Below are 129,223 nucleotides of genomic sequence, written 5' to 3'. Positions count from 1 at the left end.
TCAAGCAACATGGATTGTGTACCTCTCCTCTCTTCCTCCAGACTCTGGGACCCTGATTTCTTAAGGAAATGCAAAATTTACTTTCATCAGAGAACATAACTTTGGACCACTCAGCAGCAGTCCAGTCCTTTTTGTCTTTAGCCCAGGCAAGACGCTTCTGACGCCGTCTGTTGTTCAAGAGTGGCTTGACACAAGGAATGCGACAGCTGAAACCCATGTCTTGCATAAGTCTGTGCATAGTGGTTCTTGAAGCACTGACTCCAGCTGCAGTCCACTCTTTCTGGATCTCCCCCACATTTTTGAATGGGTTTTGTTTCACAAGCGTCTCCAGGGTGCAGTTATCCCTATTGCTTGTACACTTTTTTTTTTCTACCACATCTTTTCCTTCCCTTCACCTCTCTATTAATGTGCTTGGACACGGAGCTCTGTGAACAGCCAGCCTCTTTTGCAATGACCTTTTGTGTCTTGCCCTCCTTGTGCAAGGTGTCAATGGTCGTCTTTTGGACGACTGTCAAGTCAGCAGTCTTCCCCATGATTGTGTAGCCTACAGAACTAGACTGAGAGACCATTTAAAGGCCTTTGCAGGTGTTTTGAGTTAATTAGCTGATTAGAGTGTGGCACCAGGTGTCTTCAATATTGAACCTTTTCACAATATTTTCTGAGATACTGAATTTGGGATTTTCCTTAGTTGTCAGTTATAATCATCAAAATTAAAAGAAATAAACATTTGAAATATATCAGTCTGTGCGTACTGAATGAATATAATATACAAGTTTCACTTTTTGAATGGAATTAGTGAAATAAATCAACTTTTTGATGAAATTCTAATTATATGACCAGCACCAAATGGAGCAAATGAAGAGTTTTTACTTCGGAAATCAAGTGTTGCACTCTATAGTTCTCACTGTAAAAAGACAGTGTTTGTGCTTGTATTGCTTAAAAAGCAATGGGACAGCAATTTGTAGCACATTTGTGGAAACTGCTTATACACACCTGCACTGAAAGTGTAGGGAGCGGTAGGAAACCCAGCACATGTTTCAGAGAAGGGTGTGATTACAATGTCATAGGTCTGAGAGCAGTGCATGTTGGGTAGTTGACAGCTGGTCCCAGTTACGATGCTGTGTCTGACATCGCCATCATGGCCCACAGCAGTGACGTTATAGCCCACGGCACCAGGACTTCCCTCCCAGGACACATAGGCGGTGTTGTTTGAACACTGTAGTCTTACACTCACATTCTTTGGGGCACAAGGGGCTGAGAGACAGAGAAGTGTCATTATTGTAAATAAGTGTCATTATTATATAAAGTGTTTCTTTCTAAACATTTACTGAAACTATTTTCATATGCAATAAGGGAACATAGAAATCATAAACGTACAGCATGGGGAAAAAAGAGAGTGGAAGATGGTTATGAAAAAAATAAATAACTGGTTTTGGTGCAAGTAACCTCGAAAAATCAAGTAAACAATAAAATGAATGTAAAACAAGGTAAAGGTAAATGATCAGAAGAAGATTTGCTAATGTTTTTGAGGTGCATCCTGCATGAATGCTGTTTATGCGTGTTTACCTGTCTGCAGTTGTGTGTGAGCTGCGTTGCTGTTGTTGCAGTGTCCAGAAACTGAATCCACAGAGACATTATAAAGACTTCCACACCTCAGCGTATTGATGGAGCAGTGGGTTTGTGCTGTGCTGCAGGAATCCGAGTGACCGCTCGTCTCCACCCGCACACTGAAGCTCTCTCTGCCCAGACTCTCAGGTCCAGCTCAGCAGAGCGGTACTGGTGCCACAGCTGTAGTTGGCTCTCACTTCAGCAGGGGTGCAGGGCGCTGCAAACAGTAACAGAATAGCGCTTTTACTTGGCTCTAAATGTTAATATTGAGACTATAAAATCATATTAAACACCAATTGGCCTGGCTGATTTCTAAGGCTGTCAATAACACAGCAGACAGTCCACTTTCAATTTAATTGTCAATTAATTTTATATGTAACTAAAATTTGTAAATATTGTACATGGGTGTCAATCATTCAGCTACCACAATATTTTAAATACTATGGTAACACTTTATTTTAGTGCCCTTGTTGCATAGTAATAACAGTAAATTATGCATAATTACAAGCAACTAATCCTAATTCTCTAATATTACTCAGTACATATTTGTGTAATTACACTGTAATAAGGGAAACTTACAACAAAGTGTAACAAATGTCATTTATTATATCAAACTGTCAGTTAAATGTTCAAATTAAATATATTTTTGCACACATTAAATTAAATATATCTGATATTTTAAAAAGGAAAAACATACTCTGTATGTATAGATCTATAGATTTACACAACAGAAAAAATATTACAGAGTTTTTGTTCTGATTTTCTGTTAAGTTGTGCAAGAAAAAGTGTTCATTTTCATTCTTTGAACCGTTTTTAATCCCTATGAGAAAAGCTGCCCTGAAACAACTTGGTTCATTGAACTATCATATGCAATGTGAAGTTCATAGGACCATAAAATTACTGATATAGTGAAAAATGTTCAGAATTTAGTTTGTTAGTCCAAAAAGAAAAAAGAAAAAGAAAAAGAAAAAGATGAGCGTACCCTTGCTTTATTGGGAGCAATTTATGAATATGGTTACATTGTGATTTTGTGATGTGATACCACATTTATGTGCATTAAAGCTCTTTTTCTAGACAAAAAAAAAAAAAAAGTTAGTTTTTGCAACATTTGGGCTTGGTTTCACAACCAGGACATTTAAGTAGCTTTTATAAACGTGCCTTTATAAAAAAAACATTACCGGTGTGCATCTTCAGACAAAACATTGACACTGACATATTTTATGATATTTCAGTACAAGATGCTTTCTGTTAAAACAGCTCAAACATGCATTTTAGTCTGGGATTAGACTTAAACCTTTTCTGTGAAACCGGGCGTTGAAGTATTAAAACAAAAAAAGATTGTGTCCACACGATTGTGTTCCAATAAACATTTTTCATGCGCTAAAACCATTTTTTTTTGTTGTTGTTGTTGTGCAAAAAATGATGCAGAATTTAAAGCTGCTATATCTATTTCAGCAGTTTAGATAACTTCTGCCAGAATTAACCATCAATTCATTTTTAAAAAATCAGACTGAATTAATGCTGAATGAAATATGTGGTGTACCTACCTGTGATAATACTGACTGGAGCACTAGGTGTGCTCACACACTGAGGGCCCTGGGCCGTCCCGTACACACTGTAAGTCTGACCACACAGTAAGGCACTCAGGGAACAGTTGTTTGCAGAAGAGGTGCAGGTGGCAGTGTGTCCCAGGGCAGAGGTGGCATTGACATGGACCCTCACAGCATCTGGGTCTTCCGCCCAAGACACCAGGGCCAAATTAGTTCTGCAGTTCAGTGAAGGAAACCTTAATGTCGGAGCACATGGTTCTGAGACAATATGCGGAAAGAGAAATGGAGGTAAATTAAGTCAGATTAGGCTTAAAGTTCGTTAAATGCTCTAAACTGGACTCTAAACTTTCCATACCCGTCTCCAGTGTAGCGCTGGCCCGTGCTGAGCTGTTGCAGGTTCCATCATCAGCAAGCACTGTGACGTTGAACACCTCCCCACAGTGAAGCTGCATGAGTTCACAGGAAGTAGTCGAGGTGTGACAGGAAGAGGAAGGAATGCTTTGATTCTGCGTGTGTGCCAGAACAGTGTACATGCTGGCACCAGAGCCAGCATGCCATGACACATTTACCGTACGTGAGTCACAGTTGAGCACTGCAGTCACACTCTCAGGGTCACAGGGAGCTGGAAAAGGTCAAAGGTTAAAGGTTAATCCAAAGGCCCAGTGTGCTGACATTTTATGCTGCATGTGCATAATTATGTTGCCTTCAAAGCATCTTTTGGTCAAATTCTAAGGCAGCTTTGCCTGTATCCTTGACAGAGAAGACAACCCCAGAATGCATTGCGTTGAGTGTAGGGGAAAAGATATACACTGCTAGAAAGTAACTATTTGTATCAGTAAAAATGTATCAATATAATTAATTACAACTATTACATTGTTAGCTTAGCACTATGCTGATGGCAAGCTATCAACTTGAAGTTTCAATTCTGCATTCTAATTTTTTTATGTATTTTAATGCTTGATTATTAAAGGCCTGTTCACACCAAGGTGAATATTCTGTGCGATAATTTGATGCAATAAAAAAAATTATATTTGAATGAATGGCTGTTGATGCATTTGATTTGATTTTTTTTTTTACTGAGTGGTGTTCTTATCTAGTTGTCATGTCTAGTTTTGATTTTGTGTTGGGCATCGGGAGCCGCCCGTAGAGAGGAGGATTCTGTCTTGTCTAGTTTTGGTTTTGTTCATGTTCCAGTTTCATGTTTTATGTGCTTGTTTCTTTGCCATGTTTTGTTATGTTTGCCATTTGCTCCCATGTTATGTGATTCAGTGGGGGGGCAGTGGGGACCTTGTTAAGGCCTCTCTGGCCCCCTGAACTGCTTGTACTGCCATGGTCTCCTGAACTACCTGCACCTCCATGGGCCCCTGGACTGCTGGCACCGCCCTGGAGTTATCCTAGTCTGCCCAGGTCCGCCCACGCTCCACGCCCCTGACCCACCCACGCTCCACGCCCCTGATCCGCCTCTGCCATGCCCAGGTCCGCACATGCCCCGCGGCCCAGGCCCGCCTCTGCCATGCCCAGGTCGATGTATCGATTTTTTGTCCCAGCCCTAGAATACACTACACGACTTTTGCTCAGATTTTTGCTGTCTAAATGAGACAACAATAGTTGCCAAAAGTCTGTGTCAGACTGCAGATTTTGGGCAGTTGAAGTTGACAGGTTTCAGAGAAAATGGCATAGTGTATGATCGGCTTCAGACTATGGCCGTGTTCACGCGAATGCAAGTATTTTTTAATCTGCAGCTTTTTCTATGCGGCAATTCGTCCACAAGCAAATGCAGTATCAGGTCACTGAAACCAAACCTTTTTGAAAATTCCTGCCAGGGTTAAGATTTTCAGAAACTCCAGCTGCAGTGTTGTTGTGTAGCCGGTGAAACCAGAGATTTTGGCTTGTGACGTCAGAGTGTGCACTGTTATCTTCTTTTTTTTGACGTCAGATTGTGTGGCGCTGTTGTCTTTGTTTTTATGAGGTGAGTCTATTGAGAATATTGCTGCTAATAACTGTGCTAACAGGGCTTTTATTGGCCAACATGGCTTTACGGTTAGGGTTATATTGCCAAGTGTTGGTTTGGCATACTCTAGACAGCGCTTCATCGCGTGTTTTTGCGTTTTCATGTGGACAGAGATTTTTTTTTTTAAACCATGCTTGTGTGGATGACATTTTTTAAACAAAGAAGGAAAAACTCAGTTTATAAAAATGCACATGTACATGTGGACTACCCCTAAGATTCCATCCAATAAGATATCAAAACATGTTTGATATTCTAAACCAATTTCAGAACACAAATCTGTTTAGATTTTAAGTCATGTAGTGTATTCCAGCCTTTAGCTGCTTTATGTAACTTAGTAACCGGGGTAACCACTGTATTTCTGCTTTTCTATAAGTGTCTATCTGCTATCAGAAACTGAATGTATGATCATTGAGCCCATCTGCTGTTTTATTGGTCGAATAGACAAATTGAGTGCAAAAATGATACTGATTCCATACATACTTTGAGACTGAATTTTTGACATTTTTATTGGTATGAACAGGCCTTAAGGTCTGGGTATGCTTCATTTTTCCATGTTCCATTTGGTCTAAATCACAGTTGAATGTGCAAGCCATATATATTCCTTTTTATTTTTTTATTTTTTTTTACTGAGTGGTGTTCTTATCTAGTTGTCATGTGTAGTTTTGATTTTGTGTTGGGCATCGGGAGCCGCCCGTAGAGAGGGGGATTCTGTCTTGTCTAGTTTTGGTTTTGTTCATGTTCCAGTTTCATGTTTTATGTGCTTGTTTCTTTGCCATGTTTTGTTATGTTTGCCATTTGCTCCCATGTTATTTGATTCAGTGGGGGGGCAGTGGGGACCTTGTTAAGGCCTCTCTGGCCCCCTGAACTGCTTGTACTGCCATGGTCTCCTGAACTACCTGCACCTCCATGGGCCCCCTGGACTGCTGGCACCGCCCTGGAGTTATCCTAGTCTGCCCAGGTCCGCCCACGCTCCACGCCCCTGACCCACCCACGCTCCACGCCCCTGATCCGCCTCTGCCATGCCCAGGTCCGCACATGCCCCGCGGCCCAGGCCCGCCTCTGCCATGCCCAGGTCGATGTATCGATTGAATTCTTGAAGTCTAAATCACAGTTGAATGTGCAAGCCATTCTATTGACCTTGAGCACAGACAGACACACTTAGCACAAATCAGTCGCACATACATTGTTGTCTGTGCACAAGTCTGCATGGACACAAAAATTCGTCTGCATGTGAACTCTTTGCGTGCCGGAACAAAACACGGACATAGGAAGTTTACTTTTGGCTTTAGACTGTTGGATCATTAGCTAAGCAATGTACTAATGGCAAACTATACAAGAATCAACCGTGAGCATAAAATCTCTTATTAACTATCTCTTATTAACTGCTTTGAAGGCAGCTGCCAATGTAGGCAGTAGAGAGCAAGGAAGCACACAGAGGTCATGTCAAGGTCAAAAGGATTGTGTTTTCCTACCTGTTGTCACAGAGATGTTGGGGCTGACTAAACCGTTGCATTGGCTGTCTTGAGAGACGACATTTAGAGTGTAGGTCTGCGCACAGGTCAGGCCACTGAAGGAGCAGGAGAGGTCAGAGGTCATGCAGGATTCTCTGTAATGGCCTGGGCCGGTCAAAACACTGATGTAGGACAAAGCTCCAGTTGCTGGACCCCATGTTGCCTTCACCCTGTTACTTGCACACTCCACGTTGGCGTGGACAGATGTGGGCATACACGGCACTGCCAGAAGAGAGACAGGAAGTATATCGTGTCTGTAATTTTTTTTGACTTGGAAATCTCTCATTTTAAATGCAGTCTTTCTGCTCTTCTGTCATGTTGCGATCTGATCTCACCTGTTTGGACAGGATGAGTTACGCTCTCTGGCCCTTGACACTCTCCATTGTTTGCTGTGATGACAGCGGTGTAGTTCTGACCACACTGCAGGCCGGTGACGAATACAACTGGAGGTCGCTGTGGTACAGCTGTGCACAGCGCCACCTGCTGTCCTGGCGAGGACGGTGTAGTTTAGAGCTCGGAGACCAAGAGCCCAGCTTACGTTCAGGCTGTTAGAGGCGCAGTCCAGAAATCTGGCCACATTCTGAGGAGCACACGGTGCTGGAAAAACAGCCAATGAGGAGAAAGAGAGAGAGAGAGAGAGAGAGAGAGAGAGAGATAATGTTCTGGTTCCAAAACAATTCTGGTGATTTCCACAGAAAATGTAATGTTAAACTGAACTTTTATTTAACTGAAATTCATTTTATTTTGTCTTAGTTCATCGAGTTACTACTTTTCAGCTACTTACAATTTACCCTTGTGAAAAAGTACACCTTAAGCATTAAAAAGAGTACTTATTACATAAATAATATACTTTAAAATAATATATTTGTGTGTGAACTGAAGCATAAAAATACCATAATATTATGTTTGCAGAGACATACTAAGTTCATGCAAAGTTCACATACTAATTTCTCTGAAAAACAATGCTACAACCAGTTATTCTACTTTGAAATGTGTGTTCGGTGACAGAATATCTGTTTTTGTTTTGGTCTGTGTGACTCCACCCACTGCCAATTTACCCAATAATATTTTGACACCCCGGGTTGCCAGTTGGCGCAAAACACAGTGTATTGAGTGGACATGGTCAGAGATCGCATATTCTAAATTATATTAATCTAAAAAGCTCTGTGTTCAGAGGTACATTAAAACAGGGATAAATGCTCAAAAAAGGCTCGTCGCCTTCCATTGTCAATTGTGCTGGTTCCTGTTGCGTGTCCTCAAACTGGCAACCCACGTGAGCATAGAGTCTGCGGAGGAGGGGGCGGGGGGAACAACTCTACATTATTTTGAATTTAGACTGCAGTACCCATTTCAACCACAAGCTGTCAATATTACATACTGCACATTTAAGTACATTTAAAGGTACACAATGTAACTTTTGGCCCTTTAGCGGTTTAAAAAGGAAACTGCGTGGATTTTGCGAAAGTTGTGCTTGTTGTGAAACTTGTGAAAGTTGTGGTTGTGCTTTGGCTCTGCGTGACTGTGCGGATGAATATGATTATCCTACTGCTCATAAAACATTCACTACTAGGCTTAAGAGATAAAACCAGTTTAGATGGAAAGGATCTCAAGCTGACTAGCTAAAGACATTACTGTAGCTTTACCCATTAATAAAAATGTAATTCCTTGAAAATAAATTCCAGCACAGTGCTACAACAATCATAATGAAATGAGCCTTCACAATAGATCATGCTTTACAGTGAGAGCTACATATGGCAATTTATCTGTTAAATAAAATACCTCACTCACCTGCTGAGTAATAAAAACTCCATCATCTCCACGTCGCTTTTACAACATTTCAAATCCCTTAGTTCTTGCCAATGTTGATTCTTGTTTTATTACGAGCTCTATCACGTTCTCTTTTTGTCAGCAGACTCTCCTCTGTTAGGCGTTTGTTTAAAATGGGTGATTCCCAAGAGGCTGGAGATTTAGCTGCTCTATGTCAACCTTTCTCATTCTTAGTGACAACTTACCTCTGCCACTCCAACACCAGACACATGTCAAAGCAGCCGGAGCAACTTTTCTCTATTCACTGATACACGCATGGGCAAGTAAATCATGTATGCAATTTTGCACAAAAAGCATCCCTTAAGGTCTAAAATATAAACACTTATAACGGGCTTACCATAGTGAATCAGGGTAAGACAAAAACATGTTTTAGAAGAAGGATTGATGATGCATTGACGCATTATTTAAATGTTGTTCATTTTGAAAAATAAAAGTTAAATAGTGCTCCTTTAAATATCCTTTTATTTCATTAATATTATGTTATCTGTACGTACAGTTAATAAAAAAAAAAAGATTTGAAGTACACTACAAGTGCACATTTAATACACAAGTGCACTTCTTTTTCACAAGGGTAACTCGGATAAGAGAAAGAAACAAGTGAAAGATCAGAGTTTGTTTAAATGTGATACCTGTCTCATGTCTGTACTCCACGCTGTTTGGACTTTCACAGCTACCGTCAGAAGCAGTTACGACAAACACGTACTCCTGTCCACAGTGCAGGCCGTTTAACTGGCAACCTGGAGTTCTGTTATCACACGTCACATTGTGTCCATCTCTGCCTAATGCCCTGCCACTGTAGGACACAGCATTAAGACTGGGAGTCCAGGACAGAGTGGCGGAGTTGGTGCTGCAATTTATAGTGCCCTGGACGTCAGATGGTGGGCAGGGGACTATTGAACAAGAGAAAAAAAGTAAAGACTACACTTTGAACATACATAGACATTCAATTGCATATACATAAAAATTTAAATTCTGAGTAAACATTATATAGAAAAAAAATTATAATTTCATATATTTTATGGGCAGTTGACATGTCCTGTGGTGTGACATGCTTAAATTAAAAATAATACAAGTATTTTTGTATTACAAATATTAATTTGTCATACTGCAGAATCACATAAAAATGGCCCACACTCTTAAAAATAAAGTTTCTTTATTGACATTGATGGTTCCATGAAGAACCGTTAATGGAATTTTTTCTGTTGCACAAAAGGTTCTCTATAGTTCTTCTTCAGATTGCTAAAATGATTATTAAAGTTTCATCAGTTTGTTCACAAACTGTTGCCTCTGTTTGCAAATTATGGCATGTTGCAAAGCATTCCCATCTCTTGAGTTTTTATTAATAACGTCATCAGCTATTACACTGTTAGCCCGGATAAGTTGAATTTACTTAAAAAATTTGAGGAAACTGGTTGCCCTAAAAAAATTAAGTAATGATTAAGTAATGTGAACTTAATAATTCGAGTTCATTTAACTTAAAATGTTTTGTAATATTTAATTACTTTGTAGTTATTACAACTAGTATATTTAAGTTCAATGTACTAAGCAAGTTAACTTGCCACCAATCAAAATTCATCCATGCCTCCCATCATGCATTGCTGCATGAATAAATTATGAGCTGAATTGTCTTAGTAATTTTCTTTATTCTCACTATTTAAATTTTGCTGTTTTTCTGTGACTTTTTAGTAGCTTGTTTTCTAATGTTCAGAGTTGATCGGTTTATCAGAACATGCTGCTTGTCACCGTCGTTGAGATTCACAGGCTGATTCTTGATGTCTGTGTGTGCCTAAAATATATATATATATTTTTTTTTTTGTGATAAGGACAACTTTAAAAAAAAAATTGTATTGTAGAAGTTGATCCTCCGCTGTAGAATCACAGTGCTGCTGTAATCAATAATGTAAATCTAACTCAGAGATTGGGCTCTAAATGAGTTTAGTGATTCAGATGAAATAATGATTATGTGAAAACATAGCCAACATCACCTGATCATCTTTTAACTTTGCTTGTCTGGTTGGTTTTAATACAGTTAAAACTGCCCAAACAAAATCTAATATTAAAAAGTCAAGGGTCAAGAGCTCAACTAAAACAAACACTGACCCTCGATGATGGTAACTTAAAAATTGTGATTTTCTCCTTTGGTGAAAAACTATAAGGTAAATGTTAGGAAAAAATGTCTGTAGAACAGCCAAAACAAATGTTCCAACTGCTCATCAACAGCTCCTTGAATTCATACACACCACGACAAAATGGCGTCATTACCTGCCGCAAACCAGTGTGAAGGAGGCGTGGCCAGGAGAAAAACTTAATAATTTAAGTGCATTTAACTTACATTTATTAACACATTCAAATACACCCACAAATTAGTAGAATATACTTATATTTTATAAGTAATGCAACCAAACTTAAATATTTTAAGTATATTGTAATTATATTTTTTAAGTAAATATAAAATCCGGGCTAAGAGTGTAGCCGACGTCAACTTGACTTTAATCACATAACAGTCTACTTCAAAAAATCTGAGGTCCTTCAACCTATACCACTCAGACAGCCTCACCTGTGTGCAGGGTCACGCTCTGACTCTCCAGGCTGGAGCAGTTGCCATCTACAGCCATCAAGCTGATGGAGTACACACTGCTACAGTGCAGGTCAGGGATACTGCAGGTCGTTGTGTTGGAGGAACACGTTGTACGGTGCCCACTTCCCCCCACAGCAACAGCAACATAGGACTGAGCACCACGGCTTGCATGCCATGATACCTCCACTGAGCTTCTGCCACAGGTCCGTTGAGCTGTCACATTAGTAGGCGCACATGGCACTAGCGGGGCAGGGTAGAAAGCATTAGAATAACATTCTAGCAGCAGCACTGAAGTCAAATGATGATATGAAACTAATGTTTTGAGAGTGAATCAGCACCTCACCTTCTCTTATCACTAGAGGTTGACTCGGCATGCTCAGACAGGAGCCGTTGTATGACCTAACCTGCACAGAGTATGCATCGCCACACTGCAGATTGCTCACGTTACAGGCAGGCGAGGTAGAGTTGCAGTAAACCATCTCTCCAGTGTTTGTGGAGACCACAGTGGCGATATACCCTTCAGCATCTTTTGTTCTGTCCCAGCTTATTGAGAGAACACCTGAGAGGCACTGTACCTCACTCTGAACATGTGTTGGGCCACAAGGCACTGTGGAGAGATCATTTTATCTAGTTTATTATCTAGAAGGAGTTTGAAAGGTCTTCAGATATCTGGCAAGAGAAGGCATTTAGTTGAGAAAAGTTTAACACGAGAAAACACAACAGCAAATCAAGATTTTGAGGGTGCTTGTCCATGAAAAGATGTCCAACCACAGTGCTGGGGGTCAAGGGTGGGCCACTGTCCTGCAGTGTTTAGCTCCAAAAGTGATCAAATTTGTCTGCCTGTAACTTAGATATTCTGAAGACCTTGACTAATTTCTTCCGGTGTGTTTGGTTAGGGTTGGAGCTGAACTCACTGCCGACCACTGTTGCTAATGCTAACATAGCAACTTTGCCGCTTGATTAAGTAACGATTTTTCAAACCCCATTAGCGACTTTTTAAAAAAAAAAAAACGACTAGCGACAAATCTAGTAACTTTTTGGAGTGCTGGTAAACAATCACTATATAATTTTCCGTTGTCACCTCTGATTGGCCACTGTGTTGACATGCTTATCGGCTATGTCTGTTATTGGCTACAATGATCAACGCACGACAGCGTTTGAAAGCACACAGAAGTGTTTGAATTTGAAAGAGTTTTGAAAGCGGAAGCGTTTGAAAGCAGGCGTCTGTCCACAATAGACGCCTGCTTTCAAACGCTCTCGTGTGTATCTGTGTAAGCGCTTGGTGAATAGATTCATTTATGATTATTTACAACGTTTTTACAGCGTTGATCATTGAAGCCAATCACAGATATATCCGATGAGCCGTGAACACAATGGCCAATCAGAGGTGTTTACGAATCTGCTCAACACACTCAAAAAAATGATTCTAGCTGCTTGCTCAGTTTATTTAAATAAAATAAGCTGAACCAACACAAATCTTTAGTTTTTTACTTAATTGGCATTTGCACTCAATTGTATTATGTTAAATGAAATTAAATTTACAAAATGTTAGGTTAACCTAAACCATTTGTGTTGAGACTACACAAATCATTTATGTTGCATTGATTGAAACTGGGCAGAGGATTTCTAGTTCCCAGCATGCTTTGTGTAGGGATAGATCGGGACAGTAAATGTTGAAATTAAGTGCTGTTTAATGTGTTTTTTAGGAAAGGGAAATACCTTTTAAAGTTTGATGTTCAGTTATATTTGACATTTAAAAGAGTTTATGTTATGTCGATTTTTATGAGGTTACCATTATGCTGAAGTGTAGACCTTGCGGTTAGGCTATGGGTGGCTACATGAAATAAATCTATGTTGTTCTCAACAAGCTTTAACTGTGCTAAAGCCAGTGATGAGAAGTTCTTTACCTGATCATTACTTGCATGCTACAAATGTTTCGCAGAAAACTTAAGTAATTCTGCACAAGGGCACCAGTCTGAATTGCAATAGCACTGGTTGGATCAACAAGAGTGAATTATGTTCAGGAAACATTCACAGAATACGTCAAATGAAACTGGTGTGATCTCGTTCAGTTAGGGTGAATTTTACTCATCAGTACAATTAACCTAGCTTAAGTTCAAATAAATCAGTTCAACTGTGTGGAAATAGGTGTCATAATTGAATTAAGTTAGACCAACAAGTTATTTTTTTGAGTGCAGCGTTCAAAGCGTCCAATTTTTAACATTTCAGTACCGACTAAGTACTGAAGTCGGTACTTTTGACAACTCTAATTACAGCTGTAATTACATGCAAAATATACGTACGATGTAAAACGTGTATGTACACAGTAAGTGCATTTTATCAAATTATTCATTTAAATGTTAGGACAGTTAAAGACACTTAATATGGAGTGTGTTCATTTGAACTATTTGAGTAAGAACACTCACAAGAAACCAACAGCTCAGAGACTGGTGACCTCTAGTGATTTATTCGTTATTAGTGCGAACGCCCCTTCAAATATCTATAACAGAAGCGAAAAGCACTAATCCTTCCTTACCAGACTTCATTTGTATGGCATGGGAAGGCATACTGGGACAGATTCCATCATGGTGAATGACACTAATGGCGTAAACTTGGCCGCACTTCAGGTTGGGGATCTGGCAGCTGCTGGCAATGGTACTGCAGCTGAGAAGACCGCCGACCTGGTCCTCCATGGTGGCAGTATAGGATATCATACCCCGAGATCCAAGCCAGCTCACCAACGCCTGGTTCTCTTGACAGTCCAGCAGAGCTTGTACATCCCCAGGGGGACAGGGAGCTGAAAGAGGGGGCAGGTTGTTTATGAGTTGGTTATAAATTGTCAGTCGTCAAGATAATTACACTGTTGTATATCTGCAGGTGTGTTGTACCTGTTTCTACACTGATGGTGTCACTGAAGGAGCTGTTGCATATGTAGTTGGAGGCGATCACAAAGGCGCTATAGATGGTTCCACAGCTAAGCCCAGTTATCTGGCAATATGGATCCACTGAACTACAGGTGTGAACAGTCCTGTTCTGATCCACCACTGCGGCAATGTATAATAAAGCGCCTGATGATGCTTCCCATCTCAGACTGATGGAATTTGAGCTGCAGTCCATTACTGCAGACACATTTTGAGGTGCGCACGGGGCTAGATAGAAAAAACAAAAGAATATTTAAATCATGTGGAAATTGTCACATAAACTGTAAACAGCAAAAGATAAACCTGAGCACTGCCTGCACATTTTTAGCCAATCAGAGCACTTCAGGCCAATCAGAAAATTTCTCTGCATAGCAATCATTCGATCTAATTCAGTGGCTAAATCTGGTGCAAGTTAGCAAAATGTCATTATAGCATCTAAGAACCACTTGTTGTATTGATTCTACAATTTAAAGTCAGGGACTTTAAATAACTTTCTTGTCGTGAGGTATCCACTGAACCACTGTGCCACCTATTTCACAAATGATTTATTGTTAATTTTGCTGCGATAGACTAATCATGTGTACACTCCCATATTGTTTGTCCACCAGGGTGCGATGTCACTCACCTGAATAACCTACTTCTCCCAGAGACAGAAAACTGGAGCACTCATCATCAGCAGCAGTGATTATCATAGTGAGACTCTCCCCACAGTGAATGCTTGGGATTGTGCAGCTGTGCGTCACTGTGCTACACATATAGTAGCTCTGATTTTCACGGTTACCAAAGGCCTCCACTGTGTAAGTCACCGCTCCATCTGCACCTTCCCAGCTGCTGGTCAGAAGACCTGTCTGACAGTCCGTTGACGACATCATGTTCCTTGCTTGGCAAGGTGCTGAGGGGTGAGATTATAGTAAAATAACCACAATAAGTGTTATACTGTGAGTTTAGTGAAGTCTACAGTCAAGATAAAGATATATACACTTTGACAGCAAATAAGTATTGTTACCGGTTCGTATTTGTATAGATGAACTGGTTGCAGTGTTACACTGATCTATAGCCAGCGATGAAGAACCAAAGACCGTGAAGGTGTAAAGGCGTCCACATGTGGTGTCGGTAAAGAAGCAGGATGTGTCTGCGGTCAAACATTCCATTACCTTGCCGGTGGAGTCAACGGCCCTCCCAAAGTAGTAAGTTGAGTTATTATTTGGAGCCCAGGAAAAGATAATGACATTGCTGCTGCACTCCCGGTACAGCATCAGATCGGATGGAGGGCAGGGAACTGCAAGTGTGATTGGAAAGAGAAGGATTAAAGTTTAGTTTGATAAACATGAAAGGAACCCCACTAGAAATTTGGTGGACTTTCAGTGAACATTCAAGACGTTCTTCTCTGAACGTTTAGGGAACCATACTTTATTTGGAAATGTTCTCAGAACATCCCTGCTGCCCTTGTCAAAAAATTGAATTGAAAATTAAAGCTAAATTGACTAACAAAATTGGCTGTTCAAACAAAAACTATTTTTTCTTAAATGTCTTACAAAAAACAAAAAAGCTCTTTATATGTAATTCCTGGATTAACATTATAAAACCTTTTCTTTAAAATGCAAATCTATTGCAGTAAGTCATTAGCTGACAACAGCACATGCATGAGCTAATGTAACTGCTGTATCACTGCATCAGCAACTACACAGTTACTGCAGCCTTTAAATAAAGCAACATGCAGCAGAACATCAGTGTTTCTGGATCATCAGTGACTGAAGCACAGGCTCTACTCTCCAGGACAATGGTAACCTCACAAAACTCAGACAACAGAAACAGAACATTTAACACTAACAGATCTCTCTAGATCTCAGCATCTTCACTTATTACAAACCACTCTGACTTTGTTTCTTTCATACAAATCTTCTTAATGAGGTGTTGTTTTATCAAAATTTATAAATGTCACCATTACGGAGGTAAGCACTTTCTTTAGTTGGGCTCCTGAACCTTTACGTTTTGACTTTATTTTTTCTCCAATTGTTGAAACTGTGTTTCTAAAGCATTTGTTACAAAAAAAAAAAAAAAAAAGTGTGAAAAAAATCTGATCAAATGGATTTGGTTGCTCATTGTTGATGATTTTATCATCATACAGTGGCCTTATTCACTGATCTCTGAATATTGTATTTTCTTTCATGTTGCAGTCCTATGGTACTGCATAAAATCCTGTCCTGCTTTGATATTTTGAAAGTTTTTATTAGTGATGGCGAGATGAAGCCTCATGAAGCATTGATGCTTTTCAGCCAAGTGGTTCACAAAAGGGTTCATTTCTCGAGGCTTCATTTGCTCACAATACCACCTGGTGGTCAAAGAGTGTAAAACAAGTAGACACATTACAGATGACCTGATGTGATACTTTATTTTGCGGCAGTTATGGCTTAGAAATAACAGTGAAGAAAAAAACACACATTTCCACAAAGACTTAAATATTTATTTGAATGTAATGTGTATTTTTTGGTTGTATAATGAAGATTGTATAACATAACTTTGTAATAAACGTAATGACTTTAAATGAATGGGGCTATTAAATGAGTGTAATAAATTCTTTGGTCATTATATGCAGGAGGGGATATATTGTTCTAAAACCACACAATCTGTGGTGATCTCATGGGTTTATATATCTGTCAAAATATCGCGCCAAGATTTGAACCGCATCCAGTCGAACCATTCGAACCAGTCAGGCAAAAGCGAGGCTTCAAACATCATCAATGACGTCACTGATCTAAAACGATACAAGCTTCGATACGCGCTTCACTGAAAGCTTTCGGGATTTCCCGATACACGCTCCGACTGTAACAGACTGTAACATCACTAGTTTTTATCATTATGCAAAAATTATTCAGACAGCGTCATGTAGATTCACACAGACCTCAAGATTCTGCTTATGAATCTCAACAATGGTGACAAAATTTTCAGATAAACAGATTAACTAAAAACACTAACTGTTATTTAATGCAAAACTAACATTTAATACCCTTATAGTTTAGTCTCTGGAGAAGATCAGTGAATCAGGACACTCCATGATGATTGAATCACCAGCACTAAACAACCCAATTCATCTGATCATACTTTCTCTTGCATTTTTTTGCTATAACAAGCAAGTTTTGGAAACAGTTAAAGCAGCCAGAGATATCTACTGTTAAAATGGCAAGAATCAAGAGTCCATCTAAAGCAAACGTTCACCTCCATGGCGGTGACTTCAAACTTTATTATTTTCTATAAAACACCCACGCAGAAAGCGACGTTCTCGTTACCTTGTGCAACTTTGCCTAAAAGTTCTATAAGTGACGAAAATTCTGAAATTTTACAGAACATTTGGGACATAAAACGTCCTCTTTTGGTAATGAAATTGCTGCAGTTCAAGGTTCCTTATATGACTTTAGGCGGACATTCCAGTTTGGTTATTTTATGGTCAGATAAGAACGTTACAAAGAGGACATTTGGGACATTAACTGAACGTTGTCAATATGAGTTTAGGGGGATGTTCTATTTTGGTTATTTTATGGTCACACGAGAATGTTACAAAGAGGACATTTGGGAAGTTAACAGAACGTCCCATAGTAATAGTCCACTAAACATTCCCAGAATGTCCTGAATGTTCCCTGAAGGTCCAACAAATAACGTTCCCCAAACCTTCAAAGAACTCCACATCGTGACCGTCCCTGAACATTCTGGGAACGTTACTAGACAATGTCCTTAAAGGGTTAGTTCACCCAAAAATTATGTCATTAATGAGTCACCCTCATGTCGTTCCAAACCCGTGAGACCTCCGTTCATCTTCGGAACACAGTTTATGTACGGAATACTGTCCATGTCCAGAAAGGTAATAAAAACATCATCAAAGTAGTCCATGTGACATCAGTGGGTTAGTTAGAATTTGTTGAAGCATCGAAAATACATTTTGGTCCAAAAATAACAAAAACTACGCCTTTATTCAGCATTGTCTTCTCTTCCTGGTCTGTTGTCAATCCGCGTTCACGACTCCGCAGTGATGCTGCTGACGTAAGACGCTGCTGATGTGTTATCTGGTGCGCCCGAGCTTCGTTTACTAGGGCTGTTCGATTACGGATTTTTTGGAATCGATTCCGATTCCTGTTTCTGGAATCGATAAGAATCGATTCTTCACTGTTATTTTCAATTCTTTTTTCACATGTCACATGGACTACTTCTAAAATAAATCTAAAATATCTTAAACTGTGTTCCAAAGATGAATGGAGGTCTTATGGTGCGTTCACACCGGACACGAATGAAGCGGTAAGCGCGAGTGATTTACATGTTAAAGGTGCCCTAGAATTAAATATTGAATTTATATTGGCATAGTTAAATAACAAGAGTTCAGTACATGGAAAAGACATACATTAAGTTTCAAACCCCATTGCTTCCTCCTTCTTATATAAATCTCATTTGTTTAAAAGACTTACGGAAAACACGCGGATCTCAACATAACACTGACTGTTACGTAACAGTCGGGATCATTAATATGTATGACCCCAATATTTGCATATATGCCAGCCCATGTTCAAGGCATTAGACAAGGAAAGGCAGTATTAACGTCTGGATCTGTGCACAGACAAGGTAAGCCAGCAAGAACAACAGCGAAAAATGGCAGATGGAGCAATAATAACTGACATGATCCATGATAGCATGATATTTTTAGTGATATTTGTAAATTGTCTTTCTAAATGTTTCATTAGCATGTTTGCTAATGTACTGTTAAATGTGGTTAAAGTTACCATCGTTTTTTACTGTATTCACGGAGACAAGAACCGTCGCTATTTTCATTTTTAAACATGTGCAGTCTGTATAATGCATAAACACAACTTCATTCTTTATAAATCTCTCCAACAGTGTAGCATTAGCCGTTAGCCACAGAGCATATAGCCTCAAACTCATACAGAATCAAACGTAAACATCAAAATAAATACTTTACTCACATAATTCGAAGCATGCATACAGCATGCATGACGAACATCTTGTAAAGATCCATTTGAGGGTTATATTAGCTGTGTGAACTTTGTAAATGCACTGTAATATAGTCGAGAGCTCGTGTGGCAGGGAGCACGCGATTTAAAGGGGCGGTGCTGCCAAAATCAGTGTATAGTTAATAATGCCCCAAAATAGGCAGTTAAAAAAATTAATTAAAAAAAAATCTATGGGGTATTTTGAGCTGAAACTTCACAGACACATTCAGGGGACACCTTAGACTTATATTACATCTTGTGAAAAAGCATTCTTGGGCACCTTTAAGTCAATGCAAAGACGCGAATTGACATCCTGCGGCGCGATTCACGCGAATGAAGCGGTGCGAATGACGCGATTCGCGCAAATTGAGCGATTCTCGCGAATGACGTGATTCGCACGAATCGGCAAGTTGAAAAATCTGAACTTCCGCACCGCGTTAACCAATCAGGAGCTTGCTCTAGTAGTGACGTGACGTAGCGAGCTGAGGCAGAAATTCGAAACAACAACGGAGGACAAAATCATCGTTGCTATACATCTTCATACATTTATAGAAACAGAAATAAAAAGGATCGTGTTTGAAAGAAAGTGAGTGAGGAGGTCGGACAATCTGATAAGTTGTAAAAAACGGTCTTTACTCAATTTGAGCTATAGCCTATATATACACATATTAAGACTACAAGCCAACTAAAGACGACCAATTGAGCTTATTCGCTGTAATTTACAATTATTTCCCCACTGACAAGTTGTGTTTATTCAGAGGAAGTGTGCAGAAAGCAGTGGGAGAGTCTGGGACACATAAAGGAGCGGGAGAGCCCCTCTCATGACGCGAATTCGCGTCTGTTGTGAAGGGATTTTCACGCGCGAATGAAGCAAATGTCACGCGCGAATGAAGCGAGTAAACTCAAAATGTTCAAGCGTCCAACTACGCGCGAATAGCGCGATTTATTCGCGCAAGTCGCGTCTGGAGTGAATGCAGCATTACAGGTTTGGAGCGACATGAGGGTGAGTCATTAATGACATAATTTTCATTTTTGGGTGAACTAACCCTTTAATACCAGTGGAGGTTCTGAGAATGTTCTGGGAACGTAAAATTTCTAGCGGGGTAACCTAGCGGGAGTTCTTTTAAGGTTTGGGGAACGTTATATGGTGGACCTTCAGGGAAGATTCAGGACATTCTGGGAATGTTTAAGGGACTATTACTATAGGACATTCTGTTATCTTCCCAAATGTCCTCTTTATAACATTCTTGCATGACCATAAAATAACCAAAATAGAATGACCCCCTAAACTCATATCGGGAACGTTATTAAATGACCAATAGAGGACCATGTGGGAACGTTCTGTTAATATCCCAAATGTCCTCTTTGTAACATTCTTTTTTGACCATAAAATAACCAAAATGGAACATCCCCCTAAAGTCATATAAGGAACCTTAAACCGCAGCACTTTCATTACCAAAAGAGGACGTTTTAGGAACGTCCTGAATGTTCTGTAAAGGTTCGTCACCTTTAGAGAACTTTTAAGGAACGTTGCGCAAGTTCCTGAGAACATTGCCTTCTACATGGAAAGAACAAAGAAAATGGGCAATACAAAGCAAATATTAGTCCCTGGTGTCTTCAATCTTTTAATCTTGTTATTTGAATTTATGTAATGGGTTTCAGTGTATTGTTACTCCAATTCTTGCTGCTCTGAAAAGAATCATGCATGTAATGTAGACAGCAAAACTTAAAAAAAAGATGTTCTCCAGGGACTACATTCTCCCTGGCAGAGAAAAGGGTGTGTACCAGCTCCCTGCCTGGGATCACACAACACCTGGGATAGCTCTTGTCTGATTTTGAAAAGAAGAATCTTTAATTTTGAGAGTTAACTGAAAGTCTACTTACACTGCATTTCCTCAGGTTTCAAAAAGGGGAACAATGCACAGGCCCAGTGGAATTTTGTCACGTTAAAGATCAGTTTCTCAGATGTAGAGAACTGAAACCATAGCCCAGGTATAGGCCCTGGCCCCAAACATACTCATGCATGAACATGGTTCTAACTGTAAGCTTCTTAAATGTGTCTAAAAAATGTGTCTAAATGAGTACAATTTAGAAGTATTCTCAACATTGCCACAAGTGGCACTCTACCATTTTCTCTATTATAACACAGCAACAGTTTGAAGAAAATTTGTTGGAACTAAACTAAAAAAGTGAACTATAAAAATGTAAACATATAGTAAAACATCTTTATTGCTAGCTTCTTGAATAATTAAACATAGAGTTTAATTGCACAGACATTTGAAGAAACCTCTATCGCCCCCTGGAGCACTGGAGTTAAATACCACACTTTAAGCACCTTCTCAGATGATGTGCCACATCCATGACTTCACAATCAAGATAAATGCCAACAAGCATCATATCTTTCATGTAACAAATACATCTCTATTGAATGAAGAGCAATTTCTCGCTTCCCACCCAAACTGTGACCTGACTCTTTGTCTAACAACACAAATCTAAAATGGGTCAGCATAAGAGAAGAACACTTGCTGTTGTGAGACTATTCAAAACAATACAGCAGAGACAATGCTACCTCCAGGGAAAGTGTGACTTCTTTTTATTGGATCGGGTGTCTTTAAACAAAGTGGGTGAATAGAGGGCATTGACAATCAGAAGTGCAGGGTTATAGATATCCAGGATGCACACAACAATGCGGGCAAAATGCTGATTCTAGTTCTGATTAGTTTCCCTGAATGCCACCAGTAAGGTTATGAAAGCTGAATGAGAGGAAAACTGGTTGGAGATTTTGTTGTCCCAACATCTCACCTGTTTGGAAGGAAGTGGTGGCATTGCTGGGGCTCTCGCAGTTATCGGACAGGGTTGTGACGTGTACCGTATAGTTCTCCCCACATGATAGATTTCTGAGTTGGCACTTTGTACTGTTGGAGGTGCAGGACAGAATTGCACCACTCTGACTTGTGGCGGTGGCACGGTAGGCAGTGGCTCCTAACACAGCTGTCCAGGAGACCACAGCAGATTCGCTAGGACAGCTGTAGTCGACCGAGACTGATGTCACTGAACCCAGAGCTGGCAGAGAGAGAGAGAGAGAGACAGAGAGAGAGAGAGAGAAGAGCTTCTGGATTAATTGACAATTAACCATTTTTATAGTTAACACACAACAAGTATGTGGGTTCTATTATACCAGGCTGTATTTATTCAAAGCAAAGCATTCTTATGGCCAATTCACACCACACAGTCAGATGCCAACAAACACTGACAGACTTTGTCGGATTTGTCAGATCTGCACGTTACCCCTGTCGGTGTTTGTTGGTATTGGTCAGGGTTTGTTTTCACCCGACTGGCGTTTGTCGAGGCTTGAAATGTCTGAGCAGTGTGAAATGATTTTCCATCAAACTCTGATATACTCTAATGTAAACATCCTTTGTTGATATAAAAATACCCCAACCCTTATTAAAATCACATACAAATCATATACTATCATAATCATGTGTTTATTAGCTTTGTGTTTCATGCATAGAAACATTTCTCTGGGAATTGAAAACACAGACAGTCAGCGCAGGAAGCCGCCAAAGGTCATCAGATCGCATAAATCAGGAATAGAAATGATGATTCTGTCTAATAAATATTAAACTAGCTTGTGTAAATATATATTAATATTTCTCCAAGTATGTACATTTTTGGACTAAAAGCCCTAATGGGCGCTGTTCAGTGCAGCTATGATAAACCGCAGCAGACAGGACTGAATATGAATGCGTTTCAAAATATAAGTTACCAATTGATTATTTTGCACTCCTAACATAAGAAATTAATGTCACTGCAACATTAACATAAAAAATAAATAAATAAATAAATAAATAAAGTGGACAAACATTGAAGCTGGAGTATTTAGCCTTTCTAATGAAACAGTTCATGCAGATCAGCTGCATAAATTCAAGTATGCGCCCCCTTCGCAACAACCATGGCTTCACCCACAACCTCTTTCGTTTTGTTCCCCATCTTTTCAGGCGAAAATAACACATAAAGACATTCTGACTTGAAGTTTTTCTGTGTCTGTTGGGGTGGTGTGAACATAACAGCTATTTTTCATTAAATTCTAAATCCAACACCCAACTTGATTGTCTGTGTTTGTTGGCGTCTGTCTGTGTGGTGTGAATTGGCCTTTATAGTTCCCCACAATGGCTTTATCTTATCACACTACCATTTCAAGCTTAACTTGATTTACCAAAGTAGGGCAAGTTTGTGGAACATCCTTGTTAGTCCTGGAACAACATCGCTATCAAATGATCAGGTTTAAAGATTATGGTTAGGTTTAGGGCTGGGGTTGGGCTTGAACAGCATTCTTTTCAACCTACCAGGTTGTGGGGTTTTGGTTAGGGTTTCTAAGGTTAGGTGAAGGCAAGGATTTCAATGGCAATCCAAAGGAAACATGACGATCTCAAGAAGTAATTCTTAACAAAAATGTAACTTTCTCTCAGCTTTTGTTTTTCTAGAGAGTCAATCTACCACCACGGTCACTATGATTTTGCCAAGTAAGTATCAGATTTGAGGGACAAGTTTACCGTTTATGTCAAGTTTAGGCTTACAACCAGGGTTAGGTGCTTCTACATCAATGTTATTCACCTATCTTTCCCCTCTGATATTAGGGATAAATTATGGGTAGGATTAGGTTTAGGGGTAGGAATAGGGTTAAGACTAAATTTTCAGACTGGAATGTTGTTCCAGGATCAACAAAATATGATGATCCAGGAACACGTCTTACTTGGCAAAATCACTGTGACCCCTACCACCACAATAGCAGTGCTTTTCTTGTTCTTTATGCCATTGTAGACTTAATAATTTGGTAAGAAGGCCCCTCAGCTGTGTTCAGTCCCTGGTCTCTTAGTTAATAACACACCCAGGATCTTCTAGAATCTAAAATCAGATAATCATTATGTGGCATATATTGTCCTAAAATCCAAAGTTAGAGCTATATTAAATTTAAAATCAGGCTAAGCTTGTTAAAGTTTCAGGGCCAAAATAAATGAAGACACAACTGAATTATAACCAGGATTTGACTGAAGAACTAAGTCTTAAACAGCCAGTCATATTTTAAGGTTAAGATTGTATTTATAGCTGGGGATGGGGTTTAAACAACAGATTGAGGTTAGTTAGGTCCTGTTTCCACCTGGTATTTCAGTGATCCGAACACAGGTCAACCAAGACAAGTCGTTTCCATCTGGTGTTAAAATGCGTCTCCTGTGATCACTTTCTGAAGGCACCCCACTTTTATTTTGTCACACTTTACATCCCTTTCCCAGGACTACTATTGATTGAATGAACCCATGTTACGCGGAATACGAGCCACTGAAAAAAGAAGCAAATGGATAGGATAAAGCAGCTGTCATTTCAACCGTGATCTGTGTGTTTTTGTACACTACTGCCAAGTGTGAAACACTTGTTTTGGTGCGCTTTTTCAGAACATGTCCCTCAGTGATTACATATCAAGTCAGTAGGTATAGAATGGCATTCTTTAGTGGCCGTTCAGACACACTAGACCAGGGGTCCAAACACATTCCTGGAGGCTCCCCAACACTGCACATTTTACATGTCTCCCTAATCAAACAAACCTGATTCAAGTCATCAGCTCATTAGTAGGGACCCCAAGACTTGAAATGGGTGTGTCAGACAAAGGAGACATGCAAAATGTGCAGTGCTGAGGGGCCTCCAGGAACGTGGTTGGGAACCACTGCACTAGACCACATGAGAGTCTACACTATGAAAGCAATCCGGCTGAATGTGTTTTCGACTACTTCTAGAAGTGGTCGAAAGTAGACAAGATCAAAAAGTGTTGTCCAATTGTGATCGGATCAACAAAAATGCATGGTGTAAACAGGGCATTAGGGTTATGGTTCTCGTTCACCTATTGTTCCTGGACCAAGAAAAGGATGTCCTATTTGTCAAAACACGCTGAACACCATTTCTGTTATCAATTGCATCTAGAGTACCATCAGATCTGACAATGTGATAACTATAAATGTCTGTTATACAAAATAAAAAACAAAATTCTTTTCTTACTGTTTGTTGTATAGTTGATCTGCTTGGGTTCTCCAGGTTCCAAGAGAGCATTAAGTGAAGACACTGAGATTTGGTATGAAGAACAGGGTAATATATTCTGCACATTCAATGTCGTGCCGAACACATTGTTTGAATATATTGTACTGATTTGGGAATTCCAATTTTTGACCATAACTTGGTAGACCAGAACCTTGTCTACAGGTTGCCAACTGATGTGGGCAGACTGGGTCCCCGTCTGTTGGACTGTGATCACTGCTGGAGGCTGTATCACTGAGAGTCAAGACATTGATCAATGCATGGGGGTTTCATATTTGTCTGAGTAGTGAGGTAATGAATTAGATTTTTTTTAAACTTTCAAAGTCAAGAAGTGTGATGAGGTTCACTTACATGTAGTGACGGTTCTTATATTGCTTCTTGCTCCTAGACCTCCAGCATTGGATGTGACCACATAACAGTCATATGTAGTTCCCGGTCGAAGATTTCTAACCACTGCACTATTGTTTGTAAAAGACAAGTTGTACCGTTCCCCGGTCAGTGTTGAATTTATCAGCAAAAAGTATTGTAGTGCTGTTTGCACCGAATCCCATTCTAGCCAGATGGCTGTACTTGATATTGCCTTTGAATAGGTTATCTGAGATGTACTCGGTGCTACAGCAAGGAACAAAAGGAAAAGAGTGTTGTTATCATATCATCTGCACACAATTTATTGCTGTGTTGTTGAAGAAGGCTGAAGAAAGCCATATCAAATTATATCTTAATATTCTTAACAATCTATTGTCTATTCATTGTGTCAACATTATTTTTCCAGAAAATTATGGATTGTGATTGTTGACTCACATATATTTAAACATTGAAAAAAGGAAAAGGAAAAGGAAAAAAAAACAAAAAACAACAAAAAAAAAACAGCAAATTACCTGTCCTTGCTATTTTTACATCGACACACACAGGGAGTATAAATCTGAAACCCTTTAACTGTGACAGTGTACAATGTTCCCGTCTTCAAACCAAAGACCTCTTTCCTTTGACGTACTCCCAGGTACCGACGCTACAACTGGAGTGATGCTTGTGTCGTTCACAACCCGAAGGTCCAAAAAATAATTGCTTACTCCCTGGAATCTGTTCCATTGAACCAACAGTGATGATGCCGTAGGAGAAGTTACAGAAGTGATGCTGCATTCTGAAAAAGAAGGGATCACTCATAAAAGCCATGTTCTAGTATAGGCCACTAATCAATAAAAATATTTTTGTGACATTAATTACATGAACCGATTTGTAAAAACAAAACAAAACAAAACAATTTGCTAAAGAACAGGACAGTTTTTTTTTTTTTTTATGTACTGTACTGTATATATATATATATATATATATATATATATATATATATATATATATATATATATATATATATACAGTACAGTCCAAAAGTTTGGAACCACTAAGATTTTTAATGTTTTTAAAAGAAGTTTCGTCTGCTCACCAAGGCTACATTTATTTAATTAAACATACAGTAAAAACAGTAATATTGTGAAATATTATTACAATTTAAAATAACTGTATTCTATTTGAATATATTTCACAAAGTAATTTATTCCTGTGATGGCAAAGCTGAATTTTCAGCATCATTACTCCAGTCTTCAGTGTCACATGATCCTTCAGAAATCATTCTAATATGCTGATCTGCTGCTCAAGAAACTAAGATTATTCAAAGATTATTTGATGAATAGAAAGTTCAAAAGAACAGTGTTTATCTGAAATCTAATCTTTTGTAACATTATAAATGTCTTTACTGCCACTTTTGATTGATTTAATGCATCCTTGCTGAATAACAGTATTCATTTCTTTAATTTCTTTTAAAAAAACTAAAACTAAAAATTCTTAGTGACACCAAACTTTTGAACGGTACTGTATAATGCTACAGAAGCTTTGTATTTCAGATAAATGCTGTTCTTTTGAACTTTCTATTCATCAAGGAATCCTGAAAAATAAAATTACACAACTGTTTTCAACATTGAAAATAATCATAAATGTTTATTGAGCAGCAAATCAGCAAATTAGATTGATTTCTGAAGGATCATGTGACACTGAAGACTGGAGTAACGATGCTGAAAATTCAGCTTTGCATCACAGGAATAAATTACTTTGTCAAATATATTTAAATAGTACACAGTTATTTTAAATTGTAATAATATTTCACAATATTACTGTTTTTTACTGTATTTTTAATTAAATAAATGTAGCCTTGGTGAGCAGATGAAACTTCTTTTAAAAACATTAAAAATCTTAGTGGTTCCAAACTTTTGGACTGTACTGTACATACACACATACGTACGTACGTACATACGTATGTATATATATATATATATATATATATATATATATATATATATATATATATATATGTATATATCAAGAAACATTTAATGTGTACAATATATATACATATATACATACACACATATATATATATATATATATATATATATATATATATATATATATATATGTGTGTGTGTATATATGTATATATATATATATATACATATACATACATACAAATTTTAAATTAGATAGAAGAAAATTGAAGTTTTGCTTACACTTTGCAAACTATTAGTTTATAGTTAATTCATTGTTTGTTAATAGATTAATAGGCTATATACAAATAGCGAGTTCATAATTTATTGTCACTGTAATTAACATAATTATGGAGAGTTCCTGTAAACAACATATGCCAACATCTAATTACTCCTAATAACCAATTAACATTTCCTTTACTATGAGCTAATTAAACAATAATAATTGTGTTAATTACAGTGACAATGAATGAAGAACTCAATAATTGTTTATAGGCTATTAATATTAAGAATGTACAACAATATATTAACTACGAATTAACTATAAACTAATAGTTTGTTAATGATTTGTAAGTACTTTATTACTGTTTACTTATTATAATGTGCTACTGAAGAGTTTTCTATTTCTTGATAGTCTTATACATCTACATATTTATTAACTAGCTCCATTAGAGCAACAATATATTTTTACTATCACTGCTTCATACAATAATAAATGTAGGCCTCATAAAGATCTGAAATGGACCCCCGAATGACTGCAATGAAACAAATGTTCTGTTCTAGAGAAGTTCACTTACCTTGTGCCTGAGTGCTCCATATCTGCGCCAAAAATGAAAAACAAAATGAAAAACAACAAATCAATAAAATAATTTATAGACATTTTTTAAAAAGCATTCATATACAAATACTTTAATTGTATAGAATCATAAATCTACCTGAGTTAGAGTCACCAAAACTACAACACCTAGTGTCTCCAGCACTCTCATCTTTGACAATACCTGAAATATTACAAAAAGTGGTTTACATGGTAGTCAGACACAAAAGTTGATGTGGATTCTTTTGAGCTATAGAGCAGGAACACTTGTGGCCAAAGAGCCAATCAGTAGAGCCTGCGGGGGCCGATCCTCTCTTAATTCCCTGAGGAATAGTGAGATATGGGAGGATAACAGAGAAAAGGTGAGGGAGGGACTGATGGGAAGAAATACATAGAGAGAGGTTGGAACTGAGACAAAAACAACATGTCCTCCAACCAATACGCACATACAGGTTTGTCAACTAAAGTTGCGCCCCTATCGACAACAGGACAATTTCATTTTAATGCATTGTTCCCTTTTATCTGCGTCATATTTCGGGTTTTGCGTAGCTCCATTGGTAGAGCATTGCAATATACAACAATATGCAGTCATGTGATCATGTGATTGTGGGTCCGATCCCAGGGAATGCATGTGCTCATAAAGTCTATATGCACTATAAATCACTAAGGGTAGGTTTAGGGTTGGGGTAGGTGTAATCATTAATAAAAAAATATATATATTTTTGTTAAATGGAAATAGGACAAATGGCAGGTGAGGGACCGTGTAAAAAGTCCACACATTGCATTTAAATGAACACGCATTTTGATTGGTAATGACTGTCATACGTAATTTCCTGATGACAGACGTAACATGACACTGTCATAATTTTTTTACGCCAGCAAGAGGGCGCATCATTTTAAAATGTAAATATAGCTCATAATAAAGTGCTTGAAAAAAACAACCTATAGGGTCATTTTTTTGGAGGACAGTCTTGACAAAAATGTCATCGTCATGAGAGTTAGTCAGCTTTCGTAAATTGCCACTTAGTTGATGTGAAATCTGATTAAAAACTTGTGAAATTATTATATATATATATATTAGTTACGTATGCTGCTGAATAGATGAGGCGAATACGGAAATCCACAATATAGGCTTTAATAATAATCCAGGAAACAAGAGACAGCTTAATATACATGTAGCAAACAATCAAGAACAGACCAGGAGTGCAGGGAAAGTGTCCAACTTATCCGGGGAGATGGCGGGAAGACTGATGATGAGAGTGAAGACAGGTGCGCGGAACAGGAGGATTCTGGGAAATGGAGTTCGGGACAGATGTGAATGTAACATTACCTCCCCTCCCCGGAAGGCGTGTCCTCACGCCTCAGATGAAACTGCGGGGAGGGGGGGTGGGCACCCTGGAAACCTACAGGCAAGTTCAGGGGGTGCAGGCGGGTGCGGAGGTCTCCAGGGCAGTACTAGGTCCTCGGCCCTCATGGCAGGTCTGGAGCCGTGGGCGGCCATGGCTGGTCATGGGGCGAGGGCGGCCACGGCGGGTCTGGAGCCAGGGACGGCCACGGCTGGTCAGGGGCCTTGGGCGGGTCTCCGAGCCCACCACCCTCATCTTTCCCACCCACTGGTACCCTTCCCCCCAAAAAAAAATTATTTGGGAGACTCAGGGGCTTGAAGGGCTCATTGGCTACTGGAGTAGGTTCAGCGGTGGTTGGGGCGGGCTCGGCCGTGGTGGCAGGAGCGGGCTCAGTGGTGGCAAAGGCTGGAGCTACTGGCTCGGCGGCGGCTGGAGCTACGGGCTCGGCGGGCTTGTGGATGGCTGGAGAGGAGTCTGGAGACGGGATCCAGTTCATCCCCTCAAATTCAATCAAAAGCCCCACTGGGACTGGAGCGGGCTCAGTGGCAGGAAACTCAGGAGGCTTGGGCTGCACTGTGGCTGGAAACTCAGGGAACTTGGTTTGCACAGTGGCAGAAAACTCAGGAAACTCGGGCTGCACGAGAGCAGAACGCTCAGGGAACTCGGCTGGCTTGGTCTTCCTCCTTCTCTTTGGCCGTCTGGACCCAGCAGAGGGTCGTGGGTCCGGCAGGACACAGGGGAAAAGCTCACTGGAGGGGCGTGCGGAGGAAGATGGAGATGGACGAACTGGCCAGGCTGCCCGTGTTTCTGGGGGAATCGGACGAGAATTGCACACAATATCCAGAACCTCTTCGATAACAAACTTAGAACCATTTAAATACAAAATCAAATTAATGGTATCGTCTAAGGATAAATGATCGGCAGGTTCATCAAAACGGATCGTGCTCTCGTCCAACCCCTCCAGAAACAGGACATTTAAACAAGCATCTGGCCAATTCGTCACATAAGCCAACTTAACAAACTCCTCCACATACCTCTCCAGTGAACGTCCCTCCTGCAGGAGCCCAATGAGGTGATCCGCAGCAGAAGTTGGCATGGGAGGTACGGGAAGAGCAGACATCTCGGACGTGAAGAAAAAGCCCATCTTTGATAGTGGATCCCCAGCGGTTTTGGTCTGTTCTTCTGTTACGTATGCTGCTGAATAGATGAGGCGAATATGGAAATCCACAATATAGGCTTTAATAATAATCCAGGAAACAAGAGACAGCTTAACATACATGTAGCAAACAATCAAAAACAGACCAGGAGTGCAGGGAAAGTGTCCAACTTTTGCTGACGAGGAACAACAGGTGCAGGGAATCCGGGGAGATGGCGGGAAGACTGATGATGGGAGTGAAGACAGGTGTACGGAACAGGAAGATTCTGGGAAATGGAGTTCGGGACAGACGTGAATGTAACATTTACATATATATATATGTATGTATATATATATATATATATATATATATATATATATATATATATATATATATATATATAAATTGTATTATTTAAAACTTGTTCTGAGATTAAACTTGTTCCTACAAAAGGTACATAAGACCATCTAACATTAATTTGTTTACAATTTGTTTTGATAGTCCGCTTTAGACTTTCTACTAACTATAAGTAAACTACGTGTCAACTAGCAGTCATTAGAGGATTAGTAGACTGTCCCAATATGTAGTGAACCAGGGTCCTTACTGTCCTTACTAACGCCCAAATTCACGTACACGATATACTGATTCACAAGCTCGGGAGCTGATTGAGACACACCAATGATATGATTTTTTTTTTTTTTTTTTTCCTTTTTGGGTGAACTAATCCTTTAATAATAAAGAAGCTATTGAGGTACTTCTACTGTAACCTACAGAACATATAATAAGGTCTCTTGTATTCAACCTGATTTTTATGTATGTAAGAAAATGTAATATTCTTGACTTGGCTGACTTATTTTTTTATCAAGCTAAAATGTTATGTAAGGTTGTCTGCTTTTGTAGTTATCACAGATGTTGCGTGATATACATCTTCACAAAGACGAATATGACAGTTGAAGTCTGAGTTTCCCTCTTTTCAACACACTGTGTCACATACTTGTGAATTTTATGACCATGGGTATTCAACCTAACCCAGAAACAAGTGTTGTGTAAAACATCCTCAAATAATTTCCTCAAAGCTTCTGTGTGAAATGAATATGGCAGGTGAGAGATCCTTTGCTTTGGGAACAAAGGCAGGGAACAGTAGGACTTGACCTGTTAAAGATGCAGATAAACTAGGGGGAGGAACTGCCAGCCTTTGACCAAGGTTATGGTGAAACTAAAGAAATCTGTGTTAACTTTGGAAACTGGATCTCGGAGAGAACAAATACTTTCAATTTATGTCACTTTCTGGGCCCTCCTCGAGCCAGGCCCAGGGACAAAAACGTCCAGTTGCCCCCCTTTATTGGTGGCCTTGATTACAACCATGCTGATATGCAGAACAATAGCATGATTGCATGTGTGGTAGTGTTTTTATTGCATGTGTGGTAGTGTTTTTAACAGTTCAATAAAAAAGACACAAACCAAATTATTTATGATACTGATGGAAAGAAAAATACGACTGATTGTCGAACTTTGGCTTGACGAGGAACAAAGCGGATTCTGTCTCAAACATTGAACAGTGGACCACCTTTGTACCCTGATAAAGATCCTGGAGGGGGAATGGGAGTTTGTTTTCCAGTCTATATATATTTTGTGGACTTGGAGAGGGCTTATGACCATGTTCCCTTGTGGAGGGTACTTAGATAGTATGGGGTAACAGGCTTGCTAATGGTGTGAAAGCTGCGTTCACATTCTCAGCAGCAAGTCAAGCTTGTTTCCAGTGAGTGCTGGACTCCACCAGGGCTGTTTCTGGCCACCAATCCTGTTTGAGATATTCACAGACGGGATCTCAAGGCACAGCTGTGTGACACTGTCACATAAAATACATGTTTTACCACTCTATTTATTACAATGATTTTATGTATAATAGAGTTTTAATTGGTTTACATGTGTTTTAGTCCATTTTATTCCTCTTAACATTTTTAGTCACACCAACAAGGCACTTGAGTATTGCACTTTTTCTTTTCCCTTCCTCTTTATACAGTGTGTTCTTGTCTGTCTGTCTTTTGACCTGTTTTAGATATGTGCTTCCAAATTCCCACTATTACTAACACTCGTAAATCGCGTGCTACACGTTGGAGGCAGTGCAACCATAACAACCTGTGTCTTTTACGCAGGTCATCTAGTACATTATTTTCTATTTCTATTGGGCTATGGAATTGTCAATCTGCTGTAAACAAAGCAGACTTCATTACAGCTATTGCTACCTATTCAGATCTCCATCTCATGGCTCTGACTGAGACATGGATCAAATCAGAGGACACTGCCACACCAGCAGCCCTCTCCTCTAATTTCACTTTCTCTCACACCTCATGCCAGATTGGGAGGGGTGGTGGTACTGGTTTGCTTATGTCCAGTGAATGGAAGTTCAGTCCTTTACCATCTCTATGTGACAATGGCTCATTTGAATCACATGCAATTACCATCACCTATCCTGATAAAATCCATGTTGTAGTTGTTTATTGTCCCCCAGGTCAGCTAGGTAACTTCTTGGAAGAGTTAGATGTGTTACTCTCATCCCTCCCTGAAGATGGTACTCCTCTGCTAGTACTTGGTGATTTCAACATCCATCTAGACAAACCTCAGGCTGCTGACTTCCACACTCTGCTTGCCTCATTTGATCTCAAGCGAGTGGCTACCTCAGCTACCCACAAATCAGGTAACCAATTGGACCTCATCTATATACGCTGTGGCTCCACTAACAATACACTGGTTACTCCACTACACACCTCAGACCACTTTCTCATCACTTTTAATCTCAACCTGACCCCTAACTCATCACGCACTCCACCACATGTTACTTTTCAGCGAAACCTACGCTCCCTCTCACCATCCCGCCTATCCTCTTTGGTCTCATCCACACTTCCTCCCCCTAACCAGTTCTCATCACTGGACACTAACAATTCTACTGACACTCTTTGCACCACTCTAACAGCTTGCTTAGATGACTTCTGCCCCCTTTTAACCAGACCAGCCCGCGCCACCCCCTCTGCCCCCTGGCTCTCTGATGCTCTCCGTGAGCATCGGTCTAGACTCAGGGCTGCAGAGCGGAAGTGGCGCAAATATAAAGATCTTACTGACCTTAGTTTATATCAGTAACTCCTTTCTTCTTTCTCTATTGATGTCTCTAATGCTAAAACCACATACTATCACAATAAATTAACAATTCCACTGATTCCCGCACACTTTTCAAAACCTTTTCTTCTCTTCTTTGCCCTCCTCCTCTCCCTCCCACATCAGCTCTTACAGCTGATGACTTTGCCACATTCTTCACACATAAAATAACAACCATCAGTGGCCAATTCTCCACACCACACACTGACAATAACATCTCAACAGAAAACACACAAACTCTCCCCTCCTTCTCCATGCTCTCTGAGGCAGATGTTTCAAAACTCATCCTTTCCAATCACCCTACTACCTGTCCGCTAGACCCTATCCCCACTCATCTTCTTCAGGCCATCTCCTCCTCAATTCTACCTGCACTCACTCACATTATCAATTCTTCCCTTCACACTGGAACATTTCCCACAGCTTTTAAGCAGGCTAGGATTACCCCACTGCTTAAGAAACCCACTCTGAATCCAGCACTTTTAGAAAACTACAGACCAGTATCCCTTCTTCCTTTCATTGCTAAGACACTTGAGAAAGTTGTATTCAACCAAATGTCTACTTATCTCACACAGAACAACCTCCTTTACAATCAACAGTCTGGTTTCAAGAGTGGCCACTCAACTGAGACTGCCTTGCTCTCAGTCACTGAAGCCCCGCGACTGGCACGAGCAACTTCAAAATCATCAGTACTCATCTTGCTGGATCTGTCTGCTGCTTTTGACACCGTTAACCACCAGATCCTCATGTCAACACTCATGTCGAAGGGCATCTTGGGAACTGCACTCCAGTGGTTCAAGTCTTACCTCTCAGGTAGGTCCTTCAGGGTATCTTGGAGAGGGGAGGTGTCCAAGTCACATCATCTTGCTACTGGGGTGCCTCAGGGCTCTGTGCTTGGACCACTTCTCTTCTCCATCTACATGTCATCACTAGGATCTGTCATTAAGGATCATGGTTCTTCCTATCACTGTTACGCTGATGACACACAACTCTACCTCTCATTCCAACCAGATGATCCAACGGTTGCTGGTCGCATCGCAGCCTGCCTGAAAGCCATTTCTGCCTGGATGAAGGACCACCACCTTCAACTCAACCTTGCCAAAACGGAACTGCCTGTGGTCGGTGCCAACCCAACACTTCATCATAACCTTTCAATTCAACTTGGGTTGTCAACCATTACTCCTTCCAGGACAGCCAGGAACCTTGGAGTGGTGATGGATGATTGTTTAAGCTTCACATATCATGTTGCGACAATGGCCCGGTCCTGCAGATTTGTCTTGTACAACATCAGGAAGATTAGACCCTTCCTATCAGAGCATTCCACACAAATCCTTGTCCAAGCTCTTGTTCTATCTAGACTGGACTATTGTAATGCTCTCTTGGCTGGCCTTCCAGCATGCACTGTCAAGCCTCTACAACTGATCCAGAATGCTGCAGCAAGACTGGTCTTCAACGAGCCGAAGAGAGCGCACGTCACTCCTCTCTTCATCAGTCTGCATTGGCTCTGCACCGCTATACCTCAACTCGCTACTTCAGACTTTTGCGCCCTCCAGAAACTTGCGTTCTGCAATTGAACGGCGTCTTGTGGTGCCATCACAAAGGGGTACAAAATCGCTCTCACGGACCTTCTCCAGGTCTGTTCCTGGCTGGTGGAATGACCTGCCACGCTCTATCCGAGCAGCTGAATCTCTAGCCATTTTCAAAAAAATGCTAAAGACATATCTTTTTCGTCAGCACTTGACCCAGTAATAGCAGCACTTACCTTGATTTCTATTCTTCTCCGACCTATTTGTGTATTTATTTAAAAAAAAAAAAAAAATCCTTGCTACGAGCACTTTACTGTCATAACTGTGACTTCACACAGCACTTATATACTGTTGTTCTCATGTTGATTTGATTGATTCTACTGTTTTCATTTGTAAGTCGCTTTGGATAAAAGCGTCTGCTAAATGACTAAATGTAAATGTAAATGTGACGCTGAGAGAAAATATTTGGACACACGGGAGGCTGCTACTGCTCTGTGTTGAAAGTAGCCAGTTGAGGTGGTCAGAATGCCTCCTGGACACCTTCTGGTGGAAGTGTTCAGGGCATGTCCAACTGGGAAGAGCCCCAGGGCAGATCATGGACATGTTGAAAGGATTATATCTCTTAGCTGGCATGGGAACACCTTGGAATTCACCACGAGGAACATGAGGAAATTGCTGATGAGTCCCTGATAAGGATGGGTGGATGGAGACAGTGGTGGACAGTATTTTTACTTTGTTACTGTACTTAAGTACATTTTTCAAGCATCTGTACATTATTTGAGTATTTTTATTTTGAGAAACTTTACTTTTACTTAACTATATTTTAAAGTATAATATTAAACTTTTTCCTCCCAAGAATATTTTTTATCAATAGCATTACATTTTTGTGTCTGTGTTTATTTTATGAAACTTTGCCAGGTATGTGAAAAAAGCTGTTATAAAAGCTATAAGCCCCATAAAGTCGTGATTTACTATGAATTTAGAAGTGGGTTTTAGCTGTTCTAAATTCAGTGTAAATCATGGCTTCACAGGGCTTATTGCTTTATTACCTGTCTGAATACATTACATTCAATTCACTCTTAAGTACCTGTATGTTCTTTTAAACAGTTTTCATAATAAGTATTCGGTAACACTTGAATATGAAACATTAGTTAAGCATTAGTAAACAGTTAATTCATTCTTATAAAGCATTAATAGACATTAGTAAGCAGTTTATAAATTAAGCTATAAATGATTTATTCTTGATTTATAAACATATCTATAATGTGTTTAATAATTATATTTTCATACTTTATTAATAACCAATTTATCATTTCTAAATTAAGTATAAAATTATTTACAAACCAGTTATTTAGGAGTTGTCAGTGGTTCATAAGATCATTTAAGAAGTGTAAGTAAATGATTAATAAACTATTTAAACATTCATTTATACATCTTATTATTTAGACATATAATAATAGTTACTTAGTGTGTTAATAAATGCTTTATTAACATATTCCTATTGCAATTCATGATTAATTCAGGTAATTATAAAACATTTAGAAATGATCAGTTAACTATTTTTTGAGCTCAGCTAAAGTGAGAACTATTTATGCTTTATAAAGCTTTTATAAATGAGATTTAAAGGTTCAGTGATCTTCTGCACTGCTGTTCTCTAATGTTTTAAAGTTAGTACTGAGGTAGTTTCGACACTAGGAATATGTGTTAATAAAGCATTTAATAACACACTGAGTAACTAATACTATATGTCTGAATAATGAGATGCATAAATGTACATTTAAATATTTTTTAATCATTTACTTACACTTCACAAATGATCTTATGAACCACTGACAATTGCTAAATAACTGGTTTGTGAATAATGTAATACATAATTTAGAAATAATAAATTGATCATTAATAAAGTATGAAAATACAATAATTAAACTCATTATAGATATGCTTATAAATCAAGAACAAAGCATTTATAGCTGCATTTATAAATGGCTTACTAATGTCTATTAATGTTTTATAAATGATGAATTGACTATTTACTAGTACTTAACTAATGCTTCATAGTGCGAGTTATTATAAAGTGTTACCAAGTATTCTTTTTAAAAGTATGCTAATGTGTAGCCTACTTTTTACTCACAAGGGCCAAGAGTGCTGAGATAACAGCACTGGAGCACTGGGACTTGTCACTTTTTTTTTTTTTTTACTTTTTTTTTTCTCAATCTTTGTTTCAGACTGGGGACATGCTGATTGTTCTTCCCTTCCTCCATATTTCTCAAATCCCATTGGAAGTTGTGCGTGGTCATGAGACACACTAAAACCAATGGCGTCTCCAAACACTAATGAGATTCATGAGCTTAGGCGAAGAGGGTCTGTTTCTTACACAAAGACTTGGAATGTAGCACACAAGTCAAATTAACTACTTTTATGATAGCGCCTTTTCCCCTTTTTGAAGTTTGTCGGTATAAATCACCCTTTACAGTGGGCATTCTACCCAATTCTTTGTGTGTGTGTTCCTCAGAAGAAATTCATACAGGTTTGGAACAACATGACGGAGAGAAAATGATGACAGAAGTGTCATTTCTGAGTGACTATTCCAAAGTTAGTGGAAGAACTTTTTCTTTTACATCCTCTCTGATGGTAGAAGATAATTTGTTTTTAGCTTCTTTTGAATGTGTTTTTTTTTTTTTTTTTTTAAAGCAAAGCAGTTTGAGAACAGGTTCTCAAATAAAATAATAACAAATGAACCATATTGTAGTGTTTTTATTATTAAAAGTTAACATGAACTAATAATGAACTGCACTTATACAGCATTTATTAATCTTTGTTAATTTCAACATTTATTAATACATTATTAAAATCTTGTTAACATTAGTTAATTAGTAGGGGTGTGACGAGATCTCGTGTCACGAGATCTCGCGAGACTAAAGTGTGACGAGATTTCTCGTCGAGGCGAAAAGTAGTCTCGTGATGTTGCCATGACAGATGATTAGGAAAGAATATGCCACCGCTACGTTTACATTACGCCTCCACTGTCCTTTTGCTTTGTGTTTAAATAAAAAACATTTAATTCAGTTGGATAACGGTCGCCGCCGCTCCATATTTAAAGAGTTACGCGCGATCGCTGAAAGTGAAAGTAAACGCGCGCGCGCATTCAAACGCGATTTCAATACCCGCATTTTGAAAGCGGCTCCTTGATTAATGCAAATATCTCTCAATATGAAAGCTATTTTAGGCTGGGCAGTGTAGCTGTAACCATCTCTTAGCTCTGTATCAAAGAAAAAGTTGATCTTATTTGCACTTTGAATATTGAGAGAGTGTGATTATGGTTTCAACTTGTAAAGTGTTACCATAAAAATGAATAACAGTTTTGTCTTAATCTTATTAAGCACAAACAATAAGGTTTCATTTGTTAACATTAGTTAATGCACTGTGAACTGTCATCAACTAACAATGAATGAGTGTTTTTATTAACTAACATACCGGTAAACAAAGATTAATAAATACTGTAGCAAATATATTGCTCATTGTTAGTTGATGTTGGTTAATGTGTTAATGTTAATAAATGAGACCTTATTGTAAAGTGTTACCATTTTTATTTATACTGTTTTTATTTCTATGATCAGTTTGTGGAAAGGAGTTCAGTTAGGAGGTCAAAGGTTGTAGAAGCTCATTAATCATGTACAGTGATGTCTGAAGAGATTGAAATCATACAGAAGAGAAGTCAGTCAGTTAAGTTAGTGGCAAAACCTTTTACAGTGCTTGAGTATTGTTGTCTTTTACTGCATATGATAATTCATACTCAGAAAGTAGAACTGAATGACATTCATTATAAGATGATTAGTTAAAACATTTCAAATACACCTGCAGAATATTTTTTCTAGTCATGTATTTCGCCATTGAGGATTTCGTAAAAATAGTGTGTAAAAATCTTGTCTCGTCTCGTGAACTCAATCTCGAGTCTCGTCTCGTCTCGTGAGATACCCGTCTCGTCACACCCCTATTAATTAGTTACTGTACTGTGAACTAATATGAACAAACTATGAACAACTGTATTTTCCTTAACTAACATTAACAAACATTAATAAATACAGTAACAAATGTATTGCTCATGGTTAGTTCATGTTAGTTAATACATTAACTAACTTTAACTAATGAACATTATTGTAAGAGTTACCAAGAAACTTAAGCTAATCCAGACTTATATCAAGCTGTTTCGTGATATAAACAGATTATTTGTATTATACTTCAGCCATTGTACACAAAATAAAAATGTCCATTTCTGTTCAAAGCGAAACTGAATGCCACAGACAAAAGGTTCATGACAATGAAAGGTGTTTAATTTGAAAGTATACCGTACATGTGACCATGAATACCTTATATGTTGCCTCTTTCTTGTTTTTTTCTTCGGGGCTCCAACATGTCAAAGGAGTTAAAAAACCTCAGAAATTGAGCTTCGACATTGAGCTTTCTGTTCATGAGATTGAATGTCGATTAGCTACTCAAATGGTCCACATTCTGTTCAGTCTGGGAAACATGATTTGGTTGATTGTTAAGTGTCAACAAAGATGCATAAAAAGTCTACATGTTTACTGATGTGATTTGATACTCATTGCCACACAAGAGATTCATAAAGAATCATGCTCACATTGACCTAGAAACATATTTGTTGCTGTATTTGATGACTGGGTGGTCCAATATTCTCTGTATGTCCAAACTGCAGCCTGACTTGCAGGAAGTTTAGGGGGAAATAATGTTCTCCATTTATACAGGACATGCACTGAATGCAAAAGCAAATGAGCACAATTAGTGCAGAATAGAACAGTAGCAGGTGGCCCTCAAACTAACCTCTACTAAAATTATTGGAGAATTATAAAGTTGCTCTCAATAATTTTAATTTATTTTTAATAATATTAGGTAACTAGTTCAGTTAGGTATCAAAATCACATTTCATCAATAGACAACAAAACACTCAAGACATTCCCTGACGCTCATTAATGTTTCCTGATTCTCAGTCCCAGAAAGCCTCAGTTAGATCCATGATGATAATAAGAGCAAGACTTTATTGTATTAAAAGGAGACAAACACAAAAGATGGTTTCATGGGTGAATGCTGTGGAAGATGTGGGAACCATTGACAGATCTCTAGGGGAACATTTACGACACAAAAGACAATTTGTTTACTGTCATACTTCTCATGCCAAAACACTTAAAAGTAGCACAACAACAAAGATAATGCCATTCCAGTATTACATGTGCAGGATGACACATGATGATGATGATGCACATCCAAATTATTATTAAGGCATGTAAATAGAATTGGTTCAAACTTGTCATTCAAATTAATTTGATTTTGGGTTAATATTAATTTTAATTAATATTAATTTTTTTCAAAGGCAAAAACATTCACATTCATATATATAGTAAAAAGGGATTATCAATATATTCTTTATAAATAAGCCAAAATGATACCTAATGTAGGTCAATACAATAATAATAATAAATATAGCTGCAAGCAGCAATTACGGGGCCAAGCACAAAAACGGCACAATAAGCCAGCCAACATGGCTGTGAGCATCAGACCAACTGCAACAGTGAGCAATTAAAGACCTATTGAGATCATTCTAGACAAACGAGCTGAAAAATGATCAAAAATGAGGATTTACTGGTTCATCACTTTCAACCAATAGATGGCGCTGTGTCCAAATTGTTGTGGTATGTTCAGAGTGAGGTGATAATGACACTTGCAAAGTTTGGTGTCAATATGTCAAAGCATTGCAGAGATACAGCTTCAAGAGTCGTTTTTGCATCATGCCTCAAATTCTTTGCTCCGTTATACGAAAACGGTTTGCTTATCGACTTGAAGTCCATAACTTTTCGTCAGCATGGTCTGAAGATGATACGGTTCAATTTTGGTTAAAAATCGGAGCAACGGTCTAGGAGGAGTTTGAAAAAGTAGGCTTTAAAAGAAAAACAATATGGCGGACAGGAAGTTCAGCTGACTATGGCAAATTTGATATCTGTGTTCTCGGCATGACCCAAGGAATCAACTGAGACCAGTTTCATTACAATCAGTTAAAATAGTCAAAAGTTATTAGCATTTTTGTAAATTTTGTTATTACTTTTGGCCACAAGGTGGCGCCGGTCCGAAACTTCTCAGGCTCCTTCAGGGCATTGTGCTGATGACCCATACCGAGTTTTGTAAAGATACGCTAATGCGTTCGTAAAATACAGCATTTTAGCACAAAACTCAAAATGGCCGACGGCCAAAATGTCTGATATGGGAAAATTGGGTATCATTCGACTCGGCATGATGTCCCGAATCCAACGAGACCAAATTTATGATTTTTGGACAAACCCATCAGAAGTTATATGACGGAAAATGACGTCATGTGTGCAATCGATTCGTCTTGACCCAAGGAATCAGAGGAAAAAAGAATTTTCATTCTAATTCTAATCCCTTACGGTTCAAAAGTTATTAGCATAAACATGAGCGCAACTTCGGACAGCTGGTGGCGCTAGAGGGATTGAGTTAGAGACTCCAAATTTGCTATGGACATAGTTTAGACTGTCCTCTAACTGTGTGCCACATTTCACAACTGTTTACCATACGGTTCTATGGGCTGCCATAGACTCAAGAGCGGAAGAAGAAGAAGAAGAAGAAGAAAAAAAAAAGAACGCCAACGGATACAATAGGTGCCTTCGCACCTTCGGTGCTTGGCCCCTAATAATAATAAGCTTTTTACAACTTAATCTCACCATAAACTAAAGCTAAATTATGTATAAAATCAAAGTAGAATTTTCACTTATAAATAAGATTAAACTAAAAACATTTTGTTAGTCATTGTTTAAGGGTGTACTCACGCTAGGCACGGTTGCCTTGAACCGAGCCCGAGTGCGATTGTCCCCTCATTATCATTTATGCTGCGCAGCGATTTTCACTTGCATGTATAAAAAGATTATTACAAAGTCAGCTGACATTAATGGAGGAATTTGCAGCTTTACTCTCTACAATTTCTTTTCATCAATAAGGTGATATCCAGACCCGCTATAAACTCAAATGCACTCAAATTAATTACAATAATTGAAAAGTGTACTATCCGAATAGTAATAAAGATATTTGCCATAGTAATGATGACAGTAGCACACACAAAAGTAGTAGCTGTAGTAGCTCACACTGCATGTGTACCACACTCCAGCCCACCTCTTCCAAGCCGGGCAGGAACGGCTTATGGAATCGCACCTGGGCATGGCACGAAGCAATCACACTAGTCAAACGACCTAGGCTTTGGGGGTCACGCTCGGGCACGATTCAGAATTCCTAGTGTGAGTACACGCTAATTTAGTTTACTTGCTTTAAATAAAGTAAACATCAAAAGTCCTTAAGGTTTATTGTAATGTAGAGTTCTTCACGAGTCCAAAAGTTCGAAACCCGTAAGAAACCCGTAAATATGCTACACTGAACCAACCCAGACCCGTCTATTATTTTGAATGTTGGACCCGGACCAATGTAGAACCAAGAAATACCATACCCTGAACCAACGCAAACCCGTCTATTATTTGAAAGTTTATTTGGATCCAAATCCGGCTGGGAAGACGCCGACCCGACTGGACTAGATCGGCCTATTCCACAGCAAATTGCTATTAACAAATCAATAAACAAGTTGCGAAAATAAAACTTTTTTTCTTACCTAATTTTAGTAGCCTTCTCCCTTGTACCTGACTGATGTACAATCCTCCTTGCCAAGAATGTTCCATCCATGTTATTCCTCTCTTGCCAATTGAAATGGTTAATCCACGCTTCCAGCTTCAAAATTCCATTTGCTGTCACGGTGATGGATGACAAATGCAACTTTAAAGTTTTGCATTTTGTTGTATCTCGAGTCAACTCACATAATAATATAACTTCGACTGTTTGCCCTTTTGAACTACAATAACGATTGCTCATTCAGTGGCATGGCCGCTGACGTTAGCATTACTTATGTACAATCATTTCTGTGCTGTCTGAGCTAAGTCTGACCAAAACTTTAGATATAACAAGACGATTCATTCATAATATTATTATAAAAATAGGAGAAAGAAAGTGCACATGCTTGAGACTGCACATGCACGTTAGCTGGAGAAACCTGAAATATAACCATTTTAACACAATTTGAGCATCATAGAAAACATTAATGTGACAGTTCATCTCAGATTTTGTTACTGATTTGAAATATGTTATTTAAATGTGAGTGTGTGAGGCTGCAAGCAGTTAGGCTATTGAGATTTGATGTTTGTTTGCATTACCGTTGCACACAATATGAACAGGAAAAAGGATGGATGAATAGAGAGTTGTTGGTAGACTTGGAATACTTTATATTAATATTGAGCTTGTCTTACAGGTTTGCAGAGCACACACTCACAAGGGCACAGACGAGAAGATGAGGGATGACTGGATGGTGACTTGGATGACTGGATCAAAGTAACAAAGCTGGTAGAGTATCTCAGGAACTTCTAGCCAGTAAGCTGCAAGGTAAGTAAGTCTATAGCATCAGATGAGGCCAGACAAAGACTGAGGGTGTGTGTATGCTACTTACAGTGTTGGTGATGAGGGCTGATGAGTGCCAGGTGTGCATAGTTAATACTCTGGTGAGTATTCCACAGGCTGCACCCGAGGACCATAAACCCCAGCGCCATGGCCGGCCCCGTCCGTGTGGAGCAGGTGGATGGCTTGGGTTAGGGTCAGGGTCAGATCCAGGATGTCATCTCGAGGTACCTAGGAGCATTCCCCTGGCCTGTATCCTTCTCAGTCAACCAGGTACTCAAGACCACCCTCACAGCACCATGAGTATAGAATTTCCTTGAAGCTATAGATGGGTCCATCCTCCTGGAGTATCAGTAGGGGGGGATCTTCTGATGGGCCAGGCTCTGCGGAGAAAGCAGATAAAGGTGAGTGGAAAGCTTTGAGGAGTGATTAATAAAAAAAAAAAATGATATGATTATATAACTTTATTTCAGACATAGACAATAAGTTCTGAAGTTTTTCTTGCGTGACAGTATGTTCATTCACAATTATTACCCATAAATCCCCAATCCCTAACAATCCACAACACAACACAATCCGCAATACTGTACAGTGACATAAAAAGTAAGAAAAAAATTAATTAGTGTAGATTTGTTTTTTTGTATGTACCTTATTCAATTTCAGTACAGCTTGATGTACAAATGAGTGCTTTAGTCTGACTCGATTATATCTACTTGTACCATCTGTTAGATGGATTACAAATGCATTATGCAGTACATGATTCGGTTCAGAGACAATATTATTTGCCAATATTAAGAGGTTCTTAAAAGTGGGGTGAATTCTGTAGTGGAGGGTGACTGTTACAGGATGGTGAAGGGACCAATGTATCTGATACTTAGTTTCTTGCTGGGCAGGCACATCCTGATGTCCTTGGTGGAGAAGCCACACCTTCTGCTCCGTGTGGAAGATGAGAGTAGAGGATCTCCAGACATCAGTGTGGCTCTTATGTTGGTGCACTGCTCGCTGCACATGATGGTCGGCATCCCAGACCTTCTCGCTCTCACAGAACCAGAACTTCTAGAACTTCATAGAGTTCCCCATCACAGGAGTACAATGGAGTACGCACTGGGATGGTATTAATCCAGCCTAAGGTTGGCGGAGTGAGTTCTGGGCTTACTCGGCCTATGCCAGGAACTAGGAGGTCTAGTGGCTGTGGCAGAAGGTTCAAAGGATAAATTCTACTTCCTGGATTTTCCTCTCTGTATGCCCGTTTGTCTGGGGATGACGAGAGGCTGACGGCCACATCAAGGAGTGGGAAGAAGGCTTCCATACTGAATTGTGGTCCTCTATCAGAATCAATATCCTTAGGAAGCCCGAAGTTCCAGAATACATGGATAAAGAGTAATTCTGTGGTTTCCATGGCTGTGGGCAGGCCCTTCAGAGGGATCAGGTGACAGCCTTTGGAGAACTGATCTACAATGACAAGAATACAGCTAAATTCAATAGATGCAGGTAAATCTGTCATAAAATCACCTCCCAGGTATGACTATGGTCTTCTTGAAATGGGCAATGGGAGGAGGTTTACAGCCAGAAGGTGGTGAGGTATCTTTGCATGGAACATTCTTCACAACCTTGGACAAACCTTCTAATATCAATAGCCATTCTGGGCAACCAGAATTGTTCCTGGACAAGCAAGAAGGTATGATTGGTCCCAGGGTGATCAGTGCCAGAGGAGTGGATGTATTTCAATGAGAGGAATACGGTGTGATGACAGAACAAAAATCTTGTTGGGTGGACAGCCCGGCGGAGCTGGCTCAGTGGCGGCAGCCTCAGTAATCCTACCACACAGTGTCCACTGGATGGGACTGACCATCAGAGTGGGAGCAGGATGGGTTCAGATTGGTCAGAACTTTCCTCAGGAGCATGGAGTCTTAATGGAGCATCGGCTTTGCAGATTTTTGACCCTGGATGATAGGTGATGGAAAGTTAAACCGGGTTAAAAAGATGGCCCACCGGGCTTGCCGCGGATTCAGTCTCTTGCCATCTCTCAGAAATTCCAGATTCTAATGATCAATTAGGACCAGGAAAGGATGACATGCCCTTTAAGAGACATGCCCGTTAGAGAAACCAGTGTCGCCACTCTTCAAGAGCTAGTTTGATGGCCAGGAGCTCTTTGTTGCTGATGTCATAATTTTGAGTGAGCCGGGCAGAGCTGGGGTGGCTTTCTTGGAAAAGTATGCACATGGATGGGGATGGGCTGGATTCCCCTGCTGTTGTGAGAGGACGGCACCCACGCCCTTGGTGGAACCAACAACCTCTGCAATAAAGGGTTTTTGTGCCACAAAGAAGGCACTGGAAGCAGCAGGGGAAGTGGACTGTCTGATGTAGCCCTGTTTGAGAGCCTCAGTCACATACTCCTTCATGGCTTGCTGCTTCTGGGAGAGATAATGGATATATTTCACCTCTGGGTACTGGTTCACCAGGAATCAGATCAATAGCACAGTCCCACGGTCGGTGTGGTGGTAAGTGAGAGGCTTGTCTCGGGCAGAAGACATCCTGAAAGTGGGCGTAACATGGATAGAACTTTCAATGGAGGTTGAGTAAATCTTCAACACAGATGAATGGATGACACAAAGGAAGTGAGTGTAACAGAAGTAGTAAGTGGTTTGCTATTAATAGAAGGTGAAGAAACAACACTCACTACCGCAGTGGAGGTCAAACTGGACAAAAGGATTTAATGTGTTCCTCAGCTCCGCAATATAGACAAAAGTGCTGGGTCAGCCAGCAAAGTTGTTCTGCTGAGGGAGAGGTGAAACACATCCACTTGCAAGGGCTCTGACACTGGTTCTGGAGGAGCTGACGGAACTGGCTGGCAGGTAGTTGGAATAGACTGCAAGGCTTATTGGTCTTCCAGACAGCTACTCATTCGATAAGCCACTTGAATAGATAATTGGATGAAGCGCAATGCTCTAGCCCAATGGTGTTTTGTTTTTGATTTGATTTGTTCCAGCCAGGTTCATCGTCATATTCTGGCCTTTTGTCACGTACAGTGACGAAAGTGATATGACGTCACTGTAAGTGACAAAAGGCCAGCACATGACGATGAACCCGGCTGGAACATATCCTGAAAACCTTTCAAATGCAGGCTTAGATACAATGATGGAAACGGAGATGGATCAGTTAAAACAGGACAGTTCATTTATGAAGCCACAGGAACTCAGTCCATAAACAGGTAAGTGGATGAATAGAGAGTTTATTGGCAGACTTGAAATACTTTATATTAATGTTGAGTTTGTCTTACAGGTTTGCAGAGCACACACACACACAAGGGCACAGACGAGAAGACAAGGGATGACTGGATGGTGATCGAGGTAACAAGGCTGGTAGAATATCTCATGAACTTCTAGCAGGTAAGTAGCAAGGTAAGTAATCTCCCCCATACAATCTTCCACACATTTACCAGGAATCTGCTCACCTCCTCTTGTTTACTGGTGCAGACAGAGGGTGTGTGTGCTACCAATAGTGCTGATGATGAGGGCTGATGAGTGTCAGGTGTGCATGGTTTAAAAATTGTTTTGTAAAATATATATTTTGTATAAAATAAAAAAATGTTTAGTACAGTTATTTGTTTTACAGTAAGCTTAAACTTCTTTAACTTTTTTACACTCTCATTTTTCACTTTACAGTTAAGGGGTTAATACTCTGGTGAGTGTGAAGGCTGAGTGTGGGAGAGCCTGGTGTGATAGCGACATTAATATGCTTCACATTTTCTGTTTTGTACTAAAATAATAATAATCATAATAATAATAAAACCCACAATAATTTATGCAGCCAGAAAAGCTATAGCCACATCAACACTCTGTTATCAAGCGGAAATACTATTTTAAACAAATTTTCTTTTAATTTTTCAATTAAGTGTTATTTGCTTTTAGAAAAGCTGTACAAAACAGTTTTAAATTAGAATTTAGAACAATGATTTTTGGTTAAACCACTTTTCACTTTTACTTTTGGCCAGCCAAAGAGATTCATCTGAAAGATAATTTGTTAGAAATTAGACACAGGCCTTTTACATATTTAGACAACTATATTGTAGTCTATAAGGTGTATGTCATAATGATTCACAATAAATAGCATTGCAATGAATTCAGATTGAATTGTTGTGGTTAGTTAGTCTATAGCAGGTTCCAGCAGTGTCTTAAAGGTTCAAATTAATGGTCAATATGTTATATTTATATTTGATATTTTAACACACAAACACAAAATGGCAACTGCCATTATCGGAAGTGCAGCCGCTGACAGTGGGACATCTAGGACCACCAGACTCTGAAGCGTAGAGACCACCGGAATTCCAGCTGCTCTTAAAGACAACAGCGGTGTGTCCTTCACACTGGACACCAGTCTCAGATGCCCTTGAAATGCCTGGGTGTTTTCAAGTGCAACGTTCACGATGACCAGGACCACTGGTGTGGCGTCCGTGATGGCTGAAGAATTTGGTGTGACATCTATGACGGCTGTAGGCTCTGGTGTGGCGGCCACGATGGGATGAGACTCTGGGGTGGAGGCTACGGAAGCTACTCCACCTTGACGGAGACACATTAACTGTGTGGCTGGATTCATTGTTTGATGAGTCGATCTGTTACGTATTTGAAGAGACGAGGCAGAGAGAGAATCTAAATCCACATACAGTTTGAATAACAGAAGGCAAAAATACAGACACTCCAAACCTGGAAACTGGCAAATAGTCCACATAAAGAAACAGGAACATAATCCAAAGACCACAAAGGAAAGAACAAGACATCCAGGTACCCTGATGAAGACATAAATACAAACGACTCATGACCCACAACTAAAGCACAAGAGCTTAAACAAGCAAACTGTAACCAGTAAATGATCAACAGATGGGAGAAATTAAACCATAATGAGTCCAGGCATAGGATTGTAGGGAATGTAGGTCATGATGGGAGAACAACAAAGTTGGAATTCATGGGCACTCCAGCTGATTGTGACAGTACTTTACTCAAGTACTGAGTAATATTAATTAACTACATGTACTTACTATAGAGTTACGGTTAGGGTTTGGTTTAGGGTTAGTTACTTGTACTCTTATTACTATAGTAAGTACATATACTGTAGCAACGTGTAACTATGTCACCTTAAAATAAAGTGTTACCATTCATGCCAGCAACAATATATCACCAATAACAAACAGATGTCAGGCATGTTGTCTGAAATACAAAAGCAAAATTTAAAACTGTTATGAAATAACAGTACGATTTCCCACCATTTGGGAAATATGCAGCAAATGTAAAAGGTAAAAAATAAAAATGTTTTGTAAGTAGTCAGTTATCATCCATCAAAATTTAGTTGACTCTCGTCAAAGTGATTTTATTTTGTTTACTTATTACTCAATAGTTATTACTAAAATAAGATAATAGTGGATTTTACTTTTATTATTTTACTGTTATTAATCTAACCACAACACTGTTATGATGCTTATTTTGTGTTTTGGGAGAACATTTTGATTTTGTGTTTAGCCCCCTTGTACCCTGTCCTTTTAAAATGTTCAGTATAATCAAAAATAATTTTATTGAAAATATATATATTTTTTAAATATCCTACATTTTCATTTGTACCCTTTTCTTTTGGCCATCTGTATAATGCAAAGTGACTGAGTTGATAAATCTGTATCTATACTTGTCCAACACTTTCTGCAGTGCTTATATGTGACCACAAGAGGGCATCTGAATACCTGACTAATCATCCCTCCTTTTACTGAGCTCTCAAAATAGCCTAATAAAGCTGGCTAAAATGTGTCATGAGCATAATTCTATTTTGTTCAAAAGTGCAATATGTAAGAATTTTGCAGTAAAATATCCAAAAACCACAGTGTTATATATTTTGTTCACTTGAGTACTTACAATATCCCAAATGTTTACAACTATTTGTAAATCGTGAGAAAATTGCAGTTTTAACCAAGGCTTCGTAACGTGTGGGTCGCCGCCTGTCAACTGCGTCATACCTGCATTACCCTCGGTTTCCATTTCAGGATAATCAGATGCAGCTTTATTTTTAGTTACAGTGATACAGGATTTTCTCCATCATACGTTTTAAAATGAATTGCATGCCATTTATCAACACAAGTCATCCAGCATTTAATATGATATTCTAAAATCGATCTAACTGCAGTGTGTCTCAAACAAGTGTCTCGCAGCAGCCGCCGAGCGAACGCACAGAGTAACGTTATAACATCATTTTCAACACTCTCAAATGTATCTAAACATGTATGATAAACAGAGCTGTGTTACCTCATACTCATGAGCAGAAAACCGGAAGCAGCGCCAGTGACTTCGGCATAATAAAAGTTCTGCTGCTCGTGAGGTGTGTGTTGCGCAATCACTCCAGCGGCCTCGTTAAGCTCCCACAACACTCGGTCCTGCTCTGCTTCATACTACAGGAACGCTAATAATCACATCCTTGAACATGATTTCTTCCCGAGTCCTATCCCATTTGTTTTGCACAGGTGAAGACCACGTCTCAAGATTCCGTGCTCAAACTTGGTGTCACACGCCTTTTTTTAATAGGCATCTAGCGACCTCTAGCGGACAGAAAATATTACATATTGCACCTTTAATGTTTGTTAAGAAGAAGTGTTATATTTATGCATAAATATTTTTTATGGAGGAAAAAAATCCATAAGCTGGTTTACTGGTTCCCTGTCTGCTTTTTGAGGAGTTTTAGCTACTTTACATTGATGACAGATAGATATCCCCTTAAAGAGTTAGTTCACCCAAAAATGAAAATTCTGTCATTTATTACTTACCCTCATGCCGTTCCACACCCGTAAGGCCTTCGTTAATCTTCAGAACAAAAATTAAGATATTTTAGTTGAAATCCGATAGCTCCGTAGCCCTCCATAGGGATCAATGGACACTTAAACTGCGTTCCATTCGACAGGGTCCCTACGCAGTGTTCACTGCTCCCTACTCCCTGAGCACGGTATATCCGTTGAAGTGGACTTCGCTGACAATAATCATTCATTTGGAACACACTACAAACGTCATCAAAGAAAGCCAACGACGGTGTCGCGCAGATTATGATATAAATAAATAGATATTATAATTTACTTTCAAATTTAAAATGGACTCTTAACAGATTTGAAGCTGTAGCCTCTCATGCCATATGAAAATAAATTCTCATTTTGGTTAACTGTATAAATGTATTCTTAATCCACCGTCTGGGTCTCGTCTTGTGCGCTTTCTTTTCGACGCGCAGCCACATAGTAAGCACTTATGAGGTAAATAAAGTAAAATAAAAAATGACAGAGCCTCAACTGCTTTTCAACACTTTTACTTTGTCATGCCTATTCATACAATAAAATATGCAAATACACTCATCGCCATAACCATTTATACTTTCGTTCGTATAATAATAACAAAATTTATGAATGACTCAAAATTCAAATGTAAATTCCTCCATTGGAGAGCCGTTAAAAACTCTACTCCATCGGAGTTCTGACTGGTGACTTGGTGCGCAATGACAGTGGGGTGATTTTACCTCTCTACTTCCTGTGAAGTGATGTATCGATGTTCCCTTATTCCCTATGCCGTTCGCAGTGCCCTTCGAACTGAACATGTTCGCTCCCTTCGGAATGGAATCTCACTTAAGATGGCGAAATACCCTGTGAAGTTCGCCGTCCACTTGCGGTCGAATGGAACGCACCTTCAATCTCTCAAGATCCATTACTGTACTAAAAACATATTTAAATCGGTTCATGTGAGTACAGTGGTTCAATATTAATATTATAAAGCGACGAGAATATTTTTGGCGCGCCAAAAAACCCAAAATAACGACTTCTTTAGTGATAGCCGACTTCAAAACACTGCTTCAGGAAGATTCGGAGCACAATGAATCAGTGTGTCGAATCATGATTCAGTGTCAAACTGCCAACGGCTGAAATCACGTGACTCTGGCGCTCCGAACAGCAGATTCGACACACTGATTCATAATGCTCCGATGCTTCCTGAAGCAGTGTTTTGAAATCGGCCATCACTAAATAAGTCATTTAGTTTTTTTCTGGCGCTCCAAAAATATTCTCGTCGCTTTATAATATTAATATTGAACCACTGTACTCACATGAACCGATTTAAATATGTTTTTAGTATCTTTATGGATCTTGAGAGAGGAAATGTCATTGCTCCCTATGCAGGCCTCACGGAGCAATCGGATTTCAACTAAAATATCTTAATTTTTTTCTGAAGATTAACGAAGGTCTTACGGATGTGGAACGGCATGAGGGTAAGTAATAAATGACAGAATTTTAATTTTGGTGTGAACTAACGTTAACCCTTTAACATAGATTCTTTCTTTCTTATCAGCACACCCCCTTCAAACTGTGGCAATTCTATATGGCTTATAACAGTTGTGGAAATGTATGTGCCTCTCTCTAATGATGGGGAAGCAAACACAGACACACTTTATTAATGCAGGGGATGAATTTTATTGTCAAAATATAGATGTTAATTTATATCATGACAAATTTGACAAACATCCAAGGGAAGTTTAATTAACAAACAGACCTATATTTCCCTCAGAGGCACTGCTTACTGTAGAGGAGTTCAGGTTCATTTATCTCTCAGAGTGATCCTCCTGTTTTAAAAACTGGGAAATTACTGTTTCATTTTATTCAATTATTATAAACTGATGCATAGATGTAATCACTGCCACTGTTTGGATGTTGCAAAGAAGTGCTTCACTAAAATAACTTTTAGTTTACTATCAACTGATTTTTGAGGGGAGAATCCTAGAAATTCCAGTTGCAGAAAATAATTTGACACACTATATCATGAATTGGGTTTAGTGAAAATCCCTGAGATAATACTAGGGATCCCTGAAAATTAAGTTAATATAATAATAATATACATTCATCGTGTGTTGAAAGAAAATCTTGCAACGTGCAAATTCCTCTTAAAGATTCTCCCATTAATCAGTGTCATTACATATCTTTAAAGCAATTTAAATATATAAACATCAGTGATTGGACAGTGTTGAATCCTGACTAATGACATTATTCAAGTAATAACATTCAAATTTGTTCACTGCCTGACTTCATAAGCCAATACAGTAAATTATGGTGTTGTAAAGTATTCGATACAGGTTCAAGGGCATTTTCTGAAGAATCCAGTCATCCAATATTACCAGAAGCTGTATAAGAGAGAGAGAGAGAAAAAAAAACCAGTCAAATTTTCTTTCACTTCAGCTGTACAGACACATGATGGAATTTTTCTGACTGAATTTTTAAAAATCTCCAATAACAAACTAAAAAGACCTTGATGACAATTAACAAAAAAAATAGTTTTTCTTTAAATGCATTATTTTAAACTAATCAAATTAATTTTTTAAAGTATTTAAATGCTGCCATTATTTTGCCCATTTCATGGAACTGTGCATTTGTTCAGAACACATGAAGCAAATCATAATTGTGCCACTTGTGTTTAAATAAAATTAAAATACCTGCAATAATATAATTGATGCCTCTATTGTAGCTAAAGTTCCCAATAAAGAAATGTATTGCTCTTCTGGAAGAAGTTCAAAAGGCATGAGAGCTTGTTTGTTTAAACATGGACCTTTTATTTCCAGCAGTGCTGTTGTCACTGTTTTCTAGTTGAAACAGAATCCTGGTTTGTAGATGTGATACGAGTTTCTTATATTGGGCATTACTGAGGATTATTCTGTAAAAGGACTGTGTAATGAAGATACATGTGTCTGTACTGGCCGTACCTCACTGTCTGAAGGACATCCGCCCCATCATTATCTTTTTCCTTGATAGAGAACTGAGAGTAAAGAAAGGCTTCAGTCAAACATTTCATTTTGAGTAATAGAGCATTTGATACTTCATATGGACATGGTTGCCTTATTGTTGGTATGATCTGAAATAATTTATACAGTTCTATATGCTAAGATGTTCTCATTCTTACCCAGTCCGACATTGCTGCCCACGCATGAGACTGAAAAGACAGAATATGCACAAAAGTCATGCATTTTATTAATTACAGTTATGTTATGTTCAATCAGAATGCAATAATGTTACTCAACACTTAAAAATGTCGGAATGTCCTTGCATTAGATAATACAATAGCAAAGGAAGTGGCTTTTCTTTCAAAGAAAGATAACACAGACCATTCACAAAAAGACTTTTGATGAGTTTGAAATGATAAAACAATATATATATTGTTCTCACTTTGTGGTTCATGTTCATACACTGTGGTTCCTCTGCTAGGAAGAAAAGTGGCTTCATACATCCACTAAAAATTAGGGATGCACCGAAATGTCGGCTTCCGCACATGAGCGCACATGAACTGATTATCTACTCTTTACTACTAGTTACAGCATCAAATAAACATGGGTGAACACCAGAAGTTATGTTGAAAGATACAGAACAACTTAATGAAAGGATTGCTGTCTCATGTAATCACTCAATCAGTGTTTTAACAGGGAAATACATCAATAAAATATACAATGTCACTTAATGTTAACCACAAGAAAGCTAAATGTCCATAAACACATTAGTTAGCTAGAAAGAAATGAACTCTAGAGAAGAGCCTTTTGTTAAATATATGCATTATATTACATATTTGTTATATTTTTACTTAGCTTTTAGTGATGTCATGTCATAAAAACAAGTTATTTCAGAGTTTGTCGTCATTTAAATGTTTACATTTCACCAAAAATGGGAGTAGAAAAAATCTCTTATTAGAAAGTTGATATAAAAACTGCCTTATGTGCAGTTTAAATGTACAACTCAGTTTTAGCTATTCGATTGTTGATCATGAAATGAGTTTAATTAGCCTAACTGATCATGAATTTATTATCAGTTTCGGGTTTTGGCCAAGTGCATCCTGAATTTTTGGTTTCAGCCCAGAATTTACGTTTTGGCCTATCCCTAAAGATAACCTTTTGGTTTGTTTCCAGATGCCATTTGGTTTGTGATATTTTGGTTACACTTTATTTTACAGTTTCCTTGTTACACGTTACATGTACTTACTATAGTAATAACAACAAACTATGCATAATTATGTGCAACTAACACTAAACCTATTCCTAATCCTAACCCTATAGTAAGTACATGTTGTTAATATTACTCAGTACTAAAATGAATAATTACAGTGTAACAAGGACACCTTAAAATAAAGTGTAACTGATATTTTATCTAATGCAATGAAAGGCAAACATTTTAAGTGTGTGCAAATCATTTTAGGGGCAGCTGTACTTTATTACCTGAATACATCCTTCTGTTACAGAACGGGACCTTGGTTCCGTCTCGATTGAGTGGGGCGACGACTACTGAGTACACCTGACCACACACGATCTCTGACACGTCACATGTGTTGCAGCCGGGCTCTGGGCTGCACACGTGAGTGCTGTTCCCCTTGACCTCTGCTGTGTATTTGGTGAGGGCGCTGGTTGACCTCCAGCGCACACGCAGAGTGTTATTGGTTCCTCGAAAGAGACGGATGCCCGAGGGACAGCAGTCACCTTTAGAGAGACCAGAACAATTGATCAAACTGTAGTGAAAAAAAAATTATTTAGTTCTAAATACATTTTTTAAATACAGAGATAGTATATTAAAAGCACATTTTAGTTCATATTTCATGCTGTCTAAAAATAGCACAGTTGAGTACACTTGTTCTTAAGATCATCCTCTACTAAAGAAGAATTTTTAGTATATTGAGTACAAAATTAGTGCATGAAAATAGAGCACTTTAAGTACATTATAGAAGTGTACTTTTTTTCACCTGGGGAGGTGAATGTTTATAAGGTTGCACTTTGCCAACGAATGTGACGCTACATTTTATTCACATTTAGTTGGATATTGACTAAATATCTACTGTACATTTTGGCTTTAGTAAGATTTCCCCAAGAAATAGACAAGAATGAACCTGCCTTGATTCTTATTCTTTACGGCAGCAAAGCCCTTGAATGCATCAAATCCGTAATTAACACTTCAGAAGTGGGAAATTTCCGATAGCACATGAAAGCAGCTTAAAGGATTAGTTCACTTCAGAATTAAAATTTCCAGATAATTCAGTCACTCCATGTCATCCAAGATGTTCATGTATTTCTTTCTTCAGTCAAAAAGAAATTATGGTTTTGAGGAAAACATTCCAGGATTTTTCTCCATATAGTGGACTTCACTGGGGTTCAACGGATTGAAGGTCCCAATTGCAGTTTCAGTGCAGCTTCAAAGGGCTCTACACGATCCCAGACGAGAAATAAAGGTTTTATCTAGAGAAACGATCTGTCATTTTCTAAAAAAATAAATAAAAATTATATACTTTTTAACTTAATGAATGCTCATCTTGCATTGCTCTGCGATGGGCCGCGCATTACGTAATCACATTGGAAAGATCACGCGTGATGTAGGCGGAAGTACAACGGTAGGATGAAAACTACATCTCATTTTCTCCTCCAACTTCAAAATCGAATATGACTTCAAAATAGAAAATGACCGATCGTTTCAGTAGATAAGACCCTTATTCCTCGTTTGGGATCGTGTAAGCTCTTTGGAGCTTCAATGAAATTGCAATTTGGACCTTCAACCCGTTGAACCCCAGTGAAGTCCACTATATGGAGAAAAATCCTGGAATGATTTCCTCAAAAACCTTAATTTCTTTCCGACTGAATAAAGAAAGACAAACATCTTGGATGACTTGGGGGTGAGTAAATTATCAGGAAATTCAAATTCTGAAGCGAACTAATCCTTTAATAATCACACCAGAAGTTTATGGAAGCACTCTTTTATGTTTTATATTGTTGCTGTATGATGAAAAACCTGCAATTTTGAATTTTTACCATAAAGGTAACAGTTCACATGTGTAATTATAGAATTTATAGTGCAAAAAGTGACTAATTTTGTAAGAGTTTTAATAAGATTCTTTTTTGGAGACATTTTTCATTGGACAGCAACAATATGCATTTATGGTTTTTCTGCCACTAATAACAGTAAGTCATTGAGAACACACTGGCTGAAAATCCATGATATGTGCACTCCGCCTTGTGCCCAGTATGGCTGATGGCTTCCAGGGAGACAGTGTAATTAGTGCCGCAGGTGATGCATCCCATTATGCATCCGGTGTCCATGGTGTGACACTGCGCATTGCCTCGTGGTGAAGACAGAGAGGCGATGTAGGTCAAGGCACCACTAGCGGTCGACCAGGTCACGTTGGTCATGGCCTGGGTCACCTGGCTCACCATAAGATTGTCTGGGCAACAAGGTGCTGGGGGGAAAAAATATTATTAAAAGTATATTTATCAACGTTTCAACAACTGTTCCAGAACCCAAAGACATTCTAGCTGAAATGGCAACTCATTAGTGACCATTTAAAATGCTCTACATAGGCAAAACTCACACAAAGCACACAAGAGACTTGTCTCACATTACAATCGTTTTCTGTTAGAATGTTGCTAAGCTAATGCCACTATAACCTTGAAATATACAGTACAGCATAAAATGTACAAATATTGGTTAAAATAGCCCATTTTTAAGTATTTTATTGATACTTTTTGAAGGAAATACAATTCTTTTCTTTAATCATCTTGAATGTATTTTAGCTGCCTGTGACACATTTGGCTTCTTGGCTCTGAATGGCCATGGAAAGCTGACCTGTTTCCAGGAGAACGGTGTAGCTGGGCATGCTATTTCCAGCTGAGGAGGACGCTGTGACACTGACATCAAAGTTGGAGCCACAGGGCAGGTTGGGCACATGACAGGAAGTGCCATTTGAGTGACAGACATGGTCGTCGCCCGCTGCGCCAACCACAATGACAGTGTAGTTGGCAGCAGTGTTAGCAGAAGTCCAGTTAACCAGCACAGTAGATGCGTTACTCTGGCTCACACTTTTGATTTCAGGCATGCATGGAGCTTTTTGGCAAAAAGAAAAAGAGACAGTGTGTGTACAGTATACATCTGTGGCATATATTCAGGATCTAGGTATGTGATTATACCTGTTTCATGCGTTTGTGGACTGCAGGTGAGGTTGCAGCCGCTTACGTCGTTGCATGGTATGACGACTACGCTGTACCTGCTGTTGCAAGTGAGGTCAGAGAGGGCACAGCTGGGTGCCGTGTCGTTACACAGGATCGTTTCTGTTGCATCCACAGCACGAGTCTCGTACAGATCCGCACCACGCACAGGAGACCACTCTATCATAAGCGTCTCCCAAGAAACTGCAGAAACTGACGTGAGATTTGGACAGCAAGGCACTGTGGATAGTAAGTGAAGATAAACAAGGTTCTTTATGTAGAAGCATTTTTGTTATTTAAAAAGAATGAATGGAGTTATTACAGTTTTATGGAGGAAATCATTCAGTAACAGGGTTACTACATCTAAATATAACATTTCTGTAATTATGTCAAAAGGAAGACAGCATTGGAAAGGACCAAAACATCATTTAGTTCACCCAAAAATGAAAATTCTGTCATTAATTATTCACCCTCATGTCATTCCACATCCGTAAGATCTTTGTTCATTCATCTTCGGAACACAAATTAAGATCTTTTTGTCTGAGATGTTTCTGTCCCTCCATAGAGATCCAACACAACTACCACTTTCAAGATCCAGAAAAGTAGGAATGACATCATTAAAGTACTCCATGTGACTCCAGTGGTTAAACCTCAATTTTATGAATTGATGTGAGTCAAGCTTTGTGCAAAAAAGATTTACCAATTTACTGACAAAAATATTGATCTGCAATGCACGTTCATGAGAGCACCACAGCGAATGCGTCACTCAACACACATGTGCGAGTGTTCACGAGAGCTTCACGTCACATTTGTTTTGTGTTCACGTGAGAGCTGACATTATTGTGTGAAAGCTTTGGATAATATTATTTTGTAAATAAAGTGGTAATTTTACTTGCGTCGCTTCATAAAATTGAGTTTAAGCCACTGGAGTCACATGGAGTACATTAATAATGTCTTTCTTACCTTTCTGGACCTTGGAGTGGTAGTTGTGTTGGATTTTCATTTTTGGGTGAACTAGCCCTTTAAGGCAAGGGTGGAGAACATTGATCCTGGGCTGCGTTCCAGTTCGGTTTTTAAATGCCCTTCCCTCGCTAACTTACCTTGGTCTCGTTGACTCAGATGTACGTCATTGCTTACGTTGCACGAGTGCCCACTTCTGGCGGAACCTTTGCAATGGGCTGAACTGGAACGTCCTAAGCCCTTGATCACTTGGAATCCGCAATGGAGCTGATTTATTATTTATTTTTTCCCCTTACAAATTTGTTTAATACAGCATTCTATATGTATATATGTGTGTTTTAAATGTTTTAAAAAATAATTAATATATCATAGAATTGTTTGTGGTAGGGTAAATTAAACGCGATATGCGGTGATGTCATAATCGTGTTGCATTGTGGGTTATGGAGCTGCCTGAAGTGTACATGTGAAGTAGACTCGCTCCCTCGGTTAAAATCGAGGGAGCGAGGGTCTGTCCATGTAAACTTCCCTCGTCCACTTCACGAAGTGGAACGCACTTCAAAATGGCGGCAGGGATTCCCCCGAGGGGAAGTGTGTAGGGAAGTTCGTGACTGCGTGTCTAAAACTGGAGTGGAACGCAGCCCTGGAGGGCCATCGTCCTATAGAGTTTAGCTCCAACCCTAATTAAACACACCTGAAGCTAATCGAGGTCTTCAGGCTTACTTAAGTTACAGGTAGGTGAGTGTTTTTTTTCAGGGTTGGAGCTCCCTCCAGGATCAACATTCCCCAACCCTGCTTTAAGGGGTGGTGGAGGCAGAAGACATTTGGGGCCAGATTTACTAACAGCTTGCGCCAGCTCAAACCCTCTTTTGGTGTTAAAGAACTACTGTCAGGATTTACTAAGGACATGCAGTGAAATATTAGCACTGAAAGGGCATTGACAGGGTTGTTTTTGCGGCTCACCTTATTAGTAGGCATGTAGGCGTTTCCCTTACAAAATTTATGGGAGAAGAGTATTTAAATTAATCATGCAAGGTGATTTACTTAGGTTTGCGCTAGTCAATTTACTGGTATTTGTGCCATTATTTACCACCCCAAAAAAGCATGTCTTAAACCAGACGCTAATTTCTGCTGCTCTTGGTCTTACAGAAATGATCCGGCTGCGTCTGTGTTCTTTAATTTGCACGTCATCAGTAGATCACGCACAGAACTTTCTACTCCCATCGGCGCTTCTTTGGAATTCCGAATTGTGGCCCTTGATGTGTTTAAAGATTCCATGTAATCACTTGATATGTTTTCTTCCCTGTGTTGATGTACTGTAGTTTTCTTACAATTTAAAAGGTAAGGATAGGATATATTGAAGGGTTTGTCCCATTGTTTAAATAGACAAAATACTTTAGTTTACATCATAGTCATTACTCAAACTTATGCTTCCCCATTTCCTCACTCCTCCGTCCTCCAGCCTGTGACCCAGAAACTGATCAAACTCAGCCAACTTGAAGGACATCTCAATTCTCTAATTGCACCGTGAGGAGGCAAGGAGTGAAGAAGCTTCCTGAGGAGTTATGAGCGAGGATACACAGGTGTATCCTTCCCTCGCATCCTCAGGGGGTGGAGCTGATACCAGAGGAAAGGAAATGGGGATGCACAAATAAGAAATGAGAAGCACCCCAGGATTTGCTACTCACTATTGCTAGTAGAGGGAAGATCATTCTAGAGAGCATTTGATTGGACAATTTAGCCTGTGAGTTCAACTCGATGTCATCAATTTTTTTGGGCTTGTTTTCTCATAAGAAAGGTGTGTTCATTTTCTATTCATTAAAAATCTTAAGTGCTTTCTGCATAGAATAACATGAAGCTCTCACAGGTGGTGTGGTTGACGAGAGGTCCCGGGGACTGGGTCCAGCCTGGTTGTGTGCAAACACACTCATGATGTAGGAGTATCCGCAGCTGCAGTGAAACTGACACTGTGTCTCAGTTGAGTTGCACGTCCCCTCGATGCCATCATCACTCTTAATAAAGGTAGTGTAGTACTCTGCGTGAGCGACAGAGCTCCACTTCACAGAGCAGTTACCAGCCACCACCTCCTCCACCCAGATAGGCTGTGGGGGACAAGGGACTGACAAACAACAGGTTAGACAATGAGAGTCTCTGCAAAGGGCAAGATTTTCAGTGAGAATAGCTTAAACTTCACTCAGCTGCTCACACAAAATTAATCATTTTTTAGAAGACTTGGAATATAGCACTTAAGACCTATGGGCAGATCTGTATGCAAATTACACATATACTGCATCCCAATTTACATACTATCCATCCTAAATAGTATTCAAAATTAGAATCAGTATGTCGCAAATCGTAGTATGTTGAAATGATGAAATGAGTATTCCAATGATACCCGGATGGTCTACTTTTTCCGGTTAGAATCACACTTTCAGATCCTTATGAACAGGGATAGTTTTGATAATGCTGTCATCAGTACAAAGAAAAAAAACTTTTCTGTTTTTAGTACATCGTTGTTGTGTAAATGTACCCTTAATCTGTAAGAGCACTGTGAACTTTTGTAAAGATATGTTTGGTCATTAACTTTTAAATGCATCATTATGCAAATTGCAAACACGTGAGGAGAGTTCTCCACATGAAAGACCCACAACTGGCAGATTAACGTTAAAGATGACGAAGTAGTATATCCCAAAGCTTGCCTACTTTTCTGTTGCACACTCAAAATTATGTACTTTTTCTTCACAAAAACAGTACATACATTTAGGGCATAGTATAAGTGGGTGAATTGGGATGCAGCAACAGTTTAGGATAGACTAACCTATTTGCATTTGAATTAAGTAACAACCTCTGCCGAGTTGCTGAATATTCAGTAGGTGTCTTTGATATGTACCGTATTAAATGTGTTAATATGTGCTAATGGTTGTCACATCATACTGTACTGTGACATGTTCTTGAATTTGCTGTTTAGTTTAGTTTCGGTAAATGCTCTGACTGATGAGGGAGCTTTGTGTTGTTAACATTACAGTATCTCCATAAAGGCTTGTCCAGTCCTGCTCCTGGAGGGCCACTATCATGAAGAGTTTATTAAGTACATCAAACTGAGCATGAATCGGTTTACTCACATGAAATAATCTGAACTGGGAATGAGGGGACACTGTTTCCGGCCTGGTTGATAGCGCTCACAGTGACAGAGTTTGTCTCTCCGCAGCTCAAAGGAATCAGGATGCAGGAGTTACTAGATGAGAGCAGTTCTGGCCAGTCAAGCTCAAGGCAACATACTGCTCTGCACCCTTGGCTGAGTCCCACGACACCACAATACCTGCGTCAGGGGTGCTTGTCACCACCAGAGCAACAGACTGGGGAGTGGGAGGACCTGAGGAGACACAGATTTTTATCAATGAACATTTTGAATCCTGCTCATGGAGGGCCACTGTCCTGCACAGGTCAACCCTAATAAACACACTTGAATCAGCTAATCAAGGCCTCAGGCCTCTACCAGGTGTGTTAGAACAGGTTGGAGCTAAACTCTGCAGGACGTCGACCCTCCATGAGCCCTAACATGCTGTACTTGGTGTGCATTCTTTGCTGGTTGCTCTGTTATTCAACCTTTTCTTTTCCTTAAGTGTGATTTAGAGGAATGACAAAAACTGAACAATTTGTATTAAGTGCAAATGAAGTAATCTGTTTCCATTCCTATTCTCTTACGTGTGATTTGGCAAATTGTTAAGTCATCTCCGGGAATGTTCTCAGGACTCCAGGCATTTCCCTTAATACAATAAGAGGTTCCTGCCTCCAGGTCTTGAAGGAGGAACTGAGTGTCTGTGGTGTTGAATCGACTTCGGTTGTATGAGCCCTCTTTGATGATGCTGAGGCTGTAGAGGACAGCGTGATTGACTGGCTCCCACTTCACCAGGATACTGCTGTTACTGGGAGAGCTGGTGTTGAACTGAGGAGCAGGAAGGACTGGGGTCCGAACAGAATGAGGAAGAGAGAGAAACAATAATGATGTGAGATCAGACAGACAGCTGCATCATGACCAAAAGTATTGAATTTTTTCCCGAAGGTTGGATTCAAATCTAAGTGATCTAATTCTGAAGTATAGGTTCATTTTGTTCAAGTGAAATGGACACAAGAAACAACTGACAGGTGTCAGATGGTGTAAAGCAATCAAGCAGTACCTTTTCATTCCTTTCCTGTCCTTCTTACCTGCCCATTCCTTGGCCGACCTTTCTCTTCCCCTCCACTCGTTTCCTGTTTCATTTCCTTTCCTGTCCTGCCCTTGTCCTTGCATGTCTTGTTTGTCCTTTCTGTTCCCTTCTGTTCTTTTCCATTCCCTTCCATTCTCTGGCATGTCCTGTCTGTTCCTCTCCCATTCCTTTCTTTTCCTTTCAGGTCCTTTCTGTTCTCTTCCATTATCTTCGATCCCTCTGTTCCCTTCCCTGTCAAGTCCTTTCCTTTCCTGTCCTGCCCCTCCCCTGGAATATCCTGTGTATCACTTTTCTGTTTTCTCTTCGAATCCCTTCCATTCTTTTCTGTTCCCTTCTGTTCTTTTTCATTTCCTTACATTCTCTGATATGTCCTGTCTGTTCCTCTCCCGTTCCTTTCTGTTCCCCTCTGTTCCCTTCAGGTCCTTCTGTTCTCTTCCATTACGTTCCTTTGTTTCCTTTCCTTTCCTTTCCTTTCCTTTCCTTTCCTTTCCTTTCCTTTCCTTTCCTTTCAGGTCCCTTCTGTTCTCTTCCATAAATGTCCCTTGTTTCCTTTCCTTTCCCTGGTGTACCCTGTCTGTCTCGCTCCTGTTCCTTTCGAATCCCTCCTTTCCCAGTTTTCTTTTGAAGTTGGATTCTTTTCAATCAAAACTGGGCATGGGTTCTACTCTTACTGGTGTGTCATAACTAAAACAGTTCTCACATTGCTTAAGTTGTTTGAAGAAAACATCCCATTGTGCTGTTATGGATCGTATGTATGACGTAATTCTGTGGATATTTGTAAGTGATATGATTTCACATCGAGGCTGTTCTGAGAATTAAGGTCCCTTCCCTTATTATTTCCTTGTGACCATCTCAGGTAGAAAACGTGCTACCTGAACAATGAAACAAAACTGCTGAGGGCCCTAAGGTGAAGAGACAGAATAAATTTTCTGTGCCCAGTCCCTTGAGGAGGGCAGCCCTTTTGTAATAGTTCAGCTTCTCATATTTTGCCTACAGAGCAAACCTGGATATTGTTACTTAGGGATACATGCGTGAGAAACCTATTTATTGAAAATGTGAACACAACCTATGCATATTGCTAAAATCAAGCCCATGAGATCAGCTTATGTAGCTTATCCTGATGTTTTTTTTTTTCTTTTTCTCAATGAGAGGATAAGGTTTCTCCACTGGGTGAGGGTTAGAGAATAGCCAACTCTGTCCCTTCATGAATGGATCATTTCTTTGGCCTCTAGGTCAAAGAGGGTGGAGAGAGAGGAGAAAAATATACCTGTCTTTGCCTCCACGGAGGTGGATGGCTGGCTTCTGCCTGCACTGTTGACGGACATGACACTGAGAGTGTAGTCTGTGTATGGCTGGAGGTTGGTGACAGTCCCCGGAGACGAGGGTACTGGGATCTCAGAGAAGAAAGATCCATCATTTGTCTCAGCGCGCAGGATGTAGGACGTTGCACCGGAGACATCAGTGAATTCCATCGTGATACTATGGCTTTCTTTAGAAGAGGCCATCTTAATGGTGGGCACATCAGGAGCTGAACATAAGAAAAGAAAATGTACAGTTCCATTTATTTAACACATCATCCATTACTGCAATTAACAATGCTTTTAGTTGGAGCCAAACTGATTCAGAAAAGTTAAGCTGCAACAAGGTCTGTTAATCAAACAAGACACTAAGCCTGAAATATAGGATAAACTACTTAGGGTTTCTATGACCATGGAATATCTGTAACTATGAGGGATTTTCCAGCCAAAGAAAGGTCATTGAAATTTCTTCCGATTCTGAAATCGCTTAAAGTTTTTCACACTGAGATATATTACTACTCTTGAGCAAGACATGGCCAGTTTCAGTACATACCAGTAGATCCATCCACATTAGCATCTGCCAACAAAACGTTCATGAGGCTGCCCAGGGCTTCAACACGAAAAGTGTATGCAGTGTTGGGGTTCAGGGAATTAACGGAGCCCATAATAGTATTCTGTCCGAAGTTGGCAAAGACCACAGGGACTGGAGAGTTTCCGGAGGGAAGCTGTAACTCTGTAGGACAATGCACCTTCATATCTGCTCCAGCGCAGCACTGCACTCTTTGATGTCACCGTAAAAATACTCACGCTCATTGTGCTACCTGAAAAATATAAGAAACATATCTTTCTGAGGTATTCGTCAGTGCTGGTTATATAATACAAATAACAACAACAAAAACAGTGCATTAATGAGTTTGAATTTGAATTTAACAGATACTGTAAATGTGATCCAGATGAGTGATACCTGATGCCTGTAAATTAAACAATTCAAAAAGACTTTTGTTAGATTGTAAACATTTGTGTAAGTAAACTATTGTGCACATTTTCTCAATTATTAGATTTTGAATTCCAAGCTTTTATAACTGCATAATATTTCAAATAGAAAGTTAAAATATGAATGTTTGGTAGAATCATAGAAAACATTTATTTTATTAAGTAGTACTATTTCTTTTATTTCCACATCAGTATATGCTACATTTTACGGAACCGTACATACATGAATAAAGGGTAATAATGAATAAATAAACAGTGACTCATAACTCTGTACCTGTGAGAGAACTCCAAGCAAAAACACCAATGCCTTGATTCCTCCAAGACCAGCCATCTGTTTTCTCTGTTTGAAATCCTGGTTTCTCTATTTTTGTTTCAAAACTAAACTCTGCACTCTCTTCTGTTTCTAGTGTTTTGGCTGAATATACATGGAGCTTTTCTTGAAGGCATCTCAGATACTTTACCCTAGCCCCACCTCCTCAGAAGCGATGGCCAATCAGAGGTGGAAATGAGAAATGCATGCAAACAGGTGTAACAGAAGACTAATGCTTAAAGAGGTCTAATGCTGTTTAGTCTATGCAGTCTAATGCAAATAGTGCGGTTTAATACGTTTGTGTAGTTTAGTAGCCAATTATGTAAAAAAAAAATAAATAAAGGAGACAAAATGTTCTTTTTGTAATTTTGAGATGGTAAATTTTGGACATATAATTATAAAGACTTCTGGACCCAGGCATCCTTTTATGCTATACTTTACTTTTTTTATGGTTTAATTGCATTACATTGTGACAATGTGTGAAGTATAGTGTGAAGTGTGCTCATATAGTGTGAAGACATGCCCCGCTAACAGCTCAACATGTGTTTGGGTCATTCTTCATTTGCGGTGACAAGTGTGTCCCACTTGCAAAAGTTGAAATAAACTTTAAATACCAAAGAATCATATTTTGTTTACATTTTTGTTTTTTTTAAAAATACATATTTAATTTGTTTGAGAGATTTCATGTGTAACAAAATCTGCATGTTCCCACCGTACAACAGGCACCCTGGTATGTAATTGCAACAATGCATTTTTAACACACATAAAGTGGTTATATTGTGAATATGGATTTTATTTTAACATGTACAATTTCATTAAATTGTTTTTTGTTTTGTTTTTTCATTATATTTTAAGGAAAAGTTAACTTTCTGTAGTGTCACAACAATGAATGCCGCCCCTTTAATAAAAATGGGAATTCTGTTTGGACTAATACTTTCATTCGTTCTGATTAATCTTCATGAATATAGCTACATTTCTGACTATTTGATGTGTTTCTCTTTATAGTCTGTGGTGTTACACTGATTACTTGCAGATTTGACATTTTAATCTTTATTTTGAAGATTTTCAAAATGATCTTGAAACTATCATGATAGTGATAGTTGTGTGTTTGTATTTTAGGAAAATCTTGGTGGAAATTCCATTGACAGAGTAGTTAGTACTAGTGCTGATAAGCATAAACACCAGTATTTGACTAAAATTAATTAAAAATTAAAATGTCCTTAAGCTTCCATTTTACTGAATATGGCGCATTAAACGCATTTTAAATACATAGCAATAAGCCAAAATGTATTCTTTAAAATAACAGTTACATTTTACAATAAGGTTAACATTTACTAACAATGAACAATCATTCTGAAGCATTTATTAATCTTAATTCTGTAGCCTACATTATTAATTAAAATATATTTGTTAACATTAGTCAGTGCACTGTGAACTAACATGAACAAACAATTATATATTTACCAACATTAACAAAGATTAATAAATGCTTTAAAAATAAATTGCTCATTGATAGTTCGTGCTAACTAATGTTAACAAATGAACCTATTGTAATGTGTTGCCAGAATAATTTGCCTCTCGTTTGCCACTCCAATTGAAGAATGACCCGTTTAATGAACTATATCTTCTTCCCTGTGCAGTAATGGTGGAAATGTTCAAAAGCTTGACTTTTAAGTTATGCACCTATACAGAAATTGACTTTAAAAAATAACACGCTCTATATAAATCTGCACATATTCTTCATCCAATCGTGAACTCTCACACGCGCGCGCACTCCCTCCCTCCTCCCAGATGACGGAAACGCGCATTTGCCTCGACTCAACTCAAGATGGCAACTGGAGCAGAACACGGCTTGAAAAAAATAGTTTGGCAAAGTAAGTTAATTGAGAGCAAACAGCTGATTTTCTGCAAACTTCTTTCACGCACGGTCCAATGCTTCTTCATTTATATGAGTTCAACTCAGAGGAAGAGCTGTCAGAAGTTTAAAGAGACACGCTGAGTGTGCTGGGTTTGCTCAGAGGAGTTACAGTCGCCTTATGAAGTTGTTTGGGTGTTTGTTTTGGAGTTTAATAAGGAAACGGTGCGTATGGATTGTATCCCGTTTGTCTGCGTTATGTTTGTCTTGGTAAATGACTTGCATGTGTCATTGAGTCACTGTTTCCGTTAGCTGCTCTGCTAATGTTAGCCTGTCCAGCTCAGTTGCACTGTTGAGTGCTCACTTTGACGATTCTGCAGGATTTGTTTGTTTTTAAGGGAGAACGGGTTCATAGTTGGGGCTCTATATGTTTTCATGACGTGTTTGAGTGTTTGGTGATGTCATAAGAAACTTCAGTTCTCCCGCGCCCATGTGTTACATTCTGTGAACTTTATCAGTGACTTCCGGTCTGCTGTGTTATGACATTTAGGTTATTCTATGAAAGGAGAGCCATAACATTTGATTTAGTCTAGCCATAACACACACAAAGTTATTTTGCATTGTTAAATACATAGATTTCTAGTGTGTGTGTTTTAAAGTACTTTAAAGGGGTGTATGCACTTTGTTTACATTGCAGTTGTTCTGAACAAGGGGGTCAGTGGATTTCAAAGGGGGGTGGAAAATGGTCAAAATGACTTATGCCAGTTATTAGTTAAATAATATAGCTTAATCATAACATGGAGAAACATTAACATATCAAGATCTACATGTAAACTGACATTAATCAAATTCACCATTCAATTTTCACTCATACAATTTTCCTCACTGCAGCATCAAAAAAAAAAATCACCTTTAGACTGATTTTTCACTACTTCAAGTTAATTTTTTTTAAGTGATATAAATCAAAAGAGGATGTAGAATCGGGGGTTTTCAGAGAAGCCCACTTCAGAAGGTAGTAATTGTTTTACTTTCATTTACTGAAACATATTCTTTTTTTTTTTTTTTTTTTTTTTTTTTTTTTTTAAATGTCTACATAAGACTACATGTCTTTGCCCTCAAGAAGAACAAACTCAAAACAGGAAATAAAGCTTCTTGGAAATTTTCTTGATTTTCAGTTCCATAGTGCTTCAGCAAATCTGATTCACTGCTATAACTAATAGATTGATTTATCTGACATCACAGGAATAAAGGACACCATCATTGCCGACTGCAGAAAGTCAGAAGTATGGAAGGTCAGTATGAATGTTTTTATATATATTCCAGTAGTTTTCAATTTTATGATTGGCCGTTTGGGCTCATCCATGTTCAGCTGGCTTAGTTAATACAGTGTTTGCTCTTGCAATAGTCCTCTGTTGTGTGATAAACACAGACGCTGGTAGAACGGATTGATATCAGAGGAGACATGTTCCTCACTACATGCTAAACAAAAATTACACTATTTCTGATAACACTTTAATGCACATTTAAAAAAGAAAAATGTAAGTATCTATCGTTTGTCATATAATATTATAATCTTATTCGTGAATGAATGTTGTAGATCTTATTGTGAACGATTTATCCATTTATATATTTATTTTTTTCTCTCTTTTTTTTTAAAACCTTTTTTTTTCTCAACACACTCAAATGTATCTAATATGATAAACAGAGCTGTGTTACCTCACACTCATGACCGGAAAAGTGGACGCGGCACCGGCGACTGTGTCATAATAAAAGTTTCGCTGCTCGTGAGGCGTGTGTTGCGCAATCGCTCCAGCGGCCTCGTTCAGCTCCCACAACACTTGGTCCAGCTCTGTTTCATACTACAGTAACGTTAATAATCGCATCCATGAACATGATTTCTTCCCGAGGCCAATCCCTATTCTTTTGCACCGGCTGTGAAGTGAAGACCACATTTCCCAAGATTCCACGCTCAAACTTGGCGTCATCAAGCTACGCCTTTGTTTTGAATAGGTCTCTAGTGACCTCTAGTGGACACAAAATATTACATATTGCACCTTTAAATGTATAATTGCACTATAAAAAGGACAACTTAAAATAAAGTGTAACCAAAAAGATATTTTGAAGAATGTTGGCAACCAAACAGTTTTGGTTCCCATTGACTTTTATTGTACTGTAATGGGAACCGAAACATTCTTCAAATTATCATCTTTTGTAAAAGAAATTAAAAAATTCCTACTGACATAGTTTTTATTTTTGGGTAAGTTATCCCTTTAACGATTCATGTTCTGTAATTGTGATTGATGTCAAATCTGTTTCTCACAGATCCTCATACTGGACCAGTTTACCACCCGCCTCCTCTCCTCCTGCTGCAAGATGTCCGATCTCATGTCAGAGAACATCACAAGTAAGTGAGGGAAGAGGTTCAGTTGAACATTTTGTGTGTTAGACAGAAATACAGCTGTCTGTGGATACAGTGTTTGAACTTCATTGTGTAGTGAGAGTCGGACGCTCTTCCTTCCTGTGTTTTCCAGAAGGGAAGCTTTCTCGTTTCCTCTGTATCAAGAAAAAGAATTAACTTGTGCTGGATGGGGGATTATTGTCATAATGTGTTACCTTTTGTTTGTTCACAGTTGTGGAGGACCTGTACAAAAACAGAGAACCAGTTCCAGAGATGAAGGCCATCTACTTCATGACCCCTACTGCCAAGGTCAGAGTTCAGGAAACATGCACTATATGGACAAAAGTATTGGGACACCTGACCAACAGGGACTGTAATGATGTCACATTCTGAATACATAGACATTAATATGGAGTTGCTCTCTCAGCTTCCACTCTTCTAGGAAGGCTTTCCACAAGATGTTGGGTGTTTCTATGGGTATTTTTGCGCATTCTTCTAGTAGCGCATTTTGGGTGAGAAGGTCTGGCTCGTGATTGCCATTCCTGTTCATCCCAAAGGTGTTAAATGGGGTTGAGGTCAGGGCTCATTGTGGCCCAGTCAAGTTCTTCCACACCAAACTTGATTCAACCATGTCTTTATGGACCTTGCTTTGTGCACTGGGGCACAGTCATGCTGAAATGTATAGCATACCGTAGTGTTGTCCAAAATGTCTTGGTATGCTGAAGCATTAAGTTTTCCCTTTCACTGGAAGTAAGAGGCCTATATCCCAACCCCTGAAAAAGAGCCCCATACCATCATCGCTCCCTCACCAAACTTTACAGTTGGCACAATACAGTCAGATAGGTAATGTCCTCCAGGCATCCACCAAACCCAGACTCGCCCATCAGACTGACAAACATAGAGGCATGATTCGTCACTCCACAGAACATGTTTTACTGCTCCAGGGTCCAGTGGTGTTGTGCTTTACACCACTCCATCTGACGCTTGGCATTGTACTTGGTGATGTGAGGCTTGCATGCAGATGAATGGTCATGGAAACCCATTCCATGAAGCTCCCATCACACAGTTTTTGTCGATATTAATGCCAGTGGAAGTGTGTAACTCTTCAGCTGTGGAATCAGCAGAGCTTTGGCAACTTGACTTTACGTGGTCTTCCACTTTGTGACTGAGTTGCTGCTCTTCCTATAAGGTTCCACTTTCCAATAATGCCACTTACAGTTGACCGTGGAATATATAGCAGGGATGAAATTTCACAAACTGGCTTATTGCAAATATGGCATCCTATCACAGTACTCAACTCAACCAAAGACTTTAGAGTAACACAAAGATGCGTCACTCATATTGTTTTGAATGGGAGAAAATGCAACGCGCAATATGGCGGAATAAGTCCCGATCATCGCGTCACTGCAACGGCCTTTTGACCTCAGGCTCCTATAGATGCGCGCTTCCTATAGAGACGCAGACTTAGGACTGCGCATTAGCTTGATCCAGCCTGAAAAATAGTTTTTTTTGTCATGATTCGAGCATTTAGAGACAAAGTTTGAGAGAGTTGTTGTCAGATTTCATTGATTTCAAAAAAAGAAATTTAATCAAATGCTTGGCAAACAACTTTAGAGAATTTGATGTTTCCCCATTCAAAGAGATAGGAGCTGCAATTGCATGCCCGAGAGGCGTTTTTAAAGATGTCCGCCGAGTGAAATGACTTGTCTTAAAGGGACTTTGATTCAACTCCGCTTTATTTATATAGCACCACTAAAAACAACAATTGTTGACCAAGGTGCTGTACAATATATCAAACAATCACCATTTACAACATAAATTACAGCACAGAACAAACCAGAAACAGCACACATCAACAACAATTAAAAGTCAGAGAAAAAAAGATGTGTTTTGAGTTCTGTTTTAAACTCATGCAGTGTGGTGGCAGTTTTAATGAAAACAGGGTAGGCTGTTCCGGGGTTTGGGTGCAGCAACAGCAAAGGCTTGGTCTCTTCTTGATTTCAGTTTAGCCCGAGGAATGTTCAACTGTCTCGAATACCTAAGAGACCTTCCAGAATTACGAACAGATAGTAAATCAGAAATATATGCGGGAGCTAAACCATTCACAGCTTTGAAAACCAGCAATAAGACTTTAAAATCAATTCTGTAATGAATACAATGCAGTTTACACACACCAGTCAGCAGCAGCATTTTGTACCATTTGGAGACGGTTAAGAGATGCTTGGTTAATACCCATATAAAGGGAATTGCATTAATCAAGCCTTGATGAAATAAAAGCATCAGTGACCCTTTCAAGGTCCTTAAAAGAAAGAAATGGTTTTACTTTATCTAGGACTCTAAGATGGGGGAAAAAAACTAGTTTTGACTTGCTGTACTAATCTGTCACATTTGAGAGCTTTATCAAAATACTCACCCAAATTCTTCACTAGTGGCTGAAATTTAGACAAGGGGAAGTAGCAGCCTCTGAAGATTCAAAAACTATAATCTTCGTTTTGAGGTGAAGAAAATTTAAGGACATCCAGGCCTTAACATCTGCTAGACAAGCCACCAAAGTATCCCAACCCAAGTTATTAGATCCCAGGGTCAGATTTGGGTATCATCAGTGTAACAGTGGAAGGAGATACCTTGTTTCTTAAAGATTGACCCCAGGGATGCATATACAAGGAAAATAAAATCGGTGCGAGAATAGAACCTTGAGGGACACCACACGTAAGAGGAGCTGCATCCAAGGTAAGTTAATCCACCAATACTAACAGAGAACCTTCTATTATTAAAATAGGATTGAAACCATTTAAGGGTATTTCCCTGAATGCCCACCCAGTGCTCCAAATGAGAGATCAGAACAGAGTGGTCAATTGTATCAAATGCCGTGCAAAAAATCGAGAGTCAGTAAAATATTGTTTAGAACTTTAACCAGTGCTGTTTCTGTGGAATGGTTTTCTTAAAACCTCATTGGAAAACTTCAAAAACATTGTTATTAAACAGAAAGCTCTGTAGTTGGTGGAGAAAGCTCTGTAGTTGGCGGAACAGTACCACGCTTGAATTCACTGAGCTCTTCAGAACGACCCATTTTTTTTCACAGATGTTTGTGTAAATGCAGACTCCATTGGTAGGTGCTTGGTTTTATACACCTTTAGCAATGGGTCTGATTGAAACACCTGAATTCAATAATTAAGTGCTGTGTCCTGAGACTTTTGTCCATATAGTGTACATATAATGTCACTTACTTTACTGTGATGATCTGTTTATAACCGGAATGTTTTATATTTGCAGTGTGTTGATGCTTTTATTAATGACTTCAAACCAAAACCCAAATACAGAGCTGCATATGTCTTCTTCACTGACTGTGAGTTCACTGCTTCAACTCTGATTTGATTACAAAAAATCAGCTAGGTTACATGTTATTTTCATTAACAGTGACATTTTTATTACTGTTATATCGAAATGACCCCAGACTGTCCTGATGAGCTCTTCGACAAGATGAAGAAGAACTGTGGCAAACACATTAAAGTGTGTAAAGAGATCAACATCTCGTTTCTGCCACAGGAAGCACAAGTGAGTTTATCTGGAAATTCATTGTAGCCTGGTCTGGCCGAGTGTTTTATTGTTTATGACCATGTTTTATGGGTCACTTGTGCAGGTGTTTACCTGTGATAACCCAGAGGCCTTCAAGAGCATCTACAATCCGAACAGTCAGGACAGAGATCAGACGCTGGAGATGATCGCCGATCAGATCGTAACTCTCTGCGCCACACTGGACGAGTACCCTGGAGTCAGATACAAGAAGTACAGACACTCTTTTTCACTTCACTTGTGCTCAGATTACACCTGATGTGATGTTTGAATGGACATCGAATCATTGAGTTCTTCGTCCTGTGCAGAGATTCAGCTCTCGGATATGGAAAGCAGTTGGCTGAACTTGTGGATAATAAACTGGCACGACATTACGAGTTGGATGACAACTCGAAAAACAAGGTGAGGGCTTACATCAGCTTATCTGATAGTATTGTTGAATATATAGCAGATGTATACATAATAGGGCTGGGCGATATATCGCATGAGATTGTCACGCGCATTTTGTCAGTGAAGCCGGTTCCCTGATTACCGCTAAATCACCATCACCTGCTTTCAAATGGAGCGGCATTTAATAAACAGAGCCGTAGTTCACTGTCAAGCTACGCAATATCGCGTTCATTATCGCAGATGAATCGCCTTCGATAATGAACGCGATATTGCGTGGCTTGTCAGTGAACTACGGCTCTGTCTATTAAATGGCGCTCCATTTGAAAGCAGGTGATGGCGATTTAGCGGTAATCAGGGAACCGGCTTTACTGACGAAATGCGCGTGACAATCGCATGCGATATATCGCCCAGCCCTATAAATATAGTTTCTTAAAATGTACTACTTTAAGTATAATACTTTTATTCAGCAAGGGTGCAATAAATTGATCAAAAGTGATAATAAAGATGTTTATAATTAGGACTTGGTGGTGATTAAATATTGTGGCGACAATATAAAGTTTCTATCATTAGAGATTTCACTATATCCTTTATATAGTGATATGTAAATATATCCACGTATTGAAGAACTAGTTATTGACACGTTAGAGTGCATGAATGAGGAAAATAAAGAGCAGTATGTGCATGATGTTAAAGGGTTATTAAGCACAATAAGCTGTAAAAAAGATCTCAATGCGATGCACGCGCTGCTTGACACACAGTTTAAGCTTGTGCACAGAATGACACGTTTCTCAGCATGTGATTGCAAATTCAGTTGTAATTCAGTTCAGGCCGAATCATAGACTGTATAAAACACGACGTAGTGTCCGTGACGTCACCCATAGGTGTCTAAAGAGCATTTTTGAAGCCCAAAGTGGGCAGAGCCGGCCGTCGCCATCTTGGCAGCGCATCACTCCCAGATGGTCAAAAAGAGGCAGGACATGGGTGGAGCTGAGGTGCCTGGTTGCTAAAAACCTTGCCTCGCTCAAGCTATCTATCTATTTAATAGATTTAATTATCTAATTTATCTATTAATAAAGAGAACAAATTAGTGCTGTCATCATTATCGCATTAACAAATGCGATTTATTTTTTTCCAGTTTAACGCATTAAAAATATTAACGCAAATAACGCAGCATCCTTTTTTTTCTGTCATCCTTTGGCTAGCATTACAATACATGAAAATCAACCATTTAAGCGCGCCAAAAGAGAGAAAGAGAACGCAATGTCTGTGAATGTCGTGTCACCATAAACTGTAGCTTGTCACACACAACGCATGGCGCGCGCAAAGACGCGAGCGTGGACGGTGTGCCAGAATCAAGTTCTGTCACGCTTAAAGGAACAATAACACACACAATAATGACAAAATTATCCGTTTTGTCAAGTATCCTCATAAGCAGCCTTGAATGAGTTAAATTAAGTCTTAAAACGAACGTAAAGAGTTGTGAGATGTCATGTGCAGCAGTGGCAACTCTTAAAGTGACAGCAACCAATGCTGTTTGTCAGTGAAGATAATGAAAGAACAAAGGTAACAGAGAAAATTACTCACTGCTCTTGACTGAAGGTCTTTTGTGTCTTTAATAAGATTCAATTAATATTTAATTCATACAATGAAGACTATGCAGTGTCTTATTATACTTTTACATTACTCAATTTCTGTAGCATTTCTTACTACATTAAATTAAACCTACTGACAAAAAATTAATAATTTGCTTCTTTGTTCTTAATTTTAATCGTTATTGTGTTACAAAAGTTTTCTATTTCAAATAAATGCAGTTCTTTTGAATTTTCTATTCATCAAACAGTAAAAAAAAATTATTACGGTTTCCACAAAAATAAAGCAGCACAACTGTTTTCTACGTGGATAATAATAAGAAATGTTTCTTGAGCAGCAAATCAGTATATTAGTAGTGTATTTCAGTCTTTTTACAAAATTTATATTTTCGAAAGTATTTATTTGCTCTAAGATGGGTGAGAAATAGTGGGCCTCATTTATGAAATGAACGTACAACAGAAAACTGTGCGTACGGCCGTTTCCACGCAAAACTTGTCATTTATCAATATGGACGTGAGTGTTGGCTACGATCAAATCTCACGTCAGGTCTCAGCTCATGTACACAAGTTTGAGTTGGCGTGCAGCATATTAAATCTGGTGGAAAATTGTAATCAGAGCATTTTGATCATTTAGATTATTTTCCTGACAAACAACCAAAGCTCATTAGTTGTTCATAAACCATTGAGATTGGAATGTCAATCTAAAATTAAATTAGAATAGATGGGTGTTTGTTCAATGCCACATACAGAATTTTGAAAAGACTTTATCACAAAAATTAATATTTTAAGAAAAGCCTGTGTGGGATTGGTGAATAAGGTCATTTCCTCCCATTACACCCTGAGGCTGGTTTCTAGTCTTGGTTTTTGTTCTGATGTCGTCTTGTAAGTGATATTTCTGCTTGCACTAACCATCAGAACTTTTCTTTCATGTTCAGGGAAAAACGCCAGCTCAGCTTTTGATCGTTGATCGTGCGCTGGACCCAGTCAGCCCCATTCTTCACGAGCTCACCTACCAGGCCATGGCTTATGACCTCATATCAATAAAGGACAACACCTATGAGTATGTCATCTCAGCCAAATCACCTGATATTTAACACTCATATGAGCTTGAAATTCTTACTGTAATCATTACTGAGGACTGAAATCAGAGCTGTCTCTATTTACGTTGATACACAGCAGAGCCATAATAAGAGCATGGATGCGTTTTACTGTTTTTCTGTTTTCTCTTAGGTATAAATCAAAGGATGGCTCTAAGAAAGAAGCTTTACTGAATGAAGATGATGAATTATGGGTCAAATTACGTCACATGCACATTGCTGAGGTCACTGAGTGAGTAGAAATACTTGAATTCATATGAACCAGCAGATTTGAGCCCACGATCTGGCACACAAAACATTGGTTGCAATGGTCAGATTTTATTGACCGTGTGTGTCAGTACTTCTCTGCATGTAATAAAATACACTATTGTTCAAAAGTTTGGGGATGGTATGATTTGTTAATGTAGAAATAAGTCTCTTCTGCTCACCAAGACTGCATTTATTTGATCAGCAATACAGTAAAAACAGTAATAACGTGGAATATTATTATTTAAATGGATATAATTATAATTTAAAATGACTGTGAATATATTTAAACTGTAATTTACTCCTGTGATCAAAGCTGAATTTTCAGCATCTCCAGTCTTCAGTGTGTCATGATCCTTCAGAAATCTTTTCAGAAAATCTTGTTGCAGTGTGTTATGGGATTGCTTCTTCCACAAAAGACACACGGGTTCTTTCCGTGTCAGATCAACCAAGATAAATTAAGCCAAAATATTAAATGTCACAGATGTATATTTATTGAGTAATCCAAAATGTCAATTTTCACCTGATATTTGGAGACAAATTAGAGGTGAGTAAAATGGCTTCAGAAAGATGGCAGCATCATTATTTTATTTTTACACAGAGATTGGTGGGTCTATTAAAATCTGTTGAGTTTAGCTATCTTTATTTCATTAAATGCCAATAGTGACCATTCAAAAATGGCGACAACAACAACAAAAAGGCTTGTCGGACAAATCAACAGTAACTATGGGGGGGAGGTTATTTGTGAAGGTCAATTGTGTTGACAGTAAAAAAAATAGATCCTAGTCATTTTTACACGCCTCTAATTTGGCTCCAAATCTCAGGTGAAAATTGTCATATTGTCCCCCATCTACAAAATAGTGGATTACTCAGAAAATATACATCTGTGACATTTAATATTTGACTTTCTTCTTCATTTATGCATGTCTTTCACCAGAAAAAAAAAAAGACCAAAATCTACATTTTTAGCCGGGGATGCCTGGTTGAGTTGACACAGAATGACCCACATGCAGTGTGGCCTTGTTATAGGCCAAATTATCATCATAAACATCCTTATTAAATTAACAATTACTTATGTGTTTGTTCCAAAGGCGAATCCCCAAACTGGTGAAGGACATCTCTGCCAGCCAAAATGAGAAGCAAAAGGCTGATGGGAAGGTACAGTATATTTTTACAGTTAATTACAGCTCCAAACAATGACGGTAGTCTCCAGTTACAGATTCCTTCATATGAGCGTGTCATAGATGCCCCCTGTCATTGGCAGATCACACTCGGAGCGCTATCACAGCTCATGAAGAAGATGCCAGCCTTCCGTAAGCAGGTGGCTCAGGTAATCAAGCTGCCTCACATGCCCTGAAAGAGTGTGTATCACATGACACCTGTGACATCCATTCTGCCTAAAATACTGTAAAAACCCACTGGATGACTCACTATCCCGTCTTTTTCAGAAAACTGTCCACTTAAGTTTAGCTGAGGAACTGATGAGCCATTATCAGGAATTTGTGGAAAAACTCTGCAAAGCAGAACAGGTAGAGGCATGGGGAACTCTTGAGGGAAAGGATGCCCTCTTCTGGCCAGAGCGTGCACATTCATGTCCTCTGGTTTGTGTGTAGGATCTGGCTGTAGGTGCAGATGCTGAAGGACAGAAGGTCAAGGACCCCATGCGAACGTTACTTCCTGTGCTGTTGAACCAGTATAACACCACTGACAAGATCCGGGCCGTGCTTCTCTACATTTTCAGTCTCAACGGTGGATGTTTCTCTTTTCCTGTCATATAGAGATTGGGAAACATCTGAACTATCCAGCTTAGTATGTTTTCCTGCTGGATGTGTACAGCTGAATATATGTGTTTGTGTTTATAATAACACAAACACATATATTCAGCTATACACGTATATATTATAATATATATGTGTGTGCGTCTCATGGTCAGGTACAACAGCGGAGAACCTGAATAAACTGATCCAGCATGTGAAAATTGAGCATGAGAGCGGGTATATCCTGAACTGGAAACATCTGGGAGTTCCCATCGTCTCCACAGTGAGTATGCGGATGCTTTTTTTCTCCTCCACCACTGCTTCTCTTCCAACTGGCGTTACATAATTCACTCATACTGATGACTTATTTGTTTTTGATATGTTTTGAATTGCATTTTTGTAGCTTGGAACATATTTAGGGAAGTGCTAGTCTGCTGTATGCTTTTACAGTGTTTCAGTATTAATACCAATGAAATTTCATGACACGCAGAGCCATTTTTCATACCACAACATATACTGTGATATGCTATTGAATCGACTTGATACTGAAGTACCGGTGACAATTCTGATGAGCCGTGTGAAATACAAGTGCTGTTTTACAAGTTTTTTTATTTTGGCTGATACAGGGCTCTATTTTGCGACCTTTTTTCCTGCTGTTGTGATGAAATTTAGTTAGAGGTCGCACTGGTGCCACCACCACATTGCCCAACTGATAAGAGCTGCCATTTCTGTTGCATATGAGAAACATGCTCAGCTCAGACCAATAACAGACAGTGCAAGCTCAGAACAGGTTTACTCGTGGGCTAATCGTTGATCACGCAACACCATTACTACACAGCACTGGGAGATCCAGTGAGAAAGCCTTTGAATTCAGCGCAGAGTTTTCTGTTATAAAAAACAGCGCTAACGTGGAATTCAGGAGAAACATTGTGCCATGAATGATCAAGTTATAGGTGCCTTTTCAATCCACAAATCCCCAACATTCACCATGGATTTAATGTAGTAACGCTAACTGAACACTAACTGTGGCAGAAATAGTCTAATATTTTTACATTAATTTCATGGTTCGTACAACCTTTTGAGAGAGAAATTCAAGCACTTTTCAAGGACTTTCAGGAGCTTCACACAAAACCATTATTTGTTCATCCTTCAACAACTGTAGGAAATACTAACTCTGAGGGCCCTATCATACACATGGCACAATGGGACGCCAGATGTGACACAAGTGTTTTTTTTGCTAGTTTCAGCCCAGTCTTTCCGCTTGCAAATACTGCCATGTAAATAACAAATCCACCATGGCACCTGGCTTATAAAGGGAATGGGAAATGAGACTCTGATTGGTTTATTGCACGTTATGCCCAAAACACACCCATTACTCATTAAGAGAATAGGTACAACCCTTTTAGACTATGCGCAGCCGCGCCGACCATTTTTTCCATTGTTAAAGGATTAGTCCACTTTCAAATAAACTTTTCCTGATAATTTACTCACCCCAATGTCATCCAAGATGTTCATGTCTTTCTTCAGTCGAAAAGAAATTAAGGTTTTTGATGAAAAACATTCCAGGATTATTCTCCTTATAGTGGACCTCAATGGCCTCCAAACGGAATTAGTTTCAGTGCAGCTTCAAAGGTCTTTAAACGATACCAGACGAGGAATAAGGGTCTTATCTAGCGAAACGATCTGTCATTTTCAAAAAAAAAAAAATGTAAATGTATATGCTTTATATAAACAAATGTTTCGCCTTCTAAGTGACTCCGTCAAAACCGTGTATCTGTGTTCTCCAAAAAGTTTATGCTTGTATGTCCTACGCCTTCACTATTCTATTTACAGGAACGAATGCAGCACCAGTTACATTTTTTCTGCAAGTAGAATAGTGAAGGCGTAGGACATACAGCGTAAACTTTTTGGAGAATACGGATACGCGGTTTTGGCGGAGGCACTTAGAAGGTGAACATTTGTTTATATAAAGCATATACATTTACATTTTTTTTCCGAAAATGACAGATCGTTTCGCTAGATAAGACCCTTATTCCTCGTCTGGTATCGTTTAAAGCCCTTTAAAGCTGCACTGAAACTTGTAATTTTGACCTTCAACCATCTGGAGGCCATTGAAGTCCACTATAAGGAGAATAAATCCTGGAATGTTTTCATCAAAAAACCTTAATTTCTTTTTGACTGAAGAAAGAAAGAAAGACATGAACATCTTGGATGACATGGGGGTGAGTAAATTATCAGGAAATGGTTTATTTAAAAGTGGACTAATCCTTTGGAATCAAAGCATTAAGTATATCCTCAGTGTTTCCCACAGGATTTTGTGAGACTGTGGTGGGCCAGACATCGGACGGACTCCTACCGTTAAATACTAGCAAAAGAGGATTCTGACATGCCCTAAGTGCACCTGCGCCATGCGCTTCAGACCATGTGCTTAGATCATTAAAATAGAGCCCTTGGTGGCAAACAAACACTTTTATTTAAAAAAAAAAAAAAAAGGTATGAAATAACCAATAGGTGGTGGCAGTGGAACACTTATTGACTTATTAGCCATTTCCACTCCCTAATATATATTTATTCACAGGTTTTGCTTTTTAATTTATATTTAGACATTAAGAAATCACTATTATAAAATATCAAATCATCAAGAAATACATTTTTGTCAAAGTTTTGCACTTTTAATACTGAAGTATTAAGTCACAAAATCTCATGGAAAAACAACCTTTTTTTCCAAACTGCGACTGAATTACACAGAAAGCAAGTTAAGTGTGTTCCTTTTATAATCACTGAAGCTGTCTGTCAGTTCAGTATAATACTAGAGAAGCTCTACTAATCCAAGTGCTGGCTCCTCTATCTATAGAACTCAGTGGCTCTGGTGCTTCTGCTCTCAAATGTTAGTCTGGTGTCTATCTCCTCTATCTCTCTAATCTATCTCCTCACCTCTATCTCTCTTCATAACAGTCAAGCACATTCTTATCTCGCAAACCATCACGGAGAGACCGGTCAGACGAGGAGACTTACAACGTGTCTCGCTGGACGCCTGTCATCAAAGATGTAATGGAGGTGAGTAACTCTAACACTGTCCTAATCAGACATGACACACGATAAAAAAAAGGTGTCTTGTCCATTTTAATCATAGTTTTTGTCCAAATCGGCTGCAGTTATTCTATTTTAGAATCATACATCATACAAGTGTGACAATGATAATCTCAGGTACTGATTATGTGCTTTAATTTAATGTTACATTTAATGTACTGTGAGTTTGAATATCATTTTACTTGACCTTTTATACCATACTGAAAGCAACAATGGGTAATTCACCTCAGATCTTGAATATAAATTAAAGGAAAGAACGTTCAAACTGTGAACTCAATGTGACCAAACATTTCAGTCACTCATTCGTTTTAAAATGGTGTAATAGGGGTGTCCTCGACTACGGATTTACATAGTGGTCCACTAGAGCACTAGAGAGTGCGCACGGACTTTGAAAGGTTCGCGCACTGAACTGTGCACGAGATGGAGCGGGACACGGAAAATGAAGTAAGGCCTGGCTATAGTGTACCCGCGGCTTAAGACAGTTTTTATTTTCTTTCACACACAGCACAGAGAAACATCTTTCCATAAACCGACCAAACTGCCTGTCAAGTGATAGACGAAACTGACAATGATTTTATATTTTTTAAACAAATGAAAGGCAATGCGGATAAACATTCACAGCCACGATGTACAGAACACTCTCAAAGATATAGAAGAAAATGAATAAAAACATTTTGGATCAATAAACTTTATAATTTTATTTATATATAATATATATATATATATATATATATATATAATTAATAACTGCAGACAGATATACATTTCATATGTCGGCAAATCAAATTACATCGGCTAAATTGTCTGTGCGAGCAAGCTTTAACTAATCTACAGCGCAACATTGATGCACCAAAAACCATAATAACCAAATATATAATTTTTTTTTTATCAAACATTAATTTACAGAATTGAATTAAAACAGAATATACCGTTCTAATAAATGAAAATAGCCTAATTAAAAAAAATGCAAAATGCCTGAAGTGCAGGGGAACATATTCAAAACACAAGCCAGAAATAGTTAAATTTAATAACCCAGAGTGATCAATAAATAAATTAAAATGAAAGAAATTATTCAAATAAAATTATAGCTAGAATTGTCAACTTGTTGTTTTAACTGCAGAGACAATAAACGCTAAACTGGAGTGGCAGTCTTTTTAGCTTAAAATTAACAGCATCCAAAAATCAAATTACATCCATCTAAAATAGTTTGAAATCACTTGTAGCTACCCTACCTGATTGAGAGACAAAAATCCAGTCTTTCACGCGATCTGCCTGTGTCCGTTTGAGTCTTTTCAAATAGCGCGCTATAGTCAGCTAACATCAGCTAGTTGGCCGGCAGAAGCGCCGCAGTGTTTGTCGTTGAGTTGTAGACATGAGCTGTTGGCACAACTTGCATCATACGTTTTTTTGATCATCTTTTACCATTTCAAAGTGCATCCAATTGTACACTTTATCCCAAACATTGTTGAAGATTTAATCCCTGCCGTAAAGATGCTCATCTGCCGGTCACGGATCATGGAAGTGAAACTTAAATCGGTCACAGGTTGGATTTATTCACGCACATTAAAAATATTTATTAAAAGCTTCTTTCTTTTCAAATTTTTATTTATAGTATTAACATAATAGGCTGTATATTAACCTAATGGGAAAGAACCGGTATGTCTATGTAAAATCAGATATTGAGCGCCCCCATATCTCTTCTTATAACACCTCTGCGACGATTCAACTGTGAGATTGGTAGTCGAATCAGGCTCCTCCTATCGAAGATTCGAATCGTCGACTATTCAGGGTCACCCCTATGGTGTAATATTTATGAATTTGATTATGTGCTTATCCATTTGGTTGCGAGTGCAGTGCACTTGCAGAGAGACTCCGCCCACACGCTCTTCTGATTGGCTGTGTTTTTTGATTGATTTTGTTGCATCTCGTAGACGCGCTTCTGTTGTGGACAGACAATCTGGTTGTAACTGGAATCTTATTGCATCATGTCCTGTTAGGACATGGTGTAACTCTCAAACATCAGTCGAAAAGCAGTGGTTCTCAACTGGGGTACGTGAAGTGACCTAACGAAATGCTGAGTTTTGCTGTTCATTAAAAGGGATAGTTCACCCAAAAATGAAAATTATCCCATGATTTACTCACCCTCAAGCCTTCCTAGGTGTATATGACTTATCTTCTTTCAGACAAACACAATCAGAGTTACATTAAAAAAAAAAATCCTGGCTCTTCCAAGCTTGAGATTTTGAAGCCGAAAAAAGCACATCCATCCATCATAAAAGTAATCCATACGGCACCGGGGGTTAATAAAGACCTTCTGAAGTGAAGCGATGGGTTCTTGTAAGAAAAACATCCATATTTATAACTTTATAGACTATAATAACTAGCTTCTGGTAACAGCTGTACTCCTTACTAGTGTTGCCATTATGATGAGTTGGAAATTACACAGCATGTTAACATAAATGTATATACTGTAAATCCAAACATTTAAGTTTGCAAGACATAAAAGTGGATGTAGAAGAATGTCACTGATTTTCATTGTCTATGCAGGAGTAGCCCATAAGAGCCAGTAAGTGTCCTGAAACACTCTCATACTGCCCCTGGGCCAGCAGGCCATCCTTATTGTTGAGCCCTGATATATAATACAACAGGATGTGAGCTGAATACGACTGTTGCACATTTGTTTAGGGCTAAGGCCACTGACATTTATATCCCAGGTTTTGACTGACAGATCAAATTTCATGCTTTCAGAAATCACAAATGGACACCACCTTATTTCCTTGTCAGCTATAAATAGCACTTCAACACTGGTATAAAAAAAAAAAAACATTGTTAGACAGTCTTGTGTTGATTTCTAGCGGGTACTTTCTTCTTCCAGTGAAAAGAAACATTAAATTGCCACTTGAATATCTTAAGCCTTGTTCATCAGATTTTTGTGCATATCTGATCGGAATCTGATCATGTTTAGCAAGTGTAAATGGCAAAAAAATCACATGAAATCTGTGAAACACATTGCTAACATGAATTAGCACGTTGCTAGCATGATTTAGCATTCTGAAAGCATTAATTACCTTGTTGCTAGCAGGTTTTAGCATGTTGCTAGTAGTGCTGGATGATATGACCTAAATATATATTTTTTTCTTTTTTTTTTTTGTTTATATACAGATGTATAGATACAGGCCCCCACTAATTATTCTAGAAATAAATTTAATTCAACAAAGGTAACATCTTTTGCTACATATTTTTAATGGTTAAAATGTATACTCCACATGTTTGACCACGTATGAACTATCATTTAGCCTACTATATGTTGTGTACATGACTAATGTGCCCTACCATCACCAATAAATAAATTACTATTAGAGCACAAAATTGTTCACAAGAGAACAAATTTCTATGTACAATGTACAAAATTTTCCTCTGGGGGGCATGCCCCCGGACCCCCCTACAGGGACCGATGTCCACCCACCACAGTCTCACAAAATCCTGTGGGAAACACTGAGGATATACTTAATGCTTTGATTCCAAATAAACATCAGCTCACATACGTGGCACACATCAAATATGGTCAATAGAGATATTTTTTCCATGATTGGGCCTATTTGAAATAAAATACACAATGCATTAAATTATGTTTTATGCATTAGTAAGAAGAGCAAATAAAGACTACTCCACTAAATCTCTCTCTCTCTCTCTCTCTCTCTGTGTGTGTGTGTGTGTGTGTCTGTCTGTCTGTCTGTCTGTCTCTGTCTGTCTGTGTGTGGTAGGATGCAGTGGAGAACAAACTGGACATTAAAGACTGGCCGTTCCAGTCTGAATGCCCGTCTGCGTGGAACGGTTCGCGTGCTGTAAGGTATTCACTGTTCCCTCAACTCTCTTACATACTGAATCAATCACTGTATCACTTCTGTTAAGGTACACCCTTAAAGAGATATTCTATGTTCAGTATCTTGGCATGTTTTCATGTCCAGCTCATCCATAATTTAAAAAAAATATAAATTCCCAAACATTTCATTATAATTGTTGAGTTTTGAAGTTATAGTCAATGTCTCTTTCTTCATTCCTCTGGGCTTTCAGAGTGGTGAGGTAAGGCAAGGGTCAACTTTGTCCCTTTGGGTTGTTGGCTGCTTTTTTCTTTGTTCACAAACAGTTTTACACATTACGTTTAGATTCCTTTTTGTTGCTTTGTTTCATGTTATTTTTTAAATAACATGGACCACTTAAAGGGTTAGTTCACCCAAAAATGAAAATTATCCCATGATTTACCTCAAGACATCCTAGGTGTATATGACTATCTTCATTTCAGACAAACACAGTCGGAGATGTATTTAAAAATATCCGTAGTCCTCCCAAGGTTTAAAGGTGCCCTAGATTCAAAATTTGAATTTACCTTGGCATAGTTGAATAACAAGAGTTCAGTACATGGAAAAGTCATACATTGAGTTTCAAACTCCATTGCTTTCTCTTTCTTATGTAAATCTCAATTTGTTTAAAAGACTTCCGGAAAACACGCGGATCTCAACATAACACCGACTGTTACGTAACAGTCGGGGTGTACGCCCCAATATTTGCATATGCCAGCCCATGTTCCCAACGTTATGAAAGGCATTAGACAAGGGAAGCCAGTAATGTCTGGATCTGCACAGGTGAATCAACAGACTAGGTAAGCAAGAACAACAGTGAAAATGGCAGATGGAGCAATAATAACTGACATGATCCATGATAGCATGATATTTTTAGTGATATTTGTAAATTGTCTATTCTAAATGTTTCGTTAGCATGTTGCTAATGTACTGTTAAATGAGGTTAAAGTTACCATCGTTTCTTACTGAATTCACGGAGACAAGAGCCGTCGCTATTTTCATTTTTAAACACTTGCAGTCTGTATAATTCATAAACACAACTTCATTCTTTATAAATCTCTCCAACAGTGTAGCATTAGCTGTTAGCCACGGAGCATATAGCCTCAAACTCATAGAGAATCAAATATAAACATCAAAATAAATACTTTACTCACATAATTTGAAGCATGCATACAGCATGCATGACGAACATCTTGTAAAGATCCATTTGAGGGTTATATTAGCTGTGTGAACTTTGTAAATGTGCTGTAATATAATCGAGAGCTCGTGTGGCAGGGAGCACGCGAATTAAAGGGGCGGCGCGCTGAAAAAATCAGTGCATAGTTAATAATGCCCCAAAATAGGCAGTTAAAAAATTAAAAAATTAGGGTATTTTGAGCTGAAACTTCACAGACACATTCAGGAGGACACCTTAGACTTATATTACATCTTGTGAAAAAGCATTCTTGGGCACCTTTAAAATGGTAGGGAATGGGGGGCTGCATTTTGAAGTAAAAAATAATGCATCTTTCCATAATCAAAGTAATCTCTTCAGCTCCAGGGGGTTAATAAAGGCCTTCTGAAACATAAGCGATGCGGTTTCGCAAGAAAAATAGCCATATTTTTAAAACTTGATTAAAATAACTAGCTTCCAGCAGGGTCAGGGGTTGCTCTTTCACCCAAGTCGACTTGCACAGTATGCATACGATCATCCGCCGGAAGCTAGTTTTTTGAGTTTATAAAGTTTTAAATATGGATATTTTTCTTACAAAAAAACATTGCTTCACTTCAGAAGACCTTTATTAACCCCCTGGAGCCGTATGGATTATTTTGATTATTTATGGATGCACTTCTTTTTTTTTTTTTTTTTTTTTTTTTTTTTTTAATATTAACTCTGCCCTCCATTTCCTACCATTATAAACCTTGGAGGACTAAGGATATCTTTAAATATATCTCTGATTGTGTTCGTCTGAAAGAAGATAGTCATATACATCTAGGATGGTTTGAGGGTGAGTAAATCATGGTATAATTTTCATTTTTGGGTGAACTAACCCTTTAAAGTGAAAAGACTAATTTCCTGCAGATGATATAATTGCATGGTGTCATAATCATACACTACTGTTCAAATGTTTGGGGTCAGTAAGATTTATTTTGAAGAAGTTGATACTTCTATTCAGCAAAGATGCATTAAATTGATCAAAAGTGACAGTAAAGGTATTTATAATGTTACAATATATTTCAATTTCAAATAAATGCTGTTCTTTTTATCTTTCTGTTCATCAAAGAATCCTGACAAATCACCATTTCCTCAAAAATCCGGTCAAAAACAAAAAAAATCTTCCTGACTTATGAACAGAAGTGTATATTTCCTCATGTCGCATGCAGTAAATGTGTGTGTTTTGTGCCAGTGCGCGGCAGAAGCACAAGGGCAGCTCTCCGGACGATCTCAGGAGCGGCTCGCGCCTCATCATCTTTGTTCTGGGTGGAGTCAGTCACTCAGAGATGCGCTGTGCTTATGAAGTCACCCATGCTAATAAATCCTGTGAGGTCATCATCGGTAAGAGTCCATACGAGTGCTCGCATACAGACAACATCATGAAAGAGGCTTTGTGACTTTGTCTTAAAATCTTGCCTTTTTCATTGTCCTTAGGCTCAACACACATCCTCACTCCATGTGATCTGCTGCGGGATATCTTTAATTTGGGCAAACAGCCCATGGAAACCTTTACCATTGAGGAGGGCAAAGCCTGAGCCCTGCCCAATATACCCACCAGGACTGAAGGGAACGCATCTCACCTGCTTTTGTGTCGCCTCGTATAGCATTACTCCTCATTCATTTCAGCGCTTTACACATAAAAACAAAGCAACACTCCTACAGGGAGTAAAACACATTCTGAGGTGATTTCATGTGTAAACCTCATGTTCAGTTCAGGTTAAGTCTTTACAACTAACTTCACACACACACTGAGATTTGGGTTTGTTGAGGTTTTTAGGCTTTTCTAAATTATTGAATAGAGCTTAATAAAATTATCATGAAAAAAATAAAATATCTATTAACATGCAACATGACTATTTGTTTGATAATCCCTTAATACAGTAGAAGGACATTTTATAATGACATGGACACATAAATGACATCAGTGTTGTGGCCTTTTGTTTATATCTAACACACTAACCTCCTGACTGTCCGATTGAACAGCTGTTTTAATGTTTGTCTTTTTGTTCTTGAATTAGGTTGATTTGTACATATTTATTGTCGTCTGCTTGATCATGTTTGTTGCTTGTATAAAGCATGTATACTCAAGAATGAACAAAGGAGGGATTTAACAGATTTAATGTATACTTGCATTGAACAACTGACATGACATGAATGATGTGGTTCAATTCGTCTGTTTGGTTTGTAACATTTATACAGTTTGTAATGTGGTCTAATTTCATCTGTACTTCTACATAAATATATTGTCTGAATATATGATTTGATGGATTTTGTCCTTGCCTTCTGTATCTAAATGCAGGTGCGGTGTTGTGGTTTCCATGAGGAGTTTGTAGATGATTTTGAGAGATTTAACTATACAATTCCTGCCTGAGTTTATAAAAATCATAAAACAGTCAAAGACACAAAGGTAACAAGATAGTCTTCTTTATTTCTGCAGTGCATGCTGTTCCAGAAACATCTCCCTCATGAGAGACAGAGCGGATGCTGTTGTCTCTGATTACTGCGGGTTTGTGGTCTCGGTACAATGGCTTGATTCTCTCAGAGGACTTGATAATGCTGAGTAAACCAATCTTATCAAATCTGTCCTATTTTGGGACTTAAACTATAATGTAATGCGTGAAAACATGGATGTGCGTGTTGAGCATCTGAATGCATACTGTACGAAAGCCTGTATACATTTACACCGCTTCTCTGACAGAAAGTTGATACGACCTATATTTGTGGGAACAAAAAGATTACTCTAGAAAATGAAGAAAACATTTCTGCCACCTAGAGTATGACTTTTTTTATTTTGTTGCTACTTATTAAATTTCATTTAATGTTTTGACAAATGTATATATATATATAGAGAGAGAGAGAGAGTATATATACAGTATCGCACAGAAGTGAGTACACCCCTCATTTTTTAAATTTATTATATCTTTTCATGTGGCAACACTGAAGAAATGACACTTTGCTACAATGTAAAGTAGTGAGTGTACAGCTTGTATAACAGTGTAAATTTGCTGTCCCCTCAAAATAACTCAACACACAGTCATTAATGTCTAAACCGCTGACCACAAATGTGAGTACACCCCTAAGTGAAAATGTCCACATTGGGCCCAATTAGCCATTTTCTTGCCCTGGTGTCATGTGACTCGTTAGTGTTACAAGGTCTCAGGTGTGAATGGCGAGCAGGTGTGTTAAATTTGGTGTTATCGCTCTCACTCTCTCATACTGGTCACTGGAAGTTCAACATGGCACCTCATGGCAAAGAACTCTCTGAGGATCTGGAAAAAAAGAATTGTTGCTCTACATAAAGATGGCGTAGGCTATAAGAAGATTGCCAAGACCCTGAAACTGAGCTGCAAAACCATACAGCGGTTTAACAGGTCAGGTTCCACTCAGAACAGGCCTCGCCATGGTCGACCAAAGAAGTTGAGTGCACGTGCTCAGCGTCATATCCAGAGGTTGTGTTTGGGAAATAGACGTATGAGTGCTGCCAGTATTGCTGCAGAGGTTGAAGAGGTGGGGGGGGGGTCAGCCTGTCAGTGCACAGACCATACGCCGCACACTGTATCAAATTGGTCTACAATTGGTCAAGAAGGAAGCCTCTTCTAAAGATGATGCACAAGAAAGCCCACAAACAGTTTGCTGAAGACAAGCAGACTAAGGACATGGATTACTGAAACCATGTCCTGTGGTCTGATAAGACCGAGATAAACTTATTTGGTTCAGATGGTGTCAAGCGTGTGTGGTGGCAACCAGGTGAGGAGTACAAAGACAAGTGTGTCTTACCTACAGTCAAGCATGGTGGTGGGAGTGTCATGGTCTGGGGCTGCATGAGTGCTGCCGGCACTGGGGAGCTACAGTTCATTGAGGGAACCATGAATGAGCAGAGCATGATCCCCTCACCTTCAGGACACTGGGCCGCAGGGCAGTATTCCAACATGATAACGACCCCAAACACACCTCCAAGACGACCACTGCTTGGATAAAGAAGCTGAGGGTAAAGGTGATGGACTGGCCAAGCATGTCTCCAGACCTAAACCCTATTGAGCATCTGTGGGGCATCCTCAAACGGAAGGTGGAGGAGCGCAAGGTCTCTAACATCCACCAGCTCCGTGATGACACTTTGGGGTCCGAATTTGGACATGTTTCACTTAGGGGTGTACTCACTTTTGTTATTTTGAGAGGATAGCACATTTACACTGTTATACAAGCTGTACACTCACTAATTTACATTGTAGCAAAGTGTAATTTCTTCTGTGTTGTCACATGAAAATATAATAAAATATTTACAAGAATGTGAGGGGTGTACTCACTTCTTTGAGATATTGTATAATAGCCTATATGATCTTTTATCAATCTGGTTAATAATAGGCCTATTCGTACATTGGAAAAATAATATTTTTCAGAAGAGAAAATATCATAATTCATATTTTTAATTTAGTCTTTCATTAGAAATGTAAAACAGACTGAACTATAATATGACATACAATTACAAATATGTAGGCCTACTATTATAATGTAATATACAATATAATGTATAATATAATACAAATTTAATATAAAGTAATGTGGTTTTATATATATATATATATATATATATATAATGCAATAAACAACACTATTTATTCTTTATTTATTTAATACACCATGCCTTATTTACATTCCCTTGCGTTACACGGGAACATAGCTGTTCATATATTGTCTATTTTGTATAGTCTATTTTTTATATATTTTTTTTATTTTTCATTCACTTATTCTGTTTTATTTTATTTTTTTATTATCTGTCTTGTCGCAGTCATTCTGTCTGTGCTGTGGAAGCTCCTGTGTGTGTAAACAAACTCTCGCGCAGCTTTTGTCTAGAGGGCGCTAGTGGACTTCACAATGACGTATTTTTGAAGCGACGGAAGAGTTGTTTGTAGTACACATCGCATTTATTACACATCCATCACACCCTGAAGTCAAACACACAGGTAAAACAAAACACGCTCTTTATCATATAAAGCTGTTTAGTGGATATAATGTTTATCCCGAAACTCCAGCCTCGGGTTAAAGCGATGTTTACCGCGTGCTGTGAAGCTTGAATGATTGTGCATCAGTATGACAGATCAATCATTGCAGATCTGTTTAGACCTGTGATGACTTTAGAAGCTCTACTCTCATGTGCTTATCGTGCTTTAAGGAGAAGGAAGTGTGTGCTGATGCGATATTTTACATGTCACATGAAATGGAGGTGTTCATTGAGTGTGTGTTGGATGGGTCATATTCATATTCAAGATGTATCATCTGTCTTAAACATGCTTTTGCACATATGCATTAAGAAAAATCATTAAAGATAATGTCAACCTTACTGTGTTTTCCTATTTATAGATCTTAATCAAGTGGTGAATTATGGTGAGTTGTTCTTTCTTTCAGTGTTATTTCATTTCCATCTAGTTGTTCTATAGCAGGGGTTTCATGCTTTCAGATGCTACAGACCCCCAAATGTGATCAATCCCATCCTAACATTCAGTACTGTACTGTTAGATGTAGTATTTATTTATATCAGTTTATTTTAGTTGTTTTTATGTTAATCAAATTCCTATTTACTGATAAAGAAGTCAATCATGGAATTCTAGTGTTGTCTTCAGTAATGTATAGCAGATCCTTTAGACGTGACAGACCCCAACAGGAATGTTCTGTGCAGTTGTTTTGATAGAGAGAAATTAGATATTTCTAATTTAAATATTATTTGTTCTTCAGAGATTCTTCTTAAAATACAATAAGGATCAGCTGTATGCAAAGTGACCCACATTTTGTTTTTGACCATTGAAAATGGGCAATATTCAACAAATTGGACATGGAGCTGCATTGGGATCCTCATATCACTGGGATTGAACCTTAAAAATGAACTTACCAAAAAAAAAAAAAAAATGTTTAAAGGGTTAGTTCACCCAAAAATGAAAGTAATGTAATTTATTAATTACCCTCATGCCGTTCCACACCCGTAAGACCTTCGTTCAATCTTCAGGAACACAAATTAAGATATTTTTGTTGAAATCTGATAGCTCAGTGAGGCCTCCATAGCCAGCAATGGTACATTTCCTCTCTCAAGATCCATTAATGTACTAAAAACATATTTAAATCAGTTCATGTGAGTACAGTGGTTCAATATTAATATTATAAAGTGACGCAAATATTTTTTGTGCATCAAAAAAACAAAATAACTACTTGTATAGTGATGGCCGATTTCAAAACACTGCTTCAGGAAGCTTTCGTTGCGTTATGAATCTTTTGTGTCGAATCACCGCTAAAGTCACATGATTTCAGAAGTTTGCCGGTTTGACACGCGATCCGAATCATGATTCGACGCAAAAGATTCATAATGCTCTGAAGCTTCCTGAAGCAGTGTTTTGAAATCGGCCATCACTAAATAAGTCGTTATTTTGTTTTTTTGGCACACCAAAAATATTCTTGTCGTTTTATAATATTAATATTGAACCACTGTACTCACATGTAACTGACTTTAAACATGTTTTTAGTACATTAATGGATCTTGAGAGAGGAAGTGTTCATTGCTCCCTATGAAGGCCTCACTGAGCCATCGGATTTCAACTAAAATATCTTAATTTGTGTTCCGAAGATTAACGAAGGTCTTACAGGTGTGCCATGGCATGAGGGTGAGTAATAAATGACATTATTTTCATTTTTGGGTGAACTTAACCCTTTAAGAACCACAATCTAAAAGGATATTAAGATATATTTAATGAGAGACAGCAATGCAGACTTCCGAGGGGAAAAACATTTTTGGAACTCAATTGTTCCAAAAAACAAGATACATTTCTAGTTTCAACATTATTTCTTCTTTAGATATTCCTCTTTAAAAGAAGAAAAGTATCAGCTGTAAGTTTTTGACCCCAGAAAATGTGCACAATTTACCATTTTACTCATGGAGCCACATTAAGATCTCCATATATCTGGACTGAACCATCGAGGGCCTTTAAGATGAAGATACCAAAAGGAAAGTTTGTTAAGAACCAGAATCTAAAAGGATATTAAGATATCTCTAATACTTCTTGAGTTACAGGCATGCAAACCTGAGGCAAAAAACACAAGAAGTGCTTTTTGCAATTTTCGAACTGTCAATGTTGGCATATATAATGAAACAAAGATTGCTAAAGTCAACAGATTTTACTAATCGACCTACCAATCTCTGTGTAAAACTAAAATAATGATGCTGCCATCTTTCTAAAGTCATTTTTACACCCCTGTAATTTGGCTCCAATTCTCTCAGGTGAAAATAGTCAGTTTATACTGTGTAAAAATGAATAGTATGAAATACGCATAAAATATTTTGTTTCTATTGTTACATTATTTTCCTTTTTGTTCTACTCACTGTGGTACGGTACTAAATAAACCTATGCTGTTAGATTAATTAAATAAATTATTAAAAATTTATTTAATTAAAGTTCTTATTTCTTATTATTTTATTATTATAATTTAAAAAAAAATTCTATAAACATTTCCATGGGCCCCTCAGCACTCCCTTTCAGGGCCCCAGAGCTAAGTTTGAACACATCTGTGTGTTTGTGTGTGATCATCAGCACGGCCGTGTGAAGTTAAAGTCGAAGCGCGCAGCAGGAGGAGGAGAAGAGGAAGGAGAGAGAGCAGAAGCTGAAGGCGTTTGTGTCGGCTCGCGACGCTGTCCTGAATAAGGTTTGTTCTGCAGCGTATGAGGAATGAAGTCCCGCTCGAGTCAAAGTGTGTTAAAGTTTCTCTTTCTGTGTGTGTGTGTCAGAGGAGCGCTGGAGAACATGACGAGGAGGCTTTGCAGTTGACTCAGCAGCTCCTGTCCTCAAACCCGGACATCGCCACACTGTGGAACTACAGGAGAGAAGTGCTGCTGCAGCTGGAGTCGTTACGGTGAGAGACAGATCCAGCCATCATGTCAACCCATAACACACGCATGCTTTATTCAAGAAACAAGTGTTAGGTTGACTAAGGAATCAATTTTAATCCTGTTGAGGTATATTTACATGCATTGTTTTCATTCTCTCACCTGTGCTTTTCCTTGTATCTTCACCTGTGCTTTGTCACTCAATACTTGTCAACACCATCAGATACAACATATCAGTTCTGTCACAGCACATATTTCTGACGTGTGTTTAGTCTATCGTTCACTTTCATCACAGTCCAGAAAATCTTAGTGTTTACGGCTGATGGTGTGCAAAAATAACCATATTTGCATGTCATGCATGTATTAAATGTTAAATCCAAGTGAACTAAACTTTCTTTTAATATTTTAAATACTTACTATAAAAATATCTAAAAATTGTATTTGATCAAAACAGCTTATTTTCATTCCAGGGCTTTTATTTATTAATATTTACTTCTAAATGTTAAAATATTTTGCCAATATTGATTTAGTATCTAGATTTATGGCATGATTTATGTATATTATGCAAATCACACATGTATTAAATGCAAAATCCATTTTGTGTATTTGTTGAAATTAAATTGACTTAAAATGTATTATAAGAAATTAAGCATTGTTTCTTAATTTGATTTGAAATCAATACTTTTTCTTTCTGCCCAGGGCTTCTGAAAATTAGTTAAATACACTTATAATTATTATAATATTTTTCCAGTGTAATTTACCATTAATGCACTGATTCTTGAGATAAGGGACAAAACATGTTTTAGAAGTTAGTTTTTATTATTTATTAATACATTATTTTTAAACTGATATATTTGTAGGCAAAGGTCTCAGCTAATCATGTGAGGGAACAGGTTTTTCTGAAAATGTTTTTTTTTTTTTTTCACTTTAGAACTTAATGTGTGTCAACTCTGTCAGACGCATTAAAAAGCATGACATTTTAATTTGATCCATCCAACAACAGTGTAAAATCTTCAGTTATGTAATAATGGTGTTTAGTAAAGGAGCTAAGTGGGAAAAAAAAAAAAAAATCTCTAATTTTCTTTCTTGGGTTAGTGTTATTATGAACAATCCAGTTCTTAAATTCCTTAAATCTCCTCTCTGCTTTTTAATATTAAACATATATAACCAATGTTCTTAGGTAAATCAGACATGATATGCTATCGTGTAGTTCAGTTGATGTTTTAATATTTTAACACAATAAATTGAAAAAAAAAGAATAAGACATTTATTTCAAAATGAACAAAAACCTTCACCTGACGGTGCTAAATACTGACGGCGTTGACAAAAACTGACGGTGTTGACAAATAGTGACGTATTGACCAAAACTGACGGTGTTGACAAATACTGACATGTTGACAAAAACTGACGCCGTTGACAAATACTGATGCCGTTGACAAAAACTGACGCCGTCGTTGACAAAAACTGACGCCGCCGTTGACAAAATGCTGTTAACAAATACTGACGGAGTTGACAAATACTGACGGAGTTGACAAATACTGACGGAGTTGACAAAAACTGGGGGTGTTGATAAACACTGACGTGTTGATAAACACTGACGTGTTGACATACTGACATGTTGACAAATACTGACGGAGTTGACCAAAACTGACGGTGTTGACACATACTGTCGTGTTGACACATACTGTCGTGTTGACACATACTGTCGTGTTGACACATACTGATGGTGTTGACAAATACTGACGGAGTTGACAAATACTGATGGAGTTGACAAATACTGATGGAGTTGACAAATACTGATGGAGTTGACAAATACTGATGGAGTTGACAAATACTGAAGGAGTTGACAAAAACTGGGGGTGTTGATAAACACTGACGTGTTGACAAACACTGACGTGTTGACAAACACTGACGTGTTGACATACTGACATGTTGACAAATACTGACGGAGTTGACCAAAACTGACGGTGTTGACACATACTGTCGTGTTGACACATACTGTCGTGTTGACACATACTGTCGTGTTGACACATACTGTCGTGTTGACACATACTGATGGTGTTGACACATACTGACGACATTGACAAAAACTGATGGAGTTGACAAAAACAGTATATGTAAATAGAATCATGAAACAACATTAAAACAATTCCCCATATGCAGAAAACATATTAAATCACAATATATAGACTTTTTGAGATCCCCGTTAACCATCAGACATAAAACCTGAATATTTTTCCACCTTAACCACTTGTTGTACAATGGAGCAATTTTGTTTTCTTTCTCAGTTGTAGCTGCCTTAATGTAATATAATTAGTGTATAAATGTATATTTTTATGTATATTATTCACACAACCGTATTTGCATTGGTAAAGCCATTTAGTATTTCTATTTAAATAAAGGAAATTTATATAAAAATTCCTAACAAATCGTTATCATTATTATTATTATTTTGTATCAACATGATTCTGAAACAAAATAAAAGCACAATTAATTAAGAAGCTATAAAACTTACCAAAACCATTAATTACAAGAGAGTGTTTTGAAGACAGTGATCTGTTTGTCTGTGTGTCTAGAGAGAAAGATGAGGTACAGAAGCTGTACGAGTCTGAGCTGCACTTCATTGAGGCCTGTCTGAAAGTGAACCCCAAGTCTTACGGCTGCTGGCACCACCGCACCTGGGTGAACACACGCCTGCCCCAGCCTGACTGGACACGGGAGCTCGGTCTCTGCGACCGCTGCCTCGGCCTGGACGAACGCAACTGTAATGGAACGAGCAGGACCCATCCTAAGAATGCACTGTATATTTTTCTCTTTCCCTAACGTGTATTTGTTCCGTCTCTTTTCTCAGTCCACTGCTGGGATTACCGCCGCACAGTGGTGAAAGAGTCTGGTGTTTCTGTGGAGCAGGAGCTGCAGTTTACAGATCGGCTGATCGGCTCCAATTTCTCCAACTACTCCAGCTGGCATTACCGAAGCACGCTGTTACCTCAGCTCCACCCACAGCCGGCCCCTGACTCTGCCCCCAACACAAGCCCCTCCCCTACTGCCTCACCTCAGATTCACTCACACAGAGTCTGTGAGGAGCAGCTTCTGAAAGGTACATGAACTCAGTTTGAGCAGCATACAGTATGTGAGTATTAAGGCACTCAAGACTGTCTGTATGTCTTTAGCTTATAAACTGTACTGCTTAAAGCACTTCCAGAACACTGTATAGACCAGTATCAGTCAAATAGTGTATGAGCTCATGATGTTCACTACCATTAAAAGATTTGGGGTTGATAAGTTATTTTAATGTTTTTAATGTAGAAAGAAGTCACCAAGGCTGCATTTATTTGATCAAACATACAGTAAAAACAGTAACATTGTGAAATGTTATTAAATAGCTGTTTTCTATGTGAAAATATATTAAAGTGTAATTTATTCCTGTTTTTAGCATCATTACTCCAGTCTTCAGTGTCACATGATCCTTCAGAAATCATTCTAATATGCTGATTTGATGCTCAAGAAAGATTTCTGATTATTATCAATGTTTTTGCTGTTTAATATTTTAGTTGTAACCATGATACTTTTTTCAAGATTATTTGATGGAATTTACAAAGGAACAGCATTTATTTGAAAAACAAATCTTTTGTCAATTAATCAATGCAATGCATTGCTGTATAAAAGTATTCATTTCTTTTTATTATTTTTTATTATTATTTTTTTAATCATGTTGATCCCAAACTTTTGAACGGTAGTTCAGATCTGGCCTGCATCATTTTCTGATCCCATTCTTACTTATAGTTAGCTGTAAGGTTCTGTTCATTAAAAATCAAAACAAATATATATATTATTTATATATTTGCACACAAACATGACAAATATTAAAAATAAAAGGATTCCTCTCTGGAGAAGCATTCAGTCTTTCCGCTTGCAAATTCTGCCATGGTGCAAGCGCAACTGTCTTTTAAGGGGAATGGGAGATGAGACTCTGATTGGTTAATTGGATGTTATGCCCAAAACACACCCATGACTTATTAAGAGACTAGGTACAACCCTTTTAGGACCATGCACCTGGTGCGCCGACCATTTTTTCCATTATTATACTAGCAAAAGTGGATTCAGACAAGCCCTGAGGGCACCTGCGCCATGCGTTTCGATCAGTGGTCTCAAACTCAATTCCTGGAGGGCCTTAGCTCCAACCAGCTCCAACTCACACCTGTTTGAAAGTTTCTAGTAATCCTGAAGACCTGGATCAGGTGTGTTTGATTAGGGTTGGAGCTAAACTGTGCAGAGCTGTGGCCCTCCAGGGATTGAGTTTGAGACCACTGGCTTAGATCGTTAAAATTGGGCCCTTAGTCTCTTAGTAATAACATGATAATATGGTAAAGACTTGGAACTACTTCATATCTGTGCAAAAATAATCAACACTTCAGAATATCTGTCAGCCAGTAAGAATCAAGCATCTGTGGTATTTACAGAAATATTTGACCTCTGTTGACCAGTCAGATATATTTCAGTGAGCCACAAAACAAGATTTTGAAGTGATAATCTTTTTTTTCTCTAGAATATGAGCTGGCACATAATGCCTTCTTCACTGACCCCAACGATCAGAGCGCCTGGTTCTACTACCGCTGGCTGTTGGGCCGAGGTGAGTGAGTGAGTGTGTGTGTGTGTGTGTGTGTGTGTGTGTGTGTGTGTGTGTGTGTGTGTGTGTGTTTACTCCACATTTGACTTGACAAGTCTGCTCACCCCTGCTGTGTGTGTGTGTGTGTGTGTGTGTGCAGCGGAGCGAGAGGAGATGATCAGTTGTGTTTATGTCAGCCGGGAGGGTGAGAGGGTGTCTGTCGCCTTCTCCAAACCTGTTCAGGTAAGTGACTCCTGACTCCTCAAATCAACAGCATTGTTTCCCCAGAGCATGAGTGAACGAGTTTCTCTCTCTCAGGCGCTGTCGGTGGGTCTGATGCTGGTGTTGGACGGGCAGCCTCAGCAGGTGGAGTGGAGAAGCGCCCATCCGCGTTTCCGTCACAGTCCTGTCTGGGTATCCTTCACTTTGCCGTCAACAAGCAGTGCCATTCCTGTTTTAAAGAGCACCTGTTATGCTTGTTTCCATGTTTGAGCATGAAAAAGCTCTGCAAAGTCCCTCCAGCAGGAGTTATTCTCTAGATCAGTGTCACTGTTTCTGAACTCCCTTAAACACCTCCAGTTTTCTTCTGGGAATGAACATGTCACACATCCTTTGTTTGTAAAGCTGTAGCTTTATTTATTCATACACACACACACACACACACACACAGATCTTTAACCGTTTGTGTCAGCTGTGTGATCTTCCTCCCGGATCCATCGCTGACATGAGTAATGAACACAACCTGACCGTCCACTGGACAGAAAAACACACACACAGAGACTGTGCTCTCTACACCGGTGAGTGTCACACTGAAACGTGTGTGTGATGGATGGTTTGCCGGGGTCATTGTGGGGGAAAGCATGGTTTTGTGTTAAGTGAAGAGAAATGAAGACAGGGAGAGCGAGCGTGTGTAAACGTCTTTGTGTGTTTTAGGCTGTGCTGAAAGCTGGTGCAGAGACTCTGCCACTGATCAGGAACTCTTCAGGTACTGCTGTGTGTGTTTTTTTTGTGTGCTTTTAATTGTTTGATTTTTCTTTTTCTTTCGACAACTTAACCCTTCATCTTTCAGATATGCAGGTGAAGAGATGGCTTCGTAAGATTAATACTGTGCATATGCAACAAACAATAAAAGAAGCCATTTTATTGGCAACATGCACCTGTTCATGATTCTTAGCCTAATTAATGCACTACTGTTTAAAAGTTTAGGGTCAGTATGATTTTTTTTATTTATTTTTTTTTAAGGAAATTAATACTTTTATTCAGCAAAGATGCATTAAATTGATCAAAATTGACAGTAAAGACATTTATAATGCTACAGTACATTTCTATTTCAAATGAATGCTGTTCTTCTGAACTTTCTATTCATCAAAGAATCTTGAAAAAACTGTATCACAGTTTCCACAAAAATATGAAGCAGCAAAAACTGCTTTCAACATTGATAAAATCATAAATGTTTTTTGATCATCATTTGATGATCAGCATATTATAATGATTTCTGAAGGATCATGTGACACTGAAGATAGAAGTAATGATGCTAAAAATTCAGCTTTGATCACAGGAATAAATTACAGTTAAACATACACTGCCCGGCCAAAAAAAAAAAAAAAAAAAGTTGCTGTTTGGATTTTAATAGGCAAATACTTAAGAATCTATGAATGGATCATTATTACAGTGATTATTATGTTTCTATCATGTTATATGTTTGTTAACAGTTCTTTTAACCCTTAAAGATGGAGAGTTTAGCTTTTAATTTCTTAAACAACCATGTAGGAAGACACATCATGACCATATTCCAGGACAATGTCAATATTCACCAGGGTTAAAACTGTGAAAGAATGGTTCAGAGAGCATGGAGAATCATTTTCACACATGAATTGACACTGACCTTAATTTCATTGAAAGTCTTTGGGATGTGCTGGAGGAGACTTTACAGAGTGCTCACCTCTTGCATTGTCAATACAAGATCTTGACCAAAAATGTATGCACCTCTTGCATTGAAATAACATCACAACATTTATTTCCATCAAGAGGTGCATCGTTTTTTCGTCAAGATCCTGTATTGACAATGCAAAAGGTGAGCACATCCCAAAAACTTACACTGAGGTTAAGGTCAGTGCCAATTCATATGTGTAAATTATTCTTCATGCTCCCTCCCAACAATTCTTTCAAAATTTGAGCCTGATGAATCTTGACATTGTTATACTGGAATATGGTCATGATACATCTTAATACATTGTTGTTTAAGAAATGAAAAGCTACACACTCCATCTTTAAGGGTTAAAAGAACCATTGGCAAACATATAACATGATAGAAACACAATAATCACTGTAATAATGATCCATTCATAGATTCTTAAGTATTTGCCTTTTAAAATCCAAACAGCGACTTTTTATACACTGTGCAGTGTATATTCTCATAGAAAACAGCTATTTTACATTGTAATAATATTTCACTGTTTTTACTGTATTTTTGATCAAATAAATGCAGCCTTGGTGAGCATAAGAGCATTTTTCCTGACCTCAAACTTTTGAACAATAGTGTGTATATTAAAACACTAAGTTGAAAATATAAAAGTCTTAATTAAACATTCTGTATTTCTCAAAACACAGGAAAACCAAACACTGAACTGCAAATCTGCAATAATTGAATATTATAACAATTTTTCTTTCATGTGTAACTAACATGTACAGCAGGGATGGGCAACTCCAGTCCTGGAGGGCCAGTGTCCTGCAGTATCTCCATCCCTGATAAAAACTCACTTGCCTATAACTTTCTACTAATCCTAAAGACCTTGATTAGCTGGTTCAGGTGTGTTTGATTAGGGTTGGAGCTAAACTCTGCTGGGCAGTGGCCCTCCAGGACTGAAGTTGCCCATCCCTGTGATGTACAGTGTCCTTCTTATTCCTGTTTTGGCCATGGTAAAATTTTTGTCAAGCTTTGATAATTAAAGTTTCTACAAGTGATTCTTTTTTTCAAATACAACGCATAATGTAACAACTAACTGACAGGAATCACAGAGAAATCAGCCCAGTGCTCTGTCAGCAGGTTTGTGACCCGCCCTCCGCCTGTCAATCATCTTACAGATTCGGGTTTGCTGACATGTCTTTAGAGGGTGGGGCTTGGTTTCAGTTAGAATGAAACTGTTATAATGTCTGCAGTGTTAAAAATAATACATTAAATATAACACATTAATTTTGACAGACTTATCCGCCATACATTTTATACAGTATCCTAGTTCAATGTGAATAATTGCATTTTTAAAGTGCTTGTATATTAATGTAATTAAACTATCTGAAAAGATAATGTAATTACAATTTATTTTAACACATAATTCAATTATTTGTATTATTTGTATGACAATTATTACTTAAAATTTTCATGTTTGTAACCGGTGTCATGTGTTTATAATTGAGAACATTATTTACAAACCAGTATAATGTCAGTAGTTCATTTAGTAAGTGTAAGTAAATGATTAATAAACTATTTAAACTATTTACATCTTATTATTTAGACACATTTGATTGTGTGTTAGTAAATGTTTTATTAACACATATTCCTACTGCAATTCATGATTAATTCAGGTAGTTATAAAACATTTAGTATCATTAACATTTTGTGAGCTCATTAAAGTGAGGACATTTATGCTTTGTAAAGCTAAATGAGATTTAAAGGTTCAGTGATCTTCTGCACTGCTGTTCTCTAATGTTTTAAAGTTAGTACCGAGGTAGTTTTGACCTAGGAATATGTTAATAAAGCATTTATTAACACACTGAGTAACTAATACTATATGTCTAAATAATAAGATGCATAAATGTACATTTAAAATTTTATTAATCATTTACTTACACTTCCTAAATGATCTTATGAACCACTGACAACTCCTAAATTACTGGTTTGTGAATAATGAATACATAATTTAGAAATGATAAATTGATCATTAATAAAGTATGAAAATACAATTATTAAACTCATTATAGATATGCTTATAAATCAAGAACAAAGCATTTATAGCTGTATTTATAAATGCTTACTAATGTCTATTAATGTTTTATAAATGATGAATTAACTATTTACTAATGCTTAACTAATGCTTCATAGCGTGAGTTATTCTAAAGTGTTACCCAATTATTACTTCAAATTTTCATGTTTGTAACCGGTGTCATGGTGAGAAGTATAATGGCCTACTAACGTTTGGTTGTGTCGGGACAAATGAATCATCAGAATTCAGATACATTTTAAACCTCCTTTTGGTGACATCCTCAATTGGAATATCAAATTAAAAAAAACATTTTTTTTTTTTTGTCATTCTAAAAATCCCCCAAAAAGTCTCACTATATTTACCTTCATATAAATAACAGAAGTCTTTGGTTTGTGTGTTGCAGGAGTGAGCTGTCGGTTGAGAAAGGTTCAGTGCTACAGGCTGAGCTTCAGTCCTGCAATCAGCTGCTGGAGCTCGAACCTCAGAACAAATGTAAGTGTGTGTGTTTTCATATGGGTGTGCATACATATTTCACATAGTATTTCTATTTCCTGCTGTCTCTTTGACAAAAGAAACTGTGTTTCAGGGTGTCTGCTGACAGTCATACTCCTCATGAGAGCTCTGGATCCTCTAGGCCACGAGAAAGAGACTCTGGCACATTTTCAAACCCTTAAAGTGAGAACATACTACTGCAACCTCAATAATGAGATGTGCTCTGCCAACTGGAAATAATGAGGCACAAACAATACATCATATTTGTTATCAGGAAACAAGCCTTGGCTTTCAGGTCTTGGTTTATACTCCAATAATGTGTGGCACAAATTATGTGCGGAGTTGAACACTGGTTTAGGTGTTTGTTCAGATCACTAACCCCTCACTATGGTCAATAGTAATAGTGATGTTTGCCTTTGTAAGCCATATAATTGGTGTTTTTCTCGCTCTCGGTGTCACAGGAAGTGGACCCCATGCGCTCTTCCTACTACAGTGACCTGTGCAGCAAGTTTCTGATTGAAAACACCATTCTGAAAATGGAGTATGCAGAGGTGCGAGTGTTTAGCCTTTCCAATAAGGTAAGAGTGGCCAACCCTGCTCCAAAAACATTATTATAGTTTTTATTTTTTAAATGATATAGATTTATTTTCAATTATACTTTCCAATGAAGGTTTCTTGTTCTTAATTTTTGTTTTCTTATTTTCTTCATTTATGTTCTCATTTATCAATATATGATGGAGACATCTTCTTAATGCATATTTCATATAACAAATAAACATTCATAAATCAAGTTCAGGCAGGACTTTTAAAATTTAACTACCCTTTTCTGTTATTTGGGGGTAATTTTAAAGTCAGTATGAATTTTGTATTTATTTATTTTCTTAATGCAGATTACTGGTCTTATTGTGAACAATTTATTTATTTTTTATTTTTTTATTTTTAATAAAATGGCTTTATAATCTTTAATCAAATTTATTTAATGCAAGACTGTCAATTGCAAACCAGTTGCTTTCAGATCTGCCTTCATTAATACAACACTATTATTTTTTATAATTTTATTTTATATAGTTTCATAGGGATGAATATTTTAGTTTCTCTTTTTTTAAAAAAAAAAATCTTTATTTCAGTTTCTTAAAGTTTTTTTTTAATAGTTAAAATTTGTATTTACGATTGGTTTATATCTGTTCATTTAACTAAATTAAACTAAACTAAACATTAAAATATGTGAGGTTGGAGTTATTAAAGTAAAATGTGTATTGTAAAAAGTATTCCCAGACATCATCAGGATGATTTATAAAGAGCATGTCATTGTGTGCTTGTGTAATGAGCCTGACTAAATTGTTTAAATATCTTCACCCGTGTGAAATTGATGTTGCACATGAACGTCAGGAAAGAAATGTCATGAGTAATGTACAGTGTATTCGTCTTACTCAACCATTTGCACGTGAGATATAATTGTCGTTTGACTTAAATCTTTTACAGGCCTTTCAGCCATTTAATAGAGCACGTTTTGAATACGATATCCTGTTAAAAATCAGCAATTTAGTTTTAAAACGTTTACTCCAATTAAGAATAACATTGGAATGAAATACAGTAGACTGGAGGTGTGAATTCAACATTTTATTTAACAAATCTTTATTCATTCTGGTGTAAATAAAACAAAATGTACAAATAAATATGTCTCTTTCTCAATTTCCAGTGAATGTAATGAAAAGCTTTGTTGTGGGTGTATTTTATTTAATGTTGTTGCTATTCATGATTTCATTTCACTGTGGCATAAATTCTCTTCTATACAAGGAATGACAAACTACAAATAAATTTTTTTTGGGGTGTGCCTGTTAAAGTTTAAGAAATAGATGTATTGTCAGATTCACTGTGCAGTTACATAGATACTCCCATGTGGGTGTTCTGAATCACAGTAAAAACACACAGCTCTTTCTTGTTTCTGTCAGCATAGTGACAACAGCAGTTACACCCTGATTATCAGACCACACGTATCACAATAATCCACCTCACAATCTATATTACCAGTATTACACCAACCCATGCTTTACTTATTTCAGGCCCTGTTTCCACCTGGTATTTAGATGCGTTTTGGTCGATCGGATCACAAGCGGGGAAGGAGACACATTCCCGTTTAAACTTGGTGTTTTAATCTGTCTCTTTTGTCCACTTTTAACCACTTCTGTCCTGATTTCTTTGAGGGGAGGGTCTATTGGTGGGTAAATGTATGGGTTTTTTTTTTTTTTCAGATCTTTCGATCTAATGGATGAAATAAGCTCACGCAATTTACATAAGAACCTACCAGAGATGACGGAAAACATATGGAGAACATCAGCTTTCATTTCTGCTCTGACAGCCACAAGACCAGCTGAACGCTGTGAGTGTGTGTTAGAAATCAGGAATGAAGAGAGAACATTGTGCTTGGTACATTTTTCATCTTCAAACCAAACTTGAGTCTTCAGCCGACAAAGTTTAAACCCCATCTGACTAGCATGTTTCCTATAATGTTTACACATTAGGACAGTAGACAGAGAGTAGAAGGTCTTTAGTGTCTGTTTGAACACATTCGACCACATGAGCATTTACACTACGAAAGCAAATGTGTTTTCAACTACCTCTGGAAGAGGTCAAAAGTGGACAAGCTCAAAATGTTTTAGATCCCGTTTACACCTGCATTTAGTGTCGTCCACTTGTGATCTGATCAACCAACACACTTCTTAATACCAGGTGGAAACAGGCCCTTACTTTCAAACAGTAGCTCTCTGAGTTTCTCTGGCGTTGACCCCATCCTTCTGCAGAACAAGTTCCATCTGTTTCAGTCAATGTTGCAATGCTTGAAACCAAATTTTACCTTGGAATATCTTGCAGTTAGACATCTTTTTTGTCTCTCTCTCTCTCCTACTTCAGAACCTGACGACCTTGTGTCACCTCGATCAGCTTCTCTTGGTGACCCATATCAACCTCTCCTCCAATCAACTTGTGCGGCTGCCACCTCAGTTTGCCATGTTGCAGTGCCTAGAGGTGAACCCATGCTTCTTTTCTTCATCATTTCCCACAAATAACTGTTAGGCACCATTCACACAGAATGCGTTTTTGCTGTTAAAAATGTGAGAAGCAGGTTATTGGAACGAAAAAAAAATGCAGGCTCTTGAGATCTGTCCTTTACATGCTATCTGCAAGCGATCACATCATTACCGTATGGCACAATCTGATTGGCCTCTGCTGATACTGCAGCCAATGAGATTGCTTGCTCGACATTAAATAGTCTGGTTCAGTGTTTGCTGCAATGTAGTCCTGCAGCGCTATTAGAGTTCCTCTGAACCCCTCCACCTCCCCAGCTCCACCTGCCTAGATCCGTATGCCTGTTTATGCAGCAGCAGCAGAGTCCATATTTGCTCTGCAGCAGCAATAATCAGCAGCAGTAGCAGACTTAGCCTACCAAGGCCAAATAACATTACCATATTCAATAACATGGTAAAACTATTCTGAGACTTGTCATGATTGAAGTTCTTTTAACTTTAGAGCTGCATTTTTAGACCACCGTGCCATGCGTGAGTTGCTGCAAAAGATGCGAGCCACAAGTGCAACAGTTAAAGATGTCCGTCTAGTGCAGGAATGGGCAACTCCGGTCCTGGAGGGCCAGTGTCCTGCAGAGTTTATCTCCATCCCTGATAAAAACTCACTTGCCTATAACTTTCTACTAATCCTAAAGACCTTGATTAGCTGGTTCAGGTGTGTTTGATTAGGGTTGGAGCTAAACTCTGCTGGGCAGTGGCCCTTCAGGACTGAAGTTGCCCATCCCTGGTCTAGTGTGTTTTTGCACAGACAATTGAACAATTCCCTAACTCAGTGTTTCTTTGAAATGATTGCATTAGTAAGGTGAATTGTGCTTCATATGGAGTGGTTTAATTCTTCAGGTGCTGGAGGCCGATGATAATGCCATTGAAAGTCTGGAGGGACTATATCATCTGCCTAAACTAGAGGAGGTTTCTCTGAAGAACAATCGTATCCTTTTCTCCAAATATATATATATATATATATATATATATATATATATATATATATATATATATATATATATATATATTTACTACCCCCATTTACTACCATAAAAGGAAAAATACACACATATATATATATTTAAAGAAATTAATACTTTTTTTCAGCAAGGCTATATTATATTGAATATATGTATAAGTATATATGTATGTTGAATATATGTATGAATATATGTCAAGAAATGTATAATAATACAAAAAAAAATAATTCAGAATAAATTTTGTTCTTTTGAACCTTCTGTTCATCATAGAATCCTGAAAAAAACCCATAAAAATATATAGCAGCACAACCAAATCAGCATATTTTTAATAATATGTCATATTATAACTACTTTTACTGTATTTTGATCAAATTAAATGCAGTCTTGGTGAGCAGAAGAGACTTTTTTTCAAAAACATGAAAGTATCTTACTGACCATAAACTTTTGAATGCTAGTATAAATAAATATTAAACATACATATATTAAATATTAAACAATATTAAAACATATAAATTAAACATAATACTACAGGACTATAGTTACATTGTTTCTTTTACTAGTTAAGAATGTTGTAATGTACTGTATTGGTTACACTTTATTTGAATGGTCCACTTTAGACATTCTGCTGACTGTAAGTGTGCAACTTCGAATCTATCTCAGACCTTCTTATCTGAGATTGTTAGTGTGTAATTTACATTTTTGTGTGTAATGTAATTTTTGTAACTGTTAAAAGAGTTTTCTTAATGCATTTCTCAGAAATCTGTAAACTGTCTGTTCTTGAATCATTGGCGTCCTGCATGAAACTGACCAGACTGGATCTGCGTGGAAACCCTGTCCACAAAACTGCCAACATAGAGTCTGAGCTGAGCCAGCTGTTGCCATTGGTTACTGCCCTGTCCCTTTGATGTGTGTGTCTGTGTGTGTTTGTGTGTGTGTGTCTGTGTGTGTCTATGTGACTTACTACATGTACTGCCTTAGAGACTAATTAGAGCTCACTAACCATTTCTAAACCTGTACCTCATGTGCTGAACCTAAACAGACTTAAAGCGATAGTTCACCCACAAATGAAAAGTCAGTTATTTAACTGTATTTTGTTAGGCCATATGATATTTTGATGAATGTTCATGCTTTTCCATACAGTGACAGTCCTAATTTAATTAAAATAAATGAGCATTTAACTTCAGACGCATTTCACAGAACCTGAGAAAAAAACTTTCATTTTTTGGTGAACTGTGCCTTTAAAAACAGTCTGCATCCTGTCTGTGTGTTTGTGTGTGATAAATGACGGTTCACAATCACATTTGACCTCTATAAACCCCACACTGCATGCTGATGGAGAAAATGTTTTGCAACATTCTGCTTGTTACTTTTAGCGCTTGAAGTTCTGAAGGTCAGGTCATGTTTTGGGCAGAGATATTGTTCTTGCGAATGTATCTGTGAAGATACAGTTAGCTTCTTGTACTGTATGAATTATACACCATTTTAGCTCTGCAAAAGTCATCCATCTGTGGTATGTGTAAGCTGCAGGTAAAAATGCCAATAAAGAAACATGTCTCTTCCCCATATCTGTGTCTATTTGGTCTAGTGCTTTGAGGGCGTCACACTAAATATTAGTCTGTGGGCTCTTATAAAAGAGTATTGTTCAGATGGAAGATGAGTGTTATGCTGTGTTTGTGCAAATATGACTGCAAGCACCCAATGGAATGTGCTTTATATCAATGAGATTATTTGTTCAGTCAACGTAGATACAGATATCATCTTTAGTATGTTCAAAAGCAGTGGGTAGACATATTTATAACTTATAAATTAAAAAAGAAAATTTTAACCACCAGGACTCTTCCTAGAGTTTGCCCCCTGGCCAAACTGAGCGATCGTGGGAGAAGGGCCTTGAGTCAGGGAGGTGACCAAGAACCCGATGGTCACTCTGACAGAGCTCCAGTGTTTCTCTGTGGAGAGAGGAGAACCTTCCAGAAGAACAACCATTTCTGCAGCACTCCACCAATCAGGCCTGTATGGTAGAGTGGCCAGACGGAAGCCACTCCTCAGTAAAAGGCACATGACAGTCTGCCTGGAGGACTCTCAGACCATGAGAAACAAAATTCTTTGGTCTGATGAAACAAAGATTGAACTCTTTGGCCTGAATAGCAAGCGGCATGTCTGGAGGAAACCAGTCACTGCTCATCACCTGGCCATGTTTGTAGAATTTCGAGGAGGAAGTAATGAATTTAATCCCTTTTGGTATAAGGCTGTAACATAAAATGTGGAAAAAGTGAAGCACTGTGAATACTTTATGGATGCACTGTATGTTTCTTGAGCAGTACTTACAGTAATATTGCTGTCTCTGTTGATTCATAATACATTCATAACAGAGCACGTTTCTGCATGTGTTAAGAACTGGTTTTTATGAAATGTGACATTGCATTTTTATAATTACTAAAGGACTATGAAAATTCAAAAGACTGATTGAAGGTGAATCATGCATTTCAGTTACATCAGGGATGGGCAACTTCGGTCCTGAAGGGCCACTGTCCTGCAGGTTTTAGCTCCAACCATGATGAAACTCACCTGCCTGTAGCTTTCTAGTAATCCTAAGAATGTTGATTAGCTTGTTCAGGTGTGTTTGATTAGGGTTGGAGCTAAACTCTGCAGGACAGTGGCCCTCCAGGACTAACTAACTAACTAACTAACTAACTAACTAACTAACTATCTATCTATCTATCTATCTATCTATCTATCTATCTATCTATCTATCTATCTATCTATCTATCTATCTATCTATCTATCTATCTATCTATCTATCTATCTGTCTGTCTGTCTGTCTGTCTGTCTGTCTGTCTGTCTGTCTGTCTGTCTGTCTGTCTGTCTGTCTGTCTGTCTGTCTGTCTGTCTGTCTGTCTGTCTGTCTGTCTGTCTGTCTGTCTGTCTGTCTGTCTGTCTGTCTGTCTGTCTGTCTGTCTGTCTGTCTGTCTGTCTGTCTGTCTGTCTGTCTGTCTGTCTGTCTGTCTGTCTGTCTGTCTGTCTGTCTGTCTGTCTGTCTGTCTGTCTGTCTGTCTGTCTGTCTGTCTGTCTGTCTATATATCTATCTGTGTGTGTGTGTGTGTGTGTCTATCTATCTAAATTCAAATTCAAATGTACAGGAGATTGAATCAGTTTATATGTGGAATAATCTGAGCACAACGAAACCACAAGACCTACCAATACATGATGGAGAAATCTGGACAAAACATTTTGAAAATTTATATAAAGAAATCCCACCAAAACAACTCAATGGCAATTATAATCTGATCAACCAAAATCTACAAATTTATGAAGATCCACTCGACTTCCCAATTACACATGAAGAATTAACAAATAAACTCAAAAGCCAAAAATGTAAGAAATCTTGTGGTGCTGACAGCATTCTGGGTGAAATGCTGAAACACAGCACACCTGAGCTGCAGACGGCTGTGCTCAAATTATTCAACATTGTACTTAGTTCAGGCTGTTTTCCTGACATCTGGAGCCAAGGACTTATTACCCCAATTCATAAGAGTGGGAATAAATTGGACCCTAATAATTTCAGAGGCATTTGTGTGAGCAGTAATCTGGGGAAGTTATTTAGCAGTATTTTAAACAATAGAATTGTAAACTTCCTTACCGAACACAATGTCCTGAGTCCGGGTCAGATTGGCTTCCTTCCAAATCACAGAACAACCGACCACATTTACACCCTATACACCCTAATCAATAAACACGTAAAACAGACCAAAAATGGAAAAATATTTGTATGCTTTGTCGATTTCAAAAAAGCATTTGATTCTATTTGGCACGACGGATTATATTACAAACTTTTACAAAGCGGTGTAGGGGGTAAAGCTTATGACATTATTAAATCAATGTATTCGAACAACAAATGTGCAATACGAATTGGCAACAAACATACAGAATTCTTCACCCAGAAGACAGGACTGCGGCAGGGCTGTAGCCTGAGTCCAACGCTGTTCAACATTTACATTAATGAACTAGCGGTGCAGCTGGAACGGTCTACAGCTCCCAGACTCACTCTACAAGACAAGAATATCAAGCTCTTGCTGTATGCAGATGATCTGGTGCTGCTGTCACCCACTGCATCGGGGAGTTTCAGTATGGCAGTGAATGCTCTCAAAGATAAAGCTCGAAGAGCTCTATACGCCATCAAGAAAAAATTCCAAAACATTGATTTACCAATTCCAATCTGGTGTAAAATCTATGATAGTGTGATTCAGCCCATTGCGCTGTATGGAAGTGAGGTTTGGGGTCCACTCAGTGATCAGAGCTACACTAGATGGGACAGACATCCAACAGAAGCCCTACACACAGAATTCTGCAAAATGATCCTAAAATTACAAAGAAGAACACCCAACAATGCATGTAGGGCAGAATTAGGCCGATTCCCATTGATTATTAATATGCAAAAAAGATCCCTCAAATTCTGGATGCATCTAAAATCAAGTCCCACAGAATCGCTACATTTTAAAGCATTACAAACCCAAGAACGGAACCCCGAAAAGAGTCCCCTCAGTCAGCTGGTGCTGAGACTTACTAACCTGACTAACTCTACTAACACTAACCAGTCTCAGACCAGCACTGCTTCTCCAAACATCAAAATAAACCAAATTATCAAACAATCTAAAAATACATATCTGGAACATTGGGATGAGGAAACTAAAACACAAAGTAAATTACAATTCTATCGAACTCTGAAATCAAATTATGAATTAGAAGAATATCTCCAAAGTGTCAAAGACACAAAGCAGAGACGGATCCTGACCAAGTACAGGCTCAGTGAGCACAGTCTAGCCATCGAGACCGGCACACACAGAAAGAGCTGGTTACCCAGAGAGCAAAGGGTGTGTGTTCACTGCAGGACAGGAGAGATCGAGACAGAGATGCACTTCCTCCTTCACTGCCACAAATACATATCAATTAGAGATCTCTACCTCACAAAATTTTGTAACGTAATAAAGAACTCTCTAATAGATAAGTGAACAAATAAAGTTAATATTAGGAGAGGGACCAACAGCAGCACTGGCTGCGAGATACGTGTGGATGTGCCACAGCCTGAGAGACAGCAGGTGAATGTGTGTAATGTGTGTGTCTGACCTCAGTGTGTTTCCCTACCGTCCACCACATTGACCCTCAGTACGTGTGTGTGTGTGTATATATATGTTTAATCACTGTGGTAACAAATCTTCAGACATGTTCTATTGTGTTACACTGTTAATTTAAGTTTAAGTTATGTTGTAATATTTGATAGCATTATAATATTTGATATTATTTTCTTCTATTATACAGATGTTTTTATTATTGTTTTATGTATGCTTTGGCAATGTTGTATTATTTACAGTCATGCCAATAAAGCAATTTTGAATTTGAATTTGAATTTGAATTCTATCTATCTATCTATCTATCTATCTATCTATCTATCTATCTATCTATCTATCTATCTATCTATCTATCTATCTATCTATCTGTCTGTCTGTCTGTCTGTCTGTCTGTCTGTCTGTCTATCTATATATCAATTCAATTCAATTCAATTCAAAATTGCTCTTTGTAAATCTGTACATAAAATACAAATAAAAACATCTGTATAAAGAAGAAAATAATATCAAATATTATAACACTATCAAATATTATAACATAACTTAAACTTAAATTAACATTGTAACAAATTAGAACATGTCTGAACATTTGGTACCACAGTAGTTAAACAAATATATATATATACACACACGTACTGAGGATCACTGTGGTGGACGGTAGGGAAACACACTGAGGTCAGACACACACATTACACACATTCACCTGCTGTCTCTCAGGCTGTGGCACGTCCACACGTATCTCGCAGCCAGTGCTGCTGTCGGTCCCTCTCCTAATATTATTTTTATTTGTTCTACTTCAGTCATGGCTGTAAAGTTCTTTATTATGTTACTGAATTTGGTGAAGTAGAGATCTCTAATTGATATGTATTTGTGGCAGTGAAGGAGGAAGTGCATCTCTGTCTCGATCTCTCCTGTCCTGCAGTGAACACACACCCTATGCTCTCTGGGTAACCAGCTCTTTCTGTGTCTGCCGGTCTCGATGGCTAGACTGTGCTCACTGAGCCTGTACTTGGTCAGGATCCGTCTCTGCTTTGTGTCTTTGACACTTTGGAATTTTTTCTGATTCATAATTTGATTTTAGAGTTCGATAGAATTGTAATTTACTTTGTGTTTTAGTTTCCTCATCCCAATGTTCCAGATATGTATTTTTAGATTGTTTGAAAATTTGGTTTATTTTGATGTTTGGAGAAGCAGTGCTGGTCTGAGACTGGTTAGTGTTAGTAGAGTTAGTCAGGTTAGTAAGTCTCAGGACCAGCTGACTGAGGGGACTCTTTTCGGGGTTCAGTTCTTGGGTTTGTAATGCTTTAAAATGTAGCGATTCTGTGGGACTTGATTTTAGATGCATCCAGAATTTGAGGGATCTTTTTTTTGCATATTAATAATCAATGGGAATCGGCCTAATTCTGCCCTACATGCATTATTGGGTGTTCTTCTTTGTAATTTTAGGATCATTTTGCAGAATTCTGTGTGTAGGGCTTCTGTTGGATGTCTGTCCCATCTAGTGTAGCTCTGATCACTGAGTGGACCCCAAACCTCACTTCCATACAGCGCAATGGGCTGAATCACACTATCAAAGATTTTACACCAAATTGGAATTGGTAAGTCAATGTTTTGGAATTTTTTCTTGATGCCGTATAGAGCTCTTCGAGCTTTATCTTTGAGAGCATTCACTGCCATACTGAAACTCCCCGATGCAGTGATGATCAGACCGAGGTAAGTGTACTGCATCGTGTGTTCTAGGGCGGTGCTGCCTAGACTGAGCTGGTATCTGTGTTCCTGACATCTGGGCTTTTTCTGGAAGACCATAACGTTGGTCTTCTTGAGGTTTACTGCCAGGGCCCAGTTCTGGCAGTAGTCGTCCAGCAGGTCCAGGTGCTGCTGTAGTCCCTGTGCAGTGGGTGACAGCAGCACCAGATCATCTGCATACAGCAAGAGCTTGATGTTCTTGTCTTGTAGAGTGAGTCCGGGAGCTGTAGACCGTTCCAGCTGCACCGCTAGTTCATTAATGTAAATGTTGAACAGCGTTGGACTCAGGCTACAGCCCTGCCGCACTCCTGTCTTCTGGGTGAAGAATTCTGTATGTTTGTTGCCAATTCGTATTGCACATTTGTTGTTCGAATACATTGATTTAATAATGTCGTAAGCTTTACCCCCTACACCGCTTTGTAAAAGTTTGTAATATAATCCGTCGTGCCAAATAGAATCAAAAGCTTTTTTGAAATCGACAAAGCATGCAAATATTTTTCCGTTTTTGGTCTGTTTTACGTGTTTATTGATTAGGGTGTGTAGGGTGTAAATGTGGTCGGTTGTTCTGTGATTTGGAAGGAAGCCAATCTGACTCGGACTCAGGACATTGTGTTCGGTAAGGAAGTTTACAATTCTATTGTTTAAAATACTGCTAAATAACTTCCCCAGATTACTGCTCACACAAATGCCTCTGAAATTATTAGGGTCCAATTTATTCCCACTCTTATGAATTGGGGTAATAAGTCCTTGGCTCCAGATGTCAGGAAAACAGCCTGAACTAAGTACAGTGTTGAATAATTTGAGCACAGCCGTCTGCAGCTCAGGTGTGCTGTGTTTCAGCATTTCACCCAGAATGCTGTCAGCACCACAAGATTTCTTACATTTTTGGCTTTTGAGTTTACTATTTACTATATATCCATCTGTCTCTGTCTGTGTGTCTGTCTGTGTGTCTGTCTGTCTGTCTATCTATCTATCTATCTATCTATCTATCTATCTATCTATCTATCTATCTATCTATCTATCTATCTATCTATCTATCTGTCTATCTGTCTGTCTATATATCCATCTGTCTCTGTCTGTCTGTGTGTATCTATCTATCTATCTGTCTATATATCCATCTGTCTCTGTCTGTCTGTCTGTCCGTATGTCTGTCTGTCTATCTATCTATCTATCTATCTATCTATCTATCTATCCATCTGTCTGTCTGTCTGTCTGTCTGTCTATCTATCTATCTATCTATCTATCTATCTATCTATCTATCTATCTATCTGTCTGTCTGTCTGTATATCCATCTGTCTGTCTGTCTATCTATCTATCTATCTATCTATCTATCACTCTCTGTCTCTCTGTCTGTCTGTATATCCATCTGTCTGTCTATCTATCTATCTATCTATCTATCTATCTATCTATCTATCTATCTATCTATCTATCTGTTTGTCTGTCTGCCTGTCTGTCTGTCTATCATTTTATCAGATATTGTTGTGTGCTATGTCCTACCCAATTGTTGCGTTGCCACCAAAATCAAGCTATACAAACTTTCACTGACCATATGTGTGTGTTTGAGAAATACATATCATAAGTCATTATTTCAACAGAGGTGTGTGTATTTCACAGCACTCATTAGAACATAATGAGAACACACTGAGCTCAACGTGATGCTCTCTCTATAACTTCATCCACTGGTGTTGGTACTCTGTTACATTATGAAAATCAATGGTTAATGCATTAAATGATATATTTAGTATGTGTTATTTTATTTTTTGTACTGTTAAAAATAGTCTCACTACTACTCTTGCCTTCTCAGAGAAAACACCCCTGGTCTGTATGTAGCTTGACCAGGCTAAACTGTGAGTAATCTTCCATGCCCTCAAATTACTTGAATGCATTACGTTTCATAGTTAGAAACATTTAAGAAGTCATCCTGTCAAACCCGTTCTCATTCACGTTTTTTTAAGCCCTGCCCTAATAGTAAAAGCTAGAAACTTGCCTGAATTCAAAGCTAAGTTCATACTGAACACTACGCACTCAGATGAGACACAATTACTGCAGGTGTTTTCAGAGCAGAGACGGGCATAAACAAGACTGACACTTACAAACTGCAAAGGACTAAAAACAAGTAAGAAAAACTCTTTATCATTATATGAAGGGATCTCACCTGAAAAGATTCCTTCTGTTGTATTTTAGTAGAAACTGTTTGGGGAATTAATCTGCAATATAAATATCTGGAAACTATTTATATTCTGGATGTCCAGTGATTATTTGTATGTTTCTCTCCAGGTAACTGTTATGTAAGGGATTAGGGATAATGTACAGAGAGCTGGCCATTATTAAAAAACAAACCCACACAGGGTGATCAGGACCCTGACCCAGAAGAAATTTATTTTGTGATAATGACCAGTCGACTGTAAAAAATGTTTGAAGTCAGTAAGATTTTTTAATGGTTTTGAAAAAAGTCTCTTCTGCTCACCAAGGCTGCATTTATTTGATAAAAATACAGTAATGCTGTGATATATTATTACAGTTTTAAAGAACTGTTTGCTATTTTAATATATTGTACAATGTAATGTTATTTCTGTGATCAAAGCTGAATTTTCAGCATCATTACTCCAGTCTTCAGTGTCACACGATCCTTCAGAAATCATTCTAATATGATGATTTGATGATCAAGAAACATTTCTGATTATTATCAATGTTGACAGTTTCAGATTTTTGAGGAAACCGTCATACATTTTATTCTTCAGAATCCTTTGATGAATTGAAAATTCAAAAGAACAGCATTTATTTGAAATACAAATGTACTGTAGCATTATAAATGTTTTTACTGCCACTCTTGATTCATTTAACCAACTAATCTGGGTTTAATTTGTGATAACTGACTGTCTGTACTGGTCTGTACATTACCCCACTTATTATATGATTACTCAGTCAATAAATAAATGGATGTGAAAAGTGATTAACACAACATTCTTTTAGTAACTGTTGAATAAGCGAAAGAAATGGGATAAAGGAAAGAGAGAGTCTTAGTTAGACAAATGGTGTCACTATTAAAGGGATAGTTCACCCAAAAATTAAAATTCTGTCATCATTTACTCCCCATCAAATAGTTCCAAACCTGTATGAATTTCATTGTTCTGCTGAACACATAGGAATATATTTGAAAGAATGCCAGTAACCAAACACATCTCGACCCCATTTACTACCATAATAGGAAAAATAAATACTATGATAGTAAATGGGGCGCGAAATCTGTTTGGTTACTAACAAATTACCAAATACCTTCCTACGTGTTCAGCAGAACAAAGACATTTATACAGGTTTGAAACTACTTGAGTAAATGATGACAGAATTTTAACTATCCCTCTATGTGGGCTTGTCTGAATTTTTCAAAAATTCTCAATTTTATCTGTTTTATTTCACAGTATGCCTGTGGAAACAATATCAATCAGGAATCGCTCTGCCATTGGCCGCTTCCCAGCCGGTACTCTTCCGCTGGAGGATCCGGAGAAGGTGAAGCTAGAGAAGTCGGAGACAAAGTGGTCATGTGGCACATGGTTCCGCAAGTGCTGCCTCCGCTGCTGCTGCTGCCGCCGCAAAACAACAGATGCTAGCATCACAGATGGAGCCACAGAAACCACTGAGATGCCAGAGACAGGTAACCTAACTGGACAGCCAATGCATTGGCAGAGAGTGTTCTGGCTCCAAAATAAGTCTTGAACAAATATTAAAGTGATAGTTCACCCAATAATAATGAACATTCAGACATCGTTTACTCACCCCTCATGTCATCCCAAACCTGTATGACTTTCTTTCTTCCGTGGAACACAAAGGGAAATATTTTTAATAATGTTCCACAGAAGACAGTCAAATGATGCCAGAATTTTCATTTTTGGATCAATATAAAATATACACAACATCCAAGCTCTCTTTCTCTCTTTCAGGTACCTTATTAGAAGCGCGTTCTGTAAACCTTCTCAAATCCAACAACGAACAGAACCGACTGGAGCATCATACAGATCGCTACCGCAGCGAAAACCTCATTATCCGCAGAGGCCAGACCTTTCAGATGTTGATTGAGCTCTCGCGACCTTTCAACTCCAAGACAGATAAACTTCACTTAGATTTGAAACTAGGTCAGTTTTTCCATCTTACAACCGTTAGCCCTAACAGTTCTTTTACATTGTTTTTACTGTATAGCCTTGGTGAGCATAAGAGACTTCTTTCAAAAGTCTTACCGACCACAAACTTTTGATTTGTACACACCATACTATGTCACTAGTCATGTTTTGGTCTTAAAAAAGCATTTGTCACTCCATCTTCATATGTTTGTGTGCATATGTCTTTCAGGTAATCTCCCAGATGTGTCCAAAGGCACACATGTGATTGTTCCTTTGGTAGAGGATCTCCAGGATAACTGCTGGGAGGCCAAGATAGTTGAACAGAAAGGCAGAAATATCAAACTGTCTGTCAACTCTCACCCAGCTGCACCTATTGGCAAATACAGGCTCAGTGTTGCGACACGTTCCCCAACGGGCGAGGCCATGTCACCGTACAGTCCCGACAATGACATCTACATGCTGTTCAACCCCTGGTGTGAAGGTACAAACCAGGGCGGGGTGAGAGGAGATAGGGGAATGATAACATCAGGATGTACACATACCGAAAAAGGGTTGTGGTGTGATATTATCTGGTACATTCCACATTTAAGGTGCGCTGTCCTTTGACAGTAAAGACATTAAAGCACAAATTCCATGTTTATTGTTGAAATCAATTAGATATGTTAGGCATTGCATATCTTTTAGCTAACATTAAATTAACCTAAAGCAGCTTGTTTTACATTACATTACATTTAGTCATTTAGCAGACAAATGAGGAGAGCAATAGAAGCAATTAAATTAACAATAGGGTAACAATATGCAAGTGCTGTCACCAGTCCCAGTCAGTCCAGCACAGTACATGTAGCAAAGTTTTTTTTTAAGCATTAAAGGGGATATATGTAAGATTTTTACTTTAATAAAGCATAAAAATTCCCCAATGTGTTTGCAGATATTTTGCAGAAACATGCTAAGTTCACCTACTTGTTTCTCAGAAAAACAATGCTACAGCCAGATGTTCTACTTTGAAATGTGCATTCCATGTCGGAATGTCTGTCTTTGTTTTGGTCTGTGTGAAACCGTGTTCTGCCAGTTTATCCAATAGTATTTTGACATCACAGGTTGCCAGTTGGTGGAAAACACCTCGTATTGCAGCCATGTAAACAAACTGTGTCAGAGAATCGCAGATTCTACCTGACCTCAAAAGCCTCTGCATCCATCTAAAAATCTCTATGAATGACAGCATATTAAAACACAGATAAATCAACTCATCAGCTTACAGTGTGTAAGTCTCATCAGCTTTCATTGTCAATTGACCCTTCACCTGGAGTTTGATTGACAAGCGATCTAACCAATCAGAACGCTGAATCCGCCATTTTGTCCGACAAAGCAGGAGTTAGAAGATTAACCTCGGTGGAGTTAAACTTGAAAAACTGTGTATATTGACATCTTTCCGCGTTTGAAACAACATTTATTCTCATGTTCTTTCATGTTTTTTTGATGCTATAAATGGACTAGTAGGAAGAGATGATCGGTTCATGAGCCGCTTGAGCTGAGATGCTAAATCTGTCACGACACATTAAAGAGCCACAAAACAGTTTTTATTGTTTAAATTTCTTAAACTACAGAGTTTAAAAACTGGGACTTTGTTTAATATCATAAGTAACCTGCTTTGTCTTGTCTGTTGACATGTTGTCCGTATCCTCTTTGCTCCGCGATGTATTTTTCACTGCGTGTTGCGTGACAGCGCCACGGCTTGTTGGACAATGCAACAGTAACTAAGGGGGGGGCGGGTCTTTGCGAAGGGTCAATTGCGCTCTCTCTTGTTGCGTGATCTCAAGCTGGCCACCCGCATCTTTGAACGAGGGGGTGGGGCAAACATTATTTTGAATTTGGACTGTAGTACCTATTTCGACCACTTGGTGTCATTCCTACATAGAGACCCTTTAAAGGGTCAAGTGTTGCCAAAAAAGATGCGTGTTCAGCAGCTTCTTGAAAATGGCTAAAGACTCAGCAGCTCGGGTTGAGTTAGGCAGGTCATTCCACCAGTAGAGAAAAGTCCAGGTAAAGGTCCATGAAAGTGATTTTGTGTCTTTTTGTGATGACACCACAAGGCTATATTTATGTGCAGAATGCAAGCTTCTGGATGGTGTGTAGGTCTAAAATAATGAGTTCAGGTATAGGGGTTCTGAGCCAGTGGTTGTTCTGTAGGAAAATGACTGTGCCTTGAATTTGATGCGAGCAGCATTTGGCAACCAGTGCAAGTTTATGAAGAGAGGTGTGATGTGAACTCTCTTTGACTCATTGAACACCACTCTTGCTGCAGCATTCTGGATCAGGTGCAGAGATTTGACAGTACATGCTGGAAGGCCTGCAAAGAGAGCATTGCAACAGTCCAATCTGGATAGAACAAGAGCTTGGACGAGAAGTTGTGTAGCATGTTCCAATAGGAAGGGGCTGATCTTCCTAATGTTGTATAAAGCAGATCTGCAGGATCTGGCAGTTGTAAAAATGTGGTCTGACAAGTTCTACTGATCATTATTCACAAGGTTCCTGGCTGTCTTGGATGGAGTTATAGTTGATAAACAAAGGTGAATAGAGAAGTTGTGATGGAGGGCAGGGTTGGCTGGGACCACAAACAGCTCTGTTTTCGCAAGGTTTAGTTGAAGGTGGTAGTCCTTCATCCAGCAAGAAATGTCTGTCAGGCAGGCTCAGTCGCGAGCCGCTACCGTTGGATCATCTGGATGGAAAGAGAGGTAGAGTTGTGTGTCATCAGCATAGCAGTGATAGGAAAAACCATGTTTCTGAATGACAGATCCTAGTGATGACATGTACATGGAGAAGAGAAGTGGTCCAAGCACTGAGCCCTGAGGCACCTCAGTAGTTAGATGTTGCAACTCACCCCTCCATGACACTCTGAAAGACCTACCTGAGAGGTAAGACTTGAACCATTGGAGTGCAATTCATGAGATGCCCTTCATCTTGAGGGTTAACAGGAGGATCTTGGGGTTAACTGTGTCAAAAGCAGCAGACAGATCCATCAAGATGAGTACTGAGCATTTGGAAGCTTGTCTCAGAGGTTTAAAGGATTAGTCCACTTTCAAATAAAAATTTCCTGATAATTTACTCACCCCCATGTCATCCAAGATGTTCATGTCTTTCTTTCTTCAGTCGAAAAGAAATTCTCTATTCAACTTACGGAACGAATGCGGCGCCAGTTCTGTTTTTTTCCGTAAGTAGAATAGGGAAGGCGTAGGACATACAGAGTATGCTTTTTGAAGAATATGGAAAGCGGAATGGCAGAACCACTTGCAAGGCGATCATTTGTGTTTATAAAGCATATACAGTTGTATTTTTAAGAAAATGACTCATCGTTTCGCTAGATAAGACCCTTATTCCTCGTCTGGTATCGTTTAAAGCCCTTTGAAGCTGTACTGAAACTGTAATTTTGACCTTCCGTTTGGAGACCATTGAAGTCCACTATAAGGAGAATAATCCTGGAATGTTTTAATCAAAAACCTTAAATTATTTTTGACTGAAGAAAGAAAGACATGAACATCTTGGATGACATGGGGGTGAGTAAATTATCAGGAAATTTTCATTCAGAAGTGAACTAATAATTTAATAACCGAGAGCAGGGCAGTCTCAGTTGAGTGTCCACTTTTAAAACTAGACTGGTTGTTGTCCAGGAGGTTGTTGTTCTGAGTAAGAAAGGTAGAGACTTGGTTCAAGTATTTTAGCAATGAATGGAAGAAGGGAAACCGGTCTGTAATTTTCTAGATGTGCTGGATTTTGAGTGGGTTTCTATAGCAGTGGGGTTACCTGTGCCTGCTTAAATGCTGGGAAAGGTACCAGTGTGAAGAGAGATGATGAGGGATGAATGAGCATGGGTACAACTGAGAAAGAAATGGCTTGAAGGAGATGAGTGGGGATAAGATCAAGTGCACAGGTGGGTGATTGGAAAGGATGAGTTTGGAGACTTCTGCCTCCGAGAGGGGATAGAAGAAGGGGAGAATGTGTGTGTTAGCTGTTGTGATGTGCATGTCAATTTGTGGTGTGGAAAATTTAGGTTTTAATTGAGGACTCTGGGTCCCCACTGGGTCCCCACTGGGTCCCACTTTTTAAGCATAGCTCCATAACGTATGATTACTTTTAAATTGTGACATCCATGATTTGGACAGATAAATATAAGTACATCAAGTATATAATCAAGACAAATATATCATTAATTGAAAACTAAGTCATTAAGAATTAGTAGGAGTATGAGTTTCAGTGCCTGCTTTGTCCTGTTTGTCCAGTGCCACCTTATTTTTGTCCTTTCCTTTCAACACAGTCTGTCTCATTCCAAAATGCTGTAAAATGGAAACTCTGCTCCTCTTCATTCACTTTCTCTTCCTCTTCTAGGTGACTCTGTGTACATGGATAATGAGGAAGAGAGGAAAGAGTATGTTTTAAATGACATGGGAATAATCTATTACGGAACTGACAGCCAGATCGGAGACAGGCCGTGGAATTTTGGCCAGGTCAGAGCAACCAGTCCATATAAACATATCTAGAGTTTTCATGAAAATTTTGGATTTTATTTAATTTCATTCAAAGATTGAATGTCAAAGAGTTAAAAATCCACTCCTTCTTCTGTTTTAGTTTGATAAGAACATCCTTCCCGCATGTCTGTTTTTGCTGGAGCGCAGTGGTGCGCCAGCATCAGGATGGGGGGATCCTGTCAACGTGGTCAGGCTTTTGTCTGCAATGGTGAGTTTGAATGCTTCTTTTAAAGAGGTCATATCATTATTTCTTTCCAGTGGGGACTACTTATATAGACAACTTTCTACTCTTATAATTTATAGTTATATTTATATTTATTGTTCTTGATGTGAATTGTCCTTTACAGCTAAAACAGTAAATCATTAATGTACAATAATGACTTCATCCTGGCGATATTATTGTGCTATTTTTTACAGCAAAACATTTGACTTTCTGTGGCTTGAATGAAGTCTATGCTTCATTTAGAGAATCTCTTTCCATTTGCTTTGATTTTTCAAACACCAAACTTCTAACTCATCGACACAACTCATTCTTAAAGTGTACTTTTGTCTGTTTGATGATTAGATTAACTGATTGCTCTCTTAAACTGAACGAGACACATACGGTGTCCAGTGTGTGACCATCTTTACAGGGATTAGGATAGATGATGCTGCTGCAAGGTTAATTCAGCAGAACCCGGTAGCAGATCTAGACAGGTGGTGCTGGGGAGGAGGAGGAGGGGTAGAGAAATTCTAATTTCTGAGCTGGATCAGGTCGACACAAAAAATAAGGTTGCATAGATAGGAAAGAAAGATTGAATGGCTACACACAATCAGCTACTCAGAAGAGTATCATGACTGAACCATGCATAAATTCGAACATTAAAAATATCCAGATGCAATAGAAGAATCATTTTTGTCGTTTGACAGATTAACGCTCCTGATGACAACGGTGTGTTGATAGGCAACTGGTCAGGTACGTACGATAATGGCATGGCTCCCACGTTCTGGAGCGGCAGCAGTGACATCCTGAGACAGTACTATGAAAATGGAGGAACACCGGTCAGATACGGACAGTGCTGGGTTTTCTCTGGGGTCACCACCTCAGGTAAGCGCATATGTTTGAGAATGCATAAGAACATGTCACCTTGATATTAGGATATCAATTAAACCTCTTTCTCATTTTCAGTGATGAGGTGTTTAGGGATTCCCACCCGGAGCATTACAAACTTTGAGTCTGCTCATGACACAGATGTTTCCTTGACAACAGATGTGTATTTGGATGAGAATTATGAGCCGATTGAGGAGCTTAATCGAGATTCTGTCTGGTTAGCACAAATTTCTTCACAATATTTTAAACAACTATCAAATTTAAACAAATCTAGACAAGTATGGAGTAAACTGTAGTGTAAAAATCTTAGCATATATTACTGTTACTCCCAAATACTGCACTATTAATCAAACAAAACATGGCATTAAACATACAAATGTCCCTGCCTCGTCTCTGCAGGAACTTCCATGTGTGGAATGACTGCTGGATGGCCCGTCCAGATCTACCCGCGGGTATGGGGGGGTGGCAAGTAGTAGATGCCACCCCTCAAGAGACCAGTCAGGGCGTTTTTCGCTGTGGTCCCGCTTCTGTCGCAGCTGTCCGGAATGGACAAGTTTACCTCAAGCATGACACACCGTTTGTATTTGCAGAGGTATACCTAACACTTCTAATTATCACTTCATTTTTAAATGAGACCCAAAGAGACTTGTAAGTATTGAGTATTTGACTTTTTTTGTTCAAGGTGAACAGTGATAAAATCTACTGGCAGCGGACTGCTGATGGCACCTTCACTCCCGTCCATATTAAGAAGAAAGCAGTCGGTCTCTGCATCAGCACTAAAGCAGTTGGCTCTGATACACGCGAGGACATCACACACCTCTACAAACACCCAGAAGGTAAAAAAAAAAAAAATCTATGAAAACGAATTAAAAAGGAACTAAAAACTGAAGTAGTCTGATTGATTGACAATTATAAACCTTAAAAACCTTGAAGAGAAGATGGGTGGAGAAAAGTTGAATGTTCCTGATGTTATGGGGGGATAGGCATTTCTAGTTTCTTTCATACAACTGTGAATCCTTATCAAGTGGTATTAAGATGAGTTTTGGTAGATCAGATCAGAAGTGGACAACGCTAAATACAGGTGTAAATGGGGTCTGAAACATTTAGAGCTTGTCCACTTTAGACCTCTTCCAGAGGTAGTTGAAAACGTTATTTCACCGGATTGCTTTCGCAATGTAAACGTTCATGTTGTCGAATGTGTTCAAACAGAGACTAAAAACCGTTTACTCTCCATCTACTGAACTTAACGCTAAACATTATAGGAAACATGCCAGTCAGACGGGGTTTAAACTTTGTCAGGCGAAGACCCAAATTTGGCTTGAAGATGAAAAACATACCAAGCACAATGTTCTTAACCATTTCTGATTTCTAACACACACTCAAAGCGTTCGGCTGGTCTTGTGGCTGTCAGAGCAGAAACAAAAGCTGCTGCTCTCCGTATGTTTTTTCGTCATCTCCGGTTGTGTTCATATGTAATTTGCGTGAGCTTATTTCATCCATTAGATTATCTGAAAAACCATTTACCTACCCTTAGACACTCCCCTTGAAGAAATCAGGACAGAAGTGGTCCATTAAAAGTATTGGTGCTAATTTTTAATTTGAGTAAAAGTACAAAAGTACTTTTTTTTTGATGTACTTAAAATAAGACAATTCAGTGAGTTGTTGGAGGAGACTCACTCTGACCAGATTACTGACACGTTGAAATTGTTGACTCCAATTCGTGAATTAATCATTCAGGTGTGGTTTCTGAACAGAATCAATGGGTTCATTAAAGTCCCCATGAACCGGAAGTTGCAAACGACTTTTCTCCAGTGTTGTGACGTATTTCCAAGCGAAACAGAATATTCTCTCGCTCATAGCAGACTAACGGTTGGAGGGGAGTGATTTAAGCATTTTCAACCCAAGCCATCAAACTGACGTCATCCGAGTAGGAACACCATAACTTTTCAGATTTTGATTAAAGATTACCACGACAAAATTTTTTTTCTGTGTATTAACTTGCACGGATTAATTGTTCAACACAAGACTAGTAATATGCACTAACAGGGTCAATTTTGATTTCATGGCGACATTAAAAAACAATCGGGTTGTTCATTTAAAAGGTAAAGTAAAAGGTATGATATTATGCTCTAATATAAAAGTTTCCTAAAAAAATACTCCAATAAAGTAAAAAAAAAAAAAACAACTTAGGCAAGGCAAGGCAAGGCAAGGCAAGGCAATTTTATTTGTATAGCACATTTCATACACAATGGTAATTCAAATATACAAAGTTTCAATCTCCCCTTTTGCCAAGACACCTCAAACTGCACCACACAGCCCTAATCCCCCTTCCGGAGATATCTCATCTATGCAACGCATAGACAACTTAATTACAATAACAAAGTTATTGTGTTACTTGTCATAGTTCTGAAAATGTTTTACACCGTTTTCAAAAAGTTACAATTTATTGGCTCTAAAAATGTCATGTTGTGTGACCAGCAAGTAAAAAGTAATAATAACAGTTGGTTTCACATTATTTTGATGGTCCCTTTTGAACATTCTTTTGACTATAAGTAGATTTGCACCTACATGTCTACTAACTCTCAGTAGAGTGTTAGTAGAGTATTAGTAGACTGGTAGGGTTCAGGTTAGCAGAATATAATAGAATTGACATTTAGTTGCAAAGTTACTTATAGTCAGTAGAATGTCTGTAGGAGAGCATCACAACAAAGAGTTAGTGTATATTAAGCAGACAGGCTTACTCTAATGAGAGTTAGTTGACATGCAGTTGCAAAGTTACTTATAGTCAACAGAATGTTCAAAAGGGACCATCAAAATAAAGTATTACCTAACATTTCCCTTTCACCTTGAATAGAGCACACATCTTAATCATTAATAGTTTTTGAATATTTATTTTTTACAAATATAAATATTATTACATTTATTATTTTAACATAACATAAATTGTTAATTCATTCAGTTTTTGGGGAGTCACTCCACATAAAAAGTCACAGAAAGTACACATTTTGTGTTGTCATTTTGAATTTTAATTCAGAAATTAAAAACATGCTCATCATAAAAGAGGTATATTCAAGTCTTTGTATGTGTGAAATGCATTTGTTTTATGTATTTTTTAATACATTTAAAAAAAAGTGTATCACATCACTATTCCTTTGTTTTAGATTCAGAGGAAGAGCGCATTGCTGTGGAAACAGCCTGTCAGTATGGCTCTAAATCAGGTATCTACGATGTCTCCAGTGCTGATGACGTCACCATCCAGATCACCATGGATGGAGAAGAACCTCAGCTTGGTGCAGAAGCTAAACTGGCCATCACGGTAAAGAACACAAGTGCAGAACAGCGCACTTTCAGTCTCCTCGGCCAGGTGGCTGTTATGTACTATACTGGAGTGTATAAAGCTACAGTGAAGAAAGACCAGATACCAATTGATCTCCAACCCAATGAAGGTGAGAGACCATAACAGAGTGCATTCAGGCAATAATTTGGTGATTACTGATGCTAATTAGAGATTAATTTTTTGCTCTTACTCATCAGTTGAGACTGTGGAGTGGTGTCTGCCCTATGATCACTATAAAGACAAGCTGGTGGACCAGGCCATGCTGATGCTCACACTCACTGGACGGGTCACACAGACCAAACAGGTTCTGGCTACCCAGTTTCGCTTCAGACTGCGCACACCAGACCTAGTCATCAAAGTGAGTTTAAAAGACTTCTCTGTTTTCAACTCAAAATGATACGTATGTATATTTGGAGATTGATATGTGTGGTAAATTAATGTTAGAACAAGCACAGCCAGTTATAGGTTTTATTGGGTGAATTAGTTTTATGAGATCAACTGTGAAATCTCTAAAACTTGTTGTAAATGTGTGCTCCTTTACCTTTCAGACTGATGGGGATGCTGTAGTTGGCAAAGAGTTGAAAGCTACGATCGTTTTCCAGAATCCACTTCAGCGCACACTGAAGAATGTGAAGTTTCGCTTTGAAGGTCTGGGATTGCAGAGGGTCAGGGAGGTTTCCTATGGGTAAGATGCTCAATATAAAACGTACATCATGTGTGGTTGTCCTCATTATCATCTATGACTGCTTTCAATATACAGTTGTTAGAACATCATAAACTATTATTCAAAAGTTTGGAGTATGCAAGAGGTTTAATTTTTTTATTTTATTTTATTTTTCTCAGAAATATAGAACGCTTGGCCACGGTGACTCTGACGGAGAAGTTTGTTCCTTTGGAGGCTGGGCCACAGAAACTTCTAGCTTCACTTGACTGCCGTCAGCTATCTCTGGTGCATGGAGTCGCCAACATTGTTGTCAAAGCAAATTGAATAATCTCTACAAGAGGACAAAGTTGCACTGCACTGGAACTTCAGTGGCTCTGAATTTCATTTGGAAGATCTCCATCCAGGACTTTCTTTTCTAGTCATGTCTGAAGACTTGCTTTGTTCTAGAAAATGCAAGAAAAGAGTATTTTTGCTCCAAAATTTCAAGGCATTACATAATACTTGAAACATATGAGACCCAAAACAGCTGAATTTTGAATAGTGTAGTACAATAACCTTCTGTTCATGTTTTAAATGGCTTAAAGGTGCTAAAGAGGATGTTTTGTTTTATACATTTTTGCAATATTACTTGAAACTGTCTTTACTAACTGATAAAAGACTATTTATTAGGTGCACTGAAAGGAATAATATTAATATACATCATCTGTGCATGAGGTAGGGCCTTAAAAACATCAGCCAATCGTTTACGTGATCATCGCGTAAACGATTGGCCCTCTGGCTTGTCAATCACTGCCGTGACGTTCCTTATGAGAGACGTGCGCGGCTGCGCGCTCCAGTAACTTTCCACACTCCACAGGCACTGCATGCAATGTTTTTGTCAGGAGACAGGAGTAACAACTGCAGATTATGAGTTACCTGCGGTGAGTCCGACATAGTGAATGC

The 129,223-nt window shown here is 38.4% G+C and overlaps 5 protein-coding genes and 1 long non-coding RNA gene across 7 annotated transcripts; 3 read left to right on the top strand and 3 right to left on the bottom strand.

Annotated features, from left to right (window-relative positions):
* Window positions 1–6,715: 6,715 nt before the first annotated feature.
* On the bottom strand, window positions 6,716–28,750 carry LOC125260399 (fibronectin type III domain-containing protein 7-like). The gene is made up of 15 exons (XM_048178731.1): window positions 28,338–28,750; window positions 28,200–28,221; window positions 25,966–26,228; window positions 25,439–25,699; window positions 25,052–25,321; window positions 21,803–22,063; window positions 15,013–15,285; window positions 14,632–14,898; window positions 13,974–14,234; window positions 13,622–13,882; window positions 11,429–11,692; window positions 11,065–11,325; window positions 9,137–9,397; window positions 7,016–7,277; window positions 6,716–6,902 (listed from the first exon to the last, which is right to left on the bottom strand). Exons 5-15 carry the CDS (start codon window positions 25,221–25,223, stop codon window positions 6,854–6,856), a joined length of 2,592 nt encoding a protein of 863 aa, XP_048034688.1. The 5' UTR covers window positions 25,224–25,321; window positions 25,439–25,699; window positions 25,966–26,228; window positions 28,200–28,221; window positions 28,338–28,750; the 3' UTR covers window positions 6,716–6,853.
* Window positions 28,751–42,049: 13,299 nt separating this feature from the next.
* LOC125260227 lies at window positions 42,050–51,070 on the bottom strand. Its single transcript, XR_007182996.1, has 4 exons — window positions 50,173–51,070; window positions 43,941–44,271; window positions 43,767–43,869; window positions 42,050–43,188 (listed from the first exon to the last, which is right to left on the bottom strand). It is a non-coding gene; the product is annotated as an uncharacterized LOC125260227 (long non-coding RNA).
* A 1,206-nt stretch (window positions 51,071–52,276) lies between these two features.
* LOC125260601 (fibronectin type III domain-containing protein 7-like) lies at window positions 52,277–65,168 on the bottom strand. Its single transcript, XM_048179048.1, is given in 15 exon segments — window positions 52,277–53,068; window positions 53,645–53,697; window positions 53,842–53,871; window positions 55,142–55,399; window positions 56,887–57,141; window positions 57,528–57,785; window positions 57,869–58,126; window positions 60,709–60,738; window positions 60,741–60,962; window positions 61,966–62,085; window positions 62,088–62,216; window positions 62,549–62,806; window positions 64,319–64,579; window positions 64,903–65,068; window positions 65,070–65,168. Coding segments are annotated over 14 exon segments (2,361 nt in total). The 5' UTR covers window positions 65,163–65,168; the 3' UTR covers window positions 52,277–53,068; window positions 53,645–53,674.
* Window positions 65,169–67,377: 2,209 nt separating this feature from the next.
* Window positions 67,378–88,954, top strand: stxbp3 (syntaxin binding protein 3). 2 transcript variants are annotated; one of them, XM_048178072.1, is made up of 20 exons: window positions 67,378–67,526; window positions 68,750–68,799; window positions 69,830–69,911; window positions 70,138–70,214; window positions 73,179–73,251; window positions 73,360–73,460; window positions 73,546–73,691; window positions 73,787–73,880; window positions 76,393–76,517; window positions 76,688–76,786; window positions 77,892–77,958; window positions 78,065–78,130; window positions 78,249–78,329; window positions 78,414–78,549; window positions 78,734–78,840; window positions 81,513–81,614; window positions 85,412–85,497; window positions 85,722–85,730; window positions 87,895–88,043; window positions 88,137–88,954. In XM_048178072.1, the coding sequence occupies exons 1-20, from the start codon at window positions 67,481–67,483 to the stop codon at window positions 88,235–88,237; spliced, it is 1,797 nt and encodes a 598-aa protein (XP_048034029.1). In that variant the 5' UTR covers window positions 67,378–67,480; the 3' UTR covers window positions 88,238–88,954. The 2 variants fall into 2 exon arrangements, with proteins under 2 accessions (XP_048034029.1, XP_048034030.1); XM_048178073.1 differs by lacking the exon at window positions 85,722–85,730.
* Window positions 88,955–89,167: 213 nt separating this feature from the next.
* Window positions 89,168–109,252, top strand: rabggta (Rab geranylgeranyltransferase subunit alpha). The gene is given in 17 exon segments (XM_048177700.1): window positions 89,168–89,221; window positions 94,274–94,297; window positions 94,299–94,385; window positions 94,468–94,592; window positions 97,143–97,330; window positions 97,418–97,666; window positions 99,116–99,199; window positions 99,336–99,418; window positions 99,494–99,589; window positions 99,867–99,972; window positions 100,109–100,160; window positions 103,559–103,647; window positions 103,742–103,830; window positions 104,109–104,225; window positions 106,558–106,671; window positions 107,568–107,655; window positions 108,446–109,252. Coding segments are annotated over 17 exon segments (1,794 nt in total). The 3' UTR covers window positions 108,595–109,252.
* Window positions 109,253–116,004: 6,752 nt separating this feature from the next.
* tgm1 (transglutaminase 1, K polypeptide) lies at window positions 116,005–128,981 on the top strand. The gene is made up of 14 exons (XM_048178924.1): window positions 116,005–116,671; window positions 117,975–118,207; window positions 118,494–118,685; window positions 118,900–119,151; window positions 123,051–123,169; window positions 123,291–123,398; window positions 124,100–124,277; window positions 124,359–124,497; window positions 124,680–124,872; window positions 124,963–125,116; window positions 127,442–127,726; window positions 127,815–127,975; window positions 128,166–128,302; window positions 128,461–128,981. The coding sequence occupies exons 2-14, from the start codon at window positions 117,976–117,978 to the stop codon at window positions 128,603–128,605; spliced, it is 2,295 nt and encodes a 764-aa protein (XP_048034881.1). The 5' UTR covers window positions 116,005–116,671; window position 117,975; the 3' UTR covers window positions 128,606–128,981.
* The last annotated feature ends 242 nt before the right edge of the window (window positions 128,982–129,223 follow it).

The sequence above is a fragment of the Megalobrama amblycephala genome, linkage group LG24, assembly GCF_018812025.1.
Source record: "Megalobrama amblycephala isolate DHTTF-2021 linkage group LG24, ASM1881202v1, whole genome shotgun sequence".
Classification (NCBI taxonomy): Eukaryota; Metazoa; Chordata; class Actinopteri; order Cypriniformes; family Xenocyprididae; genus Megalobrama; species Megalobrama amblycephala.
This window is presented reverse-complemented; position numbering and strand designations above follow the sequence as displayed.

Coding starts and splice junctions, on each gene's coding strand:
- LOC125260399 (XM_048178731.1), bottom strand. CDS start 25,223: ATGGTCAAAAATTGGAATTCCCAAATCAGTACAATATATTCAAACAAT. Junction 11,693..13,621: donor TGCCATACAAATGAAGTCTG/GTAAGGAAGGAT, acceptor ATCTCTCCACAG/TGCCTTGTGGCCCAACACAT. Junction 7,278..9,136: donor GGAGTACAGACATGAGACAG/GTATCACATTTA, acceptor CTGTTTTTCCAG/CACCGTGTGCTCCTCAGAAT.
- stxbp3 (XM_048178072.1), top strand. CDS start 67,481: ATGGCAACTGGAGCAGAACACGGCTTGAAAAAAATAGTTTGGCAAA. Junction 73,881..76,392: donor ATGACAACTCGAAAAACAAG/GTGAGGGCTTAC, acceptor TTTCATGTTCAG/GGAAAAACGCCAGCTCAGCT. Junction 78,841..81,512: donor GAGTTCCCATCGTCTCCACA/GTGAGTATGCGG, acceptor TCTTCATAACAG/TCAAGCACATTCTTATCTCG.
- tgm1 (XM_048178924.1), top strand. CDS start 117,976: ATGCCTGTGGAAACAATATCAATCAGGAATCGCTCTGCCATTGGCCGC. Junction 123,170..123,290: donor GGCCGTGGAATTTTGGCCAG/GTCAGAGCAACC, acceptor CTTCTGTTTTAG/TTTGATAAGAACATCCTTCC. Junction 124,278..124,358: donor CTCTGGGGTCACCACCTCAG/GTAAGCGCATAT, acceptor TCTCATTTTCAG/TGATGAGGTGTTTAGGGATT.